Source organism: Coloeus monedula (genome assembly GCF_965178545.1).
Source record: "Coloeus monedula genome assembly, chromosome: 1".
NCBI classification, from domain to species: Eukaryota; Metazoa; Chordata; class Aves; order Passeriformes; family Corvidae; genus Coloeus; species Coloeus monedula.
In genome coordinates, this window is record NC_138781.1 from 32,593,983 (window position 1) to 32,736,648 (window position 142,666).

At 41.5% G+C, this 142,666-nt stretch overlaps 2 protein-coding genes across 3 annotated transcripts in view; one reads left to right on the forward strand and one right to left on the reverse strand.

Moving 5' to 3' along the window:
- Positions 1–861, forward strand: part of MALSU1 (mitochondrial assembly of ribosomal large subunit 1) — a gene marked incomplete at its 5' end in the record, with an annotated part of 6,746 nt that extends 5,885 nt beyond the window's left edge. Inside the window, one exon of the mRNA XM_082280880.1 lies at positions 41–861. Coding sequence (XP_082137006.1) covers positions 41–219 — 179 coding nt within the window. The 3' untranslated portion in view covers positions 220–861. The remainder of the gene's footprint in view (positions 1–40) is intronic.
- Positions 862–6,378: 5,517 nt separating this feature from the next.
- On the reverse strand, positions 6,379–116,228 carry IGF2BP3 (insulin like growth factor 2 mRNA binding protein 3; the record flags this gene model as incomplete). Of its 2 annotated transcripts, none has more annotated exons than XM_082278028.1 (15): positions 6,379–6,480; positions 7,411–7,524; positions 8,632–8,763; positions 11,653–11,727; positions 15,744–15,863; positions 30,768–30,896; positions 32,743–32,878; positions 35,389–35,511; positions 36,059–36,193; positions 38,369–38,653; positions 46,849–46,912; positions 47,006–47,057; positions 91,917–91,965; positions 114,740–114,800; positions 116,054–116,228. In XM_082278028.1, 15 exons carry the CDS (start codon positions 116,226–116,228, stop codon positions 6,379–6,381), a joined length of 1,752 nt encoding a protein of 583 aa, XP_082134154.1. The 2 variants fall into 2 exon arrangements, with proteins under 2 accessions (XP_082134154.1, XP_082134153.1); XM_082278027.1 differs by having other exon boundaries at positions 30,765–30,896.
- Between the last annotated feature and the right edge of the window lie 26,438 nt (positions 116,229–142,666).

A 142,666-nucleotide genomic window follows, 5' to 3' on the forward strand; every position in this document is an offset into this window, starting at 1 on the left:
CTGTTCCCATTAATTTATTGTGAATTTCTGTTCTGTGCAGGTGACATAGTGGTGCATTTCATGCTGCCAGAAACACGAGAAGTTTATGAATTGGAGAAGCTGTGGACTCTTGGTCCCTATGATGACCAGTTAGCACAAATGACTCCACAGTCCCTGCCAAAAGACTTTATGTTTGGACTGACTCCTAACAGCAGTGATCATCTTGAGACAAGAACTTAAAGCAGCTACTGCATGGAAAGAGAATGAGTGTGCCTGAGGCATAAGTCTTGGGAACTGACTGAGTAGTCAGTACAATTGATCAGTACAAAACAGTGTTTTTATTGGATGTGCCTAGGTAGAGTTCTGAACAAGCTAAGGTGAGCAGAATAACAGAATCATTAAGATTGGAGAAAGCCCTTAAGGTAAGAGTCCTTAAGATAAGAGTCCAACCATGAAATGTCAAAGAAGGAATCCTATCAGAGCTTCCCAGGGGAGCCACTGTCTTAGTGGAGTTTGCAGTGACAAGAGTGGGGCAAAGAGAGGTTCTTAAGCTGGAAATCATGCTCAGCCTCTAGAGCAATTGTTTTTCTAATATTTTTGAAAGACACCCTGTGGTAGCACTGTAAAACAGACTGGAGTGCTGCAAGAAAAAACTGTGAAGTAGTACAGTTGAGATGATGCTTCTTGTGTTAAGCCGTTTGCTTCTGGTCACAATAAAGCAAGTCATGGTCTGAAGGGGGACAGAAAACTGCTGTTACTGAGAACATAAAAGCCAAGAGCAGCAGTGACAAATAAATGTGCTTTGAGTTATCAGAGCAGTAAATCAGTTTTCCAGCCAAGGCAAACCTGGTTTTAATAATAATAAACAAGCCCTAAACTGAAGTGCGTCAATTACTTGTTTTCATGTTAAAGCATTCAGCTCATTCTGCATGTGCAGTTGACTCCTCTCCTAGTTTTTCACTCACCTACTTTCTGAAAAGGGACGCTGACACAACGCACTATGGCAGTGCAAACCTTCAGCTCTCTGAAGTGGCGAAAAAGAGTGACATGCTCTTGGTCACTGAGTGTTATTTGCTGCTGATGGACTGTTCAGCACTTTCAGAAGTCATTGTGCAGTATGTTCTTAGCATGACTGATGCATGGCCTGATAACCAGTTAGAAGAGCTTCAAGGTGGTAACCAACCTGTCTGTGTAAGACAAGATGCTTTTCTCTACTTCAGGGCAGGGGTTTCATCACTCGATTAGGATCTCTTCCACCTGGAGAAGTTTGCTCTGCCATGTATCAGAAAGCAGAAACAGGAGATCCTGAGGGTAATCACCTTTTTCTCCCCATAGCCCCACAAATTACTGCAAGCCCTGTCTGCATCTCTGCCCTGCTGTTTGTAATGCTCAAAGTGAGCCTGGTTTTTGTGCCTGTAGCTGTGTTCAGGAGGAAGTATGTGTGCTTGTTTAAAAAAACCCAAACAAACCGAAACCCACTTCTCCCTCTATTTCATGCCATGTTTTCTTGCTGTGTAACCTCTGTTCTTTCAGGGATGACTGCCTCCAAGTTCACCTGCTCTTTGATACAAGGCAGCAGATAGTTCTGCAGTTAAGCAAAGGGTATTTTTTAAGTGTAGTTAAGCCATGCGGATGAAACATCTTTGCCCACAAAACAAATATTTTGTTGGGAAATACAGCTACAGAGAAAGGTTTTCAAAATGCTTCCTGATACTTCTTGAAAGTATCACATGGGAGGAAGATAACCTTGGCTGTCTTGCAGCCTGATGGGTTCTAAATCAGGCATTTCCTCCTAGGAGGGATGCGTAGGAGTAACTTTGACTCATTCCCTGAAACATTTGCCTTTTACTGCTGCTGTGGATAAGTAATATGTGATGAATAGAGGTAGGTTCAGCAGTCGCTATGCCATTATATGAACCCACACTTAGTAACTAGAACCACATACAGTGTCCTATCTGAAAGAGCAGTAACCAAAGGGGTACCTAGAAATAGCAGTAAGAGAGGGAGCAGCTGTGTGAGCAGGCTAGGATTCTTAGAGGTGAAAAGGGGTACTAGTCTGTAAGACAAGACAGAAAAAATGAAAACGGAGGAGACAAAACCCAGTAAAATAAGCAAATGTAACTGACTTAACTGCCAAAGCATATTGTGAAAAGGAGTTCTGTGAACATCCACTGGTTGCTATTAAACAATCAGAACTGCCAGCTCAGGGAAAGAACTTGGTCTTCATCCATTTAACAGAAGCATTTTTAATCTCTGCTGAGCTACTGCAACGCCCCAACCATGTTACCTGCCAGCCTTGTGAGACTATGGCCTGAGACTCCCTAGAAGCTGGGACAAAGGAATTAACCCAGAGAACCTGGACGGTCAGTACTGTGCAACACTAGAGCCCTTTTGGAAAGAAAACATTTGGGAGTGATTCCAGTTGGATAGATAGGTGATTTCTGAGTAAAATAAAAATACCAAGCAACTTATGCAATGGCTCTGTAGATTCAGCATTCAGTCCTCCTGGACAGGTGCATGTAGGTTTGGCTCTGTGAAGGATCCCTTGACAAGATGAACAGGAGAAACCACTAAGTGAAACTTTTGTCATAATTTCACTGATTTCCTGCACTGCATCTGAGTAATTTTGTTTTCAAGCAGAGTTTGTGTCCTTCACTTGAGCTAACATCTGTTACAGCCCAGCCTGAGTGCTTTCTCAACAGTTTTTCATGTTTGTTTAAGAATCCTACACCCTAGTGCCATATCAAGCCCAGGCTGTCTTGCACAGCATACATGCTCCAGTTAATGGAAACTGATACAAAGAGCGCATGCCTTGGAAATTGCAGCTTAAGAAGAAAAGCTCTGGAAGGTTAGAAGCAAATAAAAATGTCATGATTAAGCAAATGCTTAAAACGGGTTGAGCTGTCACAAATGCACCAGCAGTACAGAGCAAGGCTTGACTTTTTATGTTGCTCAAATGGCAGGGTGCTTGTTCTGAGAAGAAAGCTTGATATTGACGTGGAGAAATGAGCTTACCCTGTGAAATGCAGTACTCTGCAGTGCCTTCTACAGACATAATTTCACAATTCCCTCTTTCTGCTGGTTGGCCCCAGGAAATGAGCTATGAAGACAAGTAGGAGGGTGCACTAGTTCAGAAAACAAGTTGGGTTTTCCAATTCTCTTTAAAAAGATACAGAATTGTGTAATTCATGATGCTCCTTCATTCCCCAGCTGCTTCCTCTCACGTGAAAGCATGCACCAGTTAAACATCTGGTCTCATTTCTACTCCAAATAATGTTAATAAGGATCTAAATGGAGGGGTGATACCACCTCACTGGCAAGTGGTGTGTCTGGGTGGTCATGGTTGGGGTAAGACACAGGTTGCCAGCACTTTTGTTTGCTAGTGTGACTGGTTCTGCCTGTCCAAGCTTCTAGGGCCACATTCATTACAAAGCTTCATCACTCCAAGACCACCCCAGTAAAGACTGGGTAAAAAACTGCCTCCCCTCCCCCCCACCCCACAAAGAAATTACTGCATTTCTGATCTCCTTCATGTTTGCTGTGACAGTCAGGGCTGTCAAGTCCTCATTCCTTCCACAGCAAATCAGCCTAAGCAAATGGTGCAAGGCAAACCATGAACCATATGTTGTCCTACAGACTTGTAGGGCATTGTTAGATGGAAAGGAGATGAATTACAAGCCACAGAAGTCACTGCTTGGTTTAGGAAGTGCAAACATTGTAACCTGGCTGTCTAGCAGCTATGGAATAGCTGTAGGTTACTGTTCATCCTTATCCAGTTATTATGGACAGAAAACCAACTTGATCAAAGCACTGCAAACACTCAGGACAGTCTGTCCCTATGCCTGGTTAATTTAAAAAAACACCACACAACTTTATCTGATGATAGGAGTTAAACTCTTTATTCCATTCAGAGGCATCTGGCAAGTAGAGCTGCATTGGGGGGCACATTACAGATGAAAAATGATCCATACTTTGTGGATATTGAAATCATTTACAGTATTTACTTTCTAGCTATTCCCAAATACTCCAAATTACCAAGTCTCAATTGAAAAGAAAAACATGAGATACCATATTAAGTCTAGAAATTTAAGAGAGATGACAGTATTTAAATCAGCAGATGCAAATGCAGCGCCTATCTGTAAAGTAATTTTTAATGGAAAATAAGTCAAATCCTTCTCAAATGTTAAGAAAGGAACGTCCGACTGACTTAAGCCTCAACAAAAATTAAAATGCTATGTACTTTCCATACTTCAGTAATTTTAAATTCATTGTAAGAAAAAAAAATTATCCTAAAGGCTAGATGAAGGTCACTGTCAAAAAAGGAAAAGAAACTCATTTTTCTTTGCTAAAACTACAACATAAGTTTGTGGTTTTTAAACCAATTAGTAAAGAAGAGATGCAGGAAAAACACTTCAGACCATTTTCAAAATTATCTAATCTGTACAACAATGATCTTTGGGAAAATTATCTAGTCTATGTAGTAATGCCTCTATTTCAACATGAACCTAAGAGGTAGATAACAAAATGATGAAACAAATGTTTTTGCTCGCTGTGCCCCTCAAATCAGTGCAGCATGGTGATTCTGATCATCTCATGCACAAAAAAACATCACAAAAAAAGGTTCAGAGGTAATAGCATGGCTCTGTCGACCACACACACACAGGCGCGCACGCGCACACACACACACACAGCAGTCTTTATGCACCATGTGTTGCCACATTTTTTTTTTCTTAAACTGAGGTAGACTGAAGTTTATTGTAGAAACTTGAATGTGTCACTATTACCACAATCATCATTCAAATTACATTTGGAAATTAAAAAATTTGGTAACTTTCCTGTTATCCCTGCCTTTTGACATTTTTTTGTTCTCCTCTAATGGTTGGTTGCAGAACGTGCATAAATCCTGCTGCATCTATTATAAGCCAGGCTAGAGAGGTTGCTGTTTTGTTTGTTTTTTTTCTTGTAATCATTTTCAAAACCTTCAAAGTGGCTTAGTGTGGCCCATAACAGCGGCTGGATATGTAAACTTAGCCTTTCATTATCTTTCAATGTGATCAAACACTGTTTGACCTTCCCCCATCGTGGTAACTGAAAGCAGTATGATGTGATCTGCAGACAGCAAAGACCCTCCTGGCCTCAAAAATGCTCCAGCAGATCAAGTGTTCTATCAAACTGAAGATGAAGCTTGCTCTTTGAACAAAATGGCAAAGTCCAAATGGGCTGCAAATGGTTAAATGTAGCATTATTAGGTAGTGATGGTCAAAGGCACAAAGGGTTCATGCATTCAATCAAGTAGCACAAAAAAAAAAATTCAGCCTCTTGCAGCCTTCTAAATTTTTCCCCCAACCCCAGCCTCTTGCCATCACTTCCTTGTCCTGTTCCCAAAAAAGTACCGTCACAAACTTTTTCATCCCATCTTAAAAGAAAACTAAACGGCATTGCTGCTATCAGAATGTTGGCATCATTCACTATCTTTTGAACATTCACTGAATTTTTTTTTTAAACAAATGATGGTGTTGAAGCCCTCAGGAAATCTGAGGCTGTGTTTTTTTTACCCACCTTACTCCCATCAGCCAGCAGCTAGAAGTGCTCTACTATATTTTTCCCCGATAAGTCTGTAGTACTCCTGGCTGGTGGCTGATCAAATTTTAATTTTTTTTAAAAAAATAAAATGCTCAAGAACTATTAGCTTTATAAAGTATACAAAATACCAAAAAAAAAAGCAAAAAAGGAACAATTTCTCATTGAGGTACTAAATGCCTGAGGTAGTTTAGTAAAATGCATATTTATCTTTTTATGCCCTGGCCAACACCATTCAACACTTCCCTTAGGTTATTCATGGCAGTGTTATGTAAAAATGCAACCAAATTCTTTTTAAAAAATGCCACTTGTTTCAACATTGGGACTAACACTTAAACTCTTGTCAATACCCTTGCTCTAACCCTAGCCCACCCGCAATCCCACCCTCCAAATGTGTTTCTTCTTTTACAACTGGACCTATAAGAGCAATGCCTTTTCTTTGTTTTTTTTGTTGGTTTTTTTCTTTTCTTTTTTTTTTAACCAGTGAACTCAGAAGAGAAAGCTTCATTAAACCAAGTTCTAAAATTGTTGGGGAATAATAAGAACAATAAAAAAGACTAACGAGTTTATGTTAAATTGTGAGAATAGAACAAAAGGGAAGTGAAGGGGTCCTTATTTTAAAGCTGGGTTTCAAAAGTTTGAGAGAGCCTAAAGAATACATTCTCAGAGACAGCGTTCAACGGTTGCCTGGTCCTCGAACAGGTGATTGGCTTGGTGGATCTTCTGCATAAATCTTCAACAGGTGCTCACCACCCGTCTCTCGTCGCACAGTCTGTCTTTGGTCTGGCATCTGTCTCTGATGGGCCATTTCCTAAACCTTTATTTCCGTCTTGGCTGAGGCTGTCCGCTTTGCAATGTTTTTTGCTGTTGCTGCTGCCTTCTTACCTGAGCCAGTATTTCCTGAATTTTTCTCTGAGCAAGCTGAAGGACACAAAGAAGAAGAAACAACCCATCATGATGCCATGCTGCAGTGACTGCTGTTTACAACCAACAAGAGATGCTACTGGGATTAAGAAAATCTGGAATAACTAAATCCTTAGTACCGACAAGCTTACTTGTTAATTAAAATACACTTGGAATTAATCATGAAGTACAACCCAAATTTTAATTTTACTTCCCTTTTCACCTACCACAAGTACTCACATGGTCAGTTTTCAGATCTGTTGTATAGAAAGCATGAGAATAGGGAGATGACTACCAATGTTGAGATTATTGAAGCTACAGCCTGCATTTTACTCCTCAGGAAATACTAATCTTTTATAAGAACCACTGTTTTAATAAAAGAGCGTACAAATTTTTTATACACTGGGATATCCAGAAGGTCAGACTTACAGGACTGCCCACCCACCCGATCTCCTTTCTGAACTACAAGCCACCTGTAGCAAAGTATCAGAAGAAATAAGTCTGAGTTAAGTGAAGGAAGGAATCTTGTGATCGTTTTCTTTATGATATTAAATCAACAGATTGGGCAATGGGGACCAATTACATATATGGGTGTGGTTCTTTCCAGATACTATGGGATGGCTTGTGTCTCTGTTCCTTCTGAATTTCAGCCCAATCACAACTTGGATTTTCTTTTGCTTTGAAAGTTATAGCAGTGCCAGAGCCTGCATAAATTGACAGAAGAATTTAAGGAGAATGTTTTGCATATGTAAACATGCAGTATTGTTATAAATCTCTCTCAAAGGCATGAGGAAAGTTAATTGCAGCGAGACAACCAGAGGAGCCTGGCAAGCAGTGCTTTCTGTATCCTGAGCAGAAGTCTTCCATCCCTTGGCTCCTGCACATTGCTGTAAAAGAAAGACCACGGCAACATCAAGGCAATACAGAAAATCACTGCAGTCCTCCTACCTGGCATGCATAGAAGTGACCAGTTATTTTCACAACCACCTGATCATTTTCATCAGGTGTCTGGTCACGAGGGACTACAACTTCTGCACTTGTCAAGTTTTGAAGCTCATTTACCTATAAACAGATAGTACAAGTCAGAAACCTCTAAACTAACAAATGTTATGCAAGCACCAAGCCTCAAAGATACCAACCACTGAAACATCATCCTCTAAGCTACATTTCTAAAAACCCCTCACTAACAGAAAGCATCTTTATGCAGCAGTGTGCACTCTGCAAGATCAGCCTCTTGTGTCTCTTTACATAAATTAGCACCAAGTCCTCTGGGTTTGTAGAAGTGTTTTAAAGACTAAATACAACACACAGAAGGTGTTAAATACATGACTTAAAAAAAGCAAATAGATGCCACAGTATTTACAGTTGAGTTTTAAAGTGTAAGGTCAGAAAAATCATATAATAAAGGGAAGAAAAATGTCAGAGTATTTACACACTTTTCCTTCAAAAAACTCCACAAGATGGAGAACTTTAGACTGAACAATGAAACGTTCTGTTTGTTCCAATTATTTTCAGCAGCTTATCAGGCTTCTGTAGTGTTAAGTAGAGGTAATGTTAGAGTCTTTGTCTCATTTACACTAATTTTATTTTAGAAATGCTTATCATTGTGTAATTAATGTTTTAGATGAACAGCTTCTCAGACATGTTTGTCCTCAAACCTCTTACCACTGGAAGTAGTGGAAGAGGCCACACTGCCTCCTGACACTTAACCTACAGACCCTGTTGCACTCAGGATGGACACCCAAGACCGAACCATGTCTTTGCACGTATCATCTAGCTCCTGACTTAACACCATGTGAAAATACTAGAGCACCAGCACCTCTTGAGGATTGAAAAATCTCGATTATGTTATTTTATACAACCAAATGAGCCTAAGAAATGCCATCAATTTAATTGAAACAAAGATGGATACACGTTTTTGTAATACTGAGGTCTGAACATGTCTTAAATTCCTACCACTTATTTAGAAATTAAATAAATCATTCTAAGATTGGCTTCAACTCCACAGTAGAAGAAAGGAAAACTTAACAAGTACACCTAATAAAATAGCTCCCGCTTTAATGTAACATCAAAGAATTAGTTTGGCTAAAAGTTTAAGCTTTATGTGCATATACACACCAGAATATGAAACATAACTGAGCAACACAGAGTTTTATTTCAGCTACTTACTGTTTTGCCTCCTTTACCAATAACTCTACCAGCAGCATAGGATGGCACTTTTATATGAGCCTCAAGTTTCACTTCTTCTTTAGGTCCAAAGAAATTTTCTTCTTTAAGTTTTCCATAGATTCTCCCTTGAGCCTGCAAAATTGCTTTCAGTTAGAGAATGGTCTTCTTGGAATCTAGTTAACATCAAGAAATTACACAGAAAGGAGACACAATCCTGACAGTGTTTTCCCTAATAAATATACTTTTTTCTAAAAGAATCTTTGTACCAAACTAGGAAGTACCACTGTCTAACTTTAAAGATTGCTTGGCAAACCAGGGAACCACACAGCAATTTAACGGGGATCAATATTATTCTGCTTTTCAGTAGAAATATTGCTTTTGAAAGAGACTATTGCATTTCTGTAAAGAGTGGTGGAGACAAGAACAGTCAGGCTGAAGTTTTTTATTACACCCAGAAGCACAAAATGCAATTAATTGACTCAGAAACCCATTCTTTTAAGGATGTGAAACTAAAAAAGCCACAACACCCCCAACAAGTCATGGGATAAAGACTCCAACTGGAGCAAAAAGCTTGCTTTTACAATCCATTACAACATATTGTTTAAAAATACATAACTTTGCACTTTCTTAATTTCCCAAAGTAAAGAGTCAAACTGCCCAGATCTAAATAGTACCATGGGAAAAGTATTATTCCAACCAGCACACAGTTCCTTTTTCTGGGAAACACACAAGTGCCAGATAGCAAGAAGAATGTCCGCTGAGAGAGTAAGGGGTTTTTTTTTTGCTGATTTTTAAAATCTGCTGATTTTTAAACACATCTTTTTCTTTATTCACAGCAGTTCATCAGTGAATTAATGAGAAATGGTAACCAGATCTTCTACTCTGTGGCTCCTAGATGCTTCAAAGGAGCTCCCATTACTGCCAAATTATAAAGAAAGATGGGATGTGGACTTTTTTTAAAAAGATTGTAGATGGTCTTCCAACATCTCAAATCTTTCCGTTCTTGAGAAGGTCTTTAGGAAAGGAAACAACCTAACTAGGCTGCAAGCTCCTTCACAGTTTTAAATGGTGGCTGAAATATGTTTTCTACACTAGATCCCACTTCACTTTCATATATCCCAGATCCAAGGCAACAGAGTCATGCATGAATAGTGGTGTCACAGGGATGCCTGAACTCTAGGGAGCACTGCAGGAGAGGCTCTGAACAGTGGCATGTTTCCTTCCCATGGTCTTGCTAACAACTAATCCTGCACACTGCAACATCCTCAGGCTGCAGCAGCTGAGGAAGAAAAGGATGCAGCCAGTGCAGCTACAGTGGACATGAATCACAGGCAGCAGAACACAATGGAGAAAGGAAAGGATGCCAAAGTCACACACTCTGGGATAGCACTGCCTCTCCAAGAGCTCATTACTCATTTGAGCAGCAGCTATTCCCTCTTCAAGTTGTTGAGCACCAGCTTACATTCTTGGTGCCCCAACAACCACTGTCCCAAGAGAGGAGACCCTTCTTAGTCAGAGTTTAAGGAGAGCACAAACACTGTGTGGACCTGGCTGTAAGGCCAGCTTCAGGTTAACAGTGGTGATAAAAGGAAAGACTGAGCTCTGCCTCAAAGAGCAGCTAAAAGACTACGAAGGTCAGGAGCTGAATGAAGCCCCAAGGGATAATCCCTTTCCTTCATAAGACCAGCATACTCAGGAGCATTGACTGTGCTACTACACTAATGCACCTTTGCAAGCAGAGCCCAGGTGTAAAGTAGTGACTGATGGATGTGGTTTTAACCTATGTATGGGTTGCAGAAAAGGGACACTTTCCTCCTTGCACGATCCAGGTTGGAGAGAAGAGCTGCCAGAAGAGCTCTGTGGGACCCCCAGTTTATCCTGGGGAGTAAATCTGAGGGCAAGCCTTTGTCTACATGAAAAGTTAGGATAAGGGATGCCCAGATTTCCTTTGGCATGCTACTCCTTGAGGGTAAGTCCACTGATACCTGATGAAAAGGAGTAGCCAGTATATGACTTTGTGTTGACCCCAGTCCATGAGAGTACCCAATATGTGAAACATCCCATGTAGCCAAGCCCACATGCACACAGAAAATATTGAGGAGACAGAGCTTCAAAGTCATGCTTTGCCTTCAGTAGCATCTCAAATGCTTATGGTAACTGAGCAACAATCCCAAATGCATCTAATTTTTTATTACCACTACAAAATACCTGCCCTGATAATTTTCCAAAAATCCTAAAGGCATTATTGAAACTGATACCCCTGAAGTTAGTGCACCTCCTTCTTGCAAGATGCCCTGAAGCAAAAATACAAAGTCAAAAATGAGAACAGGCAAAAAAAATTATGCCAGGGTATAAACTCTCAAGTGACTTTCTACTTGCTCCAGGCCTCATTCTGTGATGATGCCAGGCTGCTGCACTGAGCTGCCTGCATCACTCCTAGCACAGTCAACTCCCTTTGGGGTGACTACTTTTATCCCTTGATGTTTCAGGCAGAAGGGCACTCTATAACTTAATTTGAGCACAGAGGGGATAATCAAGTTGATTATCTCCTTGTAGTTGTAGTGGAAAAACAATTAGAAATCTTGCATTTATCTTAGAGCTACCCAAAAAGCATTTTCCGTTTTGCACAAAACAGCAACCTGGGAAGACTTGATTTCATCTTGTCAGCTTTTTTATTTCAATTAAGCACACAAAACTGTTGCACATCTTAAGACAGATTAAAAGACTTGACTCAAAGGTGCTTGTAGATAGAAGAGAAATTTAGGAATGTAATATTTTTATGCTAGACTTGATTCTTTCTTACATGAAACACCCACCAGTTTTCAGGTGACCAGAATGTGGCCTCTAATAGTACTGTATTACTCATATTCCTATGAGACACCTTTCAGCAAAAGGAAAGCAAAACCCAAGTGTTTACTAAAATTCTGAATAAAGAGTGCTTGGAACCAAGAGTTTTGTTTTCAGTACTGTCCCTTATGGTCCAAAGGCCACTACATACTGACAAGTTTTTATATGTTTTACCTTGAACTGAGCTTCTGGAGGTCCAGTGATGATAACCATTCTCAGCTTAGCATCTGGTCCTTCAGCAGGGGCAATCTAGAATGGACAAACATAGCTATTGGTTATGTTTATGTCTTTTGAAGGAATAGTTTAAAGCTACCTCCTCCCCAGTTCAGTCTCACATTCTGTTCAGGAGTGAAAAATTATTCGTTACAGCAGTAGCATCACACTTCAGTCATGACAGGTTTGTTCTCTTTAAAGTGCATTAATTAGCTGTAATGAAATATGGAGAAACTGGCTAAACCACCATAAGCAAATTTACTTCTGAAAATTAAAGACACAGCCACATATGGCAGAATCCCACATGGCATTTTCATGTGGCTATGAGTGATGTAAGACATGTAGCCTTCAAAAAGACAAATCTGGTTAATAAACTGAGATTCTCATCCCTACCCACCCCCCTAGCTTGAATAGTCTTTCTAACAAGCTTTGCTCATTAGCAAAAGCTTGCATCCCTTCCCCTGAGAACAGAAGATCACTTTACTGTTGTAACTAATCGGATCCAAAACATTCCTCTATACTGGACAATGTGTGACCCAAATAAAAATTAAGCTCCACCAGAGCTGAGACAGAGACGCCTGTAGGGTCTTTAGCAGTTCATGTCACCACAACAGTAAGATTTCTGTGGGTGTTGTTCTCAGACTCCAGTGGCATTGAATAATTCAAAGTAGCCTCTGACATTCCGAATGAATCTTTTGTTTATCACAACTGACATTTCCATTGTTGCATCTAGTATTACATAGCTGCTGTTGAATGAGCAATATATTAAACACTACAGAATTTCATCTCAGCTGTTGGCAAGGGATGTTATTCATATTTAACAGCTGTAGTTTATTTCAGACAAATTACCAGTCACCAGGCATCATTTTCACTAAAGAATTTTGCTAAGGAAAGTTTATAACATTATTTGTATTGCACCCTAAGATGGAGAAGGCATTATATACTAGTTGTCTGGTTTGCATATCTATTTTTCATTATTTATGAATTCCAATTGGATATATCTAAAAATACACATAAATTTTACAGCAGTACATTTATATGACATGATGTGGTAAGAACAAACAGACTAAATCCATTCAATTCTTTGGAACAAGTATTTTAGAGGGGCAAAATTTCAGGGCATGTTTAGAGCAGCTGACTGAACAGAGTTCAGCCTGACAATTGTCATTTGTGTAAAGTGGACATTGCGGTTTGTCTCAGTCTCCTCTTGTTTTCTGGATGAACACCAGCACCTTCATTAAAATTTTAGGAAAAATATTTTCCATTAAGCTTTCATTATGTCTTATATGTGTCTCAATGTTCTGGGACATATCTTGCTTTGATTTTATCTTAGAATATCCTGTTCTCAGAAGCTGGGGTAAAATATGGCTGAGGGCTGCAAAAGAAACATATACCAACTAACATTTCAATGTCTGAAGGGGTAAACCAAGAGAATTCTGTGTTAATTTTGTCTGTCTGCCCTTGGAAAAAATAGTTATAGACATACAAATAATATACAAGTGGTGAATTTAACTTCTGAGATTTAACATCTTTACATTCCTAACCAGAAAACAACCAATCTTCTATATGCCAAGCCACAAAGGGACAACTTGATACACTCAAACCCCATAAGGTTAATCTTTCATCAGGAAGGGCTGCTCTGGAAAGAGTTTATAACCAAGGAAATGACAATGGTTCACAACAGGTCCCAGCAGTGTAGCACAGGGTGTGCAGCAGGAAACTGAAATCTCTGCCTGTGTCTTTTGCTGAATAATTGCGTCTGCTGGAGTCCCACACTGAGCCTGCATTGCTAAGCAGTGACCCCCAGCACTGGGTCACAACCTGAGCTCAGCAACAGCCACGTGCACCTCTGAGGTGACAGCCTGAACACTGCAGCCTCGTACAGAAGCCCAGTGCATCTGCAGGTTGGTCTTACATCATGGCCAATGAGTTTCACCAGATCTACAAAGCTCAGCATGAGCACAGAGAGGATGCAGGAGGATGTAAAGTGCTTTCAGCTGTAACAAGCTACAGCACAACTCAAAACAAGCATTATGCAGACTTACTTCCTCCACAAAGTATGGTTACTGCAGTTTGGCAAGTAAAAAGTTACTCAGGCAGCACTCCCTCCAACTCTTAGCTAAAAGCACAGATTCCTTGATTCACAATTTATTATTTCACTCCAACATTATGACAGGGGGCAGGTGGTCAACATGAGAGAAGGTTAGAAGTTTTGAATAATTTACCAGTTGCCATATTTAATACTTTCACATAGAAGCAAGCCTGTTGCTCCACATTGTTTTGCCAGATAACAGGTGATGTTGCATTATTTTAATAGATAAGTACACATACAGCTTCCCAATTTAGCAAGCATACCCTGTATCTGTACTCTTTTGTTAAGATTAAGTCTTACTTTCACAAAGTTTCTTTACTTTATTCTTAGTGAAGGAACAAAAGACCAGAGCTCGAGAAAACTTTTATCTGAATTTAAATTAACACAGAAATGTTAAATGCATGGGGTAGAGGGGTGCCAGCCAGTAGAGGAAGCCTGAGGCCACTGTTAGCCAGATGCATGAGAAGCACTGGAAACTCCCTTTCCATTAAACTCTCTTCCAAGGACCAACTGAAGAACTAGTTTGGACGGGTTCTTGAAGGTCCAGGTTGTTTCACATTTCTCTCTCCACCTAGCAGTACCTTCCATACATTGCTTAAATTTTAGATACAAGCTGTGAGAATGGAGAGGGGAAGAGGAAATTCATGTGGTGCACCACAGTCCCATGCAAGACGGATTTGATAAAGAAATATTGACACCTCTCACTTTCTTCTGTTTCATTTTTCCCCTAAAAAGATGATTATTGGTGCTCAACTAATGTAAACCATCTGGGTAGTATAACCACTTAACATTCTGCTCAAAAAGGATGGAGTTGGGCAGAGTGTCATCGGTTGACTGGCCAGTAAACAGATCAGCACTCAGCAAACCACACACAAGACTCATTAATCGGGGTTCCCCAATTATTTTGCTCTGCATACTTGGACAAACACCTTCCAAGCCAAGCTCAGCTTCACCAAGCTCAACTCAGCATAGCCAGCTCCTGCCCCGTGCCCCAGACTTGTGGCAGATCCCTGCCATAGCACTCGCTAAACACATCGCCCCTCTGAAACAAAAACAAAGAGGGCTGAGAAGAAAACAATTGTTTTATCTGTGCAGTAAAATGTCCATCTAACAGCATACTAAAGCTGAACACTGTACTTTAAACTTTTTTCTTTTTTAGTTTAGGCCAAAACATTATCTTTCAGCATAAAACAGCAGAAAATACTATTTGTAAGAAAAAAGTGCTCAAGCATCTGGAGAGGATACTTGTGGTTACAATAGCATTAGTGACCAAAAGCCAAGGCTTTCCTACAACTGCAACTGGTACTAACCCCTGTACACAGCCAAGAAAGATTTCACCAAATTGACTTAAACTCAAGCTTCTACTAGAGGTTAGCCTCTGCAAACCATCTTGTTCTCAGCTACACTGAGGTGGTCAATACACAAACAGCTGGATGTTATACCTGATAAGGTAAACATGCTGTTTAAGAACTGACCGGCCCCAGGAGCTTGGAGCAGCACACGGGTGAAGTTACAACACGAACAATTCAGTGTGAAGCCATTTGAGCCTGACAGCCCAGACCAATCCATCTGGAACAGAGCAGGGGCAGCCAAGAAGGCAGGAAACTTCAGCTGTGCTGCTGTATTTAGAAGGGGAATTTACCCCACCAATTTTCACTTTACCTAAAGCAAGGAGAAAGCCTTTAAGCACTGCATCATTAAGGCGCAAGTCTGTTTCTAGGACCACCAAAGTCGTTTTCTTTGCAGCTTATATTTCACACCTCAGGAGACGTTTGAAAACATGCTTCTAATTATCTTGTCTCAAGGAAGATTAAAAGATGATTTATAAACAAATGTTCCATTTATCACATCACATTCTAAGCATGGAGTGGGGGAGGATGTTCACGAAAGCACGGCTTGTGCAAACTTGCTGAAAGCGTCACGTAGAATAGGCAGAAAGTTATAGTTGGTGTAATAATACCTTAATAGATGCGCCTGCAAAACGAGAAAGTTGTTTGATGTGCTGTCCCTGCTTGCCAATAATAGCTCCAACTGCCAAGGCTGGGATGAACAGATGAACAGTCTCAGACTCGGGCTGTTGCTGTGGGGAAGAAGGAAAAATGCAGTGAATGTTTTTGAACATTATAAATCAGATTGACAGGAAAATGGGTACAGAACAGGCATGCATGGAAATGAGGGGGAAATCTTATTTCCCCCTGTGATGTCTGAGTATTAAGGTCTGGCTTTTTCTGGGAATCACAAAATCCACAGAACATGAAAACCAGTTTGAGCCAAAAGAGGATTCTTTCATCTTGTATAAAATACTCACAATTTTAATGCTTAGAACTTTAAAAAACAATTGAGGTGTTGCTTTTTTGTGAGGCTTTCACTCTTACCTGTCGCTGTCTGGATTCTCTTCCACATGCAAGAGCCTGCAGGTGAGGCTACTACAAGCAAAGGGGCTACAGCCTGAGCAGGCAAACTCTTTCTAGTTTCCTAGTTGTATTTTTTATTTTAGATTGTGCTGAGAGCAGTACAAAAAGCCTCAGAGTTACATATATGCTACGATTTCCTTTGTGTGGGAGTGATCTGGAATGATAGCCAGCTTGAAATCTGCCAGTGATTCCTCCTGTGTAACATTATGCAACAGTTGGAGCCCTGGCAGCCGTCCTCACACAGGCTAGTAAATTAAACACCGTGTTTCTTAGAAGTGAGAGGACCCCAGCATTGCACCCACTGGGTATCAGGCATCACTGCATCTTCCAATTGCTTTCAAGCAGAAAGCCCAGCTGGAGAGCATGCCATAATACTCCAGATCCTCTCTACGTGCCGCACAGCAGTGATCAAACTGCAGGCTCACATATGCCACAGTAAGTCACAACTGTTTTACCAGCCTCAGAAGAGCCTGTCTCGGATGAGCGGAGCACCATCGAATACGCGCTGCTGCACCATTGATCCATCCGCTTCCGTCGGGGTTGCCGCTCGAAAGCATTTCACACAAGCCTCTTTGAACTAGGATGTATTTAAGACACTGCACACCTCTCCTTCTAGAGTTTTTCTTCCTCTGTGTAGCCCTCTTATGTATTTTCAAAATTAGTTTTGCTCATCCTCAATAAGACAAAGCACTTTTCGTGTGGAGGTCTTTTGAGACCTCATCCTTGCTTTCTCAGTACCCACCATGCAGACCAGCATGGAGCACCAGCAAGCAGAGCACATGGGACCAACCATGCTCATTTAGCTTTGCTCAGTAGTATATTTTGTAGGGATACAGACTCACCCAGAGAAGCTCACCAAACCAGCTTTTTCTATGATATTTTCAGAAAAAACCCTACTACTATATGCAACGCAAAGCAAAGATGCACTCCTAAAAACACTATTCCTGCTTATTTTCAAATTTCAGTAACTTCTTTCAAGGTTAAGTCCCTCAAGGCAAAGTCCCCCTTCATTAACCATAAACAAATCAGAACAAAATGCTTGTTTCCAAGTTTTATCACCTCATTTTCGGTAAACACAAGTCAACTGTAACCTTACGGGATACAAATTCCAGGTACAGCTCCATGTACCAGGTGAAGAAACCCGAAAATAGGATATTGGGAACAGATACACTTTAGGTGATTGCAACAGTTGCACAGTTTACCCTGTATTTCCACACATACAAGGCATTAGGATTCATAGGAATTTTATGCTGGTGTAAATCCACGTGGATGCAGCCCTCCACACCCAGCCTCCCTGGGTGCCTGGTGTGCTTTGAGGACTGCAGATCCAGCTGATTTTTAAGACAGGCAGTGAGTCCCTGACCCAAATAACCAGAGCACCACAAGTGGCCGTCTGGGATCAAAAGAGGAAATAACAACAATTAAGGAATGGGAAAAGGTGGGAGCATCCCTTTTAATCTGCCTACAGATCAGTTTAAAATGATCTCAAAACTACGCCCTAAAACTACATATTTGTAACGAAAGATACCAGTCACTTCAGTATATATGTTAAACCACTTTCCAGAAGATTACTCATATTCTCCTCCTATTATTACAAACATCCTGAGTGCTGTCGTAGTAAGTCCTTTTACATGTTCACTGTGAATCCAGCAAGATTTCCAGTAATTTGGAAATGCTACTGTAGGTACTCACTTAATCTTACCACTACAAAAAACTGTTTCTAAATGGCTACAAGTTCATGAAGCATTTGGGATTTCCAGTTACGTTGCAAGGACCCATTGCACTGGGTGTAGAGGCAACCCCTCATTCCAATCCTGACAGCTTAACCACCCCCTTGCTTGATCCTCTTCTTGACCCCTGCATTCAACTGTCCACACATGCTCCAGCTCCTGCAAAAGTCCACTGCTGAAGTTTTCCCTTTCATATACTTCTCCAGCCTAATTTGTATAACACTGCTGCAAATCAAACATTTAGCTTGACTTAGTTTTCAAGAATTTGAGCAGCTTCTACCTAAACCCACCTCCAGATATGTTTCTGTACCATAGAAACAAATCAAACTTCATTATTTTTGTTTGCATATATTTCCTGCCTTCCCTCTGTTGCCCATCTGCCTGCTGAGCAGTTTCCCCCTCTTCTTCCCGAAGCTTAATTTCAAGCCACTTTCTTGGCTAGATTCAATTCACCACTGAAATTCCTTTTTGCTGCCTCACCCTTAAACACAAAACATCGGCAGCAAAGGCAATGGAAGACAGAAGATGTACATGTTCTAACTGTACAGTCAGCTCACTGTAGCACCTTCCTCCCATCCCTCCTCATAGTTTTGACTTTTTGATGCATTCCAAATTCTTTTTTCCTAAAGGACTTTTTAAAAATTATTTCTTATGTGACTGAAGTTCTTTAACACTAAACTTGCATTTTGATATAATAGTGATACATGTTTTTTAAGGAACAGTGGAGAATCTGTCAATATTTAACTGTTCATACATTGGAATTTTTAAAATTCTTGTCTGGAGTAGCACATACATGGCATATACACACAGCCAAATTCATCCCCAGTATAACATCACACAGGATTTAGAGAAATTATGTTATGCGCGCTGGTTTTTAACCACTCAAAAACCATACCGTTCTTTTTTTTCTTCTGGCAGAAATCAAATCTAACTAAGGCTTTTGAGAGTATCACAACACCAAGTTCAAATTACTATCTGTCCATCTCCTTACCCACAATAATTTTTAAATCCTTTTGTATTTACTGGAAACCTATCCTGCAAAAGAAACACATCAAAACATAATGCAATGACTACACCACCCATCAATCTTACAGACGCTTCTGGGGATCTCAGGATGGAAGAAAATCAGCTATAATTTAATCTTACCCATGCCATGCCACATAAGTCACAGAGCTTTCCAGGAACTCCTAACATGAGTTATATCAGAAATAGATTCCTAGATGTTAAACATATGTTAGAAGCACTAAATTTAGGGAACTGATTTCCCACTCTGAAATCTGAGCTTCAACGTTCACTCCCTCAAAGCCAAGTTTGCTTAAACCTATACTTACAATTTAAAAGCCAAAATATATATATGTGTATATACATTTGACAAGAGTGAGGTCTCCTGGACAATTTTCTCCTCCTCCTCATTCAGTTTATTTTTTTCCCCACATAAGAAAATACTTTACTCAAAGTCAGCCCAGCCCTGGGAACTGACAGGAATGTGAAAAGAAAATCTTCTAAAGTAGCAGCCTAGGTTCACCAAGATGCGTAGTCCATACAACTACCCTAATTTGCAAGTAACCATCTCCAGCATCTGTGATGCACAGACCACCTCTTTTACCCTAGAAATATTTGCAGTATGGGCTCATGGCTAGTCCACCACAGTAAGTTTGTCTTGTGTAGCTGTGGCACACAGATACCACTGAGATGTTCATTTAGATGGAGAATCTAGGTTGCTTTGGGGTTCTGTGTTTTCTTTGGGGGTTCTGTGTTTTAAGAAAAGAGCTCCAGAAGCCAAGATTTCTTAGATATAAGAAACAGATTCTTCAAAAGCATGGTGACCAGAAACAATTAATCCAGTCCATAAAAACTTGTAAATACTTGCTTTGTTTCTGCAAAAATCAGTCTGCTTTAGTTACAAAACAGGCTTGATAAGGAATTTTTGTCTATTTCCAGCAGATTTAACTAATGAAAACAATTTTAAATGGTGGTTTCATTCATTAATTGGATTCCAATTTCCATCCAAATGTTTCCTGATGAAAATCAGAAGTTAAAATTAATCAAGCAAATAAGAAAAAGCACCATTCATCATTTTTTAACAGAAAATGGGAAAAATACATTACCCAAAGCAAATGGCAAACTGCAGACTTGTATAAATAGAAAAGTATATTCACTGTTAGCAAAGGGTAGCTGTGGCAGTACAGACCATTCTAAGGCTTTCAGAAAAGTAACTAAAGTACACATGTAAAATTTGATAAGTCGACTTAAATCAGATTTCCTTCTTGCTCATTTAAATCATGATTGGAAATGGTGATCTAACACAGAGATGGAAATCAATCTGCCCCCCTGGATGACACTAAGCAACTCTTGCAGCACACCATTAGCTCTGACTTTTTACACTAGTACAACTCTTTTTCCTGGAGCAGCTTGGATACACATCCTTCCATACCTCCTGCAAGTCCCTGAGCCCCAGCCATCTGTCCCTAAGCCTAACAGTCCATATCAACCATTTATTTTCTTTTTTTAATATTTCTCCTTTAAATTCCCACCACCTCCATCCAAGACATAGACTCATCTGTCTGTAAATCCTGTAACCCCTGGCTGCTTCCCCATTACACTGGGCACACCTGGAGCCCCTGCACTGCTGGTAGCATCAGGATTATCCCCTTCACTCCAGCCAGACCCTGCAGCTCTACAGAAGATTTTCCCCTCTGCTGCCAACCCTACCACGTTAACTCTTAGGAAACTGGCTTAGCACAGCCATCATTTCCTGGTTTCCAGAGCCTCAGCAGGAGGCAGGTTCTTCCCGTCCTTGGGATATTGCCACTTGTCCTTCAGCATGAGGGCTACTGCTTCACACCAGAGCTAGAAGCTGAGGACTCCCAGCCAAGAAAATTTGCAGATTCACTCTTCTTTCTACCATGCTTGCTTGAAGGGTTAGAAATATTTGTAGGCACCAACTGCCCTTAGAATAAAGTTGTGATAACTTTTCTCTGCCAATTCCTTGTGTATAATTCCTACTGATGAACTGCAGAAAACCATACAGGAGGAGAGCTTTTCCCTTACCTGATAGATTTGTCAGAAAGAAAAGCATTCCTCCTCATCTCATGCTTGGGTAACAGCCATAGCACAGCCAGGCAAGAATTAAAGCTCAGAAAAAGAAAACTATGATCCTCCAGGTAGAGGGTGGTAGGTAAAAAAGCAGGTCCCAAACCACTAGAGCTGTGGGAGTGGACATTCTATTTGGAGAATGGCATTTGAAATACAAAAACAACAACACAGAACAACAAAAAATACACAGAAAAGTCAACAGAGTTTTGCCTCCTCTATTCTTCCCCAAGATGACACCTACTCTCCTCATTTTGGCTGATGCTGCTGCTAGGTCAGTCCATAGCTCCCTCAGTCTCCCACAGCATGAGTGTGTGGTGTGATCTGCCCCATGGCAGGGCTTGTAAGGGAGCATGTTTGTTATTTATGTCCCTCAAGTTAATTTGAACATTAATCTCAGTCTTTTTCTGCAATCCTGCCAATGGTACAAAATTTTTTCCAGTCTCGTGCGTAAGTGTCTCCATAGACCCCTTGCTCCATCAAATACATGTGGTTGGTAAACCTTTGGCAACATTTGGGATAAGGCTGTAAATCTTTAAAAATATTGTACCCACTGAAGTAAATTGGCTTTTAAGCCAGACATAAATGGGAGAAGAATCAAATCTTTGCTGGTTTCTAAGCTTGCTATGTTTCATGTTGCAAATTAATTACCTTAGCATGAAGTATTTATTTCAACTCACAAAGTCCTGTTATCCATTTTGAGTCAGCATCAGGTTTCTTAGTTGTGAAGGAAATAATTAAGACCTGTTTTAAGACTGCATGGAGCTACCACCTAGCCTAGTGGGATACTGGGTTTGGTTAGCTTTTTTTTACATAGTAAACAAATCCACTTTGCAAAAGTAAATTAATACAGACAGTAGGTGACTGCATTAAAAAGTCTTTTTTTTGCCATTCTCCCCCCTTCCAAACAATCAAATCTGCCAAGACAAGGCAGATTTACGGACAACTCATTCGGTCTTCAGAATACCCTGAGTTTGCCAGGAAGTGAGGTATCATATTATTCAAACCGTGTACCAGATCCAAAGCCAAAATTTAAACCATGTTTTTGCAATGTACTGTGAAGAATTATCCTGGCCCACAGCTGTAACAAACGCTCTTATTTATTTAGTAATAAAAACTTGCAGCAAGAGGAAATGAACATTAAGCCAAGTATCCTTGAAGACATTCAAGGATTCAATGCATTGATAAGAAATAAGCTTGAGATGATGGTGAAAAATCCTAGTGTGTTCATTTTGCAATAGTAGTGCTAAAAGTTTAAGCCTTCATTGGAAACAAGGGGCTCATTAAGGAAAACAAAGTTTTAGTAGATAGGTCTAACGTGATCCACAGTTCCACAATATCCTTGCAGATATCTTGTGTCACCGTCTTGTACAGTCAACTGAGCTGAAGTGGAGCTGCCAGTGCAGATCAACAAACTAACCTGAACTCCCTGCACCCTCCAAGTTTTTTAGGTTTATTTCAAACAGATTTAGGTCCATGCTGCAAGTCTAAAGCTTTCTGCCATATTCACTGCCTGAAAAGCCAGGACCACACTCAGAAGAGCTCTGCACTGCTGAATTCAGTCAGTCAAGGGGTAGCAAAACAATTTAAAAGAAGCAATGCACATTTTTAGCTTTGATCTGCACACTAAAGCGTTGCTCATATTACCAGGCATGAACTGTACAGCCACCATTCACCCAGGGTTTCACCTTCCCATGAACCCCAGGTTAATTCAAGATGCTCCCCTTTAGTGTAACTGCTGCATTATGTGAGAAACACTGGTGTCAGTAGATGAACCAAGGGCATGACCCTTTCTGGGACACAGAGCCCACGGCAAGGCCATGCAGCTCTACCTCTTTTCCCCACAGTCAGCCCCAGAAACGACGTGTGGGTGCCCTCCATCCACCCAGCTGATCTGGTCCTCTCCTCTTGGTTGAAAATCTAAGAATGATCCACCCCTGTCTATGTTTCCATTTTGGGGATTGCTGCGCTTCAACACCTGAAACTCAAAGACAGCTGGTTCTTACACAATGGTCAGTACCTTAAGTGAGAGGCTACTAAAATCATTTTGCTTAGTACTACTCATTCCACTTCTTGGCTCTCAAATTTAGTACTTTTCATCATGATCATCTTCTAACTCTGAAGACATGAGAATCTTCTAAGACTGCTAGAAGTCACTAAAAGGACCATACATATCAGAAGTGTTTCCAATATGAGAGCCTAGCTAGGAACAAGGGAGTAGAAATCACAGAAGCAGAGAAGGAACATTTTCTGGCAGGCTGGTTATAAGGCATTTCACAAGCAGGAACTGGTTTGACATATTTCTGAACATGGCATGAACTTTTTGTTTTTGCAAAATCTGACTGGCCACAATGCCAAAAAAAGCAATCTGCCACCTTTTATTCAGAACAGACAGCCAAAATCAGAAATCAACATAAGGAACAGATTGTGAAACTATGTAAGCAGGAATTTTGCTGGTCATTCACAAGCAGCAAGCATAGGTATTCAGTGTTGCAACACTGTATGACCACCAAAAAGTATATGTATAGAAACACTTCCACTTCAAAAATCATGGCTGTGACACAGCAGCCACATGGGTACTCCAAAACCATGTAAGTTGCCCATGAAATCAGTGGCTTTGGAAGATGCAGGTGCTCATCAGCTCTGGTTAATAAAGGCACTGCTCTCAGATTCCATGACAGCTGCCAGAAAAACAGGTTGTGTAAACACAAAGATCACTTATTTTTCCATCATGTTTAACTAACAAACAAACCAGAGATGGAGCCAGATACAACAGAATGAGGACTTGACCTACTTTTGTTTCTGGCCTGAAGGAGCTCAATACACTCTAGTAACAAAATATTTGGCACCTTAAGGAATTAAATTTCCCATTTAGTTTAACATTCAGAAGGCGTGGAGCCTGGTACTTAGGGCTTGAGAGTCTGAGATAGTAAAGGGAACTCCGATTAAATCTTCCCATACGAATCTAAGGGCAGGGAACCAAATTCTAACTCTCTTGTTCCAAAAAACTACAAATATCTCTACAAGTATTCAAACCTGTAGTGAAGAAGAAACCATTTTTATTTTAAAAAGCATGGATTACTAGTTAACAAGTGATTCTATTTGCATTATGACAACCTCAGAACTGTAAAAGAAGCTATTAAGAATAACTGGAGGCTTCAACACCTCGAAAAACTACCATTGACTTGCCAGATCTTTGTACATCGTATGGTGCCAATTGCATTTTTTATTCCCTTGCTGAGGGGTTGGTCCATCTCCAGAGGCAGAATAGTTTGACTGCTCTGGACATGTGTCCCTGAGAACGCAGCATGGCAGAAGCAGGAGAGTTTCAACCCAGTGGGAAGACCAACCATTTTCTCCACAGGGCAAAACAATCCCACAATATTACACACCATGAAGCAAATTCTTTAGTTGTCAAAAAATGCATCATTAATGAATGTAAGAAATTAAGCATCAGTAAAGGTGTATTTCAAGGCACTGAGGTTACAATCTTCAAAAGAAGTCTAATTAGCTGGTAGATTTTTTCAGACAATGCTGTTGTCCTGTAGTGCCCTCCTCAAGATTGTATGTGCTGCGCATGTAGGGTTCTAATTTCACTGGTAAAAAATAATTTTGTAAAAACACTGGCAAATCCTTCTTCACCCCCCAAAACCACATCCTCTTTTGGCTGCAGGACAGCTTCTCAAAAATCATCTACTGCTTAACAAGCTGGGCAAATTAGGGCAAAGCCACTTGCAACTACGCACATTATAGATGTACAGACATTACTGCCTCTGGGTAGGTCAGACATAACAGCTGCACGAGCCAATCCTATCAAACCCAGACATCCAAAGGAGCCCAACTTCACCGAGTAAGAGTCAAAGTACCTGGAAACAGGACAGTTTATCCTCTTCCTTGTCTTTCTCATCTATGCTCAGGGCATCAAATGAAGGCCCTCAATGAAGCAATTTTTCATTTTAAATTACTTTTCTTTCCTGCCAAAAGCACAATACAGTTATTTCTTCTCTTACTTCTATGCAATATAGAAGATGTCTTCTTTACTATTATTATTTAAGAAAATGACCGGAGAATAAAGAAGAAATTTTTCTCTTGACCACAACATCTTCTAAGGAGAAAGTTTTCCACTGGCATATTCCTTACCTGCAACAAAAAGCTTCAAGAGATGGCAAAGAATAAAGGAAAGCAACCTATCAGCCTAGCTGTACAAGACTTTTCTTTGCAATCAGAAAAAGGTGGTTTGATTTCTTGGTTTTGTTTACTGTACAAAACTACCTTTTCTTTGGTTTTGTTGTTTTGGTTTTTTCTCCAATCTCCTTTCCCCCCCCCCGCCTCTTCCTAGAAGCCCATATGCATATCACATAACCTGAAAATTTACTGTGAGGCTAAAGGAAAGGTTAGAAAGAGTGCTTTTTTTGAAGGCAGACCTTCAAGTAACTACAATGGATGTCCAAAGAGACCAGCAGGGAAAGCAGTCCCACTGCAAGCAGAGGAGCATCTCTTCACCTTAGCCAACTTTCACAGGGCAGAAGTTCATGTATCTCTTCCATGCCCTTCCAGATGCAGGAGAGCAGCTGGTGTGAACTCCTCTTATGGAGAAAAGCTGTCTGCTTCTCACCTTACTTTATGTTTGAGTTTAATCTGCCATGAGACAGATTTAATTCTACTACCCTGTTTCAGGGCATTCAAGGGCAGGATGAGGTCTCCACAGGTGAGCCCTTTTCTTCCCCCATGCCATTGGATGCCAAATTTCAGACACAGAGGCTACAAAAGAAATGCAGTTGGATGTAAAATTAAATATGCGAAGTTCCAATTGTAAAAGGAAGGGTGCAACCCATTTAACCCCAGTGGGTGGGCCAGGTGTATTTATTGCATGACTGTACACAGTTGGACTTTAAGGTAAGGATTTCTTGTTTGTTTGTAGCTTTAAAACCTTCAGTGTTGCATGAGAACAAACTTCTATTCTTGAGAGACAAGCATGTGCATATTCTCCCCACAGTTCAGAAGACAGAAGCAACAACTCCATCAAAACAGCTTTGAGCAGAATAACACTACATCTGAAGCAGTTTGGCTGGGATACTTGTTAAAACTTTTTTTTTTTTTTTTGTGGCAACATATCTTCTGGAAAACATAAGCATGGGTCATATTCCCTTTTGCAGAACCTTGCTCCCCCCACCTCATACAAATCCCAGTCCTTTGTGCAGGTGCTCAGGTCATGGCATTTGTTACAAGTGACAGTGGGCAGACTAACAAAGCTCTCTGCAATTGTGTCAGAGCTGCAACGCACACAAGCATTTAAATGCACAGCTAAGGAGAAAGATTTAAGGATAAACAGAAAGTGGTGGTTTTTCCAGGCCCAAAAGCATCTGGACAAGACATCAGGTACAAATAGGCACAGAAAGGCTACTGGTCCTTAATATGGTCACACAAGGGCACAGATCAGTCAAAAAAAAAAAAAAAAAGGCATTAATTTGATCATATCACCAGGATAATAAGAGCAAAATCATGCCAATTTGACAGTAAAAAGAATTTTTAGCTCTTAATACTCTTAACTGAGACATTTAAGTCCTACTTTTTCCCTCAAACCTTAAAACATTTCAATGATTCTCACAAGGTCTGGTTTGTTTGTCTTTTAGGAGCCCAGGGAAAAACAAACAGATCTTGGACTTTTGCAAAAAGAGGAAAATTCAAGAACTGAAACATAATATGCAATTCCATCGCATCCCTTTTGAGTGACTGCACAAAATGAGTGCTTTGAACAGGCAAACAGAGCTTGGACTCCACAAATATATTATACAATTGCAATATCAAGAATTGTTGCTAGCAAGAAGTAAAAATACTAAAAAATGGATGGTTAGCCTTCACTGGTTGAGGTGCTCAGACACTGTTAGCCACATGCAATGGACATGTGCCCATGTGTGTGTTTGTATCTGTCACCAGACAAGTACCAAGGACAACCTGTGCCTTCCTGTGGGGGCTCCAGTGCCAGGACAAAGAGTAAAGCAGCGAGACACAATCTGCATCTCATTAGATTAAATTGGATGAGGCTTTGGTGTTGTACATCAGTGTGAACCACCACAGAATAAGGTCTCCGAGCCACATGGAAATCATTCTCCTGAATGTGACACAGTCCAAGGAACTAAATGCAAACTAGTGTTTGATAAGATCACCATCTCAAGTTTGTGATACCAGAGTGCACCTGAAGCAGCTGGAGAACAATGTTTATGCTTTTGTCAAATGTCTTAAAGGTTTGCATGAAGAGGGATAGGATGAAGCATCACACACATGGTAACACAGCTACACCTATTCAACTACTCAGTCCCAAGCTCCTGAGTACAGAATGTTTTGGGAACACTTGGCTCCAGCTGTACATATGAGCATTCAGACCTGTCACTAAGCTCTGGCGCTGTAACAAAATCCTTGATCTGTCTACTATGCAGATTTTTCCTCTTTATACCCATATAAAAAAAGTAGCAGCAGTGTGTGGCACATAATAGTTTCAATAATTAAGATGACACTTCAGGCTCTTTGGGAGCAAGTCCTACACAAGGTCACAGAAACACCTTGTCACTGGAAAGTAGCACATATGAAGTATCAGCTCCATATGGAAACCCTGCTGCAAATGCCCAAACTCACCCACCTAATTCTTCCGACCCAAGGGAGAGCCCCAGTCGAGTACATCCCCACAACAAGGTGAAGAAAGGGTGCATACAAAGATATTACAAGAGCTTCAAACACACCCTCAGACACAGCACAGGGGGGGTCCCAAGGTTCACTGTATGGCTTGCAAGCACAGACTTCAATGACACTTTGATGCCAAGAGGCCCCTTGTGATGGTGCAGCTGAAACTGCTGAGGAACACACCTCTGTTCAGTCAAACAAACAGGAGATGGGGAAGAGCCAGCCCTGTGCATCCCTGAGCAGAAGGCAAAATTTGCACTACACAAAAATAAGCAGGACAGCAGCAGGACACATATCTTTACACCCTGACGCCAGCAGTGTTTTCAGAACGGATTTCCAGCTGCCTGAAAGGGATATCCTCAGTGTCCACTAATCTGTGCTCCCAAGCATAAAAGGACATGCACTGAAAACAAGGTAAAGGGACTTGGGTTGCCCAAATGCTTTTGTCAAAACAAGGAACTTGGTAACAAATAGCGCATAGGTAAATGGACAAAGTCTCCCTGGGAATTTTTCATTAATTTTTCTTCTGAGACCTTCTTTCCCCAAAGCCTCTTTTAGTTACACAGATTTAATTTTATTTTTTAAATCACTCATGAGCTCTCCTAGATGACCTAACCCTGTGGTTACCTTTAGCCTTTCAAATTGTATCCGTTTCTCCTTCAAAATACAGCCAGACTTTTTTTCTCTTTCTTCTTCTGCATGCCCCAATAAACTATTTAATCAGTGTCTGAAAAACTGTTCTTACTAGAGGAAAAAAATTAGAGGAGAATAAAACTCAAAAGTTACAGAAAAAAGCAAGCTTTAAAAGTCTTTGAAATAGAAACTTGGTTTTCTGAACCACTGCATCCATTAAAAGAACACTCATACTTTTTCTTGTTTTCTCTCCTCAGAGAACAACAAGCACTTCGAGTAAGTCAGTCAGCCTGAGGGGCTGACTCACCTGAAGCCCACAGAACCACCTGCTCTTTTCCAGATACCGACACGTCTAAGTACGAACAGAGGAGATAGCTCCACTTGTTCATGTGTTTGCTTTAGAAACCCTTTTTATCTGGCTCAGGGGCTGTATTGATACCACCCCCAACCTCCACAAAAGCTGTTGGAGTTCACCCTGAGAATCTGTGAGTTTATCCCTTCTTTCTGCATGTTAGCTTGTCACACATCCAGGCTGCATGGAATGGGAGCCAGTTCAGAGGACCGAGCATGAACAAAGCAAGAGAGTTCAGACAGTGGTCCTTCCAGCTGCACAGTTTCTACACTTTTACAGAATGACATTTGTTTCTTGATGCTTTTTTCCAGATGTTGCCATTATCCTATTTCCAGAAAGCTGGAAACTGCCAGAGATCTTAGCAGGCCAAAAAAGGTGCATTTGGGGGGTACAGGTGCACTAGCAACAGAGGGACAGACAGGAGTAACCACCAAATTCAGCAGTGTTTAGGCGCATATTTAAAGCAAAAGCAAAAAAAAACCACAACAGGGAAAAAGTGGGAAAGAAATGAAAATAAACCAAGTGATGAACAGAACTGTGGGCTTACAGTATGAATCTCAAGAATAGCCAAGTAGTTTGCAAATCTGGAGTAAAAAGAAAGGAAAAGCCACACTTTTAATTACCAACAAGGAAAGCTCTATACTGTTAGTAAACCACACCTAGTTCCTCTTAAGAAAAAAAATGAGGTAATCCATTACCAGAGATGGCATTTTATATAATACAGTGAAGCAGAAACCTGTATTGTTTAGTTCAGTCTGCCAATTTAATTAAAGTGCAGAAGGACTGTGAGAGAGAGAATTCATTTGTCATAAATGGAGGCTCTGCTATTAACAGTAAAATAACAAAGTATAAATATATTTCTATTGTAGCTTTCATTAAAGCACATTTTTCTGATAAAGCCACTATTCTACTCAATATAGTTCATAATGCATTCATAACACCAAAGTTGTTCATTCTCACAAACAATGCTACAAGAGTGGAATTTTTCCTGTTCCTTGCAGTGACTCTCTCTTGGCTTCTTCCTCTGGGGAAAAACATTTAGACAACAATTACCCTTTAGTACAATATAGCTTGAGTTATTTGATAAAGTTCAGTGTGTTGTGCTGCATTTTCACTTTTCTAGTTCATGAAAAGTCTCAGACTTAGCTCTCTAGATGTCACTGTTGGGCAAAGAAGGGGACGAAGTCAGACACATCAGAGTTTGTACAGCTCTGTCATCCACTTCTTAAGAGACTTGTTAGAATTGTTTTGAAAATTCACCTTCCATTGAGTTGCTAACAACCACCACCACCAGAAACAAGGAAGAGATGAAAAATCACCTTCTCTTTATAATGAGGTTGTCTTCTCTTGAACAGCAAAACACCATCTCAGTTCCAGACAGACTCTGGAGCTTTCTGATACAATAAATTACCTTCTGCTCCATAGCAAAAGACCTCTTATGTTTACTAGTCAGCACTGAACTTGAGTAAGGTTCTAGTAAACTTTTTCAGATATTTTTTAGAGAGCAAATTGGCAAGTAAATTGCAGCTTTCTGGAGATTAATCCATGTAATTTTCATCCTATATATTTAGCAGTATTGCGTTTCAACAGGGCATTTATAAAACTGCTACATTCAAACAAACATTTTAGCTACATATAGATTCCCACTTTATGGCAAGAGATCATTTCTTTTTTTTCCATATCAAAAGGAATAAAATTGCAGACTAGCATTATTAATTGCCAATTCCAGCAATTTTAAAATTCTATTTTATGTGAGAGTTCTTTCTGCAGTAATTCAAATACTCTGTAAAATAAAATCTAACTCTTCTAAGCAGCACTATTTTCCAGCTTCACTGAGCATTTCACTAGAAAAGCAATTAATGCCTGCTCCCAACTGCAGCCATATGAAATATTTTTCAGTGTGCAAGCAGGAAGACAGACAACACTTAGAAAAAGGGCAGAACACAGTTAGCAAAACACCCTTCCCAGATTTTCCAGGTAACTTCACAAAAAAATGCAGCAGTCTTCTTAGTTTTGAGCAGCAGCATTGTACAGATTTGTATCACCATCCACTAACCATCCAAAATCAGAGCTTCCCTTACCCCAAATGGTGGATACGAAGCAGCAGCAGCAGCGGAGGCAACACTCACTGCGGGAGGTGGTATTCCTGAAGAAGAAGGTGGGAACAGACCCAAGGCATTCAGATTTAATCCAGGAATTAAATGTGCTTGAAGCTGCAATGGCAGAAGAGTCAAGATTTAGAGTCCTGGTTATTAACTTTAATAAAATCCTAGTTGGCACATGCTGTTAAGCTTGTGGGATGTTATTTAAAACAACAACAACAAAAAATTCATCTCGATTACCCGAAGGACTCTCCTTCAAACCTGTTTCCTAGACACATGTACAGACCAATAACATTAAAAACTCATAGTGTGAAAGGCAGATGGGAATCACTTGCTACAATTTCATCAGCAAAACACATTTCAAACTTCACAGCAAGATATTCAGATAATAGTACTATTTACTTTCAGAGTGAACATATTTATCAGAAAAATAATAGTTTTGGCCTCATACTAAAAAGACAGCACTGTAGAAACAGAAAGATCATGTGCAAACCTCTGCTTTTCTTACACTGGGGCAATACATATGTGACACTATAACCCCATCCCCTCTCCCTTGCAAAAGAGGAAGTGAGATACCTCCAGCAATTGCTGGGAAAGGATCAACTATGAAGTTGCATGTCCCTTGCTTGACCACACCTGAGAAGAGTGACACCATCATGTGGTAGGAAGCATTTGTTGTCTGATACAAAACTTGTATCAGATTATTGCTCAAAAGCATGAATATGCTTTAGAAATATCTTAGTGTCTGTCCCTCTTTAGCTATCTCAGGCCATTAAGATAAGTCAATCACCAAAAAACTTCAAAACTTCACCACCTCAAAAACAACCTTAATAACCACTACAAACTAAACCTGAAATCCATGCAGTAACAGAGGTAGGTTTTGACTTTCCATACCTTCGTCAAACAGCAACGCAGTCTCTAACTCACACCATGTCATATGAAACAAAAATGCACTGCTATTGAATTTGGTTTTGACTTTGTTCCTCATGTGTAGCTCATGTACTGCAATTTGCTTTGTGTGGGACAGGCAGGGGGAGAAAGGGGGGAAAATATCCTCTCTACTCAGTAGGGCAACCATGAAGAAGAGACATTTCTGGAAATTCAGGACCATTGTAAACTGAAAAAATATTTCCATTCTAACTCTAGACCATAAGATTTGGATACACACACACACACAAAGCTTTTCCTAACTTATCAAAAGTCTCAATCATTTCTCAATATCCATTAGTAACACTCTGGCAAACTAATGAGGTATGTTGTTTTCATTATATAATCACCAATCATCTTCAAATAGCTAAATGCCTTTATCATCTGTATCAAGAAAAAACTTTAATAAAGCCTTCTTAAATTAAATAATTAAAAACAGGAGAGATCCTTCTTCCATACATTATTATGTTATTTATGTGAAGAGACTGAATCACTACTTTAAAAAACATGCAATCCAGAGCACATAAGCCACAGGAGCACAAACACACCCTTCAGGCTTTTGCAACAAGAAAAAAGTAAAATACTCATTAATTTCCTCAATCCAAAGTTCTCAGTTCCCCCAGTCAAATATGAACCAGAAAAACCTCCATTAAAACAGCACACATAAATAAATAACAAAAATGGTTGCCCACACTCCCACAAATAAATAGAAGAGTCAACAGAGTGGCTGCAACAGAAAATTCTGATTTGATATTAGGAAAAAAAATTCATCATGAGAGCAGTGAAACAGAGCACAGGTGTCCAGAGATGCTGGACACTCCATGACCGCTTTCTATCCGTGGAAATGGACAGACACTTCCTATCCATGGAAATATTAAGACGACAAGTCTCTACATAACCTCGTTTAACTTTGAAGTGGGGCCCATATTGAGCAAACCCACTGCTGGGCCAGGTGACCTCCAGGGGTTCCTCACACCCAAAATCCTTCTGTGGTTTTAGTTCCAGAAAGAGCCCACATCCTAAAACTCACATTCATAGCAGCAATATCATTTTCATAGGACTCCCTGATTTTCTTCATAATTTCTTCCTCAGCCTTGGCACAAGTTTCAATACTGCCTTTAACTGTAATGGTCCTTTCCGGATTATAGAGTGTCAAGTCCTGCAATCTGCAAATGAAACAGAAGCACAGTTAATTAGCAAACAAAGAAGATAATCCAGGTTTATCATTTGAGCACGACAACATCCAAGTGTGTCAAGTTTGCCCTCCAAAGAGCATAGTATCAATTCATAACAGGGCTCAAACACAGGTTTCAGATAATCTGGGGAAAATCTGTCCTCATAGGAACCACAACAAAGCCCACCACAGCGAGGTTTGGCAAGGACTGGTTGAGACATACTTGGGTGCTGCACGAAATGAAACGATCACGCTGTGCACGAACACGAGCTGCAGGGCGGTGCAGCAACGTCCCACTTCACACACCACACCAGCACTACCAACAGGGAGAAGGCTTCAGACATTCATTTTAGACGTCCCAGAAACACCATTAAAAAGACAAAAAGACCCAAAACATTTTCTTTTCTTGAGAACTATAGCTTATTCTTTAAGGAAATGGGAGAAAAGCCGGGCCTCAGGGAAACTGCAGGAGAGCCTCCAAGCCCTCAAAATGGGAAAAAAGAAAGGCTGTGTGCAAGTCAACATTTGCTGCAAAACACTAAACTCCACAGGGAAAATGAAAATGTGACAGCATTAAACCAGTGCTTTATTCAGCAACAAATGCTAACCTACTGTGGTAACATGGAATAAACATACTGGGAAGCCATGGCATATCGACGTACTGAGAAAAGGTAAAGGGGTGAAGATAAAGTCCAGAACAAGATGTAGGAGTGAGGAAGCCCATGGCAGGAAGCAGAGAGGAAGCAGCATACAAGGCCTTGCCTTCCTGCACAGCAGGCAGTGTGGCAAACCTTTGCACATCTCAGTCAAGCAGTGGCAGGTGCGAAACACATCCACAAAGCAGGCCTTAAGCTTCCTGTGCATGAGCACTGAAGTACTGCCTCAGTAAGGAAAGTGGTGGAAAACACCCCAAAGAAGAGAGGAAACACTTTCCCAAACAAGCTGTCTAAGGAAAGTGGTGGAAAACACCCCAAAGAAGAGAGGAAACACTTTCCCAAACGAGCTGTCTTACTTTAAACTTATGGACAAGCTTACCGAAAGGCCTAAATGAAGAGACTATGGGAAAGACTAATTAGATATAGCAAAATCAATGGGCATATATGCTCTCATTTATGTATTGATTACACCAGACGACTTCAGGGGGCTATTTTAGGCATAGTATGACAAATACAATCTTGAGGCCAAGATTTTAATGCAAATAAACCATTAACTCACTAAATTAAAAAATACTCTGTAGCTGTTTACAGACAATGTGTTATTTATGTCATCATCAATAAAGACAAGTGGATTTCATGGAATGAAGACCATTTTTTCATGTACTCTGTACACATTTTTCCCCCCCCCTTTAAGCAATAGCATTAGTCTGCGTACTGTTTGCAAACAAACTGTTTATGCAAACACATTTAAGAGAGCACGCTGGCCTTAGAAAGTCTATTCTTGAAGCACACCTATATGGGTGCTTTTTCTCTATTTGATTTGTTTCTCTTCCTCAGACTAATTCCATAAACACACACCTTTAAGGAAGGCCTCAGGTACTTTCAGCCAAACTTGATTTCTTCTTTTTGAGGAGGCACATTTACTCCCAGCTTCCTTGTCCTCATTTGAGCTATTTTCTGCAGTACTTTTTTTGTCTCCTGCATGTATTCACACCTCTTCACATATCCTCATGTGTCTTCCAAACTTTTTCCCTTTCCTACAGCCTATAAGCCTTATTCTCACCCTTCCTGGCTAGAGCCAAATCCAGGATGCCTTCAAATGCTTGAAAGTTCATGCCAGAGCATTCATTATTCAGAACAGGAGGTTCTCTGAAGATATTACTCCAGGGTAAAACTACTATTGACTGCCAAGCTTCTACAGAGATGTTAATCTAATCAGTGATTTACAGATTTCCAGTAAAGGTGAAAACTCCCTTTTAATCTCAGCTAAATTTGAACGGGTCTCAGTTACCCTCACAAGCTCAGGAAAAAAGGTATTACTTTGAAGCAGACCAGCCAGTATATTGCAGTTTGGCTGCTAGTGGTCAAGAGGGACAGAACTGCTACTAAAATACCCTTTTCAGTATCCATTTGCTCTATTTCTTTCCCTCTAGTCCAAAAATTTAATATATACCAGAAACTAAAACATCACTAAATTCACTCATTTTCACACATATCTCAGAACTGATCCAGACTTAGAGTTTCAAACACTCATCATTACATATGGTATAATATGTTAAAAACAACCGACACTTAAAATATAGTCTAACACAAGCTCCACATAGCCTATGTTATTTTTAGGCTCGCTCTTGACTGAGTTTACAATGAAGACTCACTGTTTACATAAAATTTAACTGAGCTTAAGTAACAGTTTAATCCACATGATGGAAAGGTCTCTGAAGGGCTGTTATCTCAGCCTTCAGCACACACATAATATTTTTCAAAGAACTCTGTACCTGAATGTCCCACAGCAGCATTGCTGCCATTTGAGACACCTCACCAAAAGATTAGGCCACCAAAAACTTACGGCGATATCGTGATCTTAGTATCTGTGTCCTGTTCAATTTTCTTCAGGTTTCTTCCTTCTTTGCCAATAAGTCGGCCAACAAAGTTGTTATGTGCCAGTATCTTCAAGGGAATTTCTTCTGTACTGTAATGGAAGTTATACCTAGTGAGACTTTTGGAGACCAGAGCACAAGCTTTTATGCGTGTTATGGATGAATTTGATTTTCGTAGAAATATCCACAGCTCCCATTCACAGGTTAACACCGGATGCAAAGTCCAGGTACAATGGGCTTTTCAAGCTTAATTGCAGCATACCTTGAGCTAAATAAAGCTCAGAGTGAAGTAGCAAGAGCTGTTGGGAGGGAAAAAATAGATCTTAAAGCTTTTAGTGAGGGCTCAACTTTTTATGCTCGCTCTGACTAAAAGCTCTCAGTTGCTCAAGAAACTTCCATATTTGCTCCAGTTCACCTCAAAATCACAGCCAGGCAACAACTGAAATCATAGATGTGTGCTGGGGCTAATTAAGCAAGTAGACTGTCCTGAACGGCAAAATGTCTCAGTTTCTTTACCTACTTAGATACGGATAACAGCAAATATTCACTTGTTAACAGCTTTAAAAACTACTTCTTTAAATTGAGCCAGCAAGAATTCAGAATTTTTAATGCTTCCACGATGAAACGCTTTTTACTCACAATTTAGTATCTTGAGCTTCCTTTTGCATGATCTCCATAATAATTTTACAAGCTGTTGAGCAGCCTTCAGGAGTTGAGTGGATGGTAATTGGTTTCTCAGCAGCACCTGCATTCTCTTTACGATGAATATCAATTCTTGAAAGAAAGAAAAACACTAACTGTAACCACATAGTCTATGGTAAACCTTGTGTATTTCCAACTCTCGTAAAACTAATTTATTTTGAGCTAACAGTGACTACATTTTAGTGGCTTACTCTTGAAAAGTTTACAACTATTTAAACATATCCTAAATACTAATTTGTTGTGTTACGAAGAGCCTCTCCTCTTGATTTTACCAGCTAAGCCCCACCTCTGCAGACACTGGGATCTCCTTTTCTCAGTAAACTCCCATCAAGATAGTCAGGGGAGTTGTTAGATAGACAACCAAACCCCTGAAGACAACACCTCATCAAGCTTTCCCAGTGCTCCATCTCCAGCCCCACTGCTCCACTTAGAATGACTGTGCAACTACAGGACAGTCAGGCTCTGTCCCATCTTATCTTTAATTACCTCAACAGCAGAATTTCCCAGCACTCCTCTGCTAACAAGTAGCATGGCAGTACTTTGCATCCATCTTCAGGATTAGTTTCTTATACTTTTCCAGCCTGATTTTGTCATGATACTACCTTTCCTCTACTCCACCCTCTACCACCCTGAAACTACTAGCCTTGTTTTACAACAGGTTTATGTAGTTCTAAGAATTTAGCAGAAATTAATTATGACCTGCATAAAGACAATGCCTTGGATATTACTTTTCCTCTGCCAGTAACTGCAGCTCACATATTCTTTCCACCTCTGCTTTTTGTTTTGGCCCCTCTTTCGCATGTAATAGCTATTTCCTAACTGAAACAACCATGCTGCTTTTCAAGAAGCCCCCTTATTTTTGCAGTTCTTTGAAGTATTGAAAACTCATTGTGTTTCACAATGCAGCATTTTCCAAGAAACCAATGGCAATCCTTGGTGGAACTGAAAGTAGATGAAATTTCTTTATTTTTTTTTTAAGCCCAAACCAATGAAAACATCATTCTCAAAGTCACGTATCCGTAAAGTTAGCAACCTGCAATTATTTCTGCTCTACCCACCCTTCTTTTAGATATAAAAGCTTTCCTCATGCAAATCTTCCAGGATTTTTATAGTCCAAGAATTAGATATTTTATATATCACCTGAAAAATTGGTTACCCAGAGAAAAATTACAACCAAGTCTTGTCAGGACACCACAAATCTCTTAAACCTGTGTTGTTAAACACACTAAATAGTCTGCTGGGTTACATCGTGCTAATGAGAGGTTTGAAGGAGCATCATGATAATCTTGGGTTTGGGGAGCTGGGGAAGCCTGTTTGTGGGGGGTTGGGGTGTAATTAGAGAGGAGTCCCTTATCCTCATTAACTACTCTCAAAGCTGAGGCCATGACCCACCCTTGTTCCTCTCACACACAGCTCATTGCCAGGTCCTGCCTGCTGCAACTGCAGAGCTGGGGACTCCTACCAGTGTGCTGCTGAAGGCAGCATTTTAATTCTCTGTTTTTAGGGGCATCCTAGAAAAATTCTTGGAATCAGAACCCCACCTCCCTTTGCATCTGTGCTGAGCTCTTCCTTGTGGGTAGGGATTTAATGCACACTGGAAACAATCTCTTCCAGCGTCTCTAGACCCCAGTGCTCTAAGCTCCTTAGGTCACTTAGCAGCTTGCTTTTTGCCTCCCATGCATTTCCTTAATCTGTGTTTTGGTGTGGTCTGCAACTTGATAGCAACAAATGCATTCTCCAGAAACAGAGGGGGGTAAGATGTAAGAAGCAGTGAGGGAGATAGAAAGGTTCTTTTTTTAGGGTTTTTTCCCCCCACATCTTGAATTGACAACACTTACAAATCCTAAAAATGCCCTAATCAAACTAAAACTAGAATAAACACTTGAAAACTTGGGTATCGCCACACTGAGTGTATGCCCCCCAGAACAACATATTACAGCTCTTTCAGTTTCTCTTTTTGTGCCAGAACCATATTAGTATATCTGTAAGCAAAAGTCTCCAACAGAGTACCATCATGCTAGTGCTCCTTTTTTAAAGGGGGAGAAAAAAGTCAGCTAGTGTTTGAACACGTGTCAAGAACAGAATCCAGTCCTTAAATAATTCTTGCAAAACATTTCCTGTTCTCTGTTGTCTTCATTTGCTATCTGACCATGCAGATTAGTAATGAAGTTTTAAGAACTCCTCTTTACATGAGCAATGATGACACAATATTAAAGCTATTAATTACAGTTTTGTAAAATAACTTACTTGGACTGTGTCTGCTTTGTAATGTTTCTGATTGTTGCTCCTTCTTTCCCGATAATGGCTCCTACAAACTGTGTGGGAACCAGCATCCGCAGAGGAACATCTGACTGTGGTTTCTGCCTTGTGGTTGCACCGGGTGACCCTTGCCTCGGAGGACCCCTCTGTCCAAATCCACGTCTTCCCTGGGGATGTTGTTGTGGAGGTTGCTGGGCTGCCATCTCATCAGGGATGTATGCAACTTTCAAGGAATAGTTTTCAAGCTGAAACCCATTCAGTTTTTCTATTGCTCTGTTTATTTGCAAAGGAGAGGAGAGAAGAGATTAAAAAAAACCCCATGATCACATGCAGGGCCTTATGAAATGACAAGTCATTCAGATGTAGACTTCTGTTCTTTCTAAATTGCGTGGTGAAACTAGAAACTCATTCCAAGATGAAAACTTACATTTGAAATTCTTCAGCCAAGATTTTGATTACACAAAGTCACCATATTAAGAACTACAAGTTAGCTCTTGCTTGTTCTGGGCTTCCATGCACTTTAAAGATTTTGCTGGTCCAACCCTATCAGCAAAACCTCACAGGAGACAGAGCTTATACACTCAAAAGCATTCTTTTGCCTGATTTAATTTAAATCAATTTCCCAAATAGAATTAAAGCTGCACCAGAGGGAAAACTTTTTAGCTGCTATCACAGCACCTTCATTAGGGTTTTTGCCAGCATAGCTATTTGGCTGGAGTTTTCGCAATAACTGATATAGCTGTGACAGGAATGAAAAAAATATATGAAAGAGGAGAGCACCCTCACTTCAGCAGGAAAGGAAGTGCTCAAAGCCCGTCAATGGCATCTGAAACGCCCCTTAGCAGACTGCAACAGCACCTTGCAACTCACTAACTAGTCATGTTGTAGGTAGGTTTAAAAGTTAACAAGGAAATTAAAGCCCCATATCCACGTTAAACTCTCCATAAAAACAAAGTTGTTAGAGGGCATTTAAAATGCTGTTTCACCTTCTCTTGTTCTTTCAGTTAAGCATCACAGAGGGATATTGCCCAAATGTACACAGCCCCCTCACACCGTGGGCCCTCACACTGAAAACCTCCTGAACACTCAGCATTCCCTCTGCTCACTCCCTCTTCGTAACCAAGGACAAGGCTCCAGGCCAGCCTGACCTGCTCTTGGGTCTCCTCTTCACAGGGGGAACACAAGCCACCTTAAAATTACAGCCTTCCAGAAGGTAGAATACCTTCCACTCACAAACAGGATAGAGTTAATACAACTAAATATCTAGCAAACAGTAGGAATAACTAAGATACATGAAAAGCACTGGTAAACCAGTGGTATAAAATAAACACATTTGCCCAAGAAAGACATATCAAGTATTCCTACAACAGGCATTACTACTCAGATTAACAGTAATATACTGATCACTGAAATACGCACTGATTTGGGGTACTTTATAGATGCCAGACTTAATATTGGACAAAAGATGACTGACAGATTTTCTTTAAAAAAAAATATTTAAATTAAAGGCAGTAGTGGGAGGGAGGGAGTCTTCATCTTTTATTAAAGAACCCACCAATATTTTCATTAAAAAGCTCCAACAGCCATATGCTCTGGAGCAAGGCCTCTGAATTCAGAAACTTAACCCAGTCCTTCCATTCATGCACATTTGCAGGACATTACTGCCCATTTACCAAACATTAGCCTCAGCAACACTTTTACTCCTGCCTATACTGCAGAGATAAAAGATGATGATATCCAATTGCCCATATTTTCAAGGGCAGCCAGTGAAAAATACTATTTGTCTCCTGGGTGTCCCATTTGACAGTCTGGGTCACGAGCAGCAAGCAGCTTCTCAGATAAGAAGTGGTATTTAGGTACTGAGGATAACAGGCCCCTCATCTCCCAGGGGCTGAGCCAGAGTCCTCAAAATATTCCAGTCGGACAGCAAAGAGCTTATGAGAAAACAAGTAATTTGTGTCTTTGGAACAGGGTTTAATAAGGGCTGATAATAAATAAGTCCCAAAGCAATGCCAACGAACAAAGAAAGCAAAATATTGAATAACTGATCACTGTTCATTAAATACTTCTGTTAACCAAATGAGACACAGGTCCTTCAGGAACTGGGCAGGAGTGTAATTACTCCCATAACAGAAGAGTCCTTTACAGCAATGAGCTGGATTAAAATTTGGTGAGGTTATTTCAAAGCTGATATTTTTAAACTTTTACTGCACGGATTTTGAAAAGCATTTTATTACACAATAAAACATGTTTATAAAACAGTATGAGTAGTGAGAAGACTAGTGAGACTTGTGTTTCTATGGATTTGTCTCAATTTTCAGTTTCTGCAGAGATTTCCAATGTTGGAAAGGCATTTCACTGAAGTGTCTCTCTCTGGACATCCTATCTGGAAAAGGGGTCTGGGAACTTTCCTTTTTATACAACCTGAATATATTAATTTCTTGTTGGTTGCAAATATCCAAGACCTCTATTTCTAGGCTGAGTTTTACTGATATTGACCAGAAATCTGAATTGCTACCAGGAAGGGAAATGGCACTGCCAGACGATCCAGTTGCACAAGCTCTGTTTCTTTTGGAATTAAACCTCAAGATGTTGGAGAGGTGAACACCAACACTTATGCAAATGTGCTGATAGGCTCCAGATTAACGTCTATCCCAACTCATTTCCTTCCAAACATTTATTTGACAAGTTCAGACATTGCTTCTTTCCCAAAATGTGTCAGCCTCCTCTGGCTTTAAAACATCTTTGACCAGAATCCCAGCATTAACACAAAACCTGACATTAAATCAGTGCTTGAGACCTCTCACTCTTCCTTAGAAGTGGTTGGGAAAGAAAAGATTAGGCTTATTGTTTGCAACCAAGCTTCATACCTATCCTATTTTCACAACAAACACTTTCCAGCAACAACTATATGTACACACACATATATATGTGCACATATATATACATCTCCTGGAAAGAAGGTTGGAATTTTTCTTCTTAATAACAACTTATAAATTGTTAAATGGTTCCATATGTCTATAAGTACCTTAAATTCAAAGCAAACTGAGAAAAGTTCATTTGCCATTGTGGAAAATTAATTGTGTCAGCAGTGAACAATCTCTGGCCACCAAAGCCATATGATGACATGGAAAAATAACACACTAATTCACCCTGTGAGTCACAGAGTTCTCCATATTTTACAGCCTGACTTGTTTTATAATTTGACTTGTTCAAATGATGAGAAGTCAGAAGAAGTATCAGTAATTAAATGCTGATCTCCCAAGCCTTCTGTGGAACTGATATTTCCTGGGTACGTAGTCCCATATTCTGCACTGATTTGGGTGCACACAGTGGAATGCAAGGATAACTGATTTGCAGTGGATGCTACATATACACAGTTCTAGTGCATTTCTTACAGAGGAAAAAAAAAAACCCCAGCTTTTGAAAGGTCCTTTTGACTGTTGATTCTGGCCTTCACATTCCAGTTTTTGACAATTTTCACTAGGTTTTTAAAGTATCGTTATACACGTTTCTTCAGCTGTTCTGGACTCATTTTTATCAATTCTGTGGCGCAAAACATAGGGCTAGAATTAGGCAATGTGATGATTCAGCAGCTCTTCAGCACCATAACAAGCTCAATTTTAGAGGCATCTAGGCACTGCTTTGGGGGCTGGAGAGACAGATGTGGAAGAAAATCCATGAAGAGAGACAAGTGATTGAGAACTGTCTCCTAGATGGATGCAAAATTCATGTAAAACAGCATCTAGGACAGCACTTGCTAACAGGAGAGTCAGCCCTGCTCGCAGGAGAAGTCTGAGCCTCAGCTAAAAGCAAGTGACTGGTTCTTCACAGCCCTAGGGCCATCTGTTTCAGGCAAAGCTACCATCATTGCTGCAGACCACATGTTACATCAAGCTGCTTCTGTAAAGCACACACTCATTGACTGACCACCTCAAGAACTCCAGAACACAGAAACACCACCTCTGCCTTCCCAAGCCGGTTGGGGGGTCCCCTTCCATGACCACAAGTTCATAAAGGCCATGCAGACTACCTTCTGTCAGGCAGCCCAGCTGGTACCTACTGAAACAACCCACAAACCGTCTTTTAAACAGAGGCTAAAAGCCTGAAGAGTCACTCAGGGAGGACAAAAATGGAGAAAATTCAGTAAACTGCCTCATTAAGAGGTGCCCTCCTCCCTGAAGTCATCCTTTAAAGTTTATATTTAGTAGAAATGGAAAATATTTCCATTTCACATACTAGCGAGAGCTGGTACACAGAAGTCTCTTAGCATAGTTCAGAATTTTTTAATAAAATGAATTCATTAAGAGACTGCAGCAGCTACTGTCTGCGTACTGATAAGATGGATACCAGCCTGGCTTATGTTCATGTGACACCTGTTCAGAAGCAAGAGTTCCTACGTAAAAATGAAACCTTTAAACAAGTATTTTGTAAATTAGTCACCTGAGTTTTTCCCATCAAAACAGCATCTCACTGCTGTTCTCTCATGAGCTGCCTACAAGAGGATGTTTGCCCAGCCTTCTCCCTTTTGATGCTAGTGGAGGTTAAACGTCCTAGATAAATGATTACAGTAAAAGCACCGAGTCTTGTACTGGAAATCATTCTTCCACTGATAGCATGATGACACTAAGCACTAGAAGGAGAACATATTTCACTCCCACATGCAGCTTTTATGTACACCACTTTTCTTTTTTCTTCCCTGAACAGACACAATTGCATACGAGAAGGCAGATGTACATGGTAAATTTTCTTTAGCATAATAAATTTTTTTACATTAAATAAAAATACAGGTTTCATCAGTACTTCTGCAAATGAAACCAAAACAAAATCTAAGCTTATAATCACTTATATCCCACAGAATTTTCAGTATTATCGTATGGCAACATTAGCTCTGACCCACAATGGCATGCAAAAGTATTAGTTATGTGAACCCTTGTTCATTCAAGGACACGTGTTGTGTACACACACAGATGTGTGCTCCATTGAAAGGGTAAAAAATTTTTTTTGCAAGTATTCTAATTAAGAGGTGATCACTAGTGGACTTTCAAAATCCTGGGCAGAGCAAAATCCTGTAGCATGTACTAGACTCCTACACACTGGAACCTTTTGAGGAGGGAAAGAGGTGGTGGTATAACACTTGAAGATAGCAGCCATAATTTTGGTGGCAGCACATCACAAGGACACAGTCAGCATGTCCTGCTGGTTGCAGTCAGGGGTTGATACTGGGAGAAGAGGGGTTGTCTTTTGGCAAGCATGTCCCAGGCTGCCTCAGCACCTGCATGCAGCTACTTGGGTTGTGCAGGGTAAACCACAGGCTCCAGGCTCTGTCCCTTGCCCTCTCGTCTCTTCCAAATGTTCTACAACCCACCACAATATTCAATAATTGCCTATGCCACAGCAGTGCACATGCTTTGTAAAGCCCTCTCCAGGGTCTGGGAAGGAGAGCAGCAGGGGCTTGCAGGAGAGGAGAGGAGAGGAAAGGAAGGACGTGGTGTCAGACCTGGGAGTGCCAGCCTCCTCTTTGATACCCACACTCTCAGAGAGCAAAGGGGGTCTTCCAAGGCCCATGAATGGCTCTGTGATTGCTGCACACCCCCCTCCACAATGCTCCTGGGCTGCCAGAAAGCACCTGATCTGCTGTGCTGGCTCCCTTGCTCTGGCCACATTGGCCAGAGGCATCATCCTGCTCTTTCTGGCGAGACAGGCTATGCCTCTGCAGATAGGAAAGAAGCATTGCTACAACAGGTCAAAGACACAGGCCACTGTCCCATCTAGAAGTCAGGAGCTGTGCACACCTCAGATTTTGGGTGCTCTGTGCTCTAAGACTTCTTTCTCAAAAAGACTGCAGCAATCTTCAATTGATTAAATTTTCCAAGTTAATTTTGGATGCAGACTTGTATTGAATGTGCCACAACTGTAGTACCAGCCTAGAGGAAAAGACCTCTGCCACAACTACCTAGATTTGCAAGACAGAAGGCAGCTCAGTTTCCCTGCTGGCTGGAGCCACACTTTTTGTTCAAAAGTACTGTCCTCCAAGCAATGAATACCACACCTGCTTAGAACTGCTTATCAAAAGTATCTCCAGATTATGTTGCAGCACCTCCACCACACACTGCAAGTACACACTCCAGCAGTCATGGCAATGCCATACAGATATCCAGCAGGGAAGTAGCCAATTTAGCATGTTCTGTCAGCCAACACTACTGTGAGGATAGCTCATGCATTGCAAAAAGCGCAGAAGAAGAGCAACTAGAACTAGGGACCCACTATATGTGGCAGCATAGAAATCTTTGTGTCATGGTGTTTGATCCAAAAGTCATGGCAAAGAGCACCATTTACCCTAAACAGCTAAATTCCAAACTACAAAGCTTGTTACCAGCTACTGACTCTTGACAACTCTAACCAGCTTTTAATAAAGTCAGTTCTTGTTAGTGCATGTCCTTCATAGGATGACCAGCACTGCCTTTATCAGCTATCAGCATTCACACACAGCTCCCTCTCCACTGCCACTGCTGTCCACCACAGCCAGCTCCAAGCAGCAAAGCTGGGTCATGTCTGGGAAAATCATTTCACTGAAACAGCACTGCAGGCACTATGGAAAAGCCACACACATGCAGGTCCTGCAGTGACCCTTCATTCCAATTCCTCACAGTTTTTTCCTTAAAAATACCTCCATCTAGGCACTTCTCCTAGGGATTTCTAAACAGTTGAAAGGTCACCTCCCAAACTCAGACACTCTGAGCTAGCATTTTTTGTACATGATATGGACCTACCTGCTTAGAAAACCCTGTGTCCTTATGAAACCATTTGCACATGCAAATCAAGGCTCCTCCACTTGTCCTACATGTTCCAAGGAACTAAACTGCCACCATTCAACTTGTATTGCCTCAGCTCCCCTACAACATCCATGCTGGATGCCAATTCTCCTGCTTCAAACTCAAGAGGTTTTCAGTTACTGTCACAATTTAGGGGTTTTTGCATAAGAAATCATATCTTAGACATTTTTTCATATTCTTTGCTTATCCCAGCATTTCCTCAGGATTGACCGTAAAATTTAGCCAGTACAATTTGGGGATAAACTGTTGTTTTCAGCTTCAGAAGGGAGTACACAAGCCCAGAAACCCACATCACAGATGACAGCTCAAAAAAGTATATCATGCTTCTTTCCATGGTATTTTTGGTACTTCCTTCTTATATTTTCAAAGGAGGAACTGGCACATGTAGTATTAATCTGTAACACTGCGCCATAAGTTTCTTCAGAACTAGAAATTCAGCCTTTCTTAATTGCTGTGCAACAGAATCAAAAGCAACAGAAGAACCTGAAGAACTTGTTAGAACAATTCAGCTTTTGAGCAAGTTCAATAGTGATTTCAAGGAAAACATAGTTTTTTCCTTCCGCTCCAGCGTACACAGGAGATACCACTGACAACTTTCCCATCACATTTGTTTATAATACACTTACAAGTAACCTAATGCTTTGAAAGATTAAATACATGTGTTGCATTCAAGTTATGCACAGATCATAATTACTTAATTATATGTACAAATATTATTTCATTTGTAATTTTGAATTAATGCATACCATAAGCACGCTCTGCATCTTAACTGCTGGTTTTAGTTTGCCACAAGGTGGCAGAAATTTCAAAGTTAAAATAAAAAGATCATTGTAGGCTATTCCATGAGTTCGGTTTTGTTTGACCTGCTATGACTAGAAAGAGGGGAAGTATGTTTATGTCACCAGGTTAAAACTTAAAGACCACACAAGTCCTTTTTTTGTGGTAGAGAAGCAAAATTCAACCTTTAGCATAGTACATAATACAGATTTTTAAAGGAAAAGTATGTGTGATCACTGATTAAGTAAAACATGGTATTTTAAAATTTTAGTACGTAGATTAAAAATTCTCAATTACTGAAGATATAAGGAAGCTTAAAATATGTGGCCTAAATTTCAAAAATACCAAATAAATTATTTTAGGTATACAGATTACACCTTTTGTGTGTTTGGAAGCAGCATTAAATTTTCTAATAAAAAAGCCCTGTCTTCTGGTTAGCAGCTGCATTTTTTTTTTTTTCTTCTGTTATTTTGCTGTGATTGTTTGTTAAGAAGCAGACAGAACAATGAATGCTGCAAGAGGGTATCACTAAAAACATGGCTAAAAAAATCATTTCACAGTAACTTCCATCCTCTCACTTGTAAATTAACTTTCTGCTCTCCCCAATATAAAAAAATTTATACGATTTTTGCATTTTTTGAAATTACTGATTTACTTTTTATCAAACTGAAAGGAAAGTTGATGATAAAAAAATTAGTAAATTAAGGTGAATTGCACCAGACTTTTAAGAAAGTCAATGCTTAATTTATTGTTAAAAAGGTGACGTGATCAGAAGCAAAATTGCATATACAGTCACAACAACGTGAACTCCAAAATGCAAGTTAGATGACAGAAACAACTAAATAAGATACTTACTGTCTAGCCTGGTCCTTATTGCCATATGTTACATTTACAACTGCAGTCTCCGTGTCAGTGTTCACTAGAAAGAAAAATGCAAAGGAAGGAGGGTAAGTTCAGTGTGCACCCACTTCCCACTACAAATTTAAAAGCAAATTGAGAGTAGAAAATGTACCTTGCTCACAGTTCTCCACAGTTCCATACTGAGCTAACAAACTATCCAGCACCTATAAGACGTAAAAGAAATGACAGATTTATATTTCAAAGCAGATTAACATAACAAAAAAGCCTCTAAAAGCACCAGAATTTGTAAAAGTATGGTATGAGAACACAGATCATTTAAGACAGCTGCTCCAACAAGGAAGAAATTATTATTCCAAGAAGAACAAAGATACATTGTTTATTTTCTCTCTCACATCAGAAAATCTGCATTTAAAACTTCATTAGCGGGAAAATACAAAGTATAACTCCAAGAAGTCACACTGCACTGTATGTTCCAAACTTTGAAAATAAAACTCCAAGTCACCTGTTCTAAGAGTGGGCTAAAGAAGAGGCAGAAAGAATTAGAGAAGAGCAAATCTGAAACAAAACTTTCTCCACTTATTTTGAGAACCTATATCTAACTTTGTCACTTTTTGGAGTTGTTGGAGTTTTTTCCTCCCAACACACTTAGGCTGTACATAAAAATGTTGTTTTCTCCCTTAGTGGGGAATTGCCTGTGTAGAGAAGGGAACAAGAACAACCAGCACATGAAGAGCTGTTCCACAATGATTTTGACAGATTTCTCAAAGATACCCAATTCCAGAGGAACCACTCACAACAGTATCTTCACCAGTATTTGAAAGTCACAATTAATTTTTCCTTTAGTAGAAAGCTAGGAAGAAACAGTTAATGCATCTGACAAGTCGCAAAAGAAATCTAAATTAAGTCATTTTATTTTGCATAGGTTGTTTTATTCTAGTCAAATGGAGGATGAAGAAGGGGGAAGAACACAAATTTCTGGGGAAAAAAATCAAGGTGTCAGAGTATTCCAGTAAAAATTAACACACCCACAGTTGTACCACTTCTAAAATTCACATGGTATAGAGTTTATTTTCTTCCTGGTGAGAAATAATGTTGCAGAAAATGGTGACTGTGGCAGTAACTAGCACAGACACAAGTGCATCATTATGGTGTATTGCATCCTAATGTTTTGTCACAGAAATTAAACTGATGCTGGAAAAGTTCACAATTTACACCAAGAAGTGAAAAAGTAAGCTTGCAATCTCTTCTGTAACCAAAGTGACATTTCTTCAGCTAGTCTCTTAAGGGCAAATGTCAGTGAGAAAGAGAAGAAACCCCTTTGGGAAAGGAAGGAAACACGGAAGCAAAGACAGAAGGAAGGCAGTAGGCATAAAAAGCATCTGTGCAGCTTCCCGTTGCAGTACACTTCCCTTTGCTATAACCAGCAATTGAATGTGCATAAAACCCCAGTCCTTAAAAATGTAAAATGCAGTCTACATCCTCATGAGATTAAAATTCCTAAATTATCATCTATCAATGTACCACATACTTTTACTACAATGTAAAAGACATTTCTAAGATAAACCGCAGTTTATGTGCCCAAACCTAAAGACAACTTATATCAGTACAATTTGCACTCTTTACCACCTACTAAAATTTAAACTGCACATAGATGTTTCAAAGGTAACATTTCAAACCAGGTATTTAAAAGAAAAAGCAGTGCTCGCCAAATTTGAGCAATGCATTAGTGCTTCCAACTGCAGAATTTCCCCATCCTTCTAGTAGAGACTCTAGTAAGTTTTCTTGGCAAATGTTTTGTTTTCATAGACAAGTTGTTAATTGTCCTCTCATTCTACAAGTAGAAATTAGCCTAGTCTGAGAGTTTGCCTTTTCAATCCCCCTAAAATATAATTTTTCTGCCACTCCTCGGGTCCAACAATTGGAAACTGTGAATGTTTACTCTGAAATTTGCTAAATATTACTGAAGCAGAGATGCTCCAGGGTATTAAAATAAATTTAAAATCGGTGGAAGATCCTTTTAAGACAATTAAAACACTGGCACAGACGAGTGGGAGAGTTGTGAGGTCTTGCAGGTCTGCAGTTGTACCTCACACAAGCCAGAAGAGCCACAGCATGTGATTAGAGGAAAACCTTCTTCCACAGACTGCTTAAGGGATCCACTGAAACCAGTGGGTGAACAGAATCTCAGGTGGGGTCGGGGGTTTAAAAGCAAAGCTTTTCCTGGCTTAGAGATCCTTTCTGAGATGTTTAGTTGAAATAGGATATCAAAGAGTTCATTAGTCTGATAAAGCAATTCCTTTGTCCCTACAGTATGCCAACACCTGTGCTTTTCTACACAGCAGACTGTGCCACAATATGAGCCAATGTGTTTAGTTGTTGTTTGAACTGTGCAGACCACCAGCTCATGACCACTCTGCCCCAAAGCTGCATCACTTCAAAACAGAATTTCCTTTACATCCTTACTCATTCAGGGAAAGAGCTATGCTAGACTGCCAGAGGTACCACAACAGTTTGCTTAATAATAATTAATCAATATTTTGTAAGGTATTTCTATATTAAATTTATATTCTGGGCTAAGCATACCTTTATAATGAGACCCACATATTAAAGTCACCATCCTCACTAGGAAAAGAAATGCTGTAAAGCTGAATCCACGCAACTTTTTAAAGATTCGTTTTCTCTAAAAACTACTTTCAGCATGTTTCTGATCAGCCATCAGAAATTTCTCAACACACTATCTCTTGCATCTACTCCTAGAAGCCTAAGAACCCAAAGGCTGCTTTGCTGCTAATGCTGAGGAGCAACCCAGAATGGTATATTCAGCATCACATCCCTCTTCAGCAGGAGTTCTCCACTTATGCTGCTCCTTAATCCTCTTCTGAGCCATTTCAGTCAGAGTCAGTGTCCATCTGGGCTTTAATCCAAGTGATTTGAGTTCCCATGTTCTTAAAAGACTTGCTTTACTGAACAGATTTATGAGAAGTTTCCTCAAAGGATTGCAGGTTGCTTTAACCAAAATGAGAAACAATCCTCTTCAGTCAAAGACACTTGCTCTCCACAGCACTGTCTTCAGGAGAAGCTTGAATTTTCATCACCATCAGCCTTGTGCAGCAGGATTTTAAGTGTGATCAACGCTGCAGAAGTAGTCTTTTAACTAGACTGTACTTAAAATGCACTAGTAAGAAAAGATCAGCAGCAGTCAAGGTATATGTGTGTGTGTGAGGAGCAGGCTTCATGAGTGAGAACACTTTTAAATTAACCAGCTGATCCAGCTGGGGTAAGTCATTGCAGTTATATTCAAAAGCCAGACCCTCTATTGTAACTCACTTTCAAAATGCAGAACTCAATTCCTGCACCTGTTTCTTGCTTCACATGTATTTACTGCAACAGTCAGTTTCTATTCACATCTTTCATTTCTTCATATGTCCCTCACTATCTTTTCCCTCTCCCCAAATTTTTCTCTCTAGCCCAAAGCCTCTAGTTCTGCTGCAAAACAAACATGTTTTGTTTGAGCTGCTCTTCCGTAACACTCTTCGTGTACAGCCTTGTTGGGCAATCAGAACAAAATTCAAAGCCAAGCTGGTGGTGCAGCAGCAATTCTGATGAGCAGCTGAAAAGTTTATTTGTACAAATATTTAATCTAAGCTAGAAAAAAAGGTCTTTCCTTTTCTTGAGCTCTCCTTCTAGCAGTTGTCTAAATTGGGTCTCCTGCTCTTGTTATAGCACAGATGTCTCTCTCACAAAAAGCTGCAGTCTTATGCTGTGGACTTTCATTCATCAGGCTCTAAAAGCCAATTCTGACTTCATTAAAAACAGCATTACCCTACACCAAGTCCCACAGATCGAGGCTGCTTTACATAGAAAAAAGAAAGAAGGAAACATTACTCTTCAGTGAAACCGAGAGCTTGATGCACACGTTAAAATACCACAGTTCTCAAACAGATTTCACGGGTTTAGAAGTAGCACTTTTGAACAAATCAGAGCAGTTGTTTCCTGCACTTTCAGAGCAGACTATTTCATACACATCATATAATTTCATACACATCTTATAGTGCTGTAGGACTTCTGCCGTACACTGTAAGCAAATTAGTCTCAAGACATCTGGTCCGTAAGCACAGTTATCCATATTGTTTCTCTCTCACACATGCACTTAGCAACAGGAACTTCACAGTGGTGCTGTAGAACCTGGAGTTATTTTCTCCACTCATGTAGACCAAATCCATTAGACCATCACCACCCCCTTGTTTCCATGACTCCTGTGTCATGTTGACGAGGAATTAAAATTAGACAACACAACTGAAATCATAAGTAGCAGGGTCTAAAAGAGACAGAAGTATTAGGGTCATTCAGTAAAAAAAACCCCACAGAAATATTTGGCTGCAAAGATTTGAGTGCACAATGTGATTTAACAAGCAAACTAACAATAAGATTTTGATTTAACAGAGGAGAGGTGTGGGTGAAGGAAAACAAAAGAGCCAGGTAAGGAAAGGAGAATGTGAGTAGGTAAAGAACAGTGCTGGTATCACAGATACTAAGCCTGGATGAACCACTATTGCCATCTGCATATTTCAAGTAATTTCTTGGTATATTTAAGTCCACAAAAAAAGCGCACCATAATGCCATTTCCCATTAATTCTATTAATTGAACCTAACTACTCTGATGTGGCCCCCACCAGGCCCTGGTGTACTAGAATTTGCAGTGCAGCAGGAGCAGACCTGGCATTTTGTGACTTCGAGGTGTGACATTACCCCGGCAGAGGTGCTCTTCCTCTCACAGCCACACCAGCTGCCAACAACTGACCATGGCAAAAAGGGTCCTCAAACCGCCTTCAGCTCAGCATTATTTTTTGGTTGGTAAAAAAAAAAAAAAAAACAAAAAACCTGACATCCCATCAAGGGTCCCAGCTAGCATGGCTTTGCAAGGAAAATTAAACTGAAGAAGCCCCTAACAAATCCCTCAGGATGCAGTTATTTTTGAAAGTTGTAATTGGATAATGCTGCATTGCCTGAATGGAGACTGTGGTGAACAGGTGAACTCAGCTCCAGGTCATCCAGCACATGTCCCAGCCTGGGCAGCCTCTCTGCATGACTGCTACCCCTTCACAGCCCAAACACAGCACTTTGCCCATTTTCACCAAAAAGGTCAGAGCATGATAGTTCCTTGTAAAGGCAAAGCAGCACAGACGTGGAATAGCCAATTTAGCACATGGTCTGCCAGGACACAGTTCTTTTTCCAAAAACTCGTGAAGGCATTTGAATAGGCAAAACCAGTCTGCAATGGCTCAGTGCATTGCAGCATGTGGTGATGGTGTTTTTCATCTTGTAGGCCCTCCAAAACCCAGCTTACTGTCTCATGAAACCATGACCATAGTTTGGAAGAATCAGAAAAATAAGCCTGGAAGCTGCTGAAGTCATTGTTTGCACACACCAGAAAGGCAGCGCCTGAAAACAATAACTCTGGCATATTTACCACATCCCATACAAACCCTGCAGTGAATTCTTCTCCTGGGAACTTACAGTTATATCCAAATGTTCAAAACTAATAATAAGTTTACCCTATAATACAATTCTGTTTAGGTGGCATTACCAGGGTTTTAAGAATGTAATGCTGAACCACAGAGAACAAAGACAAAATTGTCAAAGGAACTACTAATTGAGTGACCAATTTGGACACCAAGGGCTTGATTTTCCATAGTGCTCAGCACGTCTGCATGTTCAAAGGGCAGCTTCAAAGCCACTTTTGGTAGTAAGGAGAACACGGCACTTCTGCAAGAAAGACCTCAGGCTCATCACAAGACAAGCTGAAGACACTGTTAGCAACTAAGAGCAACTTCTGCTTAGGGAAGTTAGCACAGCACCAGAGACCAGAACGTGCAGGATTCAGTTTGCCATGGCAACATTCAATTCCCCTAACCAAAAGGGTTTGTCTTCCTGAAAGTCCTCAACTTGCTAGAAAATTAAGAAAGTGTGTGAATGGTGAATAACTGGGTCACAGCTCTTAGGGACTAGTCATCTCAACTGCACAGGCTGGACTTGTTAGTGACAGCAGAGCCACCCTCTGGCCCCAGCCAGTGTCCCTCCCTACAGTGCTAAGAGCAAACACTAGATCCCTATTTCCCTTGCTGTCATGATGGGATTTTTGAAAGGCTCAATTAAAAAAAATAAGGAGGTAAGAGACGTCGTGGATTATTTCAATTTTGGTGTTTCAAATGAGGCAAAAAGTAGAAAGCAACTGAAAATAGGTCTCAGGTAGAACATCACATGCAACTGTGAGTACAACTATTATAACTAACTCCGCATACCACATGTGTGTAAGTATTTCCAGATAATACTGCTGGACCATTTAAAGTTTTATATATACACATATACCCCGTGTATATTTTTTAAAAAAGGTAACAGAAAGAGGACTAAATGCTTTAAGACCACACTAATATTAAAGAACAACATTTAAAAGGAATGCCTTGAATCTGCTAAGTCAGAAATTGCTTGAAGTGTAATTACCATGATTTACCAGTAGAAGAAAGTTGGTTTGTAAAAAAAAAAAAAAAAAAAAAAAAAAATGGAATTCAACAAGAATAAGCAACATGGTAAATCATTACAGATAACATCAGTATCAAAACTCCCTCTTTCTCCTTTTTTTTTTTAAATAACTCATACAATAGAAAAATTCATGGAGAGAATATTCTAATGAAGCTCTGAAAATAGAAGAAATTTCAAAAGAAATTTTTGGGCTATAAAATTAGCCCAGGTACAGAACACAGCACACAGAAAGTTCTCATGTGCTTTCATGTTCCCACATTACACCCTAAGCTGGAAATAGACACTCTAATGTGTGATAAGGAAGAAAGATTAGTGTGCATTATGCTAAGGATGTATGAGATGGAAAAAGAAAAATCATAGTATCAAGGCTGACAAATGGCATTAAATGGTCTGCAAGGCTAAAAAAAGTACTTGAGAAATGTTTAAGAGAAAAGCAAAAAAACCCCACTTATTAGATGCATGGGTGGCCTCCTTCACAAAGAGATTAAAGGGAGCAGGATAATTCAGTTTGGAAAGGAGTGAGAGGGAATATGATACAGGTATTATGAAATAACGAATCATGTGGAGATGGCCAAATTGGCAGCTTCTATTCACCCTTCATCTAAATTAAATGAAAACAAGTTTGAAAACATAGAATAAGTATTTATGCAGCATTTTCTGAATGCAATTAAGCACCTCGCAGTATCTGCTACAATACTTCATTAATCTCCCCTCTCTTCACGCTAAAGGTGTAACTTCAAAAGCAGTTTCAGATAACATTGGAGTTTATGAACCAGGTTAGCACTAATGCTCCTGGATTCAGTATCCATCCTTATTTCCAGAAAATTAAAAAGCACTGTCACACTGATTGGTCCTTAAAGGCAGGGACTGCTGTTTTATGGAGCTAATCCCCATTCCCAGTATCTCCTTGCGGGCACTGTTGGGGCCCCCTCCTCCTCAGGCAGACGGGCTACCAGGACATTTCTGTGGCTCGGCATGAGGGAAGGATCACATGCCGGGCTGGCAGATGGGTGTTGTGAAACGTGGTAGGATGGAGCAGCAACACTAGCTCGTGTTCATCTGCCTCCTCTCGAACTGAGGCGGCCAGTTTAAGTGGAAACACTCTTCGCTACTTCTACGATGTCATTTGTAGTTTGCCAAAGGGAAGAAAAAAAAAGTTATAAAAGCATTACTATCCAGTGAGCACTCATTACCCAACCCTGATTAAATGATAGACTGCACAAAAGCAAGGGAACCAGCAAATTTTAAAAGAATGTTTGGAAAAGACACTGGGATAAAGGATGATTTTTTCTTTACTCACAAGACTACCAAGATACAATTGGTGCCTTACTGGCAGTTTTGACACTTTCCTGTGGAGGCATCAAGCACTGGTCTCCATCAGTAAGACTGTGGCTCAGCTTGACTGTGCAAGCCGCAATGTCCTGCTCCGGGCCATGAAAACTAGAAGTGTTTATGTTTTCTCTTTCCCCTTCAACCTTTCAGTCCTCTCAATTTTGCTACCTCCATGTCATTACAGAAAATGTGTTCTTTTTAATTGCAAGCTTTATCAGGGAAAATTGTATTTCTCCTATACACTTTACTCTCTTTTGTCTGTGTGTACAAAAATAGCACTTTTAAAAGCTATTTTCTGTAGCTATTTAAAAGTCTTGATGCCACTTCATTACTGCTCTACAAGGCTGGTGCTAGCCTGATATTTTTAGTTTCAGCACAATAATAGTTTGTGCATTTAAAAAAATACCTTCTGTAAAACTGGAATCCTGCAGTTATAACAAATATCTGTCAGACAAAAAAAAAAAAGAAAAACAATTTTCAAATCATCTTTTGGAACCTATCAACAATTACAAATTCCAAGAAATCTCTCCGCAAGGGCACAGGCATGATTTCAAGAAGGGGCCACATGTATGAAAAGCATTCCCCCGGTACAGATATGGCTGTGCTTTGTAGAAACAGAGCCAAGTCAGAGCTTGGTACCAGGGAAATCTTTCTTGGGAAGGTTGTCCCTTATTTTAACATTAAGAATTTCTTCTAAGATCTGCGTGTAACTATCCAAATATGATAGAGGGAATCACAGAGGAAAATCCTGTAAAATGGATTTAGTTCACAGATTAGTGCAGATAAAAAGGAAGTATATTATAACTCAGATGGAGATCACATCTGAGACGTTCCCTCTATTGTGCACAAGATGCAAAATGACAAGCTTTCAGGAAAAAGATATGTCCTTAACAACCACTTCATGAATATCTTGAATCTCTTTATAACCAGGAAAAATTATAAAAAGATTGAAGCATTTTTCTGGAGTTATAAGATTCCCCTTCTCCCTTTTTAAAATGGGCATCCATAGGATTCATGCCATGCCTTTGATTTCCCAGCAGTTCTACTAAGGGACAGCATTGCTGTGGACCAGACTTTCCAGGTTTGGCCTCTAAACAATGAGGTTCTGAAATACAAGAGGCTGCTGAGGGGAGGGAATTTTTATCTGCATTTACAGGGCTTACAGACACAAGGGCTGCAACTGCTAGATATTCTCATCCAAAACTTTCCCTCAAACCATCAGTGCACATCATGTACCTCACCTCCCTGGCTATGATGGCCTGACAAAACCCCTGTCCCTGAATGCAGACCATCAGTAGCTGTCCCATAATTCATGGGGCAGCCCAGTTACACAAGGAGTTGTAACAGCTATACCTGAAATTACACATGTCAATCCCCACAGCTGGAGAACACTTCTTCCTTTTTTTGTTAACCCACCCCTCCTGGTTTTTATGGCTATTTCCAGGGACATGGGAGGAAAGAGGACAACCTTACCTAGTCCCTACTGTGAGGACTGGGCGCTAAAAAAAAGTAAGTGGAGAGGAGTTGTAGCAAGACTCAAGAACTGAAGCCTGGGATCAAACAAAAGCAAAAGTTACATGCACTTTATAGCAAGGAGGAGTGATCCTGGTAGAACAAGTACACCACCTTCAAGAGCTTGAGTTACCTGAGCTGCAGAACTGAACTGAAATGAAATCCACAGTAAAAGTCTCCACAGCGCTAACAGAGATGAGAGCTTTGCAAACAACAACAATTACATGCTGTCAAAGCCTTCTGACTTCAAAAACATGAACCTTGGAGCAAAGGGGAAACATAGGATTTGAGTGCAGAAGATTTCTCTAGTAAAACACAATCTATTGGCTACCTAATCACTCAAGATAGCCATAAAAATGAAGATGTACATATTTTAAATACTCAAAACAAAGTTACTAAAACCCCCCTTAAAGAAATATTATAATGAAATTCTGTTAAACACAAATTTACCAAGACCTACGAGATTTTCAAGCCTACCTTAAAGAATCCCAGCATTAAGGCCAACCATGCACTAATTTGGCAGGTAAGGTTTAAGAGGATGTTTACAAATAACCACAAACTTTTGTATGCAATTATCTAAACTAGAAATTAAGATTTCAAGAGATGCACTGTGTTAATACCATTTGACCTATATACACCAAAACAAAACAATTCAGAGTGTGAATGCTAAGTATTAGCTGACAGCTTACGGCCGATGAACTACTTTTAAGAGTCAGTTTTGAAGGAGAAATCAAATGAAGAGTAAGATGACTGGAACAATTCAAGGAGAAAGGCCACAGTCAACCAAGTTAATTACATGTAGGGTGTAAGAGTGATCTTTGCTTCCATCTACTTGCATTCAAGGCCTTCTGCAAAGTAGTGAAAGTTTTCCATTTGCAGCCTTGCAGAATGTATTCAGTCTCCAGCAAGCTCTCAAACTTTGAAGTTTATTGCTCAACCTCATTATTATTAAAATTAGAATGTTTTCCCTAATTTAAAGGGAAAACAGAAGAAATGCAATCACAAAGCAGGAAAGTTTACACCATTGCACTCACTCTGCAGTAATTATTACTCTATAGTTGTACAGACCTGAAAAAAAAACCTACCCTCATTCCTTACAAGCATTGGGATTCATAGAGGAGAGAGGAAATATTAAATAATGTGGATGATACATGGTTTTGGGGTGTTTACTGTTCCTTTTATACAGCAGAGCTGTCCTTTGCAAAAGTCATCCTTGTGCAAGCATCTGAGCAGTTTGGTTCCCCCGCCTGATACACTTGGTTTTAAGAAAAATCCTCAACACAAACCTGCTGTTTTCCAGAAGACTGGACACTCAGTTTTGATGCAACCTCTTTCTTATGCTCTGAACAGGCACTGCAAATATTTGAATAAGTGACTCAAGTTGTGTTTCACTGTTGTTCCATAAGTAGCTGCACAAGCTATCCTCTGCAAAAAGTACTATAACTCTCTACAGCAATGTTTCCCTGAACATTAATAAAAACAATCTGTAGCAGTAAAATTTAAGAGTAAAGGTGAAGAATACTGCAGAGCACGAAGAAGTTGCATGCCATTTACCACTTTTGCACTTACTGTACAATAAACTATCTTCTCTTGTCAAAACAACTCCTTCTCCTTAAAAAAATCTTAGCATTTTAATTTTTTGACATTTAAAAAGCCAGCACTGTTTAAAATAAGGGAAGTAGGAGTGTAAATCCCAGTATACGCCTGTATGAATGCATACTTCATTCTGATTTTTCACTGATTCATAGCTAAATACTCAACCCAACAGAAGGGGAACTAGATTTTTAGGTACTGAGGGGAAGAGTACTTCAGTGCTTTGCTATTGACATGGAAAGAAAGAGGAGGCGGTGTAAGAGGAACTAAGAAATCTTGGTTATTTGCCTGTTGAATATTTAGGGAGCCACAGCTCTTGAAATCCTTGTTCATAGCATCTGGATGAGAATGAACACTCTATTCAGAGCTAAGGATAGCAAGAAGATGCAGAGAGCAATAGTAGGAGACTGCTAGAGAATTAGCTCCCCTCTAATATGAGGTCAGGGGCTGGGCATGACAAGCAGCACCAAACCAGGGCAGCCCAGAGAGCCTGCAGCTGTAGGCAAGGGGTGCCTGGACATCAAAATGAAGATCAGGCAGCCCAGGTGCTGAAGGAGGTGTAGCCTGCCTGGGAGGCTGGGGAGGATGGATGGACACAGGGACCAGTGCCCAGCCATTGCCAGCTCTTTTCAGGATGGACGTGAAGAGCGAGGCAGGAGAGGCCAGGAGACATTTCGGAGGGAACTTGGTCTATGCATTGTAGGAAGGGACATTGGTGAAGTCTCCAGAATCTGTGGAAGCAATAAGTACTAGATGTGCTTGCAAAATATGGGGCATAATGAAAGCCATCCAAAAAAATTGCTACAAAAGAGTTTAGGGACAAGCTGCATCACAACCAGGTCAGAGAAGGGAGCAAATAGGAAGATCAGGATGCCAGGTCAGTGACCACACAAGAGCAGCTTCTCCGTGCAAGGGAACATAGGATGAACACAAATGAGAAAGATGGAGAAATGCAGTAGCAAAAGCCTTAGAAATCACCTAACACACACTTCCTTATAACCACGTATCTTTACATACACCACACCCCCTGATGCTTGGTTTCAGGGAGATGGAAACAGCCCAGCATGCTTAAATGGTCATATGGCAGAAGCCTTGAAGCCAGAAAAACACAAGACAACACCGGCTACATGATTTTCATCACCCAGATACTTGGGAGCAGGGTGGAGAATCAGAAGCATGACAGACAAAACCCTCTAATAAAGCACAGCAGAGCTGTGCTCAGCATTATGGCCTTCAGAGATGAGTAAACTGAATAAAGGTGGGCCTGGTTGCACATATTCCACTAGAAAGATGGGTTCTTGAATTATGAATAAAGACCACAAGACACAGAGCACAGCACTGCAGAGGAGATGAGAAATATGTAAAATGCCAAGAAAACAAATGCAAAAGCCCAAACCACCCTCTTCCTCTGTGAAACTAGAAGCAAACTTCCCAATAAGCAATGTGTCAAAAGCTCTAAATAAAACATGGACACTGAATGTGGAGAACAGGCTTCTGCACCAGCACAGCTCCTGGAAGCACTACAAACAGCACCTTTCTGCTAACTTACTGCTCCAAACTGCAAGGCAGGAGGAGAAGTCGAGGACATCACTTTTTTTTTTTTCTGAAAAGAGAAAATATTCCATGCATTGGGGACCTTTCACCAACATTTAAAGTCTTTGACTTTAAATGAATCTGAGAGGTTCAGACTAATAGGCTGCCATATTGTCCCCTCCAGGACATCACAACATCCCTGGCAGCAGGGCTGACAACACTAGAGGAGCTGCTGCCAGGCACAGAGGCAAGCTTATAAACCTGAACACCCTTGGCTAGAATTTAAAGTCTAAACACTCCCTACCACCCCAAAAATACATGCAAGCATTTGGCCATTCTGCCACATAGCAACAGTAAAATCACTTTTCCCTCTGCTTACTTGAGAGCATGCTTAACTTTCAAATCAGCACAAATAGTAAGCTCGGTTATGGCAGAAAAAAAAATTATGGGATGGGGTAACATGGCCGAGTGTGCTGCAGCAGCCTGTGGAAAGCAATACCCCATGAGGTCTGGCAGTAGATCAAGGGCAGTCACTTCAGTTGCTTTTCAGATTACATAGCTTTGTAAAATTATTTTGGTAATATTCAGCCTTCTAAAAACCTCTCTATGGAAAGTGGTCTTTTCCAGTCCCTTATTGTTGAGCCCTTACCCACCAGTGCACAATGTGCTACTGTAGTTGTGCTGGCTACCATGCCAGCAGCTCAGTAGTGGTACATGCTGCTGAACCAATGAGACCAGCCCAGAACACAAGGAATGTCTCCCTTTCCAGCCTCCTCTTTAATTTTAGTGCACACACAGCTCTGCTGCCAGGGCAGACCATGCCAGGCCGATATTTGATTTGTAAATAGACACTCTAACACATTCATCTTAGCTGCAGGCTCCAACTTATCTGCTGTTGTTCCCAACTAGCATGCAGGAAAATTTCTGCATGTAACCTTATCTGCAATAGTGGGCTTTCACAAGAAAAAGACAGGTATTTCAATGTATTTTGATGGCCATATTAGTTTTTCCTTGAAGAAGCAAGGGAAAATCCAACTCAGATTTTCCCCTTGTCACTCTCCAGCCTGGTTCTGGGGTGTTCAGGAGCAAAAGTGCAATTAAAGCAGACACACTTTGCCTCTGCACAATACAACATGCACAGGGTGTGTCTTCTTTATGGTTAATAAAGGCTCTCATGCTTTCCAATATGATAAAGGAATCACCTCAGGGTTAATGCTCTGCAAATTTGAATAGATGGTGACAAGGTTTATTCCTTGCATTGTCTCCCACCAGGGCAAAGCAGGGCACCCCTTAACCTCTATCAGCAGTGGCTATCACAGAACAGTCATTATCACAGACAGGCTTAACTTCTAGAAATTACCTTGGACCCTCCTTTTTCTGGCAGCCATTTTGATACACAGTCTTAGATATCCAATCTCAGTCAACTGGAGTGTTCTAAGGTTACATTTATAAATGAGTTCATTTAATGCTCATTTTTGCATGCTCAGAGACAGACAAGACTGATTTCACTTTCAGTTGCTTGGTATTTTTTTCCTTGACCCTTTAAGAAGAATCCTCACAAGAATGGACATTCACAAAAATGTCAGCCACCTATTTCTAGATGAGAAAGAGACCAGGCCTTCTGGACTGATGGACCAACTGCTCCACTTCCAATCTTTCCCTTGAAGTCATCTCAATACTAACTTATAGAGCTTTTTTCAATGCGTTTTTTTCTTTTTTTCCTTCTGTGACTCCTGCCTAAAACTCAAGGACAAAATTTTCCCTCAGTACATTTACGAAAACAAGGCATCCTATGTAAAGGGATTTAACATGAGATAACCGAGCAATTGCAAGCAGCTCAAGAGGTAACAGTAGGCTTTCCAGTCAGAAATCACTTACTCCTCTTGTCCTCCACCTCACCCCTACCCATTTCTAAAATAGAAAGGTTACCTCTGTAAGTAATTTTATTCCCAATATCTAGCTAACAAAGAAATTCTAACATGCCGCTAATAGAGTACCTAAGTCTCTGAACAACAACAATGCCTGTATGAGATGATGTTCATTACTGGTTTTGCTGCATTAAACTCCCGTTAAAATCTTCAGTGCTTGTGGTATTTTTGTATCTTCAGATGAGAAATAAGGAAATAATAACTCAAGAGATCTCTGTGCAAATTCTGGGAAAAGGAAGCCTGATTTATCTGCACTCCTGACTACATCTGTGACTACATGTTATATAAATAATTGGTCTAATTTTTTAAAAAGCCAACAAATAAGCATTATCCACTTCCTCTCATCTGTTTCTTGTTATGGTACAGGTAACACCTTCAGCTGGCTTTTCATTAAAGGAAGAATGCTAAAAGCAAGCTTTAACAAGAAAAACATGAAACTAGTGAAGATACTTGTCATATTAACCATGTTACTACATTCTCCTGAGTAGGACATATGGAATATTGTTCTCCTAGAAACTTCTTAGGAAAAACATTCAAACTAGTTTTAGCAGTTGACAGATGTAAGTCTAAGCAAATCCATCCTCAGGGCAACTTAAACTTGTTCACAGAAGTGGTCCAGCCCCCCATTTCTCTCCACACTCCTGCATAGGTCTTCACTGCTACTGCTACAGATGTAGATTGCAGCTGCTTGTGCTTGAACACGTGCAGCTGACTATATACTTGTTCTAGAAGTTAAAATAGCTTCCTTCTACTGTGTACAAATGCATATCTACACACACAACATACTATACATATTCATTCATACCCCTCCTACTTGCAGGATAGCAGGACTCAGCATGGAAGAGCAAGCTGACTTGAGAAGCTGCTTCACGCGTAAAAATATAGGTTGTGGGATGTGTTCCCAGCATGCACATCTCAAAGAACTCTGCACAGCATTAGCATAGGATGAATATTGGTCACTTCACTCACAGTTGGTTCATTTTAAAAGTGACATCTCAAAGTCTGGTAGGACATATTGTTTACTGAATTCAGCATCTTCTCACAGCATTGTGTTTATTATGATAAATACAGTTCAAGCTGGCCTCCTAAAAGTATTCATAACTAAATACTCCTCAGGCAAAACAGAAAAAGTATGTCTAGAACTCACATCATCAGCTGAGAGCAGGTCTATCAGGGACAGTTTTATAACACCAAAAATTACTAATTTAGGAAAAGATGTGCAGTAGCCTGACACTACACTGTAGGCTTCATGTGCATCTTTTTGTAAGACAGAAACCCTGTACTCTGTGACCTGAATCCCATACTTCAGACATGTACACACCCTGTACGTGCGTTCCCTTATCTTAATATTGAGGCACCTGTGGTGTTTTCCCCACACACACTATTTCGAAGAGGACAATGCCAATGTGGGGACACAAAGTTGCATGCAAAGAGCATTGGCTTAAAGCTCAAATGCTTTCACTGGCTTTGAGTATCTGCTGAAGTCCAGTCAATCCAACCACCAGTGTTCATGCCACAGTAGGACTGCAGCTGAAGACCAAATCTATACCTTGCCCCATGACAACTGCAGCTACCTGGTGTCACAAACAAGACTGGTCTGATGCATAAGACTGAAGTTGGTTTTGACTTTTGGTGAGGCCCCCACATTCTGCAAACAGCTATATGAAACACCATTGCTAGAGGTATTCAAGGTCTAAACAACTCATTTCACCCAGCATAAGGCACAGTCAGCTACACCACAGTGATTTCAAGTCAACCTTTGAATCTGTACAACTGGGGTATGGATGACTTTTAGGCACTGACCACTACAGGTTCCCTTCCCATATCACCACTGATTTTATACTTATTAAGACTTCTACCATTTCACAACAGATGCTAAAACATTTTATGCACTTGAAAACTTTCATCTTCATGAAAGGCGGTGGAAAGACGTAATGGCCTTAGGTCTTTCTTGGTCAGGTTTTACTTCTCCTTCTGGAGATACCCTCAGAGTTGTCCACATACTTCTTACAATGGCGCACCAAAAGCAAACCCAGGCCTCCAGAGAGACTCTTGGGTAAAGAGACTAACATGACAGAAGTAGCAGAGAGGAGGATGCTCATCTCAAAGGGGATGGCAGTGTGAAGTAAAGGGAAATACCTACAGCCATTCCACTCAGCACTGGGAAAATATAGTCTGTTAAAACTCTTGTCTCTACAAATATAATTTGATGTATCAGTAACTGGTGTAGAGTAAGCCTATATTCATCAAATCCTTGAATAAATTTCACTTTTAAATCATCCAAGAAAGTGAATGTTTAGATTCTGCACTTCATCACTCTCTATTGCTTTAGAAACAGTACCAAGGTGTTTGCAAGCTCCTCAGGTTTGTTCTCAGTTTGAGCCAACTATGAAGTGCAAGTTATGCAGCATTAAAAGAGAAATGGGGTCATAAAGCAAAACATCATTTGTTAATATAAATCTGTACATGAATGCATAGGCACAAAACATTATCATCCATCTTTTATACAGTTCACATACTGGGGGAACAAATATGTACAGCTGTGTAAACACACTTGGTCTTTAAATACAAAATAGTAAGGAAAAAAGCAGTATTACAAGGATTTTTTTTTCTCCCCTTTAGTTATTCCAAATCTACTTTCTATTGTGTTCTTAAACTGAAATTAAAAGCATTGTAGAAGTATCAAGTAGGTGTGCAGTGATCTGAAGAAAACAGGAAAACAAAGCTCTAGAGCTGGTGGATGCTAAGGTTACATGGAGTTGAATGCAGCTGTAAATAGAAAAAGATAGTGAAGGTTTGGCTTAGGGGTTTGGAGGCTGACATTTTTTACATATAATGTTTTTTGCCTTTAAAAAAAGCCTCTAAATATGGCAGTGGGAACCAACCATGAGAAGCTTAGCAGTCAGTAGTGCAGGACAGCAAGTGAAAACATGAGAACTCCTTACCACTTGTGGCAGTGCCAAGAGCACAACAGGTGACAACCTCAGTTTGTAACAGAGGTGCGTCAAGATGCAATAGCACAAACTACAAAATCTCATCATGCTTAAGCATAATCAGCTTTGAAAAATAAAGTTGTTAATAAATTTCCTTTAAAAAGTTTGAGGACAAACTTGCAATTCCAGCTTCAAAGCTACAAAGGGCTTTAACTGTAATATATAAGTACACATCACCAGCACGTGACCCCCAAGAAGTGCTATGAGCATACCAGTCAGGAAACTGTGCCTGTCCTTCATTTGTTACACCACGAAGAAAGAGCAGTCATCGGTCACCCTAAACCTTTCAATTAAACACTCATTTTCTAACCATTAGAGAGAAGGCAAACGGTTCAAGTTCTGGAGTTACCAACTGCAAGCTTAACTAGAACCATAATTACAAAATTCCAAGTGGTGAATTATGCATGGAGGGGCTGAAATATTCTGGTTTCTTGTGTAAAATACAATCACCTCTTCGCACTGGCCAACAATAATAAAAACTGAATAAATGCTCCATTGTATGCATCTCTAAACTACCCCATGCAAGTATAAGTTGTGCTGTAGCAGTGGTTACAAACCACCAATCAGTTCCAAAAAAGCCCACAGTTTTCCAACTTGGATGTCAAAACTGAAATTCCTTAATCCAGAACAAGTCAGCCAGCAGAAGAGCTCAGCACCCCTGCCCTTCCCAGCAGGGACAGCAAATATTCTAGATCCTCAAAAGTTTGTCCAATCCTACTTATCTGGCTTTAGAAAATCAAACCCTCACAACAAGTATATTAGGGTTTATTTTTTTCCCAGTGTCAGCTGCTAAGTAAAGAAAGCTGCACGGTTTTCTACCAGGCATCACCAAGAAGAATTGTATCTATGCAAACTTTAAATATGCAGGCAACTACATGAACAGCACTCACGCACAGCTCCAAATCTAATAATGAACACGCAGTTGTAAATCTGGTATGAACCAGACCATGTGAGGATACGGCCATCTGTGTAACGACTGCAAGGCACGTTACTGGTGCAGCGTGTAATGTTCTTCCCTCATTAAAAACACCAGCACAAAACCATATATGTGAAGCACATGCCTGTTTACAACAATAACTTCCCCAGAAAAGCTCAGAAGACCGCAAAGCTGGCGACAAGATAGTGCAGTTCAGCCTCACACAGCTGTGTGAAGTGTCATGAAAATGAGCTCATGCCCTGCAAAGCTCATCCATGCCGAGGAGACTGCGGTCCCAGCACACACGAGCAAAACCAGAGCCCATGGCTTCCCACGCAGGAATGCCTGGGAGTGGCTGCACCAGGCAGAGATTCCCTTTGCCTGTGCACCTCTGAGCAGAGTAAGCACAGGAGCAGCAAGAACAGAGAGGCTGCCTTGTAACCAAGAGAGAGGAGGGAGAAAGCCTAAGGTGGGACCCAGATGTGCACCTGCAGCTTCGCACCAGCAGCAGCCCATATTCTCCTGCACCACGGCACCACACTGGCAGCTCTGGCCAAGCCGGGGGCACCCAATGCCAAGAGCCATTGCAGATGGTGACAATGGCTGGAGAGAGTGGCTGGCCACAAATCTCACCAAGTGAGCCCAGGTACCATTTACAAAGCTGCACAGCCACCTCAACAAGGGTGTCAACCTGTTGGGTCCCAACAGAGGAAGTCCTTTCATGCTTAGCGCTTTTTTTTTTTAAGCTGTGTTTCTTCTCCTTTTAGATTGTTGCTTATGAGTTGTGAAAGGCTGCAGTGAATTATATATTTTCATGCATCATGAGTCACGTTCCTCCCCTTTTCTTTGTCCCAGCCATACGCCATTTCTGCGTCTGATTCAAAAATGCAGGGACATGCATTTCTCTTGTACAACAGGGTTTTCAGAATTATTCATGATTTAGAAATGCACAGCTTAATTTGTACTGCTTTACAGCCTGGTCTCTGTCTTTTAATGCCATGTAACTTGTTCTTTATAGTGGCTCAAGCTGGGAAAGAAACTAAGCGCAGCTTGCAAACTCCTCAGTTCTGCTTCTAAAGCAATAGAGAATGATGAAGTACAGAGACTAAACATTCATTTTCTCAAGGATCTCAGATTATTTTAAAGTGAAAGTCACTCAAGCATTTCATGGATATAAATGTCAAGGAATTCCATGCGACACTAAGTGTTGGTATAAGGCAGGATACAGTGCAAGCTTAAGAGCTATTCTGTGTGAAGGGGCAATCATTTTGGCATAAGCCAAATTATATTTGCAGAGCCAAGGCTTCCTGCAAGTGCTGCTTTCCAGTGCTGAACATCTAGGTCCTCTACCTGGCTAGTCCCATCAGGTCTTTCCCCACAGCACTGGTCACTCTCCATGTGCCACCACTTGAACAAACACACCAATTGCTTTGAAGGCATCTGTAGCACAAGAGTGAGAGTCCTCCAAAGCCCACAAAACATCACCTCCAAGAAAAGACTGAAAGGCTTGCAGTCATACTAGCTGTAAGAGAAAGGCTCAAGGGAAGTCTTGAACCTGTGGATGTATATGAGGGGGCACAGAGAACTCCTCCACCTAGAGCAGTGTATGTGCTGAGTTGTAAACTGGCTTACAACCACATCAGGAGAACAGGAGGCTGATTAGCAAGGCCATATGAGGAGGCCATGAGATCCACTACTGGTCTCTCATCAGCACCAACAGCACCAAACTAGCAAAGCAAAGCCCTGCCCTACCAAAATTAGTGCTTGCTCCCATCTCTCACACTTTCACAGCCTGGTCCTGGCCCACGGATGCTGCTTGCTCAGCCCACCCCGCTCCTCACACACCATGTTTCCGCTGCTGCAGAGTTTTCAGGGCTGCCACACCAACATGTTTCCACTCCCTGGGCTGGGAGGTGAACAGAGTCCTCGCTCACAGAGAGACCACCCCCAGTGCTCTCTGCTGCTCAGAGCCTGCTTTGCCTGTGCCATCCTTACACACTGCCTGCCACACCACACAGCACAGGCACGCTGGGAGGACAGTCTGGCGCAAACCCACCAATTTCTTCTGGGCAGCAGATATAAAGAAGCACAGACTATTGTATGCTCTTACTGTAAAGGTAAAGCGGGGGGCAAAGGAAGCATGGAAGGAAGGAAGCAACATTAAGCTTTCAGTTAGTTCAAATAAATCTCTCTTCCCTTCCCCTTCCCCCCAGCCTCACATACCCAGATCTAAACATCCCCCTTCCCACTCCCAGCACAAAGAGTTTTCTCTCGGGATAAGGCTCCAAATGCAGGCTTTGTGCTTCAACCAGGCTGTGCTCTGAGGCATTGCTTCCTGAATGACCAGTGGGAAACACCACATGGTGTCACAGCACAGCACACGAGTCCAAAGCACAAGTTTTGTGGAACACATCTGAGGGAAGTACAGCAACATTCACCTGGTGCGCCCAGTGTCACGCCGGTAAAACAGCATGAAATGCTTTCAGGGGCTTAACTAGTTCAGCTTTTTTGGAAGAAATGTATGACAAAAGCACAGTCAAAAATAGACCAGCTTTGGCTAATATAACTGATTATTCTTTTAACAAGGTCTCAACCACATCTGAAGTGGTTTCAGTAACGGTGACAACAACCAGCACAAAAGACAGCAATATAACTTTACAAGTGAAATAAGTGCTTAAAATACACAGTAAAGCACAAATGTCATAAAGGGCATAGATGCCTTAAAAAGGCCAAAACCCACCTCTGCTCTCTTTCAGTGACATTATAAAAAGTTACTGAGAGCATTACAGATATGCTGCCTAACTTTGCTCATACACAGAAGAAATAAATTTGGAAGCTCTATGTATTAGATTAGGGCACAAAAAAATCCAACCCAGAACATCTCTGAGTGAAAACGTGCCCGTTCAAATGATTGCTTGAATAGGGGAGTGACTCTTTAGACAAGTAGGAAGCCTGCGAGTTTGTAGCAATGTCAAACTGCCCTATTTTTAGCATTGTGTGTCAAGGGCACGTGCCTAGAAAGCGCTTTCACTGCTTCAGCAGTTTACAGGAAAAACAAGGTAGACAAGCACATGCTTATTTACAGACAGATGAGCCCAAATCTTGTGTGTGAATAATCACATGGGACTGCTTCAGTTTTACAGGGTGACTCACCGGGGCAGCATCAGGGCTCCTGACACAGCCCCGGAGCTCAGCACTAGCGGAAGGAAATGGCTGCATAGCACTCAAAATCCTGAAGCAGGCCAAGAGGGGCTGGGCAGTAAACTGAAAGCTAATGGACTACATTAAATTTTTTCAAGTGAAAAGTAAGTATTTCAGATAGGCAAGAATGATAAAGGGGCTGCAAAAAAAAAAAAAAAGTGCACTGTTGTCAAAGGCCTTGCATTCCCCACTGGTTTTCTATTTCAGGTCCTACATATGACTAATTTTCAAGCTTTTTAGTATATCTAGCATCAGCTGTTCAAAAAAAAAAAAAAACCCAGAAGAATGTTTCATCACTGGATGAAAGCCTGTACAGCCATCTAAAGGAAGCAAGAAGCCTTAATCCTGACCACCATTTCTACTGTTATTCAATACTTCCAAAACTCGACCACGGTGCATAACATCATAAAGTCACGCTTTACCTGGTAGCTCTCATTTGTTAATAGAAAAAGTTATCAAATAATGAAGGTTTTACCAACACATATAATGCTTGACCCTCTGCTTCAATTAATACCTCTATACCCACTATTGTCTCTGGATACTGTCACAGACAAGTCTGCTGCAATTTCCACTATCAAGTATCCTTTATTTGAAATATCATCTGAGTAGTTTCAGGCAAAATATTTACTGCGAGGCACCGGCAGACTCACTGAGTATCCTTACACTTAGCTAGTAAGCTTTGCAGTAAGGAAGACAACAAGGACTAAAAGATGCACAATTCCAGAAAATTAATATTAACTCTTCTCCACTCTGGTGGCACAGGGGTGCACAAGAGCTGTACTTAGGACATCTACAGGCAATTAAACAAATCTTTGGTCAGCAGCAAGGTCAGATCTCCAAACCTTCACCAGCCGAATCAGAAAGCTAGCACAGCCATATGTAAATGAACAGACCTATGAAGCACTGCATTGCCTGAAACATGGCAATAAACAAATAAAATAAGATTTTCATAGGACAAATGTATAAGCAAGACAAGCAGCATTCTACCCAAGATTACAGAAGGCTTTCTGTAGCCAAGAGTTTTATTCTTTAAAGTTATGGCTGTGCCTATCCCCACAAAAAAACCTTACAACTTAGTGTGCGGTCTGCAGCATCCTCAATAGGTTTGCAAGAAACTGGAATACTAGAGCAGGTACCAATCAACAGCCCATGGTATGCTCTGCTCATTTGGAACACAAGGATGTAGATTTGCTGCCACATGCTCTCCAGAGCCCTAGTGGAAGAAACCATTCAGCTGTTAGAGGACTGAAGTCAGAAATTTGAAGAAACACAAATACAACCTGTCAGTTAACTTGAATTTTCTAACTGCATAGAAAATTCTTCACAACTGCTCTGACTTCATCACCCATTTTTCACTAGTTTGAGAAACAACCCCAAGTTTTATATATGGAAACTTTACACAGAACTTTAAAGAGTATCTTCTTTTCAAACTCTTGTAGATAATGAAACATTTAAGTGCTGTGTGCCGACCAGCATGGTCCACCGACTACAGATACTCTAACAGCAAGTACATATGACAACTACATCCAGTGGCATCCATGCAGACATCAGGAAAGAAGACAAGGTCAACTAGCAAACAGGTCAGAAGGCAAGAGTGGATGGCACAAGATGTGGTCAGACATTGCTCTAAAGGGTTACCAGAATGACTGTTGATTTAACAGCTTCACATGGCCTTGGCTGCTGTGACTCATGTGGAAACTGTGCTGCTCTTAGGACAGTAAATAGGGACAGCACAGGACCACTGTGTAAAATTCCTGTTGCCAGCAAAGCAAGAAAACAAGTACAACTTGGGGTTGGGCGGGGGGCTGGGCAGGGGGGAAAACAGAGTGGAGAGAGATTTGCATCTCTTTTTGGCTGCATTAGTAGATAAGGTGTTGAGAAACAAATCCCGCTAATTTTCCATAGGAACAGATGTTTGCTTAACACTACCTCACTTTCAGCACTTGCTCGTGGAGAATACATCACAAAAAACATGCTGCTAAAAAAATAAGGGAAAACAGAATAAAACAAAAGACAATTCCAAGTTACTGCGTCTGGATAAGCAAAGTAGGATGTGGAGCAAATCCCCAATATTACAGCTTTTTTCCTAAATAAGATCATACTCCCATGCTACTACTCAGGTTGGCTGTATAAACCACAGGTTACATTTTCACAAACTAGCCCAGCATGACTGCTTTGTGAGCATCCACAGAGCTGAAATTTAGAGAGCTCAACTCTAAAGCTTTTTGGATGCTCTACTGCTGAAAAATTACGCAGCTAAACCCTACAGCCCAGGGGTGAAGGGTGCAGGTAATCTGCCCTCCAAGCCCAAGCAATAACTAACTGGGTTGCTGCACATTAACCTCAAAACCTTGATCTCAGGTATGGCATGTGGCTACCTTTGCCCTTTCCCCACGCTCCCAGTCATGGAAAGCACAAATTGTGTCACCCCAGGCCGCACTTAACCCTCAGTTCCGACCTCACAGCAAAGCCTGCCTGCACCACTGGCCCTCCCACTCCAACCCTTGGGACTGCCTCACCCACACAGGGCTTTGCACATGGGATCCAAACTGGTCCGTGCTGCACTCTGTTGGAAAGGGGACCAGGGAGGGCAGGTGAGATTCATGGAAGAGAATCAGCAGCAAAGTGGAAAAGCATCAGGAAGTAAAAATTAAAAAAAAAAAGTAAGAGGAAACTGGTATATAATTACATAAATCTGAAGGCATCAATGTTATGCTCAGGATTGTTTTTTATCACTTTGCCTCAAACTATTAAGCAATTGAAATCCTTCATTCTGAATTAATTTGCCTAAAATGAAAGCAAGTATTGTTTTAAAAGGACTGTCTTAATACAAAATGCAACAACCTTTCATTGGCATCTGTTAAAACTGTGTCACACCAAGGGTCCACCAAGTCAATAGCTTGCTTATAAATCATAGATTAGTGTTTCTAATCTAACAGCAGTAATATACTACAGTGTTATTCAAGGCAAGTGTTTTATTTTAAAACTTCAGTTAATAATTCTAACTTCATTGGAAGTGTAATGAAAGTGTGGTTGCCTTTTTTTTTTTTCAGATGAGCAGAGGGTGGGAGAGAAAGATCATCCAAAATCATGTACATCTTTTAGATAATGGAAAAGAACTATGGATTTCAAGACCTGATTATACACGCATGAAGAGGCAAGGCTGAGAAAAGCAGACTGGTTTAGAACCTCCCACGACTCACTGAATTTGGAGTTCCCATTACTTTAAGCCCAGCCTATCTTTAGAATTAAATTCTGCTAATTGGAAGATGTAAAAGCAACAATATTACTAAGAGACACATTGCTCAAGTGCAGAACACACCTCCATTACTTGTTTTTCCTGCAACTCTATACATAGACAAGTTTTTGTAGTAAAATGGACAGGTAGTGACAGTTCTCTGAAATCTAAATATATTATTTTATCACTGTAACTTAGTGCTTATATTCATGCACATTTTAGGATGCATGCATACTGTTTTTAAGTCCAATACTCTCAGTAAAGTGCTAAATAAAACACAGTGATTTATATAACTAATCATAAAAAGAAGCCTCATTCTGAAGAACTAGCATATAAGAAAAGATACAGAGCTTTAAGTTGTTTAAAGCTTAATGACTGCTAAACTTTTTCTTCTTAAGATTACTACCAGTGTTCAAGAAGAAGAATTTTCCTGCATATAATGGAATTGGCCAGCCAAGGATCACTAAGGTGACATACTTAAGAAGTTAGAATTACACTGGGTTTTAATCATAGCTTCAATACAGTAAAAGGATATGATCTGGTACTGTAAAAACTAACAAAATTTACCATCATTTTAACATCAGCTTCATTGTAGCCTTTCTTTAAAGCTGTACCTTTGCCCATAATTAGCTTTCCTGGCATCAACATTTCCCAGTTTGTTGCCACTGTATTAAAGGCAAAAAGAAAACCAGTGAGGTAATCACCGTTATGCTGTAGAGAACTGTTAGGGTTCCACTGAAAGTAACTCCCAAAATAACTTTAAAAAAAAAAAAAAACAAACCACCACACACAAAAATAGCTCTCACACAAACAACCAAGTTTCATTTTTACTATACTTCTTTTAAACCATTAATGAGTCATCACTTAAATCACTAGCTGTGTTTATAAAGAATTATTCACACAGTAAACTAGAATTCATAAAATGAAACCGTATACATTTCCTATACCATCTTTTTTCTCCTTTAAACTAATTAGAGACACAGGAATTCACAGAATTCACTGATTTGCAGGGGGGGGTGTCAACATTTTTTTTTTTAAGATTAGCATTTTGAAATGTATCTACCACAGAAGTTGTGTTTCACCTCATAGCAAAAGCTCAATGTCTCCTACTTACTTAGCCTACACAAAATTTTCCTCTTTACCAGAAGGGTTTTCCACCAAAAATGAGACCAAGAAAGATTGCGGTGTAGCTGAACAACATAAAATGCAATTAGTGGTAAAGTTTTTGTAGGTTGTGTCATTTCATATTCTTTCCGTGCCTTCATGGGGCACCGAAGGCTTCATTAGAACATGCTCCAAGCAAAGACTGACTCCTGCAATCACTGCCCACTTTGATTAGTCTTAATCTCAGTGGAAGCACAGCAATTTTCACTGATTGCTTGTTTGAGGGACTCACGATTTGCGCAATGCTTATTTTGGGCCGTCACTGAGGGAGGGGTGTAGCCAAATGGGCAGTCTCCCAATCCAGATCACACAAAATACAGCACTCGCACTCTAGGAATATCTCAGCCTCAGCCAAACCCAGGGAGCCTGCCCGTGTCAAGAAGGGTTGCACTAGGCAAGACTCACCCAGAGGACTCCTGCAAGATGGAAGCTGCATCTCCATGCCCTGGCAAGCCCCACCAACTGAAGCACAGCCCAGAGAGAGCAGGAGAGGGTGGCGCTGGCAAGTTTTGTAATGAAGTATCATAGTGCACAAAGTGAGGACCACAGATATCCCTCAAGTACTGTAAGAGGAAGCTATGAAGAACTGTACAACACAAAGTGGCCTCTTCATGAGCAAGAGGGAACACTGGACAACACACTTCGGGAATATTAAAAAAAAAACCTCTATTCCTCACCTAAACCAAATGACAAATACCTTTGCTTATGGTGGTCTTCCATCCACACACAAACCCAGATTTCACTAAATCACTGAAATATGCAGGACACACATTAAAGAGCAAGTGCCCTGCTCATCTAAATGTCTCCAATGATCCCAAAACAGGCTTTAATGTGGAGCACACCACTTTCAGTGCAAGCTGTATGCATCATGGTACTTGCACCTGACTGGGTGGCCCTGTGGATGGGTATTTTGGGGGATAGAACATGTTCTCACATTACTCAGTGATCAGTTTGATGAAGTAGCTATTAGAAATAAGAAACAAATTTAACATTCAGATATATTCCAAAGTTACTGTATATCTCCTATGTCACAAGAAAACAAAGGAGGAAGCTATGGCTTTTAGTTTCCCACATTTCCTCTCTGATCTTCTGTCTTCTTGCTCCCTGGAGTAAAGATCTTCTCACTGATAGATTGTGAAAGGCTGGGCTGATTAACAGGTTTAACAGATACACCACAGAGGAGACAACAGCTACAATAGCATGGGACTGCAGGAAAGAGCAAAGGCCATGTTAATGACCCCTTTATGGCTGCAGCTGGAGTCAAGCAGCAGGATTTCCTTAGACAGCATTGCTACATCTGGATCTCTCTCCAAGAGAAAGGAAAAGCAACACTTCTGCAAGATATTCTGCCAGATATGCCAAAGCCACAAAAGCATGCAAGAGGCAGTGATATGGATTGAAATGCTAGTAAAAATAAAGGAGAAGTTAATGCACCCTAGCACAAGTTACCTCTGTTTCAGGTGACCATCATACCTTGGCAAAAAAACCCACAAGCATCACATAACACTGATCACAAGGAATTAGTTACAATCAGATGATGGGTAGTTAAGCAACACAAGCAGTGGGGTGAAAAAAGCAGTTTCATGAACTCAACAAGGTATGGGAGACCTTAAAAAGTGTAAACAAGCAAAGTGTTACTCAGACATTTTTGAACAGAAAATCTGTCTACAGGACTGCAAACTATTACCTCTAAAACTTCTAGTTTCAGAAGCATTCTGCAGAACAACATAATCCACAATCAGTTCTGTATGAAACATATGCTGTGCTGATAATGTTTATTTTATATCTGTCTTTCCCAAATTCAACTAATAGTCTTCTAAAACCCTAGCAGAGTATGACTTGATAGCAATGGATAGGGAATTAGGAGATCTAAGATTACTTCTGGACCTTTCCCTCCTGTATATTGCATTTGGTAGATTTTTGCATTCTTAATGACTGTGAACAGTTGATGGAAGCTGAGTATTCTAGAGATTATAGCTTAATACAAGATAGCCACAACATAAAGTCTTAATTTAGGATCTTGTGTGCATCTGATACACATGCTGACATTTATCAAAGGTGCAAAGACTCCTGTTGTGGGTTAGCACAGAATATGAAGGCTTTATATTAAGAATACCTCCTTGACCTAGCACAACATAAAACTTCCTGGCAGTTCTGATTGTACAGATTTTTTTTTTTCATTTAGAAAATTATTTCCAGTTCTCCTTAAAATTAAATAGAAGCAGAGATTTTACACAATTTATAGAAAACCTCCATAAAGTTGCAAGTGATGAAGTAGCCTATTAATTCTAAAGCAATGTTTGCCACATCACCTAGCAGGTATTTCTTATGCCTGCAAACAACTATAGTGTTTCTACAACTTTGAGTAATTTTCTCACTGGAACAAGAAGAAACAAAGCAATCTGAAAACATCATTTTTGTAAAACAAATACTCACAGTAATATAGGTCCAACTATTTATTCCTCATACTCCCCAAAGAGAATAGGTTTAAGATTTCCCACCCCTTCGCTCTGTGCATCTTCAAGCACTGCTGGAATGCTGACTGCCTCTGTACCCTCCAACTTTTGGCTATCAAATGTCTTGGAAAGAATGACATCTTCAGCACCAGGACTACACAAGAACTGAAAAAAATCCATGCACAGAGATTCAAAACTCTTTAGTTGAGGCTCATAAAAGACTTTCTCCGTACCAATGTAACCAGACACTGGTCCCTGGCAAGGAAAATAAGATGCTCTCTGCCCCCATCCCTGTCCTAATCTTTGATGGAAGCAAAAGGCCCAGGAAAGCTGTGTGTCCTACAAACCCCAGGAGGCCCTCTAGTACACAGGGAATACAGCATAAGGATGTTATCATGCAGCTGTTGTGGTTAGAGCATGGAGGACAGGGAGGTGGGATTCAAGAAAACAAAAGCATCTTCCTCCAACAGTTAGTAGAAATGGAAAAAAAAAAAAAAAAAAAGGCAATAACAGAGCACTCTTGTTTACCAAAAAGGACAGGACCTTGGCTCACAGGCTAGGGGTTTCCTTTTGGGGCAGTAAGTCTCCAGGTATGAAGCCTCACCCAATAGTTTGCAAGCCTAGAAAGCAATCAGGTAAACTGCCTGCTGAAAAAACACACCCCAGTGTGCACCAGGACAGCTCACAGCATCTACACTTCTCTGCTAACACCAACATCAGAAAGGTTGCCAAGCAGGTAAGATAACAGAAGCTTATTATTTAGCTCACTTTTTGCTCAACTCAGAGAAAGAAACCAAACTGGTGAAAACCAAATACTTTGCAAGGAGGAAGACAGGGACTCCAAATGAGAGAATAATTCATGGACAACCACAGTGGGGCTTTTTTCAGGTAAGGTTATGAAAATACTTATTAGCAGGTTTAAAGACAAACAGAGTAAGGGTTGGGCTTGGGGTTGTTGTTGGATTATTTGGGTGGCAGGGGCGTGTCTGGGTTTGTTTTTTAACTTTTCTTCTTTGGAGACAAAAATTGGGATTCAGCTCATGGTAAAATTTTCCTTTGCTGATTTATAGAAATACCCCTAAACTGTTCATCTGACATCAGACTAACAGTCTGGGAAGATCTATTTAAAAGCATTTTTTAAAGTTTAAGTAACTGTGCATGAGATCTTAGAACTCAGCTAGAGACTTTAATTTTCAATCTTTTTATAATCTACATTTTTCTTTTGCCAAGTTTAGGATGTCAAAAAGAAAAGCAGAACTAATATTCAGTATCTATAATTAACTTCTTAGACACAAATTGAATGTGATGATATCAGTGTCCTGAAACCTAGTATTCAAATGATCCCTCACTTGATTATAAATTTACCATTGCTTGAATGAGAGAAAACTCTTGTGAAAGGAAGTGTGTACCTTTATCTGCTCCAATTAGATGACAAAAGATAAACACTCTTGAGAAGTATTTCTTTTTCCACATTTTCAAAAAAAAAAATCTTCAAACTCTTAACTTCTACAACTAAGAAGCATTTGCCATGACCCAAAGTAGTGACAGTGAACCAAGCCAACACGCTGCACAAGTCAGTAGGGTTTTTTAAGGGGCTGCCCCACACACACAGATCTTTCTGGCAGAAAAAGTCAGCACTGCCCTCTCTTATGCTTTAGACACTAGGTTTATCATTATTCATTGAAAATTTCCCGTTGAGACTGGAAGCAACTTTTTCTCTTACTTGCAAAATGGAAATTTCTTCTGTCCCAAACCCGATCACATGAACTTGGTTAGATATAAGAAGGCAGGAGAGATCGTATTTTCTACCACATACAGAGTAGAAAATAGTCAAAGTTCTGCTGGAAGAGCTGTTGATCATTTCTGGTTGTACTTACTTCCACTAAAACTAGAAATCTAAAGAGAAAAACTGTCAAATGCCACTGCACCATGAAGATTTTTAACTCTACTAGTTGCTGGGCAGTCTATAACCTTGCTTGCTCCTCAAATAATACTTTTTTTCTTAGTCAGTATAGAAAACAGCATATTACTTTACTTCCACTCCACCTTTTCACAAGACCTGTACCACCTGCTTCTCTGAAAAGGGCGAATTCTGCTTCAAGTCAGAAGCTCTGTGGTCTTTCCACTTAAGTATTTGATCCAGTGGTGCTCATGTTTATTAAAAATATTTTTTAAAGCCCTAAAAATATGTGCACAACACTGCAGAGTTCCATGCCTGTGACTACACTAGCAAGGTAGTGCGAGTGCACATGGGGACCCTTCCCGGTGCCAAGCACTGCAAGGAATGGGCTTCAGGAGCAGCAGCAGTGATCTCCAACAGACACTCCTGCGCTCCACAGTCAAAAACCTGCTGTCCCCTCAGCCCAGCACAAGCACCTCCTGCCTTGCAGAATCCTGGGATCAGCTCCAGGCAGCTTTGCATCAGCAGCCTGGCATCACCAGTAACAGATTTTCAAGTTTGTCATCACCCCAGCACAGGAAAGGTCATATGACCAGACACACCTCATGAGTTCCCCTCCGTAATCTCAAGGTTAGAAGGTCTCCCCTGCATTTGTGAAGCTCCCATCAGCTACTAAAAGAGAGGGCCTCACTGCACCAAAAACGCAAGCAAAAGACAGCATTGTACCTTCTTTGCCAAGCAGAAAGACATCTTACAAGTTACATGTAGGAGGGGAATCCTTTAATCCCACAAAGCTCAGAAGATAATACCATGAAGAACGAGGAGCAATGCAGAGTAGTCAGTGTAATCCGAGGATACTGGGTCCAACACCCCTTACACATTGCAGTGTCAATGACCCATTGCTTGCCTCACCTCTGTGAGGCTGCCTTACCTTCACTGTATAAATGGTGGAGAAATTAACAGCCACTTCACAACTGAAACGTGAACAATAGAGCACAAGGGTGGCCACAAAACAGGTTGGTTATGGGAAATTAGTTGGAACTGTTGACATGCACGATCTCAGAAAATCAAGTATTCCTACTGCAAGAACAAAAGAAGTTGTTCCTGTCCTTGCTTTGCAACAGACAGGAACTTTCCAAAATGATGGAGGAGGTGATTGCTTGCAGACTTTAAACAGGAAGGCTTAAAGGGCAGTTGCAAGCACATTGATGCCTCGTGCATCCTAGGGAAGCTGCAAGACCAGATTTTGACAAGCTGAAACAAAGCATGCATAGCTTACATCTATTTTGGAAACAAATCCACACTTCCATGTTGAAGCAGGTTAAGATATTTCATTAGTCAAGTGAGGACAGTGCTTTGAGAGTTCTCCTAATTTGCTTTACAAAGAAGTTACTTACAGAATGGCCGCACAAAACAATGTGCATTTCTATAGGGTCCAGAGGCATCACCAGACATCGGCTTAGACTAGAAGCGGTCACGTAGCAAAGTGGTGCAAGTCATGGGCACTTGTCTCTAACATTAGGCAGGAACTCCTGATTTTTTTTTTCCTTCTCCCAGCTGCTGAGCTGGCAAAAGTTTATGTTCTCTTCTGATATATTTCTAAGTCCTTTCACCCTCCTAGATCCCACAATGAATTTCACAGCCAGTGAGCTCAGATACCTGAAGGCTAGTTGTAGTGGGTATACACAGCACAGCTAAAAGCATTTCCTATCTTTTATACAGCCATCTGTATATGCTAAAGGTGTTCATAGTCCATCACAATTCACTGAAGATTGCACAGCTGGGAGAGTCCCAATCACTGATCTATCATGAATCCCCTCTGCACACTCCCACTGCAGTCCCAGACACAAAGCCATGTTTTCAAGTATTCCCACCACCTCACTGTTTCTTCTACTACGTGTTTGAAAAAAATGGGATGTCACCAGGAACAGATTACCTCCTGAGTATGAAACCCAAACCTACTGATGGATTACACACATGCTAATTACTGGACATTAGCAAGAGGCTGAAATGAAATGGCAACAAGCAGGTCTATAAGGTTGCAGTCACTAAAGCACTTAAGTCATCCCAGCTTGTGATAGCAACCCAAACCAGCAACCATTTGGGCTGCAAGAGCCAATACCCACAAATCACAAACTTAGGGATAATGAGATGATCTCACACTGCCTGTGAGAGTGCTACAGGTCCACATGAGTCCCATACCCAAAAAGAAGAAACAAAACAATTCCTGTAGTTGGGATGTAATACACATCACTTTGCTGTAAGCTTGCATGGATGGTTCCTGTAAATTTCCTATAGGTTTGAACAGAAAAGCAGAGATACCAGAAAACAACGTGCCAAGAAAAGAAAGCAAGTGCTGAGAAGGTAGGATATAAGATTTGCCCAGACCAAAACTTGGCTGAATCTCCACAACAACACTAGCACGTGCTTAACGGGCAGCAGATTCATAACTAAGACCACATCCAAAAGAGCAACAGCTGCTATAAGCAGTCGTGAGGGCTACAGGTTTAATTATACATCCAATGCAACAAAGGGCTGAGCAACACCTTCCTGGAAGCCACTGGCACATCATCATAACCCTCCACTTCAAAGTACATAGTTGAGGCTGGCCTCCTTGCTGCTGCTCACACTGGGTAGCCGTGAGTTCTGTAAGGGAACTGTGTGAGCACGTAAGAGAAATTGTTGCAAGAACAGCTATCTACTACTCACATAACAACAGCCTGATTTTATTACTAAGAGCAACAAAAAAACCCCAGCACCCAATAAAAGGTGTTGATTTGGATTCATTTCTTACACATGCATTCAATCCCCTATTAGGTTTTATAACAAAGCAGCTGTTTGCAAGGATAGTTTTAATCTGTCTTCCCTTTCCCCTGCAAGTTAATGGTGGGCTACAGTTTTCAGAGTGATTTCCTGTTTGCATTATATTCTAAAAATCCTGCTCATTTGCTTCACTAAAAGGCATGTGCTTGGAAGTGGTTTTGATGGCTTTCAGACATCCCCCCTTTTTGATTGCCACAACACTCAATGTCTGAAAAGAAGGGAGCTATTTCAAGTTGCATTCCCTTCCCTCCCTGCCCACATGTACTTGGCTACCAGTTTAGGACACAGGATCAGAGGGAGCTTTGGGCTTTAGAATAACAGAAAATTAACAGGAACTTCATCTCTCTTCCCCCTGCTCAGCAGATTTGGCTTGGTTGGTGTTCACCTACACCTTAGAGACCTCCTACCTTCATGCCCTAAATTGCTGCTTTTCAAGGCCTCAGCCCAGCAACCAGTACCCAAGTCCCCACAGCTTCCAGGCTCTTGGAGTGAGCTGGGTGAAATGGCATCATGCAACTGCGGACTGTGTTGGTATCTCTTGCCTTCCCGTAAGACATTTCCCTGTTCTTGATACAACAGCTTCACTGCTTGCCTCAGTTGTATGTCTCCCTTTTTCTGTAGGAGATTCTGCAGCTGAGCTCATTTTTTGTTCCTTTCCCCCCCTCATCCAAGAAATAACTCAAGATTTTTCTGTGCACTGGATGAAAGCAAGTAGGAGCTGCAAGAAGGGTCACAGATTGGGCCTCAGCCTTAAATGGTCAAGTTCAAGGCTACAACCAAAACAGTGACTGTGGGAGGGAGCATGGAGGCAATCCAGCAGTGTACTTGTACAAGTAGCAATGAAGTAGAAGGTTTGTGTCAGGAGCAGCCCCCCAAGACTTGTTCACTGGAGAGATAGCCCAAGGGCCAGTTTCTACTTGGCCAGCAAACGAGACAAAAATCCCACACGTCTAAGTACATCTGTGAGCAGAGATGTGCTGACTGCCATTATAGCATCAACAGGACTGGAACTAGCCAGACCCTTGGAAATAATCACATTTTGCTTCCCTCCCTCCACAAAAGAGCCAGTTGCATAAAGTTAGGTCAACATGTGGTACGCATGTGATTCAAATGTAGCATTTCCTGGCAAGCAGCAGCATGCCCAGAGGACGATCTGCACTGCTGATAATGTTGATTTTTGCCATGGCCATCATAAAAAGGAAAAGTCTGCTAATCTCTTGAGACATAAGAAGCAAGCCCCATTCCACTTATTAGCTTTCCACTGGTTTTACTTCAGTTTTTTTGTTTCCTTGGTTTGGGGGGGGAGTTTTGTGTTGTTGTTTAAAGAAGCAAAGCCCAATACATACACAGAGGTCTCTGACAGCAACTACTTTCATAGAGTGAAACAATCTAAAATGAACAATGTACAGATTTAGTTCCTCAATTCCAAATCAATAAAATCTTCCAAGATAATCAAAGAATGGGAAACAGCTTCCAAAAACAGCTAAGCAGGCTCTACCTCTTCAGCATGGAAAAGAAAGGCTGAGGAATAAAGGTCATTAAAACAATAAGGAAAATAGAGAGGGAGAAAAAGTTAACAGAGCTATTACTTACTATTCATTCTTCCTTCCAGTACAGGAGCTGGGAGGTAGGTGGAAGTTCAAAGCATGTGAAATGGGATGGTTCTTCTTTCAACATGCCCTAAGACCACGCCACGTCACTGAAGTGTATTGTAGATGTCAGGAGTTTGCATGGCTCATGAACATGCTTACCAGAAACTCTAGATTAGTTGCCCAAATACAAACTCACTGGTTCTAGGTCAGTAGACATCAGGGTTGCAAAACACTAAAAGTAGCAGTAGACTGCTCTGGTGGACTATCTACACCCTTGCCCTTATTCCTGTACCCCTCCCGAGGCACAGCAAAGGTGGGTTACATGACTATACATTAACCTCTTTTCTGACTCACTGTTGCTGATTCCATGTTCTTTATGTACAAACTGAGTAGAGTGGATGAAGAATCATCCAGGCCAGCTGAAGTTAACATTTTTCTACTCTTTTGGCTACTGTGAACAAGAGCTCAAAGTTTCTCCTACTATTGCCTGCGGAACAACTCTTTTTATGCACTTCCTTCAACTCTTTTTCAAATTACACAATAGGTAAGTCTGAAGCAACAATCCCTGCTAGTGGCATCTTCTTTCGAGGCAGGTAACTGAAACAGTTTAGAACTTCCCAAGAGCAGGACAGAAGTAACTAGCTTCTTAATCACACCAATTTTACAACATTTGAAAGGCATTTTTGTTTATAAAATCATATAGCTTTACCAGCAGCTTCACACATGCCAACAGAAAAGGCATAGACATCTAATTTCTTCAGGAGTTTTTGGGCTGCACTCTCAGCATCTAAAACCAGCACTTCTGCAGAAGACCCAACACCAGTAGGAACTACTGGTTCCTTATTTGACAGAGAGAAACCTAAGTGAGAAAGATTTGGATGTCAGGCAACATGAATAATTAATTAGGAGAGAGTAAATATCCATGTGAAAGAAAAAGAAAAATTATGTCAATAGCTTTGACAGGGATAAGTGCATTTTTCGTATTAAAAAAGTACATTACTTCATAGACCAAAAACATACTTTGGGACTTTTGCTACAATTTGCTAATCTGAGGTTGCAAGTTTCAGAAACTACAGTTTTCACCAAGTAGGCCCTCAGCATTTTGGGGTTTATGCTATTGGAGTACCAGTGGTAAACAAGATCATACGATTACATGTGAAATGAAGCTCTTCCCAGCAGTGTGGTGGTGCTACTTATTTTGTTTCCGGGCTGTCTCACTTAAGGGTGGTTTGAACAGTGGCTTAATTTATGATTGTGTTTAAGGAAATTTATCCAGCAGTGGCATACAACCTCTAAGATCTATCTGCAGATGCAATACCATTCCCAGGCCTGTTTCCCCTGCTGTATATATATGGGTGACACACTTGCAGAAGTCCCACATCTACCCTAACTTCCAGTAATGATGCTATACTGAATAACATTTGGGCTCAGAGGACAGTACACTATCTGGCCACTTTCTACAAGCAGGGCAGAAATAAGTGTCTGTGACCTGGCAGCAAAGAAGGTCAGCAACAACCTGTGTTAACAGGAACACAAGCAATGGATGGAGGAAAGTTAATGAATACTGAGTAAAAGGGGATAACCAATCACATGCAAATACTTAATCCAGTTTTGGGACTGCCAGTACAAGACACCCACTGAGAACCTGGAATGAATTCAGTGAAGGGCCACCAAGATGATTTGAGACTGGAACACACCTCCAGTGAGGAAAAGCTGAGGGAAATGGCCATGTTGAGACTGAAAAATGGACAGCTTTGGGGGGAGCATAGCAGCAGCCTGCCCCAGAGGTCACTGAGAAAATAGACCCAAGCTCCTCAGAGGTGGAGGGTGGGAGAACAGGAGACAACGGGCTTAAGTTGACACAACAGATGTCCTCACCAGGTATAAGGAAAACAATTCTCACCAGTAGGGTAATTAATCCTTAGAACTGGTCACCCAAAGAAGTTGCATGAACTGCGTTTCTAGAGATCTCCAAGACCGGACAAAACCCTAAGCAACGTGGTCAATACAGAGTGCTGATTTGAGCAGAAAGTTGGACTGTAGACCTCCTGAGATCCCTTCCAACCTGAATGGTTTTGTAATGGTTTGTTTTCAGAACAAACATGTTACAATGCTGGATGAAGTGGTTACATCATGATTAAAGTGACTCCTTGAGTAGAAATTATAGCTAAGGAGTGCAACACCTTGACAACTGAGACCTTGAACAAAGGTCTTCACCAACACCTTCCTAGAACTGCAAATAAAAACTAAGGTTTGCTGGCTGGTTTCCCAAAAAGTTTTGAACCAAGAAAATTTCATGTGTCTGTTAAGTTTCTCAAGTTTTGGAGTCACTGCTAGTGACAGGGTAAACAAGTAACTATTATTCTAGGCTTGTGAGCAACATATTATTTTAACAGTGCCAGCAACCCTGTGGTGACAATGCCAAAATTCTTGCACACTAACAGCTGTTGTAGGTATTAGAATACTTCTGAAAAAGTTAAGAGATTACAGGTTGTGATTTCCTTTATCCCAGAAGACCAAAAACCAGTAATGAAAACAGACCTTTTCTCATCTCAGTCACAGGACACTGGAGCAAATTTGGATGGGGGAGAAATTTTGGTCAAACAGTTGCATTGTAACATTTCTTCTGTTTTTTAAACCCTTCTCTTAGCTATTTCTACCTCTGAATTCTGAAAGGAAAGTAACACACAGGGCTATAAATGCAGTCTCAAAAGGCAGATATTATGCACATATTAGCTGGAATGGCCACATTTAACACTTAAGACTCACCAGCTTGTTGTGTTTTGACAGAGCCCATCACAACCAAAAGCAACTCACACACTAATACAGATATGTAGACAACTCACTGAATCACAAAGCTGTGGGGCTCAGACAAGGCAACAGATCAAAAATCTCAGGTCCAAATAAAAGCTTTCCTCCTCTCCTTGTGTGTCCCCTCCACAGCATCTCACAAATCCTGCCCGAGGTCACTGCACCTTACTACTCAGTTTGCTTAAGATCATGGTCAAAAAGCTGAGACACCTCACAGCACCTTATTTAAAAGTTGCTCAGCCAAATTTCCTGCCTCTGCCATACAAGTCCTGTGGCTGCCTGAACATCTACCCAGCACCACATTTCATGCAGCACAGCTCAAAATCTTCTACTTCCTCTTCTTTTGGCTTAATCACCTTGGCCACCTGGAGTAAGAGCAGCAACTTTTGCACCTCTGAACTAGGTCAGTCAAACAGCTCTGATCCTGTGAGTTTTTTGATTTCTCTGAAACAGGGTTTTAACACTATGACAGGTTCCTCTGGCTGGAAGACCTTCTGTATCTTCTAAGTGCTTAGCACAACAGAGCCCTGGCCTCACCTCTAATTTCTCTACTCGTTACTTCAGCTACTACAAGTTTCCTGGAGAAACCTTTGTGTTAACTAGTGCAATACTACTTTTCTAAGCCTAGAACTATAACAGAAGAACAGCAAAATACCTTTATTAGGAACTTCTAGGATATTAGGTCTTACAGAGGGGCAGATGCTTAATAAAAGCATCACTATCGACTGTTTTTAGTAGGACTCTGACTTAAAGAAAATTAAGTTTGTTCATTAGATTTTTTCCCCTTGTTTATAACAATGATATGACAATTATCAGCAGTGCTATAACCAACACATTTATATGAATAACTCAATCCAAGTGAGAAATATGCTTATTGCATATTTATCCAAGGACCTTCACTCCCACACCCTGTATTTTAAACACCTGCAAGAGGTGTTTATTACCTCACATATACCTGTAAATATCACCCCCTATAATTAAGCCAGGCAATTAAAATCCCAACATAAGCCAATATGTCAGCTGAAGTGCAAAACTGGGTGGTCTGCCACAGTCACTTTCATATATCAGATTGCCTCACCTGCAGCTAAGCCCAGCCAGATAATGGGCAATATATGCGGCTCAGAAAAAGCAGTTAATTCAGAGTGTGTGTCCCAGGTCAGCTAACAAAGGAAAGATGATCACCCTCTCTTTTCTTGAGAAATTTCTCCAGTTTCTCATAATAACAGAATTAATTGGGGGAAGGAGGGGAATCTCCCTTCCAAAGGCTTTTGACACTGTCCCCTACAACAAACTAACAACAGTGACAACAGTACAACAGCAGGTGAGAAGCAGACCTTGGGATCACTCTCAGGTAAGAGTGATTACCAGCCACTGTCAAACTAAAAGGCTCCACTTCACAGGGTTTGCAGGGACTACACCATCTAGTGTCGTATCAGGTTTCTGTTCACTAAATTTGAAGATGGCGCAAAGCTGAAATGGAGTGACAATATACCTGGGGACAAGAGCTCAAAGTGATCTTAAACTACAGAAACTACTCTGGAGAAGCCTCATGGGACATTCCCAGGTAAGAGACTTCAGAACAATCAATAGCCTAGAAATAAGAGTCTTGAGAAGAGATTGAAAGAACTTAAACTCCCTCCTTAACCTTCCCAAAGCATCATAGGTCTTCAAATATGTAAAAGACTGCTGCAGAGAGCAGAATGACATGCTCTCCTTTCATCTGCTGAGTAGGATAAGTAGTAATTGGCAAGAAATACAGCTTAGTGCCTGATATAGCACTCTGTTTTCTGTTTCCTTCTCAAAGATCCCTACCAGAGATTCCCACACCTATCAGGCAGCAGCAGATTTGTTCATGCTTAGTGTTCTGCTAGCATTTTTATAGCTAAACATTATTTTTATAGCACCACATTAAGTTAGGATTCTTGGAGAAAGATTCAGGTGAATGACCATATTTCAATATATTTTATACATCTTTACTGTTGATTCACCTTAGTTCTAGAATTCTTTCCATTGTAGTTACGGCTCATTCCTGCATCTCCTCTTTACATCCTGGCTTTATGAGAAGTATCTGCTTTGTATAATCCTAACTTATTTTTAATTGCTGTAGTTTCATTGGTTTTCTTTTCCTGAAACCCACAAAAATCCCACCTATCCTCTTCATATCCTTGGTATTCTGAAATAGTCTGCATCTTTAGCAGGTACCATTCATCAAGATTAGTTTTTACACTGCATCTCTGAAGAACAAGGATCCACCCCACAGAATTTAGCTGCTTCATTCCAAGCAGCAATACAAGCTACAACAGATCCTCAGGGCAGTTATGTGCATTGTAAGATTTAGAAACATTTGCTCAGTAAGAATCAGTCTCTATTCTTTCAATGAAACAGAAAGTTGTCTTACAAAATACGCAGATAGGTGGAGATGGCTCAAACCTTTCTTGTATTGTCAGAAATCTCGATGCAGAAGCTGCACTCACTTTGCTGCTCTAGAAATCCTTTTCCATTATTGCTTCTGCTTGGGAAATCTGAAACATTGGAGGTCTCAACATAACTATGAGACTTCATTTTTCATTTCCATGAAAAAAGTGAGGAAAAGCAAACCCTGTTTAGTAACATTTTTTTGCCTTCAGAAGAGCTAAATCAGACCTTCCTTCCCACACATTTCTGTCCCCGAAAGCAACCTGCAAGTCTCACAGCAAAGCTAGGAATACACATTCACAGCATTTTTCTTGCTTTCTTTGCTCACTCAACAGGTTCACACTTCACAGGCTCAGCTTTAGTCTACCTTTTTTGTTACCAAGTTCATCAACACTATCTGTTTATCTGCTCCATCCAAACCGATAAGGAAATAAGCCCACAGAAGATAAGTGGGAACTCTTCAACAGCTACCTTCCTGCTGAGCCAGCAAGTGCCATTTCTGGCACCATCTGTGTCCTGAAAGTCTGTTCTCTAGTGTTTTATTCACTAAACATGGAAAAAATATTTGGAAAGAAAATCTCTTGAAGCATCTTCTACATAGTAGATGCTAGTTTTAAAATGTTTTAAAAGAAAGAGAAATAAAAGGGGTTGGCATTGCACAGTTCCTTCTCAGAACTGTACTCAAATCCCCATTGTGTTACATCAGAAACAAACGCTAGGTACTTCTGGTTTTTTCAATTTTAAATCACCTTACCTAGATCTCTTTCCAGAGGACGTATAATTTTGTCTTGCAAATACACCTCCAGTGCTGAATACACACTGATTAAGTGGGAGAGTACCTGCCATTACAAATTAGGAGTCAAATCAGTATGTTACAGACTGCAGTTCAGGAAAGAGTAATAAGAGATCTATTTACTTTTCTGCAGCAACCACAGAGTCGGGGTACTTGTTTTCAAAGAGTAAGAGATGAAACTGGTATATGTGGAGAAAGGGAAGCAGGGATGTTCCAAATTCTTCATTAGTCATGATTCTTAGCATCAGTCTGGGCTTTGTACTTCAAGCGTAAGTATAGGAAAGGGGAAGAATACTACCACTACATACTACACTACTACTACCCACATACTCAAAGTGATGCACTAACCATTGGAGAGTTTGCTTCACAAAACATACTTTTCAATGAGATAAAATGATTTATTTAAAAAATAAAATCTGATCTTGCACGACTTCTCCAAATTACTAAATGGATACAATAACCTCTATAGGCAAATTATATGTAAGCAGCACGAAGGGAAGATTATGCATGCAGAAGTCATGATGCTTCTATGGAACAGGTCACTCCAGAACCCTCAGAGACAGTCCGGTGAGGGAACAGGCAAGATGCAAGTGAACCCATGGATGAGTAGAAAGCATGATCCTGGCTAATCCTCTACCAGTCCAGACTCCAACTGCAGTCTGAGGCACCTTCTACATTTTCTTAGTTCAGAGATGCTGTCTTCTCTCCACACCTCCAGTTTCTCCTAGCTGGGCAAGGAGCACAAGAGTACACAACCCACACATACAGAAACCTGCAGAACCTTGCCAAAAATCTTGTGAAGTTCAAATTAATTACCAGACAAGTTTTGTACAAACTTAACCTTGAATGCCTTGGAATAAATTAGAATTTTATCTTTTACAGCTGCACTTTTCAAGTGAGCTCTTCAGGATAGCAACCTTGCGGTTTTGTTTCAAAGTAGTAACTCAGCAGATTATAGCAGTTCATTATCTGCCTTTTTCTCCACCACTTAGCTCTGAATATGGTCTAAAAGGGTTATCTTACCTTTTTTGCTTATATCATGATGGTCTGATAAGTGCACAGTGAGGTCTTACATTACACAGAGGAAACAACTACAAGCCCAATTGCGATGGCTGGTTTTAAGAGTCAGTATTTTAATCAGTAATGTCAACTTCTGTGAAGGAGAACACTAGTTGGAATATTTTTGTCAAAAGGGGCAGCCAGAAAAGCAAATAACTTATCTGAACTTCTATACTTGGTTCCTGAAAAGTCTTGCTAATAAATGCTTGTTACTCTGTGGACATTTATACCCCCTGTTTCCCAACCTATATGGAATAGCTGTGGGCCAAGTGTCCTACCACAAATTTTCAGGACAACCTGTTACTTCCAAGGGGAAGTCAAAACTTCCTTATCACTGGAGTTCAGTGTTTTCTCTCTTCTCTTCTGCTAAATACACTAAATAGATATGCATGTCTGCTAGACAGGTAAGAGGGTACACCAGTGGAACAGTTCCTAGGTTTTGACCAGAAATGGATTTATTCCAGCATTCCATGAATCTCAAAAGCCAGCTTTTACCCACATGGATAACAAAGGGACTATATCAAGAGTGGGGCCCCTTCCTCAGGTGACAGATCTCAAAAAATTCTCAGTTCAAATTAAGCTTCAATATTCCCTGAAAATTTTTCTGGTTTTGGAAACCAGGAGGTAGAATTTCTCTGTGGTGCTCAGGAATGGGAGCTACTTCCAAACTCTGTTGCAGATGAGCTACATTTAAGAATGTTATGGATGCCTTCCTTACTATGTGAGGGCCTGGTGGGTGTTTTGTTATAAGCCAAGGGCCATCTCTGTGCACGTAGATGCTCACTGGGTCCCAGTCCCACGTGGCCCAAGGCATACAGGTGCCACGTGTGACACCCTGGCAACAAGAACAGCTGTGAAGCACTGAACTAGAGGCATGCACACTGACTTCTAGGGGCACTCTTACAGGCTTTATAATGAGCTTGTTTTTATAAAGAAAAAAAAGGAAAACAAGACAGTTACTACAGCTTTTGCAAAGAATGGCACTGTAACCTTCCTAATAGTGCCTATACCAGGGAAAAACAATTCACAAAAACATTTCTGCTGTTCTTTTCACATATCCTATGTCACAGTAAAAGGAAAGGTGTTGAAGAGCACAAAGTTTGGCTTGTTTCAATATGGAACATACAGGAGGGCTGATACAATAACTAACCTAGAGACTTTTTTCATCAGTGTTTTTTGTCTGGTTTTAAGGATTTCACACCTATTAGAAGTCAGTCTTGATTCAAGCAATTAACAAAAGGGCAATGAGGCAAGCAAATTGGCACAGAGGGACTATAAGACAATCTAAGTAAAATCACTCCAGCTGCTTCACATGCACCCTCACATACCATCCACTCAAAAAATATTATGCAAGAACATTGCTTCAATATAAATACTTCTCTGTATGTACACATTTCTACTCTCCCCACTAAGAAAGACTTGTTTTAAGAGGGAATCATCAAAAACTTTCTTACAGAGTTCAAAGGAAGTTTTTTCAAAGATTTTGACACCAAAAAAGGATATCGGAACACAAGGTAAACTGACATGAGGATTCCCTAATGAATTTAATCACCAGCACTGATTAAGGATATACAAAGCTTACCTGCTGAAGTGCAGAGGTGCCAGACCACCAGCACTTACAAAGAAAAACTTTAGGAAGTTAATGGACAAACTGTACTTGGCAGGCAACCCTGATGTTGCAAGAAAATTTTAAAAAGTACTGTAGAAATTTTGGGGGTCTATAAGTTCTGCACTCAAAGGGTCAGGTCTGTTACAGTAACTTGAGGACATCTAGGCAAGGGAGAGATGATGCTAAGAGGGACAATTTTAACTCTTCCTTGGGAACTTTATGAAGACAGTGTTCTTAAAAAGATGGACAGAGAAAACATCTGTCTAAGACCAGATGTCACCACAGAAACTGCAACAATGGAGAAGAGGGATCATTTAAAAGTCAGAAAGCAGATGGGAGACACGGTAGATACCTGTAACATACAAGCCATATTAACTACATGTGTAAGGAGTCATGAGCAAGTAGAAGCATTTTTAAGTACTCTGCTCAACAGTACCTTCTGTTAAACATCAGTGTATTCACATCTGAGTTGTATGCCTCTGCTCTGATACTTACTATTCCTACAAAAAAATCCTCAGAGTAATTTTGTACCAAAAAATAAGTTAATCTTCAAATTAGTCAGCCTCAACCATTTCTATTACTACTGTTCCCAGAAGCCTGACATAAAAAAGCAGTTATGAAATTGAAATAAAAGATATCAAGTGGGTGCTGTTCAGCTGAGGGGTATGCAAGGCTTGGAAAGTGCAGAGGAAAAGCTCACATGGACAGCAGACACCAAAAAGGCAGGCTGGAGCAATGAGAGGAGGTGTGTGCTGGTACCTTACAGGGACCCTGTGGTTGACAGCCTTGATTCAACACACCAATGCCTCCATTTTCCTTCAAAGCTAGGAGGCAATCAGGCAGAGCAAACAAAGAAGCAGCTGCAGATGGAAAGTCAGATGACAGCAACAGACCAAACCTGCTGGAGAACAATGCTACTGGAGCTTTATCCCCAAACCCTCCACCCTCTAACTTCCCTAAGGCAAGAGGATGACTTACCACTGATAAAACATGAAAAAACATTTTATACACATATAAGGTAGAAAAACAGTAAAGAAAACAGATCTAGCTGTTCTCACAGTAGTCCGCCTACTGCAAAAATTAGAACACTACTTGTGGAGTGTAAACAGCAATTATGTATTATACTGGTGAGAGCCAATAACCAGAATACTGTGAATGACCAATTTGCCATAATGTCACCAATACAGAGGAGCAAGGAAAAACAGACAAACAAAAGCCCTCAAAAAACCCAACGCCCACACCACCCAAAGAAAGGACCAGAACTAAATTTCTGCTTCTGTAAAGGTTTTTGACCAAGTATTTAAATATGAATTTTCATCAAGTTTACTGAACTCATACACCAAACACCAGCAAGGGCCAAAATGGACAAGCTTTCAGTCAAAGAGAGTGACTGCATCAGGAAGTTAGCATTCACCAAAGAATCCATTTCAACATTTTTTATGGTTAACTTGGAGAACAGAAACGAAGGCAGTTATCTGAATCGCTTAGAAGGCTCTATTGTTCCCTCTTCCAAAGGATTTTTCCCTAGAACAGAATGGGTGGTGTGTGCAAAGCAAGTGAAAGGTGGGGGAAGGGGAAAAGTCCTGTGGATAAAGAGAGAAATAGAAACATAGTTTTTAAGCAAAGATATAATTTTTTTTAAGTAACTTCCTACCTCCCACTGCAAGTGAGGCGGGATATTCCTGATCTGAAGCTTCCGACTCCTGCAGATAAATTAAAGAAAATAGTTTTTAAAAAAACCCAAAGAAAACATTATTGCAAGATAGACTATACATAGCAGTATCATACATTTAAGCATCTGTCATACTAAAAGGGGCAAAACCAAATACAGAATTCAAAAAAACCAACAGAACGCCGAGGGGGGAATGTCAGGTCAAAATCATTTCAAGTCCAAAGAACTGTTGCAGAAATACTTGTTACACATTTGACAGCTGTTACATTTCATGAAGCCTCCACTTTTCTTGAAGAGTATTTCTATTTTAGCTTTAAGGCCTTCAGTATCTAATTCTCTGTTATAAATGGGTGTGACAATCCCATGTATTTGTGCTGGGCTCTCCTTCACACACTAAGAGTTTGTTGTTATTTTGTTTTTTTTAAATTCACCAAGATGATACTTCAGGATGTTACATTACTTCAAGGTAAGGAATATAAATTTGAATCAATACATTTGTTCTAATATTAAGCTTTTCATTAATCTAATGATGGACTATTTAATAATATTTACATGACTAAAATTCTTCATCCCTGATTGGGAGGAGAGGGTAAGAATCAGTAAATTTATTGTATTTTCACCCCAAATTTACATCAGTTTTTACTTATCTAGTAAACAAAACATTCACTTTGAAGTGCTACTGCAAAGCCTGGCAGTGTGCTGGCTGCCTTCACAGCCAAGTCTTTTGTCTCCTCCCTTCCCCCAAAGTGAGAGAACAAATAAATGCCAGAGATGCCACAAAACCCTTGGGATTTACAAGAATGTGTAGATTAACACAGTTTCGGCTAGGCTCAGGTATGTTGAGCTAGTAGGGTCACCCTGGCCATCCCGGGAAGCTTTGGGGAAGGGAGAGAGGACAAGAGAGAGCAGTCGAGGCTTAGAAGATCTCAACTGCATTTTGGTACACCAAAGCAGCTAAAATAAGTGTTTTGTGTTCAAACACTTAGTTCTGCCTCACATTTTAATTGCTCAATAATGACCTCCCAGAAAAAAGTGCTTCACATTTTAAGGACTTTTTGTAACAGTTAAATTTATACAAGCCAGTGAAGTCTTGAAGCAAAACAAGTTTTAGAGATGTTCCTGTCTAGCAATAAAATCAAAAGCTTTCCTTTTCGCCCCCAAATACTTTTAAAATACACTCCTTTCACTAACACCACCACCTACCCAGGCCTGCAGTGTTTTACATCTTGAAATGCTCTTCTCAACAGGCTTTGTTAAAGGCACAAGCAGAGGTTACAGCACAAAGCCGCCTTGCCCAAACTGCTCCTCATGTGGAGGTGTCACCCCCAACACCACAGCGACCGTGAGATCAAGCAACAAACGTGCTTTGGCCAGAAAATAGAAACAGGTCTTAGTTTTGTAGCATTTCTCAGCTGTTTTCACTCCCTCTCAAGCAAGTAGGAGCAGATTTCGGCATTTGATCATATAAATAGGCGAGGAAGGGAGAACGAAAACCCAAACCACACACAACCCAGTTAAGGTTTCATTTTCAATAATGCAAGGAAAGTCAGGAGCTGCTTCACTGTAATAGGGAGGGCAGAAAATTTCCTTGAGGTCTGCAAAATTTTCCTTAGCCTGGCATCTCAGCTAGCAATACTGCTACAAAACAGTCACCCTAAAATAGTGATATACTGCTTCGAAACATCAAAATAATCTCACACAGCAACCTGAAACTTCAAAGTTGGGTCCTGAAGTAGAACATAAAAGGGGATGCTCATTCAGTATTAAAAATACCGGGAAATTTTAATACAGAAAAACCCCAAACCACAAAATTGGCAGCCAATACACTATTCAGCGTGCTTCAAACTGTGTTGTGCCATTACTCTCTCACACTTGTAGATTCAAATTAAAATTCATGAGTTTCATTGCAAGGATCTGAGCCCCACAACCCTGCCACCATACCAACAGCAGGTCTCACTCCAGCTCCATGCCCAAGTTTGGCCACCAATGCTCACACTGAGCAGGGTATATCCACTGGTGGGAAGGGGGGGAGTGGGGGAAGTCCTTTCCAGAAACACTTATACAAGTTTCACAAAACTACCACCTCACATTTCATTTCAGAAGGAATACCTACATATCATCTCTACTGCTCAACACCTGAAAGATGGACCAAAACAAAGCAATCTGTGCTTTTTGTCATCTAATGCTGAGGACTAGCACAAGGTTTGGCATTGGGTTTTTTCTTCCCACACGACTTCAAGGGACTGAAAATTTTGATACAATTTTAAATTTCAGCCTGCCAACATTTGTAGCACAGAAATAACTTGAACATCCTGAAAAGGAGAAGGAAGGGAGACTAGCAAGGAAGAAATGCCACCTTATAATTATTAGCTCATTATTAGCCACATTCACAAACAGCAAAAGAAAATGGCAAGCTAAGTACAAAACTAGTTGTGCACCTCAATTTATGGCAATAGTGAGACACCTATTGTACAAAACTCAAAGGTCACTTCAAAAATACAAGCATAGCTATAAACACATCATTTAATTTGGAAGTATTTGTATCGTCATCAGTTTCTTAGCTGCAAATAATTTTAACTTGCCACCTAGTGCACAAGTTTGAAATCTGGTGTTTACTTATGCATGTGAAAATTTAACCTATTTTTTTGCATTATTTCTGTATCACAATTAGCAATAGGGAAAAAATATAATTGAATAAAGCTTTGCATGGCTAAGAGAGGAATCACACAGAACCAGCATAAAAGGTCATGGACACATTTGAGATTTTTCCGTTTCATTTACTATTAGCCCCTGTCTAAGAAGTCCTAATAGCTTCCTTAAGAATGCCTAAAAGTACACAAAGCTTATACCCTCTTTCCCCCTCTTCCCTTCTCTACACACAAGAGGGATAACCAGAAACGACCTAGCTGTTTTTGTGTTCGCAGGACCAGAACGAGCAGCGAACAGACAGAGAGCGACCGTCTCCCACGTGCTGCGAGAACTTGCGGATGCAGCTCCCGGCTTGGAGATCTCTCCTCCCGTTCTCCTCCCGCACTTCGGCAGCCCCGTACAGCTCCTCGCTGCAGGGCAGCACCAGTGATTTTGCAGGCACTCTCTCTGCTGCCTGCACGTGAGTCCATAGAAAATCAGCTCTCGAATTCCTCGAGAGAAATCCCAAACCAAACGCAAGAGGATAGCAAAGAGTAAGGGACAAAGCTGGGTCCTGACTGAATCTACCGGAGCAGCAACAGCTTCCACGAGGATGGGTTCTGAGCTCAGCAAGCACTATTTTGCACAGGGTCAAAACTCCACACAATAGATGGGGAAAGGAAAAAGTATGGAGCATCTTCCTGGAAATACACTCCCATCTCAGGCACCGTTAGCTCTTTCAGGATGCTTTCCATTTTCCTCATGACCCTGTTTTCTTTGGCAAAATATGGCATACGCAAAGATCCTATAGCTATAGATACAAATATCCCAGGCAGCAGAATGCTGCAGAGGCTTTGTTATGGTCTGCTTTGAAATAATCTCAAGTTTTGTTACTTTATGACTACTTGCAGTCACATCAACTAGGTAAAACAAGAAATAGTCCTTTCTCATCCCATGAAGGTCTTTTACTACAGTAGTTTCATTTAATATATAGCTCACCTAGTCTTAAATCCTTAGTAAAACCCTGCCAGCATCTCTCATCAATGTCATTCACGTAAGCCTTGTGTATGCACTTTTTCCAGTTTAAGCGGATTTCTAACTTCATTTTTCCCATGCTAAATAGGCATTGCAAATAGATGTCAACTGAAAAAAAATCTGGGCAAATAAGGTTTGTGCTCTGTATCATACCAAGGTTTTGGAAAGCTACTTATGTTCACAGCATGTGAACAGGTACTCCCACACTCATTTATCTTTTTCAAAGATGCCCAATAAAAAGTGTTTCGGGTAAGAAAAGAGACTTCTCTGGTTTCTCTGCAAGGTTAGTCCATAAGCAATTGTTTGGCAATAATATACTTTTCTTAAGAGGAATTGCACACATTCTGATTCTTATTTTCAGGTACTATCCAGGTAACAGAATTCAGCTACTTTAAGCCACTGCTGATGACCATATGCCAACATATTTATTCTGAGGATGTTAAGACCTGGAGCCTTGTATTTGGGGGCCGTGAATATCTCTGCAACACTGAAAGCAAGTAAAACAAGCAGCCATCATTGTGCAAGGCAAGCAGCATACTTGTGCTACATGTGTGTGCAGAGACAGAAAGGGCAAAGTACCATAAAGATGGCTAATTTACTAAAAGCCATCTTAGTGATCTCTGAAGAGGTAATTTCTCCTATGTCAATACAGAGAACAAACATGCACAGGGACACCCAGTGCTCCCAACCCACAAGAAACCCACACACATGTGAAACAATACTAAACGTGTCTAAGGAAAAAGATGGGAGAAAGAAAATGTTGAAATTGTGGCTTTTCTTCTTCATTTCTTTTACATATATACCCTTTCCTAATCTCTCTGCCCTCAATATACACGAGGTTCTTTTCCTTCCATATATAGAGTTCCCCTTAAGTTAAAAGGGTCTCAAAAATGTCTGGTTTTGCATCCCTGTATAAAATCTCACAGTACACTTTCACTAACACAATCCCACTATATGCTCTATGCATACAATGTTTAGCAAAGGCAAATCACATCAGACCCACACCTCCCCTTAAGGGAAAATAATTTTAAATAAGAGTAGACAATTATAAAACAAACAATAAAGTATTGTGCTTTTCCTCACAGTCCCATTTTTTTTGTATGTCACAGCTGTGTCAAAATTTTACTATTTCAAAGGGAAACAAACACAAGTATCGAAGTGACTGCACTTCCACAGAGTTGTACCTACACTCTTACCAGACCCTTCTGACCATCCTCCCTCCCCCCCAGAGACATGCTGCCTCCTACTCCTTAATTCCCGCTTCTCAACAATAGCACCACTTCATAGTCTCTTATTTCAGCAGCCATATGAACTACACACAACATTAATGCCTTAAACCCACAGAGCACAAACTTACTCCTTTTAAACAAGAGCCTATGGAAAAAGAGTTAAACACGTTTGAAAAGAGATCAAGTGAACATCGACAATGTTAGTCCATTCAACTGTTTGAACTCAATACCTATGGGATAGAAAGCAAATGGTCTACCTTTTCCACTCTTAGGAACATGCAAAGAGCAAATGCTTATTCATTTCATTTGTTCTAGGTCTGTACTGCCATGCTGGTTACCTGGAAGAAGTCTTGGCACCTCACATCACAGGTGCAGAGTGTGCCAATACCCACCAGCACCGAGTGCTGGTACCCCCCAGCACTGCCTCCCAGCTCGTGGCCCCCAGCTCTGACAGCTACACATGGTGCGACTGCAAACCCACTCACCAAAACAACCGTTTTTCTCCCCAAGCTCCAAAGAATGGCATGAAGACAAAAATTGTCAGTTCTGAGGCTTACTTCACTGACAACCCAAACTGAACATAGACAGCTGGAGATGAAATGTTAAAAAAACACCACACAGCAAAAAGCCTTCTATGGAGTGTGGGTAACGCCATACGGTAAGAAATGAGTTCTGTATAAAAAGTCCTGACAGGAACAGCCATAGAAACAAAGTTAGCAACTCTTATGGCCAAGTGGAAAACTCCTGGTAATCGACTGAATTATAGGGGAAGGGAAAGAGGGGTCTTATTGTTTACTGTGCAGCTAGCAAAATAAAAACAGGCAAGAAAAAACCCACACAAAAGCTACCCCCACACAGAGTTCATTAGTTTCTCCCCCTCGGGTTGCTTCAAGTAGCTGATGCTTGGGCACAACAGAGTGAATCAGTGTTTTTAATGCTCTTCTAGAGGGAAGAAAGGAAAAAAGAAGCCAAGTTTACAGGATAAAATAAATAATCCTTAACTCTCAATTCAGATCAGTGTGGCTGGGAAGAAAAGCACTAGTTTCTAGTTACAGGGTGAGGGAGGGGGAGTTCTCATTATTTTCTTTGCAGTAAATGTAGGTAATGACACAGACTGAGCCACTGGAGTGGCTTGCCCTGCAAGAGGTGCTGCAGTCTCTGCCTGCCCCCCTCTTCACACTGAAGTAGCATGGGTTTAAGCAATCTTTTCACTCAAAGTTGTTCATATTTGATTCCTGAAAGTATCTAACAAACAGCAGTAAGTCCATTCTAAGGCATCTTTTTATAGAAAATTTTAGATGCATATATATTTGTGCAATTATATCTCTCAATATGCTTTTCCCTAACAAGTACTTCTGATAAATACAAAACCAAAGGGTCACACTTCCTGCCTAAAATGAAGGCATTCTGAATTTCTTTCTAAAACAAACTCAGGTTCAGTTAACTGCCAAACAGAGGTGTTTATATCACTTATATTAAAAGGTATTTAATTTCTAGCATATATTACAAGGCACACTGATGACACAGTTACTATATTTTATCCAATCAGGCCTTTAGCTTGTGAAACAGACAGTTCATCTTGAACTTACCTAGCAGAAGAAAGGAGAAGGGTTTCAAATACTGACTTGTTAAGAAACATCACCACTTCTTATTTCTACACACTGATCTGGTCAGCACAATACTTAAAGAGGAAATGTTATTGCTCCAATTTCAGACCCAATTCAGCAATTCAAGCAGACAAAGCTTGGCTAAGCCACAGGCAAAGTGCAGCAATACTTCTCTTTGTGTTGACTCATTTAATCCCAGACCCAGATTTAAAAGCAGTCTGTACTACCACTCAGAATAAGGATTTTCCATAAAATTTAGGCAAAAAAAAATTTTCTCAAAGCTTATGCAAGACATAATAGTTGGCTCCTAACTACACTTTTCCGCTTTCATCTTGCACATACAACCCACCAAAGCAGCCGCTTTGGAGAGGTGCATTATCTCAGCGTTCAGAATGAAAATATGACTCTTGGATTACCTCACAGCTCCCTCTGTGCTGATGATCAAATTTCCTACCACTGCCTGCACACCATGGGATTTGTTTACTACCTCTCCCCAGGACGAGCAGTCAGAAAGCCGAGCCAGCACAGCCGCGCAGCTCCGCGCCCCAAAGCCACCAGCCCAACCAGTGGGCACCGGGCTGTGCTCTCCTTGCAGGAGTAACGTGAACACTCTGAAAGGATCTGCACCTTTGTGAATGGACTGATAGCTCAAGAAGCACAGCCAGAAATTGATGTTGGCACATCCAAGTCACATCATGCGAAATAGGCAAATCAAGCAGTGCAAGCCCAGTTTACACTGGTAGTTCTCGTGTTTATGTGGATAACCTGGATAGTAGGCTCTCACCTGTTACCATTTGCATCAGGATTTTAGCCCAACAATTCCTCACATCACTAATTAGACTAAAAGCTTATATTCATTATTTTTAAATTCCCTTGAGTGGAACATAAAGGCATTTTAAAAAAAAAATTCTGAAGATTCTGCCATTACCATATTAATGCTGAATTTCTCATTTAAAAAACCCATTCGTTTTTCAGGTGTTGTTAATGAGAGAAGGCTGTTACAATTTTTTTTTTAAAGTAAAGAATTAAACACTGCTTTAAATCTAATGGGAAGTTTTAGTGTCCTTTAGAATAATGGGCCCAGCTTTGTGGCTTGTGACACTTATGGTTGGGTTGGTTTTGAGATTGGTTCCTCCCCCTCCATTTGGGGTAGGGTGGGGGTGTATATGTGTTTTTCCTAAATGCCACATTTTATCTATCCCTCTTCCTCTGAGCAGAGGTCTCTATTCCTTAAACAACTGTGCTATGCAGCTGATTTTGTTGACCAAACTTTTTCAAGCTACAGTCACTTGCCACACCACTAACTTGCAAACAACTGGGATGTGGATAAAAGTGAAAATACCCCTGAGGTGCATGAAAGACTGTAAATAAACACTTTTAAAAGCAAAAATACTTCTAAGCATACAAAAAAAATTTGTTTACTTTACTTAGTACCCTTAATGGGACACAGTACTCAGCTTTTATCTTTCTTCTCCCCCCCCTTCATTTTCTTCAGCCACCAAAATAGCCAAAGGCTTCTTCTCTCCCATCACCTGTTTTCCTAGTGCCCACAGGGCCTGCTACTTGAAGCAGTCACTATTTTCCATTACAAACTAGCTATGAAAATCTACATCAACTGTAAGAAGAAGCCACAGACTGAAACTTTCATGGGGTGGCCCTGCAGTATGTGGCCATGTTAGGGGCTGGGGAGCAGTAGATTATTTAAAAAAAAAAAAATTCTTTTCTCCTTTTTTCCCCCCTAATTTCCAATGAATTCAGTTCCCTTTAAAGAGTCCAAGGAGCAAAAAGGAATGGTGAAGGATACTTCAGAGTCACTTCTGAAGCAAAAGAAGTGCAATAATTAAAAAGCCAACAAGATACTTTGTTCTAAGCAGCTGCTGTATACAGCCTCACAGTGTTTTTATTTTGCATGTCTTCCCTACTACCATCTCTTACTCGGCAGGAGTTTGCCAACCAGTCAGAAACCCAATGGAAATAAGTGACACAGATATCATGTACTATGTAAAATTTTGGCAACTTTTTTTTGGTATGGGAGGTATGGCACCAGATTAGATCTCATCTAACAATAACTCAGTGATTCACCCTTCTCAGACTGAAATATCTAAATAAAATTAGCAGCACTCATAGACGAATTCGGTAGCCACCATGCTGCTGAGACCAACTGCTCAACCACGAGCCCGTGTGTGCAGAGAACATCGGAAATGCTTTCCAGATTCCTTACACCACAGTGATAGACAGGGACTCCAACCTATTTTGGTCTCTTTCAGGTCGCACTTAAGTGAAACTACAGTTGTTCATTCTCAATTTGAGTCCACAGTATGCTCCAGATTAAACAAATTCAGTTCTGGTTGCAGGGGGAGGACTGGAGGGGAAACAAAATAGCAAGAATTGCTCCTCCTGTACACTTATAGCATTTAATTGCAAGACCTCTGTTACACAGTCTCAGCATTTGCTAGATTTTTTTTTTTTTTTTTTTTTTTTTGCTATCAAATATCGGATTTAAAAGTTCAGGTTGAGAACAAGCTACTTCAGAACTTTAACTGAGTGTGGCATTAGGGTAGTTCAGGGACTCGTCCCACTTCACCACCACCTTGCTGTTTCACACCACACATGCAATTTTTAAAGAAAAGCCTGTTTGCTGCCTCTCTCAGGCTGCTTTACAAAAACTGACACAAATTAGTGTCCAATTCCTAAAAGGATCTCAATAAACAAAGATTACTGTGGGGTCTAGGAAAGGGAAACACAAACACTCGTGCTGCTGAAAACACCGTCTAATTTCAAAGAGCTTATATGCTGTAACTAGAACAACTGAAATATCTTCTTAGTCTGGTTTTAAGTGTATGTGTAAACTTCAGCTACCATACTGGCTCCCTGACATTTTCGAGTCTCTTCCACGATATAAAAGGATATCAACAAGGGCAAACTACTTCATTTAGGCAATTGTCTATAAAATAATACCTAAAAATATGAATAACAGTCCTAGTGCTTAAAAGAACAAAACAAACTAAAAGTAAAATTAACAAATGCACCGAGTAAATCAACGCTTTCAAATGTACAGGCACAGGTTTCAGGATCTTTCCAGAGTTTAGAGCCACTCCAAGAATTGAGTGTGTGTGCGCACATACCCGCATGGCTTTTGCTCTGTGTCCATACTGACTGAAACTTCCATTTTTATTATTGTTTTTCAGAAATACGTATATTAATCAACCCTGCAAGAGGACAGCTGACATGATAATTGAGCATTTGAAAGAGACTATGCTCATCATCTGATGTTCCAGCAAAGCCTAACAATGACTTGCAGTTAATTTGCTCACACGACAAAATTCTTTTTTTTTAATTAAAAAAAATGTCTACCTTTCAATCTCAAGATTGAAATCAAGAAAAAATTTTAAAGTACTGGAAAGACAAATAGTTTCTTTTAAATTTTCTAGACCACACTAACAGGAAAAAAGTAGAATACTCCACCAGCTTTACAGCAGAAATGTCAAGTTTACTGTACATTTCCTGTTATCTTTAAAATAAATAAGTTCTTCTGTCTCAATAGCTTCAGTGTAATAAGCCTTATTAACACAACCTTAGAACAAACTTTCAAAGTATAAATTGATGCACACTGTAGCCAAGACTGCACAGATACCAATGCTCGCTTTGATGCTCTAGTCATTATTTCACTAGTACACTTTGTTGAACTGATGGAATACCAGCAAGAAGAGCACTAATGGCAATTCCACGTGGCCTTAAACTGATTAAGTGACCTAAATCAGATGAGATATAGCACCTTCACCAGAGGAGTGCTAGAATGCATGGGGTTTGCACTACCAGCACCAAATAGCTTCCCTTCCTTTCTCTTGCCCTGTCAAAACCTAAAAGTCATCAAAAGTGACCACTCTGCTGTTTGACTTGTAATTTTTATGCTGAATGTCAATAGATGCAGAAATTTCTTTCTTAAATGCCATTACTTCTCCTATAATCCTGTTACTTGCAAAGAGAAACAAATTTGGTGTATGGTTTTCAAACATTATTTTCACTTTTTTTAGTAATTTTCTCTGAAGAATTCTCCTCCAAAAGTTTAATCCTATTCAATTACACAAAAATTTTGTGGTGAGAACAGCAACAAATGATATTATTTCATAGCTGTACTTTCAGAAAAATGTTATATCTTATTTAGAAGACCTGCACATTGTCCCCTCCAAAACTTTTATACCCTTGAAGTATAGAATGCACCATCCTTCAGCTGGTGCATAGAACTAAAGAGACACACCTTGCACGCACACCCAATATTCTTAACATAAAGATGTGATCTAAAGACTGGTTACCAAAAAAAAAATATTAGCTTTTTAGTTGACATGCTTTAAGAAGTTACATTTATACAGTAATAACAACCATAGAGATTTTTCTTTTTTCTTTTTTTTCCAAGCAAAAAGTTTGGTCAGGATAAGTATATCTACACTAGTAAATCTCCATGCACAATAAATAATTTGCACTGCCATAGTTAAAGCATCACAGATTGTGTGCAATGAGTCCTCTGCAATATTTTATATTTACTTAATACAAATGCTGTTAATTATATCTTGCATTAAACTTCTTTTTTAAGAATTACCAAAACAATCTTCTGTGCTTTTGTCATAGCAGCTTTGATTAGTGCACACGGGCTTACATAGTATAATATATGAAAGCAATCCCTGAGCTTTCATACCAGGGCTTGATTAAAGCCTTAGAGTATCATTTCATTCTGTTCAACTGGAAAAGTCAACAACTAAAATTCAATTGTTCACTGACTTTAAATTATGCAACATTTCAATCTACAATTTCTTTCAAAGGCAAGTTATGCTGAAAAATTGCTTGTATATAAGAGGTGTAATTGTATTTTCTTTAGTAATCTTTACAGTAAATATATTATAATCTCCTCCATGTTAGTAATACTATTAAAAAATCTGCCCTGAGTTTAAGGAGTGGTATATAGAGCAATTACAGGATAAATACTATCACCTTTTAAATAATTTCATTATTTTTAATTTCTTTTTCACAGAAAACAGAATATAGCACATGTTTTGAGGATGAATATCACAGATAGCACTGATTTTTTCACTGTCATTGTAGATTTGAATACACTGCCATGACCAGAGAACAAAAAATAGTTTACATTTCTGCACTGGAAAGTGCACTCTTTACATAGCATTTAACATTGACATTATTTTAGTTCACTTCATATTAAACTAAGCAAAATTATAATTTTGGATTAGTTACTTTTAAAGCAGAGAAAAGCATATGTCATGCCACAGCTAACCAGTTAAATCATAAGTATAATTTATAAGTGAATCATCATTAACATCAAGATTATTTGCATTTAGTAAGTTGCAGTTTTCAAAGACATGGCATTTTGCTGGGTATTTAAATCAAGATTATGAACAAAGTTCATATGAATGAAGATGATAATTTTGACCACATTTAATAAATTATTTAGCAGATAATTAGTTTGAATTTAGTTTGTATACAGATGTGCAAGCTTATTATCACACCAAGAAAGTAATTACTATCTTATTTTTACAGTCACACGGTATTGATTTATAAACAGAGATACCTAAATTAGGTGGTACTTGCCCCCACTAATAGATCAAGTTGCTTTTACCTGAGAGCACCATTTAGTATAGTTTAAATATACCTTTCAAAGCTTCTAAATTCAGCCATTCCACCTGCATATAGATACACCAAACAACTGAAGATTTAAAAACATTTTTTTAAAGAGCTGGAGAAAGTTAAAATAGCAAATTAAAAAAATGAAAAGGCGTAAGGAAGACTGTGGTGCTGTAAGACATTTAACCACAGACATAAGTCATCCTTCTTCAGGGGTTACTAACCACTTTTTGCTAACACTACTGCTTTTGTGTCTTCTTTACTCCCCACGATCATCCCCCAAAAATTCAGTTTATTTCAAACCATGCTGGCACCAGCTTCGTGTCTAGTACTGGACTAGGCAATGAGACACGACTACCAGTAACACCAGAACTGGAGCTACCAAAAGCCTCAAAACAAAGCCATCACTCCCTCCCTCTCCTCCCCCAAACCTCAAAGACATGCTTTAATGCTTCACAACCACATATATGTTATCCACAGAGTGCAAGGGAAGTTCACAGAGATGAATGTTAGAGGGAAAAGAGGTCAGGACGCCTGCTCAGCCCCCCAAACCAGGCCAAGCTCTCCTCATCTTGTCCCAGTCTCAACAGGTAGGTGATGCACCACAGCCACCTCCAGAAAACTATCACTGCTCAAATGCCATTTCTTCCTCTGGAATTTACAGGCTTTCCTCATGGTAAAACATGACTAAGTTTTGGACAGACTTTTCCATGCTTTGCCTTTTTTTTTTTTTTCCTCCTTTTTCTGCCCTTTTTCCCCCAAAGGTACCATCCAAAGTGATACATCCAGTGACAAGTGAGAACTATGTCAAAGAGAAGCTTTCTGAAATACAAAAATCACATGTGATTTCCACCAGCAGTCTCCAGCTAAAAAAGTTAAGATTAGCTTCAACTTCCATTTGAACCATTTTTTGAAGTGCTCCATCGCAAAATGCAACACCGTTACACAGCGGGAGACTGACGTAACCACACGGGTGGTGCTGGATCTGAGCATGCATTCAGAAGTAGCATTTTCAAGTTAAGAGGCTGAACTTAGCCCGTGCAAAACCAGTAACAGTCATACCGGGTGGACTGTGTGCAACAGGTGACGTGAGCCCAAGGGCCAGGAAGAAAAGCAATGTACATAAGCTTATTACTTGCCACAGAGGCAGGCAAAATCCAACTGCGGCTAGTGAATGCAATTCTGTGATTTTAGTGAAGCTAGTCAAACACAAATGTAGAGCAATCTTTATAATTTCAAAATTTTAAACTTAGTTAATGACAGGTCTTCAAACTGTTTTCCCAAGACTACTTTCAAGAAAAAAATGGGTTGCTTAAACTACAAATAGGTTAAACACACACTACATACCTAAAAACATAATTCTGCTTGTGCTTTGAGTTCAACTGAACAACTGCCATAAAGCCCAGTTGTACAAAGGGTGTGTACGCCACTTTTATCTAAAGCTTACCATTCTACGTTAAATGCAGAATTTGGGACATATTTACATGCCAACAACCATTTCTTGTTTAAAAGTTGCCAGAGTAAAAGAAGGGGTAGAAATTACATTACTTATAAAAATTCTCTCTCATGTGCATAACAGGAAAAAAAATGAAAACTTCTAAGTAGAGGCATATAATTCACTCTAAAAAATATAATAAGCAGCAACCCAGAGCAAGGCATCAAATAGAACAGGAACTCACCATCTGCTATTAGGACTCAGACCATCACTGAGAAAAAAACCTTAGAATTTAATAAATAAAGGATCCTCTGCTTTTTGACTATTACAACAATGTGGGGTGTTTGGTTGTTTTGGGGGTGGATTTTTTTTTTTTAAAGTATTTTAGCAGAATAAGCATTTTGATGCATCTTCAAATGAACTAGTATTAGCAATACAAGAAAAATTTTACACCACTCCTACTGAGTTCCAGAATTAAACTCTGAAAAGAAATTTAATGATGAGTACACAGTATTTTAAAAAAAACCCCAACAATAAGAGCTGTCCATTTCTCATTTATTTCTCATCCTATGTTGAAAATTTCTGTGCAGGTGGAAAATTCATACAATCAGGTAGCAAACAAGTACTGAGATACTGCAGCATTACTCTTGGGTCAATAGTAGTGCCTCCTGATTAGCAATTGCAGTTTTTAACATTTTTGTTTAGCATAACACAAAGTTATACTGCTGCCCACCACCTAGAACTCACTTAAATAATCTAGCTTCTATTAACACAAACCTCACCATGTGAGAGCTCTTGCTGCTGATCAGCCCCAGCACCCACTGTCATCAATACCACTAAGAGACACTTAGCATTGAATCCCTCTTGCTCGTCCCTGGTAAATAGCTCCCTCTGTACACCAGAGCACTGGTTTTCCATGAAGGAAGAGTGGTTCATTCAGGAATCCCGGTGCCTTGATAGGAAAGACCCTTGTGCTCTCTACAGCACGGAAGTATATAACTCTAACAAACCGGTACCTCAGTGGCGAGGGGAGCCTGTGCAAGCTGGTGTATTAGCAAAGTCACCTGAAAAATTATTTCTAAATTAGCAGCAACAGTCCAAGACAGACAAATTCTTTTCCCTAGCCGTTACCTGCATTAGTTTGCCACCAAACCTTCACCAGAAAATCATTTAAAGCATGTGTATCAGAATTCATATTAAAAAAAGATAAGGTTTACGTTATAAATATAATCTATTGTCATGGATTAAACTACTACCAAAATTCCTCTAGCACCCCACAGTTTGTATTTGTCAAGCACTGTTTTAAAGAGACACTTTTTTGAAATTTTTACTCTAGCTGTAGGAGGAAAAATTGAACTATTCTTCCATGATAACCATGAAACCACCATCACAAAGAATTTCCCTGACGTGCATAAACTAAATAACCCAGTCTATCACCAAAAATAAATTTCTGGATAATCTCTTCTGTAATTGTTTTAAAATCACTATTTAAAAAGGAAAAACAACCAACCAAACAACTGGTGTCTTTTGCCTTTGCTAGATACAGGCATTCTCCCTATCAAAGCTAGAGACGCTTTGCCAACTCTGCTTCCCAAGAGTCTCCCTGCAGCACACCCAGGATTCAGGATTCCCTTTAACGGGAGGGAGGGAAGGGGCAGAGAGTGTGCAGGATCAGGCCCTAGGATGAAAGCTGTGTGGAGCACCTGCACAGCAAAACTCACCCGATGTAGGGATTTGCCCACCCCCTCCCTTCTCACAGCCAGCCCTCCTGCCCTGATTATTCCCAGAAAATTAGAGCCCCACCTTGATCAATGCATGCCAGATATTTAATGAATAATTCCAAATCCAAGCTCAACAAGCTTTTTACTCCATCTCTGACTGCTCTTTAACATGAAATTTCAGGAAAATAAGTAACTGCAAACCCAACTAATAACTTAAGCTTATTAATTTTTTCCAACAGAAATTTTTGTTCATACACACTAGAGTTCCCTTTATCGGGAATTCTGATTTCTGCACTACAATTTTTAAGGCTCCATTAGGGTGAAGTGAGCTCCATTTTTGAGGGAAAACCTATAGAACCTGTACATTTAACATTTAAAAATAAAAACCAATTTACTCAAGCAATAAAGTACTGGTATTTTCAAAGAGGAAAAATGTATTGGACACATGGTGTAGACTACGTATTTTAAAATAACATTCCTAAAGTTCAGCTGAGCATGAAAGTTAATCTTTCAAAAGTGAACATTCAGCTTCAGTTGTGTTCAAGAGTACTGGTACAGGAATAAAAAAAAAAAAAAAACAACACCAAACAAAAAACCTCCCAACCTTACTATTTTTATAAATTCTCCAGATATTTTTAGCTGGTCCTTTCTTGAACTGCAAATTATTTTATGGTAATACAACCTTTTAAAATGCATATGTGGATATATATACACACACGAGACACACATATACATACACATTCTCTTTGAAACTACTGATTGGTGAGAAATACTGCAGAGGCTACAGTCATAAAATAATCAAGACACCAAAACATTTAAAATGGAGTAAAGCCCTTCCCAGCTGAAGATCTTCTATTTCAAGACAGTTTCATTTCTGTCCCATACCCAAGAAGAGTCAGATCCCTCTTTGACTATCTGTGCTCTTATCCAAATTTTAACTTAATTAAAAGCACAGAACACCTCATTTTGCACATTAGTGGCAGTTTTCCATTCACTCAGTTTTGCAAAAGGACAGTTTGAGTGGATGCTGATTCCACTGCACCATGAAGAGGTAGGCCATAGGGGAAGCACATGGCTGCTAAGGCTATGTTGAGCAGGAGACCTTTCATGCCACAGGTTCCTCTTGTGCCAGCTGTCATAATAATACAAGCCAGCAAAATAACAATATTATAATTTTTCATTTTGAAATCTCAATGAGTTAGCAGAAAAAAAATGGAAAACCACCTTTTTTCGCACTATTCTTTTACTGCCATTACACATACAGTATTTTAAGGTTTACTAGGGTCAATATTAGGATAATGCACTTCATTTGCTAAGTATCCCACTGCATATATCAAGATCTTCTTATCTGTTAAATATACACATCTTTGAAAACACACTCACAAACCAACACCGCAGATCTGGAAAGAAGCAAAACCAGGAGGTAATAACAAAATTACAATTTTTTGATACTTACCACAAACACACAGGAGCTCTCGCTCCCACACAGAAATTTTCAAAGCCAAATTACATATTCCAGTTGATGACAAGGAACAACTGTCACTGAAGTATCCAGATGGATAGACATGCCCAGAAAGGCTGGGTAGCACCAGTAAGCACTGGGCTAACTTATCTCCCCAGCACACCCCAAATACAGACAGCCAGGGAGATTTTTGACTGGCGGATTCAAGATATTTTCCTCATTTGGACAGCAGCGGTAACACTCACCCAGCAAAGATGCAGGATGAAAAGGCATGCAAGTGCCGACACTTGACATGCCCAGGAAAAAAAAAAAAAAAAAAAAAAAGGAAAAAGTATGGAAGCCTCAGACTAAAACTATAAAATAATGCTCAAGTATTCCTGATTACATCACGTTTCTAGACATAGTAAGGGAAAGTTACGGGTTTTATCTTAGTTTTCAACAGTAATTAGCATATAACTTTACATAATTCTATATTCTGCATCATTAGAGATGGAGAACGGAGTGATGCGGAGATAGACATTTTGTATATGAAAATAAAAGTGCATTAAAAGAGAATCATCTTGAAGCACTCTGGAACCACATAAAGCACCTTGATATTGCTAAATGTATCAAACCTATCCAAACTTTCTAAACCATCCCCCTTTATATATAAAACATGAAGTTATCATCCATATTTAGTTTTTAGAGCATTCAATTTTTGCATATGTTCTCTATCCATTTACTGATTCTGAATAATCCAATTCCAAGAATAAATTTTACTCTTAATTTACAAGGAAAAAGGTCCTACATCAATACTGCCCTGTGCCTATCTCATTGGGCTCATGTAAGGATGAAATCACCAGAAGAAAGTGTCTTCAGCTGTGGTCCATGCCACTATATATTTTTTACCAAAATCCCAGGATGATAAAATGCTAAGAGATAAGGTGACATTAAGAAGAGGAAGAGGTTTAAGGAGTGAAGAATCTTTTTTGTGAGGCTCCTAAAAGGACTAGCCCTGTCCATAGCTAAGTATTAGATGTATTTTAATGCTGTCTGGGTCACTCTCTCAGAGGCATTATGGGAAGCAACACCTTTTCTGTTAGGTAGGTAAATCTTGGGCCATTTAAGAATTTTTCAGGTCAAAACCAAGCATTTGAAGTCCACCCAGTAGCTAGCCAGAAGCCATAAAAGGACTCCAGCGCTGTAGAGTCCTATGCTCTGCACTTAAAAGAGTGACTGAAATGAACACAGCCCCATTTTACAAAAATACCACCTTCAAGGTCTCAAAAATGTGGAAAATGTTATTACCCCATGCTTGAAGGGGGAAAAAGGGAGAAATTTTTTAAAAAAATCTTAAACATTTCCTGGTCATATTTTTATTACCCTTGAATTACACTTCCAAAATGTTATTTTTTTTCCACCCCTTTAAAATTTACCATATCTATGCACAATTTAAAGTCCACTACAAGTATATTTCTCAGGGTACCTTCTGTAAAGGGGAGTTAGCAAAATGAGAACAAGACCAACCTTTCAGGACACATTTACAGCTGTGTTTCATGTGTTCCAGCTGATTTTTAAAAACTGCAGCAAGGGATTTTTTTTTTTAATTAATGATCAAACAGTATGAGGAACTATAAAAATTAAATTCCCCACAACGTAACAGTTAATATGGTTGGTGAAGATTATCTGGTTTTGCCATAATGACTCATTGTCTGTATAGGAATAGTCACAACTGGTGTTTCCACTCTTAATTGTAAAATTTCAAGGATTAAAACAGAAAAAAAAATCTTCTGTTCACATCTGCAAAAACAAATGTGGAAACAGAATAAAAACTTTAAATCACTATGTGAAGTTTTGGCCCTTCGCTCTCAAAAACATTCCAAGTTTTCACACAGAAAAGAGAACAATACAGTTAAGAAATGGCATATTTTCTAACATGTCTTCTTACTTTGAGCATACTTCTACCTACTTGATATTTACAGAAGCAAAGCTAAAAATCAATGCCACTAATATAGGTTTTTTTTAATAACTGACCATTTCAGCCGCCATAAATACTTTAGCCTCACAAAACCATTTCCCACCGTCTTGTGCACACTAGACACAAACCCTCATTATACTGAAAATTAGCAACACAATCCAATTGCCATCTAATGGTCACCCGTAGAACAGAGGTGGCTGCATGAGGGGCACTTGGGGCCTGCTTTCCTCAAACCAACCTTCAGACACCTCAGCATCAGAGGTGAAGCCCAGCTGGCAGGCCATTGCTCTCCCCATAGGGCAGCATGACCTACAGGGTGCACCTTCGCTACCCACGTCTCCTGCTCCCCTCCCAAACAAATCCCCCAGAAGAGACACAGTGAATTTATTTTTTCAACAAAGAGCCCTTGAGGTGGGGAAAAAATTAATTAACCTTCCAATTGGAAAAATACCTCATCATTACCACAACCGAGGTGTTTGTGAGCATTTTAGGTACCTGAGGGCCCCAGGAGCAGGTAGCGTTGATCAGGTCTGGGTGGGAAGCCCACCTGGACATGGAAGCCGGGCCGGGAGGCTGCACCAGGCACATCCCCAGGTGCCCAGAGTTAGCGCCTGCCCTCCCCCCACATTGCGCACAAGTGACATCAGGGCCATTTGAATAATCAGATTGCAGCCTACATCGCCTTGTGAGATACCAGCTGCTCTTGGATTGCAGCGAGGTAGTACCCAAAGCCTCGCACCGCAAGTTCCACGTACGCCATGGGCAGCCACCATCCTCCTCCTGCACCGCCCCTTCATGAGGGGAAAACTCATCTAAGTAGTGGACGTGACTAACGGTGCCCTGCCTTCCCTCACAGAGCGTGACTTGCAGTCAAAATCACTACGATGCCTCCTCTAACTTTTGCATAAAGTGACCTAAACCCTCAAATATTGCAATAGCCTTCTTCCACACCAAGGGGTCTGAATGCAGAAATGCTGCATTCCTTTGGCATTCCCTTGAGATTTCAGTAGTAAGTCAGGAATCTACTCCTGAGCTTATTAAATACTTCACACCTCCCCCAAAATAATTCCCCACCCTTCCATCAAGGAAACCTTGACCAGGCCTCTTTTTTCAACCACAGCGTATCCCCTTGTCTGTTTTTCAGATGCTTCCAGGGAAGTGGGAGGGAGAAAGCCACACACAGGCTCTCTCCTTACTTCCTTCCACAGCAGGTAGGAAGGCAATTTTGCAAACCTGGGTGTGCCCACTTCAAATCAGAAGATCCAGCAAGGAGTGGAATGCAGTGACTACTGGGCCCAAGAATTTCGCCCTGAATAACAAGCCAGGCACATTCCATGTCTTCTAGATTCAGCTCAACTTTATGGCAACCCTAGCTGACACCACCTCTTGACCTTCCTTTATGTGACAAGGATATGGATTACCAAACCCTTACCCTTTCCTCCTGTGCACCTCAGCTGTCTCTGGAGAAGGATACTCACAAACTACCTTTGTGGGTAATAATGTACACACTCTGGTTAAAAAAAAAAAATAAAACAACAGAAACCCGCCTGAAAATGATGTTTAAGGAGGCGGTGAGGAGGGGAACCAGGAGCCTCCATGAAGCAGCCTCACAGCAGCAGAGGTCAATACAATGTATTGAGTAATTTCGTCGCACTACAAAACAACTTTTACTCTTATGAAGTAATCATTTAACCAAACTATTAATCGCACACTCATGCTGAAAGACAGACTTGACACATCCACTTTTTTTTTTTAAATGGCGTCACTTCTCTAGCTGTATCTCGAACGCTGGAGTGCACAGGGCTCTCTGGAAAGCGCTCCCCGGCCTTACAGCATGCAAACACACTGGGTGGGCCAGGCCAGCAACACCCCCCACCACACCCCAGCTGCTTCTACACCTTTCGCTCGTGCAAAAAGATACAAAGGCTTCAAATAAGTTACTTCGAAACCACCTTAACCACTTTCACCAACAATACTCAACATTTGAAAACTGTGATTTTACATGTAATTAACAACTCTAAATATGAGCCCAGTAAGCAATGTTTAGAAATACAAGGAAAAAAAAAAACTCAAACTTTTTGACACCTTTGCCCCCCCCCCCAAAAAAAATTAGACCTCTATAAAAGGAACAAGAGAGTCACTTTTACATATGGAGGTCACTGAATGAATTTTAAGTGGCTCTCTATATTAGATTTCGGGAGAGGGGGAGCAGAAACAAAGGGGAAGGAAGTACAGTTATGAGAAATACAATTTAATTTTCTGTTAAACAGCAGTATAAATCTGAGCTATATCTAATACATTCCAACATGATAATGCACGATGAAACAGTGTTTTAACAAATGAGGGCTTTGGGAGAAGCAATACGGGTATGCTGATACAATTACATTTGCAGTTTTTTCAATATGCCTATATGTAGGCAACACATGCCTAGAAAAGTGCCTTAAGTTCAGAGCAGAATTCTTTTCAACAAGTTACAGGCAGATAAACATTTCTGATAATTGTTAATTCACAGACAAATAGGACACAGTACCCAGTACAAAGAATGGACTTTTACACCATTTCAGCTGACAGCTGAAAGAGCAGAAAAACACTTTTAAACATATTAAACAATGATTAAAAAAAAAAAGGTTGGGGAAGCACCAGTGATTCTAAATTTACCTTTATGACTGTAATGAATTTCTTTTCAAAAGCACAAACAGATTGCTCTTTGTGCAAGCTTAACATTAATAAGCATGACAGTAAATTTATTTATTAGCCTGATAGGAAATTATCAATTTTTATATGTCCCACGGAATTTTCTTCTTAAATCTAAAAGTATATTCCATCTACAACAGTATTTTTCAATCTACAACAGTAGAAAATATCTGAGATGTAGACTGCTGTAATTCAAAACTATATACATTGCATATTAAAGGAGAAAGAGCACATATACCACATTAATTTTCAATGAAAAGTATCGCATAAATATAACTATAAAGATTCACATGCAATTAATTTGTCCAGAGAGGGATTCCCCTTTCCCTTAACTAGAGCAAAAATCCTCCATACTTTCTCAAGTGAAGCTTTCCTCTAACACTAAACAGATGATCAAACTTCTAATTCTCAAAATACCATGATACAATGTCCACCGAGACAGATAAACCATTTTTTCCAAATAACTATCTCAAAAAGACTGCAATTTTCAAAATAATCCTGAAATAGTAGAAGCCCTTTTAATAAAGTTGCACAGACAGACATACTTCCCAGATTGAATAATGGAGTACAGGAAAAAGCACGTGGAAAGTTTGATCTTTTTTTTTTTTTTTTTTACTCTCTAGTGCACGCCAGGTTTTCTATCGTATAAATATTTGTGAAAAAAGGAGGCTGAATTGCTATAGGCAGCATAAAAATACTACTGCTTTATTCCAAATATTGCTTCTTTACTTGAGGCCCGACAAAATTACTGCCTTGCAAAAATTAACTGTGTGTTTAGAAATTAAGGATGCATAAATCCTATCCTTACTGGGAAGGAGTCCTTCTCCTGCTGCTTCTATAGACCAGCTCAAAATAGCGATGATAAAATCCTCTCAAATACAGATGAGACTTCTACTATGTGCCTGTAAAATGCTGCAGACTCCAACATGGCAGGATCAAAAAAATATATCCACCAGTATATTTACAAGGTGCTTTTTGTTGCTGAGGCAGAGCTCACGTGCTTGCCCGTTATTCAGTGCACAACACCACATTTTATTTCCTGCTAGCACACAGGTTTTAACTCTTCTCACAGAACTTTAAATTTTAAAATCTACACAATCATTTGCCATCAGATCATAATAATTTGCTTCTTCCATAGGAAGGTGCCTTTTTTTTTTTTTTAATAACAAATTAAATAGTACCACTGCTGCCTGGCCAAGACACTACATTAGAAATACATGGGGTGATTCTAGAAAACCTCTCGGACAGCACTGAGTGCATGCCTGTGGGTTTAAGAAAGCGGTCCATTTATCTACAGGGAAGAGAAACACAAACCTAAGCATTTTTCAAATTGCTTCTCACTGGATAACTAAGGGCAAGGGGCGGTGCGGGGGGGTGGGGGGGGGGTGTGGATAAAAATAAATTACCTTTGTCTTTTCGGGACCGAATGTTCAACTTCTATGAGTTTCCCATGCAGCTCCACTTTACCTGCCGAGATAAACAGAAAGGGGAAAATATTCGAGCGCGGCTGTGCGTCCCCGTCTCCAGGAGCGGGCTCGCAGGGGTGCGAAGCAGGAAACAGGAGCGCAACACGTTAGCCCATTCATCGGCAGCCCGGGCAGCGGCGGAGCGGGGCCGCGGCGCCCGGGAAGGCGGCACAGCCCGGGGCCGAGCCGCTGCCGCGGGGGAGCCGCGCTGCCCTCGGCGGGGCCCCTTCCCCCGCCCCGCGCTGGAAACAGCCCGCGAAACGTCGTGTGCGGGAGCCGGGCTCGGCCCCGTCTCGGGGAGGGGGAGCGGGGGCTCCACCACCCCCCGCGCCGCCAACTTCGGGCGATTTTCTGCGCGGAAGCGGACGGGAAGGGAGCCGCGAGGAGGCGCGGAGCGCAGCCCGAGCCCATCTCCTCCGAGGCAGCCTCTCCCGGCAGACCTGAACCCATCTCCTCCGAGGCAGCCTCTCCCGGCAGACCTCCGCAAAGCCGCTTCACGCGAAAATAATTTTTTTTTTTTTAAGCACACAAAAACAGGATGTCGGGGCCGGGAGCCTGCGCTGCTGGAGGCGGTGATGGGTGCGTGAGAGCAGCGAAGAGAAACCGAAATAAATAGCTGGGCAGCGCGGGGCGGGGGGGCAGGCAGGGCTCCCCCCTCCCAAGTTTGGAGCAATTCGGCGGCTCGCCCCCCAGCCCCGCGGCCTAAGCCAAGCCGAAGGGAGCCTCAGCCCGCTCCGGGGGGAGGCGGCCCCTGCGAGGGGCTGCGGGGGAGTCCAGCTGTGCCCGGGGTGGGGGTGTGTGTGCAGCCGCTGCCCCGCGCAGGGCTCCGCGCCCGCAGCCCGCCTCCGCCTCACTGCACTCACCGCCCTCCCCCCCCCAATGCAGCGAGTGCCCCCGGCCGGGCAGGGCTGGCCGTGGGGCTTGGAAAAACATGGGAACCGCCGCGCCGCGGGTCCGTGGGCCCAGGCTCCCGCCCCTCCCCGGCCACTCCCGGGGGGCCGCCACCGCGTAAGCCCCGCGCAAAGGCTCCGCGGGAAGGCCGGGCGGCTCCGGCCGCGCTCGGAAAACAACAGTTCCCACCTCGCCTGGAGGCGGAGGGAACAGGGACCCCCCCCCGGACCCCCTCAGCCCCCCCAGACTGGCGGCGCGGCCCAGGCCGCCGCTGCAGCCGCTCCGCGGCCGCGGAAGAGCGCGAGCGGCGGGAGCCGTCGGGGCTGCGGGGAGAGGGCGGGGGTGGTGGAAGGGGCCGCACACCTGAAAGTGCCTCGATGGCCTTCATGGCCCAGCTCTCGTCGGGGCAGTCCACGAAGGCGTACCCCGTCTTCACCAGGAACTGGCCCGAGAAGGGTATCTTGGAGTCCTTAAAGAGACTTTCCAGGTCGAGAGGGCTGACGTTCTCGCCGAGGTTGCCGATGTAGAGCTTGTTCATCTTCCTGGCGGCTCGGGGAGGCGCGCACCGCGGGCTGCAACCCTCGTCTTGCGAGAGGAGGTGGGGAGGAAGGGGGAAATAAAACAAAATGCGATGGAGGAAGGAGAGAGCGAGAGAGAGAGAGGACAGGGAGAGGGAAAAAAAAAAAATCAGATCTGCAGCTTGTGTCCCTCCCTCTCTCTCTCAAGGGGTAAAAAAAAAAAAAAAAAAAAAAAAAAAAAAAAAAAAAAAAGGAAAAAAAAAAAAAAAAAGCGTGGCCAAACGGGAGCCCTAAGTGCCTGCCGTGCTACCCAGGCGCATGGGGGGCACGGGGGAAACACCCAGCGCCGGGGCCGCGGATGGCGGGCTGAGAAGAGGAAAAGGAGGAGGGGAGGGGAAAAAAAAACTACTTTTTTTGTCTTGCCCCCAAGCCCCTTTGGCAGCAGCAGGCGGACTATGAAAATGTCACACTACGTGCATGCAGGCGCCGCCTCTCCGTATTAAAAAAAAAAAAAAAAAGGGGGAGAGGAGAAGGGGAGGGGGGAGGGAAGGACGGAGAGAGAGAGAAAAAAATTACTTGAATATTCCGGCTTTTTGAATGAGCCACGTGTTCAAACTACAAATCAACTTCTCACGTGAGGAATCCCAGCTCTTCAATTAGCGAGTGGATGGGGCGCACGCACACTCACAGAGGAGGAGGATGGCTGGGGTGAAGGACGGGGAGAGGGGTGGGGGGAGGCTGGACAGGACAGGACAAGTTTAGAGAGGGCCGGAGGGCGGGGGAAAGGGAAACCGGAGTTGGGTGGGCTCCAGTCTGCGCCGCCTCTGCCCTTCCGCCGGGGGAGTCCGCTCTGGGCGCCCCCTCCGCCCAAAAACGGCTGGGCGGCCGCACCTCCCCCCGTGTGAGCGGGGTGTGATCCCGGGGAGGGAGGGGAAAAGGCACCGCAATGCCCGCCCCCCCGCCCCGCTCCTCCCCCGCCGTGCCAGGCGGTGGGGATTATTCATCGGGGTCGTGCCTGGGCGATCCCGCTCCCCGGCACTATGGGTTGGGGGGAGGAGGAAAAGGGAGAGGAAAAAGAGGGGGTGCGATGGCGGGGGGAGGCGGCCGGGGAGAGAGCGGGATCCGCTCCCGCGCAACGCCGCCGCGGCTGCGTGCTGGGGGGCTGTGGGGCGGGGGCGGGGGGTCCCTCTAGCCCCGGAGGAGCCCCATATGGTAATGATCCCGCATTACTCGCGGTGCCCCTTGCGCTGAGTCTTACGGAAAGGAGAAAGAGGGGGAGAGGGAAAAGAAAAAAAAAGACAAAGGGGTGGAGGAGAGTTGGGGGATGATGAAGAAGAGAGTCCTGGGGCGAGGGAGCTGCCCGGCCCGGGGAGGGGCGGGGTGGCCGCTCTCCCAGCCCATCTGGGCAATGGTGGACGGCGTGGGGGGAAACGCGAAGGCACCGTTGCCCTCGGCTGGTAACGGCACACAAAGGGATTTGGCGACCCCCCTCTTTTCCTCCCCCCCTCCCCCTGCCCGGTCTAAGGAACCATTCATAATTCTCCACATTCGTACAGATACAATGGTGGGCTTGTGGGGGAGGGGTTTGGGGGTGTGGAGCCTTTCCAGTGCAAACAAAACGTTGCCTGAAGATGAAGAAAGGATACGGAAATGAAAGCCAGCACTGTGTTTAATATAGCGATCTAGTAGGTTTTGTTTAATAATTCAACGCACTTTAGCTGAAGGTTTCATTTATTCCATGGTAGGCTTCTTGTGGTACGTTTTAATAGGTACATCCATGGAAAATGGTTAAATACTTTTATTAGTGAGCAGCGACTGGATTTCCACATGTCCTGTAGTATGTCTGGAAATCTGTAGTAAAGAGGAACGCTTCCTAATTTTGTGCCTAACTTCTAATAAGTATACAATTAAAGAGGGGTGATTTAAATCTCCTTGGAAGCCGTGCTGGGGTCAGGCTTTTGTTACGCACGCTGTGGCCGCCGCAGCTCGGCGATGGTGGTGGTACCCAGCGCTCAGGGGGTGAGTCAGTCGCTGAAGATTTCTCTTGTGGTGGTATGATGATGCAAGGAGACATGGCTCACCATGAGGCTGGAGCCCCAGACCATTGTGAAATTGTCAGGGGCTGGGGGAATGCTGCAGTAAGTTGGAAACACGGCCCTTTTGTTGTGTGCATCCAAGCGGTTGGCTGACCAAAACCCTAATATTTGTAATTTCAACCCATTGTTTAATCTCAGGGTTATTTTAATGAACTTTTAATTGTCAGGTTGTGATTGAGGAAATCGAGTGTTTTGTGTTTCACTAATCAGAATTTAATCACAAGTTCCATTTTGTAGAAAATTAGCAAATAAATATCTTGTGGATAGAGAGAATTTTTTTTTCTCCTAGAGATTTAACCTGTTTATGACTTTTTGATGTTGGATGTGGAATTCTTTCCTAAATGAATTTGTATTTCATAACCCCACTCTGTATAGTCTGGTTAAAATAAATAATTTCTTATCTAAGTTAAAAACAGCCCCCTCTAAACAGCTGAATTCTTAGTTAAACTTGTGAAAGGAATTAGTCACTGTTCCTGCAGATTAATTGCATTCTTTATAAATTTGATTTGTACTGCATCTATAAGGCAGTCTGCATGTGCTCATTTCTACATGGTTGGTCTATAGCATTAGCTGATATTTCCTCTTAAATTGCTAAACAGGGTGCATATATTTCATTTAATATTCTAATCTGAAAATCTGTTTTGTTAGAAGATTTCTTTAAGAAATGAAGATTGAATGTTCATGATAACACTATGAACCCGTTGTCCAACAACATCATAAACCGTTTTGTAATCAGATGGTTGGGGGGGGGAAAAAAAACCCCTTAATTATTAGCAATGCCCCCCTCCCCCCTTTTTTAATACTCTGAAAACCTCTTGCTAATAAGATGAAATATTTTCTGTAAACCTAAATAATGTATAGCTTTGTTTGTTAAGAAGTGTGGGTTGGTTAGTGGTTTCAAGAGTAATTCCAAATCTTGAATGCCAAAAAAGGCAATTCAACAACAAAAATTAGTTCATGTTGCCTGACAAATCTCCACTTCCCTGCACAGATGAACATAGTTCAGACCAGTTGGGCACTCCCAAATGTTAACGTTATTGAGAATATGGCTTTAAATTTTGAGATGTAATTTATTTTGGCAGTCACAAATCAAATGTGTGAGCACATAACAGAGCATTTTCACATATTAATGTATTTTTTTATTTACCTCTGTAAGAAAAGACATTATAAAAATTTTAATTTTTTTTCTGTGTTTCATTTGTTTGTATTGCCCACAGAAGCCAAGAAGTTAAAATACTTACATAAATATTGCACACAAGGAAGCACAGCCAATCTTTAATTAGCAAGGGCTTTTACGACATTCTGCCGTTTAGAATTAAAACTCAACCATGTGCTTCTCCCCACCTCCGGGTGAGAATCCAAGAGCCTCGGCCGTGTCCGTCCCCCCGTCTTGCACGGCCAGGGGAGGGCAGGGCGCTCCCTCTCTGCCCCCTCCCGAGGCCCGAAGCCCCCCCGCTCCGCTGGGCTCGGCGCATGGTGGGTGGGTAGCACGTCGGACCGCCCGCAGCCCCAGTATTCCCCATTAAATGTCTTTTCTTTTGCTCTGTTGTGTTTTGGGTTTTGTGGGGTTTTCTTAAGACTACAGCCGCCCACGGAAGGCTGCTGCGTGGGCTCGGGGCCGAGGCGCGATGGGCAGCCGGCGCGGGGCGCGGCGGCGGCGGGCGCTCCCCGCGGGCTCCGGGCGGCCGCGGCCACGACGGCGGGGACGCCGCCGCCCCTGCCTCCGCCACGGCGGCGCGGGAGCGGAGCCGCCCGTCCTCGCGGGGCGGACACCCGCGCCGACGGGACGGGACCGGACAACAGCGCTGACCCGCCCGGCTCCCGGCCCGGCGCCGTCGCGCCCCCTGCCTCCCCCATCGGTCCGTCCGTCCCCCTGCCTGCCTGCCTGCCTGCCTGTCTTCCCGCCCGCCCTCTCCTCGTCGCCATCCCCGGGGCGCGCAGCCCCCGCGGGCGGCCATAGCCGCTCGTAGTAAAGCGGCGCGGCGGCGCCGCTTCCCATTGGCTGTGCCCTGCGCCTACCAGCACCGCCCGCCGCCGCGGCGCGCCCGCCCATTGGCTCCCGCGCCGGCCCCCGGGGCGCGTGGCGCGAAAGCGGCGGCGGGCGCGGGGGTGGCGGGGGCGGGGAGGGGAGACGGGCGGGGGGCGCGGCGCCACCGGCCGGGGCAGGGCAGGGCCGGGATGGGACGGGAGAGCCAGCCCGCTCGCTCCCTCCTTCCCTCCCGGCGGCGGCCCGGGGCTTTGTAAGGTGGTAAGTGGGCGCCACGCCGCAGAGGTGCCGGTTCTGGGGGCCGCCCTGCCGCAGCCGTGCCGGGAGGGGCAGCGAACAAAGGAGCGGTGGCGCGCGGCTCCGCAGGGGAGTGTGGAGCGCGGCCGGCGCCGCGGGGTGCTCGCACCGGGGAGCCGCGGGATGCCCGCACAGGGAGCGGCGCGGTCTCTCAGGCCCGGGGGTGGCGGTGGTCCCTCGCCGCCGGAGCGATCTGTGCTCCCGGGCTGGGAGCGGGGCTCCCGGGGGGTCCCGCCGCCCTTCCCGCGGCGCGCACCGCCCGCCCGCCCGGGCAGGTCGTGGAGGCGGCGACGGCTCGGTGCCGGTGGCTGGTTCCGCCGCCGGGGCCGGGAGCGGCTCGGTTCCCCCAGCACCGGGGAGGCTGCCGGGGCGGGCCGAGGCTCGGTGCAGCGCCTGCGGGAGCACCGGGGTCTGCCCTGCTCCGCTCCGGCTTGGAAGTTTTGATCACAAAATGCTGCAAAACTCAGTGAATCGACAACGGAGAGCGCGGCGGTGCCGGCGTGGAATGAAACAAACCGCACTATGCATCGGAAGTTTTAGAGCTTAAGATAAAACAATGTAGCCAGCTCTGTTCGAGTTTCTTTCCAATAAAAAAGAATTGCAAAGAAGTTAGCTGTCTGTGCTGCTTTGCTGACCGGAAAGTTGCAGGAGTTCTTGATTTTGTAATGCAATGTGATCACAGTGTTACTGCACTAAAATAATAGAAACAATTTCTAAATAAGTAGTCCGGTATATGAAAGGTGGTGACTGTGGCTTAGAACGAATCTCTACATGCTGATTTGAAAGTAAGTATTTTTTTTTTTTCCCATTTTGTCCAGGGATCTCTTTATTCAAATACTGAATGCTCGGTGTATCTTGCTTTCACCTTTCAAACATTTGCAAACAGATCTTGCAAAACAAAAATCCGATCACCTGCATTTTGATTATGTGAGAATAACTTACAGTCTTTTTTAGTATGTATATATGTTTTATATATATATATATACATACATAAACTTTTCATCAGTGTTCACTTGGCACAGCTGGATTTAAAATGGGGCTTTCAAAGGAGAGCTTAACCATATTTCAGGTTGATATCTGAAATCTGAGATTTTTGCAATTGTGTTGGAAAGAGCACGTAGAAAAAATATAAATATATCATATATATTACAGCCAGACAAAATCAGAAGTTTATTTGATCAAGTGACAGGAATAATTGCCAATATGGCTTCCTCTAGCTAAAGAATATTTTGTGGGGCTTTTACAAGGAGTGAAGAAATGAAAATGAAGGCATTATTTAAGAAGTAAAAGTGTTTCTCACTAGTTAAGTGTGTTTTAACTCATTTCAGATGGGGTTTTGTTCTGGTTTTGTTTTCTTACAATTTATAGATATCTGAATATAATTCTTGTTTGCTCCTTTCATCAAGGAGATCTTTAGCCAAGAGCAAAAAAATATCAAGTAAGGGAGTAAAATGGGGCAGCAACCCAAGCATAAAATCCCTTTGGCGAGAACAATGAGACCCTCCTCTCCAGAATCAGTTTTGCCTTACTGGTATGATAACGGTGTTTTCAGCTAACAGTATCATAGGTCTATTGTGAATTCAGCCCCAGGACCTTCTATATCTTAAAATTATAGAGAAGGAGTGTTGAATTTGCTTTTAAATACCTGGTATTGGTTAGATTTTGATGTTCAGATTTCCTTCCAAGTGGCCATTATTTATTAATAAGAAAACATCCCCTCCCTTCCTCTAAAAATTCTAGTTTAATGTTGGCCTTTGAAGACACTCTACAACAATTTGGTTTTAATATTTTAAGAAGCATTAATTTGGATACAAATTAGTTATTTTGTTGTATTTAGGCAAAATTTAAGATGGTAGCTGCTGGAGTTTCATACTTTATTTTTTTTGTTTTGTTTTAATTTGTTTGAATATCTTAATATATATTTATACTGTTGCTGGATCCAGTTCAGGCAATTGTTTGGTCTCTTACAGATTTCATCAGGAATAAGCATTCCAATTTCAATGTAACATTCATGAAAAGAGCTGTTTAAATTGGCCATTAATATGTATATCCTTTGAAGAGTGTGGTCATGAATGTTTGTATTTAAAGTGTGTTTTCCCACTACAATATACGTTCTGTCATTTGCTATGTATTATTTTTCTCAGGATCAGAAACCATCCTAATGTTAATTATAGTCATGTTTTTGTTTCTGGTCTGTTTCTTAGGAAGACTGAATAGTTGGGTCTGTGAATTATAGAGTATATGGCAATTTAAAACTACCTGTGAGGCTGAAGGTTGAGCTTGTGGGATTGTTGGCCCTTCCTGCAGACATTAGTGCTTATATATGAATAATTTCGTTAGGTCATTTCAGTTATTGTTTATCTGCTCTAAAATAAATTAGGGTCAGTCTTTTGTGTTTCTCGTGAAAGCTATACCATATAACTATTTCTTGTGCAACGGATTACCTTAGTATATTGTACATGGGTTTGGTATTAAAATGCTAAGGAACTTTGATTGCAAGAGATCTATTTGGTTAGGTATTGTCAGTATAAAATGGCTGGCACAACCTTTTTATATGAGGAAATCCCTATATTTTTCCCCTCAAGTTATGGTTTTCTGACAGTTAAATAGTCAATGAAGCTTGACGGTATTATTTCTAAAACATTTTGTGTAGAGTCTAGTCATTTCCCAGAGAAAGGTCAGGTAACTAAAAGTTCTACAAAAATAAGTATATAAGTGGCAGAAGACAGACCTCTAAAACAAAAATCCCCTGCAACCCCATAAGGCAAAAGCTGTGAAAATAAATAGAAGCCTTAGTCTGATAAAATTAAAGTGCATACATATAGCATTAGTTTCATGCTAATTAATTCCTGTTTTAAAGCTCAATTTACATCTCAATTGAGCAATCCTTGATACAACTGGAGGCACACAAACATATCTTAGTCTAAGTAGTTGTTTCTACAAATTTCAGATTCAAGTTTTTCTTCTAGAAACGTTTTTGGTTTCTTTAAAGTTTTGCAACAGTAAACAGTTTATCTGAGCTTTTAAATGCTCTTAAAATACTACTCAAACCAAAGTTAGAAAATCAAGTAGAAAAACACGAAACAAGTGATATATTTAGGTAAACCTAAGCCTGCAAGGCTAGTTTGAGGCTATTTTTTGCAAGCCTGTTTTGAGTCCATTGTTTGAACGTATAGTCATGCTGTAGGAGTGGGGCTGAGCTCTCAGAATGCACACTAACAAAGTACCGTAATGGGGTCACAGAGGCCAGAGAAAAAATTCAGCTTTCTTGCATCAGACCTGTGATAAAGCCCCAGCCTGTATGTAAACAGTGAAACATTCTCACGGGCAACAGCTAGAGGCAAGGCTAATACCTGCTTTATTTGCCTTAAGTTAACAAAGTAAAAATTATAGTCAAAGCTGCATTACCAAAGAAATGCCAAAATGTATTTCTTTTCGTTCTTTGGGTGGAAAAAAAATGTCAATTGCATGCTTCAATCTACTTTCTTACATTGAATGATGGCTGCAGGAAAATTCAAAAGTGTTTGTGCCCCTTTGTTTTAATCATGTGTGGATTTCTAATGTTAATACTCAATGCTGAAATGCTAATTTTGAACTGAAATATGGTTCTAGTGAAAATATGATCTTAATTTCTTTCAAAACAAAACCCCCCAAATGTCTGTTCTAATATCAATGAAACATAGACACAAAGTAACTTAATTGAATTGAGTGTTCAAGTTGCTTGAGTAAACCTGCAATTTGGACAATTTTATTTAAATTTCCTGCAGCTTTGGCAAGTTAGTAAAAATAGAGCTCTCTCTCTTAGAGTAAAAATAAAAATAATCAAAATAATTAAATAACTGTTTCTACGAAGAAAGCAATAAATGGAGATGTTTCATATCAGTCATAAAGTTTAATTATTTGATTGAATATAATTTTTTTATATCCTCACTTTTTAATTTTAATTGCACCTGCCTTAAGCTTTAAGAAGCTAAAACTCACCCAAGAACTGCTAGTTTTGGACATGCATGTTTTTAGCAAGTTGGGGTTATTTACTTAGAGAAAAAGTGTGGGCAGGGGGAGTTAAGCGATGGAAATAACAAGAAAAGAGTGTTTCCTGGCTCCACCAAGTCAAAGGCCAACAGGTGCCCCCTCAGTTCCTTAGGAAATCTCTCCCTGGCCTGGTTAAAGGTTACACTCCTGAGCTGCAAAGGGGATTTTCAGTTGCTGGCTTTGGAAGAAACAGAACAAACCAGATCAGCTTTCTGGATGCAAAAGCTGTCAACCTAATTTATGGTTTTCCCCGTGTCCTGTAAATAACTTGCAGAGGTTCAAAACAAACTTCTAAGTGGTTCATGGGTATATTCCAATGAGATGCAATGAAATGTCATGTTTCAAAGTTCAGTTGTCTTAATAATTAAAAAAGAGGGAACAACCCTTTCTTTTCCCACAGAAAAATAAAGTTTACCCCATATATACTTTCAGACAGGTGAGAAACTCTTTTGAGCAAAAAGAAGAAAGAAAACCCCCAAAACTTGACAAACTGTATCCTGAGGGAATATTTTATCTGTAAATTATGACTGAAGAAATGAGTGAAAAAGATAAGAGATTTTTATACCTGAAATCCCTACAAGAACCCTATTGCACAGACAGCCACTGTTTCCATCTGCTGCAGACAAAGTTGCAATTGATTTAGTTTTAGTCTTGTACAAAATGTTGTGTGTTTTGGTGTTGGTTTGGGTTTTTTTCCTTTCACGTTGGACATCTTGTTGCAAACCTATAGCACGAGACATATCTGTGCATGCATAGTCTCACCCTAAAGCTTCTGTGGAGCCTGGTGAAAACAAGCCAGTACATGCTTTGCAGTTCTGAAGTTGTAGGTCAAGCAGCGGAAAGCTCTGAACACCTTTGAGATCTGGTTATCAAATGACTGTTTCTGGTTGCAAACATCATACTTGAAAAACTCATATTCAATTTGAAAAATATATACAAAATCCAGAATTTGTTTACAAAACTGTTGACTTTCTAAGATAATAATCCTATAATTTTCTTTTGTATCTGCATTATACTTCAAAAGTGCATAATTTTTCTTCTGTATTAATGTTCTTGCTAAAGTGTTAATTTATATTTTTTTTTTAACAAATGCATTTTCTGATAAGCTGGTTTTTAAGATTTTGTAATGCCCAAACCAACTTAATTGGTTGTATCTTTATTATTATTATTTATTTTCTTTTTATACACTTTAGTGATACAAACAGTCTTAAGTCCTGAAGAAGTATATCCAAGATCAGGAAATAATCTTAAAAAAAAAAAAAAAAAACTAAATAAAGAAATACCAACAAAAACATATTAAAATAAAAATGGTGTTTGGTTGTTTCTGTGTGAGAGGTGAAGACTTCCTTGCAGTTAAATACTGAACACAAGGCTTAGTCTTTCCAGTACATCTATTATTTTCCATAACTCTTTTTACATGATCCCTGAAATAAATTGGGAATAAGCTTTAGATATGGCAAAACACTATGCTCCTGACTGCATCAGAAATCCCCATCAATGACTAACCAAGTAACAGATGAAAACCTTTCCTTGTCTTGGAATGAGGACCTGCATTATGGTTAGTTGCTATTTTAAACTCTGATCTAGATGTAACTAAACTAAACAGAAAACAACACTGAGAGAGAATATTTTAACACAAAATTTATAACTCATTTCAGCTGTGGCCAATGTTGTTTCCTAACAGTAAGGAGTTGTCCTAAAATAAGAATGGGCTCCTTTTTAGCAAGCTTCTTCTCTGAAGAAGTTCAACAATTCTCAGGGAAAAAACTCAACAGGGTAATGTGGTGAGAAATGTCCTGGAGAGAAGTGATGGGGCTGCCTTTGACTGGAGCCACCAAGTCCTAAAGAAAACATAGAGCAATAGTGGCCAGTGCCACTCATTAGCATCACAGATGAAATGTTGCCTTTTCTTTGACACATCCTAAAATACCTGTATGTGGGCACAGAGAACTGTCCTTTGGGAATGGGGGAAATTATCATTTTTCCAGTCATCATACGGTATTTCTTCAAAAAGGACATCCATGCCCCACCAAAGGACTCAAATCTACACTGGTGTTGTAGGTAGTAGGTGCCTCCAGATACACCATTTTAATTTCAAAATGTAATTTTTTTGTATTCCTGGTTTACTTTGGAAGTCCCTGATTGGATGCTAGACAGAAACATGCACTACTTGCTGAAACCCAACAGATTTAATGGCATTTACAGGATCATAAAATATGTTCTGCAAACATACGGCCAAACAAAGAGATAATGTAAGGACAGTAGTAGAACTTGGGTTTACATGGACATTGTCCCCTTACAGCTGAGTGCTTGAATAGAAAACTCTGAGGTGAATTGAATTCACCTACATCCAGTTGACTGCAAGGACATTGTCATGTACCCAAAACACGAGTGGGGAGGATTATAAAATTAATAGAGGATGCTCTCCCCTCTCTTTTATCCTTTGCAACAGTTGCTGCCTAACGATTAAATAAGGAGCCTGTCAACGTGTGGAGGACAGGCTCATCTGGGAGTCGAGCAGGGAGGACATCTGCCTGGGGAAGGGGCTTGAGCTGGCGAGCCTGGGCTGAGCCAGGGCTGAGGCCGGAAAGAGGCAGGGCTGAGCCAGCCGGTGCCGGGGCTTGACGCCGCTCTGGACTCCTCGGGAAAGCGGGAGCGGTGGGTGGGCAGCAGCGGAGAGCGGGGCCGTGGGGGCAAAGGCTGCCTGGTGGCTTCGGAGTGTTGGGCACTTCGCGGGCTCACCTCCGGGCTCCCCTCCCTCCGACAGCCGCTTCCGTCGGATGCTTTCTTTGGGTGGGGTTCACGCACTGGAGTAACGCGCGAGGCTCGGCCCGCAGGCGCGGATGCGCGGCAGAGCCGGCGGCGCTGGGGAAGCCCCCGCCGCCCGCAGCCCCGGACCCCGCTCGGCGGCCGAGCGCCGCCCGCCCGCACACAGCCGGGAGCCCCCGCTGCAGAGCTCGGCGGGGCGGCTGCAGGCGGCCCGGGGCTGCCTCCGCTCGAGGGGCAGCGGAGGGAGCGCCGGCATCGGGAGCCCCCCGGGAGGCGCCGGCGCGGCCGCCGCCGCCCCTCCTTCCTCGCTGCCTGCCGCTGCTCTTCCAGCCCCCCTCGCCCGCCCCGTGTCCCTTCACACCCCACAGAAAAACCTCCCCAGCCCCGCCGCCCCCGCCCCCGGCCCCTGCCCGCGCCGGGGTCGCGGAGTGCCGGCAGATTGCGGCGGGGGGCCCCCGGCTGGAAAAGGGCCGGGAGGGCAGCAGCCACTGGAGGACAAGCACACGGTGCCTTCTGGAAGATGCTCCTTTGCAGTAGCCACAAAAGACCAGGGATAAAGACAACAGAGATCCCGGTTTCCGAGCAGTGGGAGAAGGGAAGACACCAGTATTTTCCTTTGCACTGACCTCGTGAAAGATGCCCCAACCTCACCGCCAAGGAAAAGCCAAACCGCCCCAAAATGTTTGAGCATGTGCAGGCTTTTACATTAACAATTCACACTTGGCTCTATACATATTTAAATTGGGACGTTATTAAGCTTGTGCCTATTCAGACATATGCCCCTAGCAGGGATGCTGGCTCCTCACATTTTCTTTGACTGTGGTGTTGAAGATAGTGGAGACAGAGGAAGAAGAGTATACATGTGTGGTTTCCAAGAAAGTGGATTTCACACCCTTGCATAGATAAAATACACCATTCTTCCCAGGTGCTATAGGTAAATCTGATCTCAGAAAGACCGATGTCCTAGGCAATGATTTTCAGAGTGTTTCCTTTCTGCCAGTAAAAGCCAAAGGGAAAAGGGTAGCAAGCTCTAAGCCAGAGAGCAAGTCATCCTGTGGGAGCTGTACCCCACAAAAAGGCTGGATTCAGCACTAGCAGGGTACTGGCACAGTCCCTGCAGACCTGTTCAGAATCTCTTATTTTAATGAAATACAGTCCTATCCTTCCCGATGCCTTCACATTCTCATTTTCAGGGCAGCAGGATCCTTGCTGTTCAACAGAGGCAGCTAGTCGTGAAGTTTGGTGTGTATTTACACAGGAAAAGTGTGACAAACCTCTGGTGCTGCTTATTTTCCTACTGAGTCTCTTCGTTGCCCAACTTGTAGCCATGCCTTTTCTGCTTCATCTGGGTTTCTTTTCTACCCTCTCCTTCCCTTTACAACTCTTGACTTTAATCTCCCCCCCAAATATTCTTTCCCCAGATGTTCTTCTCTGTCTCCCTGTCTCTCTACCTTCCTCCCTCCCCTCTTCTCCTTATTGAACAGTATTTGGTGCCTCTATCCCTCTGGAAGCCCATTCAGGCAATGAACTATGGGGTGAAGTACTCCTCATGTAGGTTTCCCCATTTGCAGGGTTCCCACTTGCCTCTGAGAACAGATTTGGCCAATGTCAAGCTTCGCTGGAGCTTTACTACTGCTTTAGGGAATCCCTGTGAGCTCAAACTGGGTTTTGGAGGGGGCAGAGAAGGAGCAGCTCTAAGGGGCAGTGAAAGAGTGGTTCAATATAACATGCTTGAGCAGTTCTTTCACAGGGTTGTTCTTGAAAAACAGTGCTCAGATATCTTATTTTGATGACTGGTCTCCCATGAGTAGGACTTTAGTGGTGGAAACATCTCACCAGAAGTTTGGGTGGAGCAGCTGTGGGCTTGGGAAGCTGCTGCTGCTGCTGGAAAAGCTGGGGTCAGCATGCTCTGGAGCGCACACAGACACTGGCTACAGCAGAGACACTTTCTGGCAAGAAATTGGCACTATGATGGAGAAGAAGCAGTGCAGACCCTGAGCTGAGAGGAGGAAGTTAAAAGTAGATGAGATCTTTGTGGGTTTGCAGTAACCGATGTCTGACAGGAAGAGCAAATTCATGCCAGCATAAGGGAAAGCAAAAAAAGAAGGAGAGCGGTAGTTAAAAATCCATATTGTTCACCCAGTAACTAAAGAGTTGTCTGACTCCAGAAAAAAACAGTATTAGCTGCAAGAAGAAAAATAAAACTCTTTCTGTAGCTCACTCTAAAACTGAAGTTTTGCTTCTTTATTAATGACTTTTAGGACTGTAAGCATCACCTTCTCCTCCCTGCAAATCTCTCTGCTGTTTATGTAATTTTACAAGTTCCATGGTTATTGATTCAAATGCTAATAGTTGGTACTCAGCAATATACCATACAAATGGATTCATCACAAATCAACTTTCTGTAATAAGAGCCTTCACTGCAGCTGGAAGTGAGGAGGTGACAGTGCCGCAGAGAGATGAGATACAGGGAGGGCTTGGCAGGAGGGGGAGTCTTAGCACTGGTTACAGAAAGTGGATCAAGCAGAAAGCTCCAGGTAGTGTCATCCACTGCCAGAAGTGACTTCTCGGACAAGCAAAATTTCTTCTTCATTTTCGTCTTCTCCTTGCTCAGTCCCACTCTCCTCCACAGGAAGAAATCACAAAATTTCCACAGCCACGTGCTCCACAGTGTGTTTGTCCCATGGTGTGTCCCAGAATGTCCTCTTTCCACAAAATCTTTCTCTCCAAATTCTTGATTCCAGTATCCTTCCCTTCCCTTCCCTTCCCTTCCCTTCCCTTCCCTTCCCTTCCCTTCCCTTCCCTTCCCTTCCCTTCCCTTCCCTTCCCTAGCAATTTCTGAATTTTCCAGTTTGCACTGCTGTTTTCAGCCTTGCACCTTGTTTTCCCCTCTCCTTGCCCACATTCCAGTGAGGTTTAGCAAAGCAACAGGAAATTCCTTCCTGACACCTCCTTTCTCTCTTCACTTCTGGCACATTCATTATTCCCATTGCTGAAGCTCACAAATGCCATTTAGCTTTTGCCATACACCCAAATGACTGGCAAATCCTGCCTTTCTCTTACGCATGACAACTTTCTTCTTCCATCTTCGCCAAGGAGGAACTGCACTTTGATTATAAAGGTGATGCTGATTTAGACAACAGTTTCTCTTGTTAGAGGGGAAGACCACCTTCTCAGCAAAGGAAGAGAATCGAAGCAGAGCCTTCCCTTATTAAGCCTGATCTAATGCACCTGGTGAAATTTTGGAAATTCTTGGGTTACCTCCTCAGCATTCTATTCACATTCCTCATGATTAGTAGAAGATTATGGGAAGTTTTTGCATGGATATCACCACCAAGAAAGTAAGCTGGCAGCACGTTTCAATGAGCCGTTGTCGGGCTGATATTTAAGAAGCTAACTCATAAAATTATCACTATAGCCATGGAGGCTCCTCTTACTCCAAACAAGCTAGAAATCATAGAATCAGAGAATCATAGGATATCCTGAGTTGGAAGGGACCCACAAGGATCATCAAATCCAACTTCTAGAAAGGAGAATGTGACAAAAAGACCTTGGTAGTGTTTGGAGCTGTCAGAGTTTTTGGGGTTGCTTCTTCCCTGGGGCTGTTATTCATTAGGGACTCAACATTGGTCTGTGCTGCTTTTCAGCAGCAAGCAGGTCAAACAGCTGCTCAAATACATTTAGTTGCCTGTGACGTGCCTTCAGTAAAAGGCAATGAGACAGCAGAGTGTAGTCGCGGTGGAACTAATGAGCTAAAAGTAGAAAGCAGGAGGAGACAACAGCAGGTGGCTTTAGCAGGCGGGAAAAGGAAGGTTTATATTTCCACATGCCACAGAGGATGATTTTAGCTATCCGGGTAGGTATTCAAGTGGAAATCCTCTCTGCTGCTCACCAGGCTCAGCAAGAGCTGAGCAGAGATGCTGCTCTTAGAGCCTGGTTACCTCCCCATATCCATTTCACCAGTCCCGATGGGGTAGGTGTGTGCTGAAGCCCAGAACTGGATACATCGACAGCTGCTCTTGGTTCAACCAGAGACGATAGCAACCCCCTTCCTTGGATTTGCTAAGCTTCCCCATGCAGAGTGCTTCAACAGAAGCAGCAGCTGGGATTTACTTTTTCCTTGAGAAGTTGTAGAAGGAGTGAGTTTCATCTTTGGGACACAGACTTTGCCAGAGACAGCCATCATTTATCACCTGCAGCCTCAGGATGACACGCTGGGCTGGCTCACAGGCTCATGCTGGTAGGGGACACAGCTTCTCCCTTGGCACTGTGAGGCTGGACAAGCTGGGAGGGCAGTGGCAGAAGCCAGATGCTCCTCCTGGGTGAGACAGGAATCACTGTGACACACACCACAGGTGCTGGAGGGCTGTGACTGTAGGTCTGTCCCAGGCGAACAGGAAGCCCATGGGGGCAGGAACCTCGAGCTTTCAGCTGTGCTTCCTGGGATGTTTTCCCTCTGTGTGCTTTACACGACAAGTGGGGAAGGGGTAAGAAATCAGGTGTTGCAGAAAAACTCATCCAGAACAATCCCCAAAAGAGAGCAAGCTCTTATAAAAGCTGGAGAGGTTTTTTATGGTGTCCCTGTGATAAACATTTCCTGTCCATCAAACACCTTAATAACTTGGTGCTCGTAAGACATCCCAGTTACACCTCTGGAACCACTGTTCCTGTAAGGGTGTGCAGACTAAAGGGAGAATCCTGTGCTCACATCACCTTCAAGCAACAAGTGTTTCCAAACTTCTGAAGGCAGCAAGGGCACCTTCACAGCATTCAACAGCTAGAGCAGTCCTGAGGCACTTTTGTACTTCTTCAGCCTTCTGCCAAAAAATCAACATAGGAAATGGTTTTATTAATGTAAAAATACATACCTATCCAAAAAAGTTATCTTAAATGCTTGGTGTGTCAGAGGTTTTGGTTTACTTCACATACCCAGTGGCTATACTGGTTGCAGAAGCCAAGAGGCAAAACTGTCTCAACTCAGTGCAGAGGTGGGAAGCTATCAGACCTGCTCTGCTTATTCTCTGCCAACCCAGCCCAGCTCATCCTCAGGGCAGCAGAGACCATCTGCGTGGAGAGACAGAGTGACACTGCCTCAAAGGGGATACTTGGTAACTTGGGCTGCTTAGTTTAGAGGGTAACACCTGTGACACATTAGAAGCTTACTGTTTAAAAATGGTATTTAGTGCTTTTTTCAGGGTAGAGGAGGGAAAAGCAGATGAGTGTCTATGAGTGATTAGTCCAGGCAGTGCGGACTTGGAACGAAGCATCATCATTTAGAAAGTCACTATGCTTTATAGAAATAAAAACTGTCTGTTGAGGGTGGCCAAACCTCACTAGGTTTGTTTAGAAATAAGAACATAAATAAACACTACACTCTGTTTTGCCACTTTTCCCAGTCTATTGCTCTAGCAAGCCAGAAGAAGCTGCAGTTTTCTCCAGGAAACAAGCTGTGGAACGGATACATTCCTGCTCCCTTCCTCCTCTTCCCCATCCTTCTCTTCCTTCTGCTTTCTCATTGTATCACCTCTGTTTCAGTAGACTAACAGTTGTCACGGGAACTTAAGAATCTGCACCTATTTCAAGACAAAGGGAGTTGCCATTAAAATTTCCTTAAAAAACAGCTATTACCAGAAGTTCTTGTCAAGAAAAAAAGATGAAGATATGTTTTAAAATATCAGAGAGACTGGAGCCACGCTGGAGCAGATTTTGGTCCTATTCAGACAAGCAAAATCTGGGATCTTGCCCCAGTGACACGTGGAGTTGCTACCCCACTTACTTTTGCTGTCTCCTGCCTGGAAGGAGGAGTCCCAATTTCTATGGACTGTCAGTGGGTTTCTGACCACACGATAGGGGAAAGGAGCCACTCTTTTTCCCCCGGTGCTAAAGCGGAGCAATAAGAAAAATTTTTGAGTGACTTGTATCACTAAGGGCAGGACATGAGAGTTCAAGTATCTCCATCAATAACCTACCCCTCATCTCTAGTCTTCTCCATGGCATTTTCTGAAGGTCTGCCTGCTTCAGATCTCTGTGGTGCCTATCTCATTAAACAAAACTTTTCTCTGACAGTGACCTTGTTTCCCTGCTAAGCTCCAAGGCACATGTTAAAGCTCTCCATCTCCTCAAAGGTACATTTCTGCATGAGAACCCCTGTGTTTTGAGGCAGATTAGTGCAAAACCATCAGCTCTTCCACTCTTTCCTCCATGGAGTTTGGGCTCAGGATCCCTTGCAGAGGAATAGGTCCATAGTTAGAAAACAAAGGTTTTGCTTTTAGATAAGGTTTGGTTTGCTCATTTTGCTGCAAACTTCAGCAAAGTTCTCATTTGACTCGTTCCTCCACAATTCCTCCACTGCGGATACTCCAGCCCTATTATCTACTTAATTCTTGCTATATTTGCTTACTTACTCTTCTTATGCATTGGAGATCTCTTGCCCACTTTCTCCTTTCCTACACAGCTTCCAGTACCCCAGACAGTCAGACACTAGTGGCCACAACAAGAATCGGAAAAAGTGAGAACTGTAAAATGCTCACTTGTGAAAAAAATTTTTGAAGATGCTAGAGGAAGAAATACACAAGGATCTGTAGGGAGTTAATTTAAAAAACAGGTATATCCTTCATAGGTCTAGCAATTTCCCAGCTATCTGCTTCTATGAGTTAATTAAATTGATTAATGATATTCTTAGTCAAAGTAGACTTGCAACAGTTACAAAGAAAAAGACAAAGAAGCAGGCAGATGCTACTTTTGCATCCCTTGTTGTGCTGCTCCAGCAGGCGATAAAGATTTCCTCTCTGTGAGTAGCTGGGAATCCACTACTGCGCAGAGAAGTTTGGGAACTCAGGTAGAATGATTTCATTCAAAGTTTTCCCAGTTTAACGTTTTGATGCATTCTAGCCAGGTATCAGCCTCCTGGTTTCACTCTTCTTGTCTCTCCCCTCAGGATTTTGTGTGTGCTGTCTCAACAGGGTTTGACCTGGTTGTGTCTCCACACCAGGCTCTGAGTGAAAACCTCTACTTTTCTGCTTTTGGAGACAGCTGAGACACACACAGGCACAGAGAGCCAGTGGCACCTTGCTCATCTCAACGTATACATGGAGATGCCAAATTATCACCTGGTGTTTTACCTGGACACAGCCCAGAGGGGAAGTGCCCAGGTGTGGGGTCCAAGCCCCCATTCTGGCTGACCACTGTGCAGGCTTGCCTGGAGCTGGTGCTGTGCTGTAGCATGGCTGTGCCTCAGATGAAGGCTCCACTGAGTCTTCCTCACAGATGCAACACAGAAATATCTTTCTCAAACTGAAAAGGTCAGAGACATGGCAAGGCAGGGGTTAAATACAGAGGAAGGGGGCAGAAGCAGATGTGGATTCTCTTTCTCTGTGTTGCCCTGTCAGAGATGGGCACCAGGGACCCTCCTGCGAAAAAAATCAAACTTTTTTATTTATTCATCTCTGAACTCCTCTGGCCGTTTAAAAAGAAATAAAAATCTGTAGCACAAGTAGCTTCTTTGCAAAGGGTTCAAACAAGATGGCCACAATTCAAGCTTTCTAAATACTTCTGTTCCCCACAACCCACACACAATACCAGTTACTTCCAATCCTACCTGCTCAAACAGCCACTGGAGCAGCTGGGCTTGCAGCACTATGTGATTGGTGGATTTGGGAGCTGCCCCAGAGCAGGGGATGGAGCTGCTGCGTCTCTGACCAAGCGCATTTCTCTCCCCCTTCCCCTAGGACTGGAAGGGCAGAGGATGAGGAATCCCCCAAGGCACTCCTGGCTGGCTTTGGTAGGTGCTCAGCTGCAGGAGGTCTTCAAGCTTAGAAATCCTCAACCCTCAGTTTTGGCAGCAGAGAAATGGGAGAATGTTTTTTCTTTCCTAGGGCTGGGGGTGGATAGAGGAGCTCCCAGGTCTTCCCCACAGCAGTCCCCCAGATTTCAAACTGGGGAACAGCTGCAGCTCAGGGACCCCTGTTTGACAGTGGGGGGCTGGGGGGCTGTGGCAGGGGAGAGTGAGCCTAAAACCACTTGGGTGACACTGGTGGGAGGTTTAGACTGTATGGTCAGCCTCTAGACTGGGCTGTACAACTGCTTTTTGATTAAACCAGGGATAACTATTGTCCTGAGTGACTCTGATTTCTGCAGTTAAGATCTCAGGTTTCTCTGCCTTTGAAGACCTAAACTAACTGTGTGGTACAATAAAAAATGTGCTAAATTGTGGAAGTTCAAGAGAATATTAAAACCTGGATTCTATAATATTTTTTAAATGTCTGGGTGTTTGAGCCTGCATTTCCAACAGCTCTGCAATGTGCAGCTTGCAGACACTGCGTGGGTGCTCAGCAAGGAGGGGCCTCCCCACCAGCATTGGGCTGGGGACATCATGGGTGGAGTGGGAAAAGCGTGGACTGAGACATGGGGCTCAACCCCTTCCTCAAACTGAAGCAAGCTGTCTGTTCCTTCATCATCTGAATCCACGTGAGAAAGAAACCTCTTGTCTTTTTTAGTTCCAGAGCTGGACCCTCTGAAAACTCATCTTCCCCTGTGATATCTGCTTGGGACCAGATAGAACAGTCCTTAAGGCTATCCCTGTGCACGAGGCCACTCTTACGTGTTCTGCATCTGTCAGTACTAGCTTAGACTTTATGAACTTATTTTTCGATTATATAAAGTTGTTTAATCATCTTTCACAGATCCTCTTGCAAATCTCCCACTATCCTCCAAAGCTAGAACAGACCAAATAAAAAAAACATTATAAGAAGAGCATTTATTAACCTCATCTTCATACCCGGAAAACTGAGAGTAAATATTCTCTCCAAGGTTACCCATGCACCCATCCAGTTCTCCTACATTCCCACCACATCAGGTGACTCGATCCCTGTACAAACTTTCCTTTCCAAGGAATATTTTCAGCCATATCAATATTTAGTCCAGTTGTTAACTTCCATAAGGTTTTGTCTTTTTATACTTTGAAGAGCTATTGTTCTTAACTCCCTTCTATGAATTTTGCAGATTAGTTGCTGCATGGGTTCCCTTCTAACCTCCAGGAGATAGAAATTAAACACACTGTATATAAAAAAATCTGGAAATCTAGACTTCGATAGAATGTTTAATTTTAAAACAATCCACTCTGCGTCTGAGACCAGCACCAGATTTTTGGGGTCTTTTAGTGAAGTTTTGCTCTTGCTACCTTTTCTCTCAAGTGCCAGCAGTGGATGTGATGTATCATACACTCCCCAGCAGAGCCAGCTGCATTGAAGGGACATTCAGGACCACCCTGGCTGCACAGCGACAGCCGTGGTTACTTGTGCTACTGTCACTGCTCAAGCAGAGTTGGCATCAGCTATTTTTATTATTACTTATATTTGTTGCAAACGTATGAAGGACATTTCGACACAAGCGAGAAGCTGGTCTTCAGCTTGGCAAATAACCTGGCCTTAGCTGCTCTAAAGAGGAAACAGGTCTGCTAGATGTTCCTTTGGACATGGGCCAGCAGGATGAGGCTGACATCTTCCCTGTTCAGATGTCCGCTGATACACAGAGAAGAAAGGCTTTGGAATGTGAAATGCAGGTTAGGACCTGTTATCTCTGCTTTTTTCCCCCTCTCTGCCAAAGAGAACAGGGAATTCAGCACACTTTCCTGTGCTCCACTCCTTGCAGTGAGGGGGTAAGAGACCCAGCGAAAGCAAGAGGTGCTGAGCAGCAACCCCGTACCTGGCTAGGGGCAGCAGCTGGGGACGTCAGTGTTTAGCTAATGGGAAGCTTGACTACCTGTAATTAACCTTCCTCTAAAATTAATTAATTGCTCTGAAGGAAGGAAAATGTTCATGCCTCTTGGAACTATATAAATAATTGTCAGACTGAAGTTGTATATGATGCACTGTTAAAATCTTTGGGGCTTGGGGTGGTTTTTTGTTGTGGGAGTGAGGATAATTGTGGGGAATTTGGGGGTTTGGGCTTTTTTTGTTTGTGTTTGTGGTTTGTTTTGTTTTGTTTTTTAAGAGACCTGTTCCTAAGCATTTACCACACAAATCTGTTAAAGATAAAACATAGAAATCCAAATTAGCAGCTCTGTCTGGAAGAAAGGATCATGAACCAGACAGAATTCAGCTCTAAAGTAACCATGGGATTTTTCAGTGTGAAAGGGATCACCTCTTTGTTCCCTAGATGCTGATCCTCTCTGCCCAATCCTGCTCTGAATCCAGTGGTACAGAGAAAGGGGAAAACTGACATCTAGATCAAGGAGGAGACAAGAAATAGGAGCACTAGGAAAGCATGTTAGACTGTGAAAGGTGAGAAGAAGGAGACAACTGCTGGCTGGCAAATTCCGTTGCCATCCTACCACAGTTCAGACCACACCAAAATATCTCAGCAGTGCACGTGAGAGTCATCAACCAGTTGAATGTTCCCTGGTGAAGGCAGTTTGCGTGTTTATTGTGAGATTAGATACTAGACAATATTTGTAATGATGTGTGTTGTTAGTGCAGTGGAATCATGTATCATCAACAGTGATTTAGTAATCAATGCTCCGTGGTTCCTCTCTCCTGCGCTGCTGTGGGAGTTAAGCGTCTGCTTCCACAGAACCTGTAAAAGACAGTAGAGTCGCTGCAAACTATTAAATCCCAACATCATACAGGGTATAAACATCAGTTACCTTTAGCCATCCATCATGTTTTCTTTATCTCCACGAGTTTTACAGCATTTCTACCATGAGACAAAAAGGGCCATCTTACAATTATTGAGATGGTACTGCAAATACACCTCTCTCCCATAACCTTGGATCCACAAACCAAACTGGAAAAGACTGGCTACTTATCATGCTGAGAACAGGAGCAAAAATGGAGCAGTGAGAAAAAGGGGTCTGGGCAAGAGCTGCAAGACTGGACTCCATGCAGAACCGATCCACTACCCCAGTTAGTTTACATGCGAGCAGTTCATAGATTTTATTTATTTAAAGCAAATATAAAGGTCTATGCAAACCCCTGTGATACACCTGAAAGCTACTTGAGGAGTTCTCTGTACTTTCCTTTGGGGTAAATCTTGAAAGAGAAAGATACTGAAGCATGGTGCAGTGTTACCTTGTGCCTGTGCTGTTTACCACTGCTGCTATAATCCATATATTATGGGACTGGGTCAGCACGAGAAAATTGAGCCTGGAAATTTTGGCAGATCCTAAATTACTGAACTTAAGATGCTGTGCAGAGAGTGCAATCTTGTCCTAATGCAGTACTGGAAGAAGAAGGAGGGTGGAATCACAGATCAGACTGGTGGAACAGCTACACCAATACTGGCTCTTGGGAACCACAGTGCTCCATTCTTGATCCCTAACGTATCAGACACCTTCACAGTCAGAAAGCTCCACCAAAAACAAAAGAAAAAAGAGAAAGGGGGGGGGGGAGGCAGAGAAACAACTAAGTTTTAAGCTTAAAAATTAATCTTACACAGGAAGCACCACTAGCATTTGCACAGTGGGAAAATTATTTGCACCATAGCTGCTTTTTAAGAACTGACTTAGAGAAAGGTTTGTAGACCTTTGTTAACAAAGACCTTCTTTCATGTTTTGCCAAAACAATTTAGTTGCTATTTGAATGTGAAAGAGATCTACCATTAGATATCAAAAATGTAGCCTCAGATGCTACCACAAAGATTAAGAAATCATTCTGTGTAAGGTGGTCTCTCACTTCCTCAGGAAATTCAACAGCAGACCCACTGAAGTGGCTCACAGCCTTTCCAAGGCCATTAGTGTATCCGCCACCTTTAACGAAAGTTTCAACTTCTGTATCCAAAGCAGTAGAAGTATTAAGGTTTATTTGTTCCAGTTTAATAACAAGTTATCTCAAACTGAGAAAGTGTGATGATGGTATTTTTTGTGCTCTCTGGATGTACCGACCTACTTAGGGAAAACTGTTTTCCACCTTAACGTGATCAAAGTGGTGTATTTACGAATACAAGCGTATGACATACAGAAAAACATTCCTCTGCTGAACCTAACAGTCCCTACCTGTCCATGTACAGAGGCAGTGCTACCTGAAAGATTTTGTGCAGAAGTAAAATGTCAGCAAAGCAAGAAATTATGTCTACAGGTACTGAAGGTGAGGTGGCTTAAGTGCATTTTGTGTTCTCCTTTATGCTGCTGTTTAAGGGCATAGGCAAGGGCAGTGACTGCGAGAATGAAGGAAATTCATTCCCATCATTTGCTCAGCCAAAAAAAAAAAAAAAAATTGCTTTTGTAGAAAGCAACAGAAAATGTTTAGCCCAGATTGTTTTTCTTCTCTAGTTATTCACATCAGTTCTAGAGGACTGCAGCAGCTAAGCAGAGTAGACTGATAGCAAAGGGTGGCAGTGGTGTTAAGTCTGCCTGAACTGTTGTTACTTTGTGAAGCCCTGCAGCAGAAGGTGCTTTCCCGAAAAGCATGCTCTAGCTGCTTGGGCCTCACCACTTCCACATCATGCAGCACCACATTCAAATGCTTTGCCGAGTACTGCAATATGAAGTCTTAATGTCATTAGAGATTTGAAGTATAAGTAATATAGGACAGACTAAACAACAGTCTTCATAAACTTCATCTCATGGGCATTGTCCTTATACACACACTCCCTCTTGGAAGTTATTCTGACTCCACATGTAAACCAGTGTGTCTCAACTGTTGTCATCAGGTGCAAATTTTCCATTACATACCCAGTCTCGGACTAGCCTGGGTAGCAGCTGTTGTGAACTTCTTGTGGCCACTTCTTGGAAGTATTTGGGAACACAGCATATTTAAGAGCAAGTGTTATCCTGCATTCTCTAAGCTACGCCTAGAATTGAGGCTATACATAAACCTAGATAAATGTCAGGTTTGTCTAAAGTCAGTATTTAAATATTCCCTGCAAATCATTCTGAACCTCAGCTTCCTGTGTATTAGCCCAGAGTAACACCAAGGTTTTTTTACTTAGGTTGACTTATTTTTACTTTGTTGCAAAAGTGTAGTATTTGTTCAGAGTTCTGACTACTCTATAATTCATCTAGGACTAAACAAAGTATAAAAACATCTAGAGAAAAATATGTATCTGTTTCAGTACCTGTGTGCATAGAAACAGTGTAAAAATTACTTTGGCTATTTAATTTCATATACAGAACCTGGAGATTAAAGAAACAATGTTCCTAAATCTATTCACAACAAAGCAGAGATGACACTCCCATTCCTGGGGAGAATGCAAGCCACAAAAGTTAAAAAAACCCTGCTAACACAGAGATCTCTGCCCAAGTGGTCTTGGTTAAAACCCCCCAACCAACCAACAAACCAACCTCGCAAAAAAACCCCACCCACAAGTGAGGAAACAGCTGCAAATTATCCTTTCCATTTCAGGACTGTCAGTTTTAGAGATGGCCAATTAAGTCCAGCAATTATTCATACATTTCAGACATCTGCAAGTATGTCCAGTATAGTAAGTATTACCACTTTCACCTGTTCTTCAAATGGACTGCCTTACACATTGAACATGAAGCACAAAGTGCAGCATGTAACACAATGCTGCTGCAACTGGTAACTTAGAATGGACTTGTGCTAAGTGGGATGTTTAGGTCAACAGATCAAACTGTTGGAAGCAACAATCTCCAAGCCAAGGATCCCAACACTCCTCCAGCTTTCAGGCAACATATTTGCTGAACTGCTCCCTAGCTGGTAAATACAACTTCTCAAGCCTTGACAATGACAGGCCACAAATACCATAAACTAACGGCAGTAAGTAGCCACCTCTCTCTCGCTGTTATTTTAATTCCCTGAGCCTGAATGCCTCCCTCACTGCACTGCAGCTACTCTCCATGCATTTGCATCTGGCTGCCTCACTGTTCCTGCACACTACTCTCCGTAATTTACACAGAATGATCCAGGCTGGAAAAGACCTCTAAGATCAAGTCCAACCTTTGACCAATCACCTTGGCACTAAGTGCCACATTGAAACACAACACCTCCAGGGATGGTGACTCCACCACTTCCCTGGGCAGGGGGTCCATTCCAATGTTTAACCCTTTCTGTCAAAAGATCCTTCCTAATGTCCAACCTGAACTTCCCCTGGCATAGCTTGAGGCCATGGTCCTCTTGTTCTATCACTTACTGCCTGGAAGAAGAGACTGACCCCCACCTCTCTACAGCCTCCTTTCAGGCAGTTGTAGAGTGGATGCAGTCACCCCTGAGCTTCCTCTCTCTGGGCTAAACTTCCTCAGCTCACTCAGACACTCCACATAGAACTTGTGCTCCAGACCCTTTCCAAGCTCTGGTGCCCTTCCCTGGACAGGCTCCAGCACCTCAAGGTCCTTCTTGAACTGAAGGGCCGAAAACTGGACACAGGATTTGAGGCCTGGCCTCACCAGTGCCTAGTACAGAGGGACAATCACTGCCCTGGTCCTGCTGGCCACACTATCCTTGATCCAAGCCAGGGTGCCATTGGCCTTCTCTGCCGCCTGGGATCACTCCTGGCTCATGTTCAGCTGGCTTGCAGACCAGCACCAGAAGGTCCTTTTCTGCCAGGCAGCTTTTCAGCCCCTCTGCCCCCAGCCTGCAGTGCTGCCTGGGGGTGCTGTGACCCAAGTGCAGGACTTGACACTTCACCTTATTGAACCTCAGCCCATCAATCCAGCCTGTCTGATCCCCCTGCAGACCTTTCCTACCCTCCTGTAGATCAACACTCCCACCCAACTTGGTGTCATCTGCAAGCTTGCTGAGGGTGCACTCAACCCCCTCATCTGGACCACTGACAGAGATATGGAACAGGGCGGGCCCCAGAGCTGAGCCCTGGGGAACCTCTTGAGACTGGCCAACAGCTGGATGTGGCACCATTCACCTTCACCCTCTGGGGGCAGATATCGAGACTCATTTTTTTACTCAGTGAAGAGTACACCAAACCATGGGCTGTCAGCTCTTCCAGGAGAATGCCATAGGAGGCTTTGCTGAAGTCCAGGTAGACAACATCCACAGCCTTTCCCTCTTCCACTAAGTGGGTCACCAGGTCATAGGAGGAGATCAGGTTGGTCAGGCAGGACCTGCCCTTCCTAAACCCATGCTAATTTGCCTGGATCACCAATAAATACTGGTAAATTAATCAGATTTGAAAGATTTAACTTCAGTGTTTCAGCTACTCTGCTTTCAATTTACTAGAGTTTTCAACTGCAATTTATGGGAAAAAAATTATGGATTCAAAGGTATTGAGCAATAACCAGTCAGAACTTCTTTGTCACCAATTTCTCCTGGCATATTCTATCAAGCTTTTAAGATAGTTGGATGTGTGCTGGTGTTTCTTTTAACTACTT